Source organism: Bos taurus, chromosome X (genome assembly GCF_002263795.3).
Source record: "Bos taurus isolate L1 Dominette 01449 registration number 42190680 breed Hereford chromosome X, ARS-UCD2.0, whole genome shotgun sequence".
Taxonomy (NCBI): domain Eukaryota; kingdom Metazoa; phylum Chordata; class Mammalia; order Artiodactyla; family Bovidae; genus Bos; species Bos taurus.
Genome location: NC_037357.1, coordinates 102,913,413 through 103,057,591, shown reverse-complemented (window position 1 = coordinate 103,057,591; position 144,179 = coordinate 102,913,413). Strand labels below are relative to the sequence as shown.

Genomic DNA, 144,179 nt, shown 5'->3' with positions numbered 1-144,179 from the left:
GCAGCACAGAGTCCAGGCGGAAGAAGGAAGAGGCAACTTCAGAAACACAAGGCCAACTTCTGGGACCCCCTTCTTGTGTTTGCCAGGGCTTAAGAGACATGTGGCAGTACCTACTCCATCGAGGCCAGACCAAGTTAGCAGGTTGGTTGGCCCTCTGTGGAGGAAGTGACTTGCCCTCTTTGAGTTTCTATATAGTCGTCTCTCGGGCTTCTTAATACCCTAGCGGGCTGTGATCTGTGGTTCTATGAGGAAAGAGTGAGACAGTGCATCTTGGTGAACACTGGGGAATTCAGAAGAGTGTTCAGACTGAAAGCTTTCACGTGATTATGACTGTTATGGCAATGCAGAGTGCTCTGTGGAGACAACCTCCACCTTGGTTTATGCTCCTCCCATAGGAGTCCCTACTCCATGCTCTGTTGCCCTGCCTCCCAGACTCCTAGCAGGATCTCTGGGTCCTTGGTTACTCCATGAAACCTGTTAAGAAATTCTGCTTTTCTAGTGGTCTCTTCTTGACAGAAGGGAGTGCCCCAGACCTCTAGCTCACGCATATGCCCTAAGATGTCTTGGGCCATACCACGGGGGCCTCATTTACCAGTTCATGCCCATACCTCATTCTACCTAGACTCTCATGGGTGATTGTGTATTGAGATAGGCAGGCCTTTCTGTTCCAACTGCCCTCAGTTAGGGGCGCCTTTCAAAGGGCTCAGATTATGTCTAGGCTGCCATCTTAGGATGCTATTGGCTGCAAGTGACAGAAACTCCCAACACAAGAAGATCCCTAAGACGATACTTCTAGGTTCTCTCTTCTCTGATCCTCTCAGCTTTGCCTTTCTGGGCACATGTGTCAGTGTCAACCTCCAACTGGTCCCAAAAAGGCTGCTGCAGTTCCAGGCATCACATGCAGGTACACAACCTCTAGTAGGGAGGAGCTGTTCCTTCCAGCCAGAGATGATATTCCAAACATTCAGCAACCAGTACAGCAGGGTATGGACCAGTGGGAAGAAACTCTAGGTGTACTGGCACGGGCCTGCTGAAGGTCAGGACGGTTTCCAGGGTTGCATTCCTAAGAGGAAGGAAGCCCCTAACAGAATTAGCTTACACAGCAGTGGAACACATGACTCCATCCACAAAACCTGTTTCTAGAATGGTGAAGATTTTGCCATGAATTGTGAATGAAATCTCCCTTCTTGAAGGTGGACATGTGAGTTAGATTCGGGTTTGTTTAGCAGGTTGGAGGCTAGGGAACCCATCAGATTCACCTGTTTCGCGGACTTACACCTCCCCGCCATCATCCCTCTGAAATCACAGTCTTCTTGTGCCGACCTGGGATCCACTGTTAAATCTGACCTGAGCATCTCGTATGTATATTTTTCAAAATTTTAGTTTGAAAATTGAAATTGCAGGAATAAAGCCACAGACTTCCACATACACTTCACCCAGATTCACCCATTGTTGACATTCTGCTATTTTCTGTCTCTCTCTCTCTCTACACACACACTGATTATTTTGATGGAATAATTTCAGTCAGTTACAGACATTGGGTCCTTGACTCCTAAATCTTGAGTGTGATTCTCCAAAGAACAAAGACATTTGCTTACATCATCCCAGTACAATGATCACATTCAGGAAATTTAACATCAATGCAATACTATTATCTAATACAGAGCACATATTCAAATTTCAATAGTTGTCCTGAAATGTCCCTTTTAGTAGTTTTTCTGCTCCAGAGTTTAATCCAGGATCACATATGATCTCTGGTTGCCTGGTTACTTCATTCCCTTTCAGCCTGCACCAGCTCTCCTTAGCCTGACCTTTGATGTTACTGATGCTGACAGTTTTGAAAAGTACAGGACCATTTTGCAAAATGTCACTCAATTTGGGTTTGCTTGATGTTTTCTTAGGGTTAGATTCAGCTAAGCATCTTGGTTTTGCCTCCTTGCTGCTTTCTGTAACTGCAAGTGATTTAAGCTTTTATGAAAGTTATGTTTTTGATGTCTGCAAAGTAGAAGTACTGTTTGGTTCAGTTAGGCCCATTTCATGGATGGACAGACTGAGCAGTTCTTAGTCATTTGGGAGAGCCAGGATAAGGTTAATCCGAGAGGCCTTAGACAAACCAGCAATTTCTGCTCAACTGCCTGCCTTTCTCCCTCGCTCTTGCTCACATCCTGTCTCCTCCAGCTTCTCATAGCCTTCTCCTCGGGCTTAATTGATAGGCGAATTATTGAGTGTTTGGCCAGGCGGGGGGCCAGGAGGCTGTCTAGAGCCTGCAGAGCTTGCTTTTTAGGTTAAGGTGGGGATGAGTCTGCCAGCAGCCTCCCACTGACAAGGGCGTGATGGATTTCCTCCCATTCTTTGCTAGCAATGCTTTTGTTATTTTGCATTTTGTGCAGCACATTTCCTCTCGGCAACTCAAGGCCTTTTGCAGAGTCTTATGTGATGAAAAATAATTCTGCAAGGTAGGCAGACCGGGCAAGGCCTGAATACGGAAACTGCATTCCTATCCACATGTACAAAATCCCTGCTGGGGCCCGTCTGTGTTGGGGCAGTGACATTCGACGTCTGTGGCACTTGGAGACCATAAGAGAGCAAGGACATGGGCAGAGGGGGATGCAGTTGCCTTTGGTAAACTCCAAAAAAGCCCCTCTCCCTGTGCTTGGGCGACTGGCTCTTAAATAAGAAAAGGGAGGACTTTGAGAGAGAAATAAGGGAGGAAGGAATGGGCCAGTGATCGAAAGGAGGAAGTCAACACGTACAGGAAAAGGTGTTCAACAACCTTGGTCATCCAGGAAATGTAAATTCAAACCACTCTGAGATTGTAATATACCCATCAGAATGACTAATACATCAAAATGTATCTTCACCTCAGTCCTGAAGAACGTATGAGTTTACTTTGTAGAAATTCATTGAGCTGTACACTGATAACATGATACTTCACAAAAGATTTGCAGTAAGACAGGAGAAAGAGTAAGGGAAACACAGACTATTGGTGAGGTCCTTCTGTTGGTGAGCAGGTTGGATTCCCATAACTGTCCTTGGGTCCGTTTGTTCCTTAATCCAGAGGGACCACCACTCACTCCTCCTGTTCATGTCAGCAGAGTCAGTATGCTTTTTAATTTTCTGGTACTTAGTTTTCTATCAAAATTTGTGGGCCAAAATTTCATAAACGGCAAAACTTCTATTTAGAGCAAGGCTAAGGGCATTAGTGATTTTTGACTTCATTCATTCACTTATCCATTCATTCAGCCATGAAAGGAAAAATTATGATTCTGGAAGCCTTTGGCTAGGACTTTTCATGTCTCAGTTCAGTTCAGTCGCTCAGTTGTGTCCGACTGTTTGCAACCCCATGAATCACAGCACGCCAGGCCTCCCTGTCCATCACCAACTCCCAGAGTTCACTCAGACTCACGTCCATCAAGTCAGTGATGCCATCCAGCCATCTCATCCTCTAGATGTCAACAAGACATTTTAGCCCATCTGGGGAAAGCGTCAGAGGTGAGATGGGGGTGTGTGTAAAAACTGCCTTCTGTCACTTTTCCCCTAGATTTCTGAACTGGGGGGCTAATTCCTGCCAGAGTGAAAGGTGACAAGGTTGCGACAGCCTTGAAAGAGGATGTATTAGTTTCTGGGGGTTGCCGTAACAAAGTACCATAGAGTGAGCGTGGTATAAACGACAGAAACGTATTAATATTGTCCCATTGTTCCGGGGGCTAGAAGTCCAAGATCAAGGTGTGGGCAGGGTTGGTTCCTCCTGAGGGCGTCTGGGAGAATGTTTCAGGCCTCTCGCCTAGATTCTACAGGTTTGCTGCAGTCTTCGGTGTTCCTTGGTGTGTGTCTTTCTCCTAATTTCCCCTTTTTATAAAGACGCAAGTCATACTGGACTAGGGCCCACTCCAATGACTTCATTTTAATGTGATTACCTCTATAAAACCTTATACCTTAATAAGATCACATTCTGAAGTACTGAGGGATTAGGACTTCAACATACAACCATGCCTCATTTTACTGTGTTTGCTTTATTGTGCCTTGTGGAAGTTGTGTTTTTTTAAAACTTGAAGGTTTGTAGCAACCCTTGGTCGGGCAGTCTGTGGGTGCAATGTTTCTAACAGCATCTGCTCACTTCGTTTCTCTGAGTCACGTTTTGGTAATTCTTGCAATATTTATGACTTTTTCATTGTTACTACATTTGTTTTGGTGATCTGTGTTTGGTGTTTGGTGTTACTATTGTCATTGTTTGGGGGTGCCAAGAACCGTGACCATATAAGATCATGAACGTAACCAGTGTGTGTTCTGACTCCTCTTCCACCATCCAGCCATTCCCCCATCCCCTTTCTCCTCCTTGGGCTTCCCTATTCCCTGAGACAACAATATCAAAATTAGGCCAGTTAATAACCCTGCAGTGGCTTCTAAATGTTCAAGTGGAAGGAAGGGCTGCATGTTTCTCACTTTATTTTATTTTTTTAAATTTAAATTTATTTATTTTAATTGAGGCTAATTACTTTACAAACTGGAGCCTATTATACAGACTGAAGTAAGCCAGAAAGAAAAACACCAATACAGTATACTAACACATATATATGGAATTTAGAAAGATGGTAATGTTTCTCACTTTAAATCAAAAGCTAGAAATGATGAAGTTAGTGTGAAAGGCACATCAAAAGCCAAGATCAGATCAGATCAGTTGCTCAGTGGTGTCCGACTCTGCGACCCCATGAATCGCAGCACGCCAGGCCTCCCTGTCCATCACCAACTCCTGGAGTTCACTGAGACTCACGTCCATCGAGTCAGTGATGCCATCCAGCCATCTCATCCTCTGTCGTCCCCTTCTCCTCCTGCCCCCAATCCCTCCCAGCACCAGAGTTTTTTCCAATGAGTCAACTCTTCGCATGAGGTGGCCAAAGTACTGGAGTTTCAGCTTTAGCATCATTCCTTCCAAAGAAATCCCAGGGCTGATCTCCTTTGGAATGGACTGGTTGGCAAGATAGGTCAGGTCAGAAGCTAGGCCTCTTGGACCAAACAGTTAACCAAGTTATGAATACAAAGGAAAAGTTCTTGAATGAAATTAGAAATGCTACTCCAGGGAACACACAAATGATAAGAAAGTGAGAGTTCCCTGGCAGTCCAGGGGTTAAGACTCCACACTTCCACCGCAGGGGACACGGATTTGATCCCTGGTTGGGGAACTAAGATCCCACTTGCCGCATGGTATGGCAAAACAAACAAGAAAATGGGGGAAGAAAAAACAAATTATAAAGCAAAACAATCTTATTGTTGATATGGACAAAGTTCTAGTGGTCTGGATAGAAGATCAAAGCAGCCACAACATTCCCTTAAGCCAAAGCTTAAACCAGAGTGAGGCCCTAACTCTCTTCAGTTCTGTGAAGGCTGAGAGAGGTGAGGAAGCTGCAGAAGAAAAGTGTGAAACTAGCAGAGGTTGATTCATGAGGTTTAAGGAAGGAGGCTGTCTCCAGAACAACAAAAGTACACCATGAAACAGCAAGTGCTGATGGATAAACTGTAGCAAGTTGTCCAGAAATCTAAGATCATTAGTGAAAGTGGTTACACTAAGCAGCAGATATTCAGTATAGATAAAACAGCCTTCTCTTGGAAGATGATGCCTTCTAGGACTTTCATAGCCAGAGAGGAGAAGTCACTGCTCGGCTTCAAAGGACAGGATGACTTGTTAGGAGCTAATGCTGCAGCTGGCGCCAGTAAATTGAAGTCATTGCTCATTTACAATTTTGAAAATCTTAGGAGCCTTAAGAATTATGCTAAATCTACTCTGCCTCTGCTCTATAAATGGAGCAACAAACCTGGATTACAGCCCATGTGTTTACAACAGAGTTTACTGAGTATTGGGCTTCCCTTGTGGCTCGGCTGGTAAAGAATCCACCTGCAATGCAGGAGACCTGGGTTCAATCCCTGGGTTGGGAAGATCCCCTGGAGAAGGGAAAGGCTACCCACTTCAGTATTCTGGCCTAGAGAATTCCATGGACTATTCCATGGGATTGCAAAGAGTCAGACACGACTGAGCGACTTTTTCTTCTCTTTCTGTCTTACTGAATATTTGAAGGTCTCCACTGTTGAGACCTACTGCTCAGAAGAAAAGAGTCCTTTGAAAATATTATTGCTCAGTGACAATGTACCTGGTTACCCAGGAGTTCTGATGGAGATGTGCAATGAGATTAGTGTTGTTTTCATGCCTGCTAAGCACAGCATCCATTCTGTAGCCCATGGATCAAGGAGTCATTTCAAGTCTTATTATTTAGGAAATACATTTTATAAGGCTATAGCTGCCACAGATAGTGATTCTTCCTCTCATGGATCTGCTAAATCACTTCAGTCATGTCTGACTCTGTGCGACCCCATAGATGGCAGCCCACCAGGCTCCCCCGTCCCTGGGATTCTCCAGGCAAGAACACTGGAGTGGGTTGCCATTTCCTTCTCCAATGCATGAATGTGAAAAGTGAAAGTGAAGTCGCTCAGTCGTGTCTGACCCTCAGCGACCCCATGGACTGCAACCTACCAGGCTCCTCCGTCCATGGGATTTTCCAGGCAAGAGTACTGGAGTGAGGTGCCATTGCCTTCTCCGATCATGGATCTGGGCAAAGCCAATTGAAGACTTTCTGGAAAAGATTCACCATTCTAGATGCTATTAAGAATTTTCATGATTTGTGGGAAGAGGTCAAAATATCACCTTAACGGGAATTTGGGAGAAGTTGATTCCAACCCTCCTGGATGACTTTGAGGGGTTCAAGACTTCAGGGAAGGAAGGAACTGCAGATGTGGAAATAGCAAGAGAATTAGAATTACAAGTGGAGCCTGAGGATGCGACTGAATTGCTGCAGTCTCATGATAAAACTTGAACAGATGAGTTGCTCTTCATGGATGAGCAAAGAAAGTGGTTTCTTGAGATGGAGTGTACTCCTGGTGGAGATGCTGTGAAGATTGTTGAGATGACGACAAAGGATTTAGAATATAACATAAGCTTAGTTGATAAAGCAGTGGCAGGGTTTAAGAGAACTGACTCACATTTTGAAAGAAGCTCTACTGTGAGTAAAATGCTATCAAACAGCCCTGCATGCTACAGAGAAATCTTTCATGAAAGTAAGAGTCAATTGATTCAGAGAACTTCATTGTCGTCTTATTTTGAGACTCGCCAGAGACACTCCAACCTTTGGCAACGAACACCCTGATCGGTCAGCAGCCATCCACAATGAAGCAAGCTTGTCCACCAACAAAAAGGTTACCATAAACTGAAGGCTCAGATGATGGTTCCCTTTTTTTTTTTTTTAGCAATAACATATTTTCACATTGATATATACATTTTTGAAGATATAATGCTATTGCACACTTAATGGACAATGGTATAGTGTAAACATAACTATCATATGCGATGGAAAACCAAAAATGGGTGTGACTTGCTTTATTGTAATACTCGCTTTATCGCAGTGGTCTGTAACCAAACCCACAGTATCTCTGAGGTCTGCCTGTATATTTGGGGGTGGGATACACAATTTAGCCCATGCTAGAGGGGAATGACTCCACTAAAAGAACTGTTCCTCCCTGTCTCCACATTGTGTCTGGGTGATGAGGGACCAGTAGCTTCTCTTTTTCTTATTTTAACTTTTTAAATATTAGAGTATAGTTGATTTACAACAAAGTGATTCAGTTATGTATATGTAATATCCATTCTCTTTCAGATTCTTTCCCACATAGGTTACTACAGATTATTGAGTAGAGGTCCCTGTGCTATGCAGTAGGTCCTTCAGTTCAGTTCACTCAGTTGTGTCCGACTCTCTGCGACCCCAAAGGACTGCAGCACACCAGGCTTCCCTGTCCATCACCAACTCCCGGAGCCTACTCACACTCATGTCCATTGCATCGGTGATGCCATCCAACCATCTCATCCTCTGTCTTCCCTTTCTCTCCCACCTCCAGTCTTTACCAGCATCAGGATCTTTTCCAATGAGTCAGTTCTTCGCATCAGGTGGCCAAAATATTGGAGTTTCAGCTTCAGCATCAGTCCTTCCAATGAATATTCAGGATTGCTTTCCTTTAGAATGGACTGTTTGGATCTCCTTGCAGTCCAAGGGACTCTCAAGAGTCTTCTCCAACACCACAGTTCAAAAGCATCAATTCTTTGGCACTCAGCTTTCTTTATAGTCCAATTCTCACATCCATACATGACCACTGGAAAAATCATAGCTTTGATTAGATGGACCTTTGTTGGTAAAGTAATGTCTCTGCTGTTTAATAAGCTGTCTAGGTTGGTCATAGCTTTTCTTCCAAGGAGCAAGTAGGTCCTTGTTCATTATTTATTTATATAGCAGTGTTTATATGTTAATCTCAAACTCCTAAAGTCTGTTTTCTATGTCTGTGAGTTTGTTTCTGTTTTGTAAATAAGTTCATTTGTATCATTTTTTTACATTCATATATAAGTGATATCATACAGTATTTGTCTTTGTCTTTCTGACTTCACTCAGTATGATAATCTCCAGGTCAATCCATGTTGCTGCAAATGACATTGTCTCTTTTTTTTTAAATGACTATATATATGTATGTGTGTACCACATCTTCTTTATCCATTCCTCTGTCAGTGGACATTTAGGTTGCTTCCATGTCTTAGCTATTGTAAATAGTGCTGCAATGAAGATTGGGATGCATATGCTGCTGATAAGTCGCTTCAGTCGTGTCCGACTCTGTGCGACCCCATAGACAGCAGCCCACCAGGCCCCGCTGTCCCTGGGATTCTCCAGGCAAGAACACTGGAGTGGGTTGCCATTTCCTTCTCCACTGCATGAAAATGAAAAGTGAAAGTGAAGTCGCTCAGTCGTGTCCAGCTCTTAGCGACCCCATGGACTGCAGCCTACCAGGCTCCTCCGTCCATGGGATTTTCCAGGCAAGAGTACTGGAGTGGGGTGCCATTGCCTTCTCCTGGGATACATATATCTTTTCAAATTATGGTTTCCTCTGGATATATTCCCAGGAGTGAGATTTCTGGATCATGTGGTAGTTCTGTTTTTAGGTTTTTTTAAAGGAACTTCTGGGAGTTAAGGTGGGAAGGAGGTTCAAGAGGAAGGAGATATATGTATATTTATGGGTGATTTATGTTGTTGTACAGCAGAAACCAACACAACTTTGTAAAGCAATTATCCTCCAATTAAAAATAAATTAAAAAAAACTTTTATAAAAGGAAATTCCATACTGTTCTCTGTACTGGTTGTACCAATTTATATTCCCACCAACAGTGTAGGAAGGTTCCCTTTTCTCCACAGCCTCTCCAGCATTTAGTATTTGTAGACTTTTTGATGACGGCCATTCTGACCCATGTGAGGTGATACCTCATTGTTGTTTTTATTTGCATTTCTCTAATAATGAGCAATATTGAGCATCTTTTCATATGTTCATTAGCCATCTGCGATCTATTTAGATCTTCTGCCCATTTTTTGATTGGGCTGTTTGTTTTTTTCGATTTTGAGCTGCATGAGCTGTGTGTATATTTTGGAGAGTAATGTCTTGTTAGTTGCTTTGTTTACAAATATTTCCTCCCATTCAAAGGGTTGTCTTTTCATTTTGTTTATGGTTTCCTTTGCCATGCAAAAGGTTTTAAGTTTAATTAGGTCCCATTTGTTTATTTTTATTACACAAGGGGTGGATCCAAAAAGATATTGCTGCAGAGTATCTGCCTATTATGTCAGAGTATTCTGCCTATGTTTTCCTCTAAGAATTTTATAATATCCAATTGGACATTTAGGTCTTTAATCTATTTTGAGTTTATTTTTGTGTATGGTGTTAGAGAATGTTCTAATTTCATTATTTTACAGGTAGCTGTCCAGTTTTCCCAGCACTACTCATTGAAGAGATAGTCTTTCCTCCATTATGTAATCTTGCCTCCTCTGTCATAGATTAATTGACCATAGGTGCATGGATTTGGGCTTCCCTGAGCACTGAAGAATTGATGCTTTTGAACTGTAGTGCTGGAGAAGACTCTTGTGAGTCCCTTGGACTGCAAGGAGATCCAACCAGTCCATCCTAAAGGAGGCCAGTCCTGGGTGTTCATTGGAAGGATTGATGCTGAGGCTGAAACTCCAATACTTTGGCCACCTCATGCGAAGAGTTGACTCATTGGAAAAGACCCTGATGCTCAGAGGGATTGGGGGCAGGAGGAGAAGGGGACGACAGAGGATGAGATGACTGATGGCATCACTGACTCGACGCACATGAGTCTGGGTGAACTCCGGGAGTTGGTGATGGACAGGGAGGCCTGGCGTGCTGCGATTCATGGGGTCACGGAGAGTCGGATATGACTGAGCGACTGAACTGAACTGATAGCTTAGTTGGTAAAAAATCTGCATTTCTGGGCTTTCTGTTCTCTTCCATTGATCTGTATTTCCGTTTTTGTGACAATACCATGCTACTTTGATTACTGTAGCTTTATATTATAGTCTGAAGAGAGGGAGCCTGATTCCTGCAGCTCTGTTTTTCTTTCTCAGGATTGCTTTGGGTATTTGGGGTCTTTTTTCAGTAGCTTCTTAAGCATGTGGGGAAGGGGAAATGGTTGGTCCGAAGAAGAATTAAAGTGTCTCTGAGAGAGAAGGAGGAAAAGCTGTGGAAGCATCATCATGGCTGCCAGCATAGGCTCAGAAGCCAGGCAGTTTTGGTTCAAATTGTGGTTCCACACCTGGGCCCCTACTCTTACTGTATGACTTTGAACAAGTTAAAGTTAGGTTCTTTAAACCTCAGTGTCCCCATTACTAAAGTTGGGTCTTGACCTCCCACCTCCCAGGGTAGTCATACAGCTTGGCTTCTATACTGTGTGTAAGATGGGTTGAAAGTGAAAGTCACTCAGTCATGTCCAGTTCTTGGCGACCTCATGGACTATACAGTCTGTTGAATTCTCCAGGCCAGAATACTGAAGTGGGTAGCCTTTCCCTTATCCAGGGGACCTTCCCAACCCAGGGATCAAACCCAGGTCTCCCGCATTGCAAGGTGGATTCTTTACCAGCTGAGCCACAAGGGAAGCCCAAGAATACTGGAGTGGGTAGCCTATCCCTCCTCTAGCCCCAGGAATTGAACCGGGGTCTCCTGTGTTGCAGGTAAAATGGGTTTTGCTATGCTTAATCCACGTAAGACATGCAAGGAATTATTGTTTGGTTCTGGAAAAGACTCAAGGAGGGCAGAAACATTCAGTGGGGGCTTTAGTAGCTGTGGAGGGAGCAATTTTAAAATGATTAACCATTCTTTTCAATGATTTCAGGAATATGTGGAATTTTTTTTTTAATGCAAATCCTATAGAAGGGGTCAAGGTGAAAAAGGCCTCTCTGCAGCATATGCCCTAGGCCTTCAGGCCCACATCCCTAGAATTTCCCCAAATATATCTATGATATCTATATATTTAAATATTTTTTCTCTGGGGGCTGTGCTGGCTCTTCTTTGCTGTGTGGGGGCTTTCTCTAGCTGTGGTGAGCGGATCTGCTCTCTAGCTGTGGGGTGCCGGCCTCTCATCGCAGTGACTTCTCTCGTCGTGAAACATGGACTCTAGGATGTGTGGGCTTCAGTAGTTGTGTCACTTGGGCTCAGTAGTGGCGCAGGGACTTAGTTTCCCCGTAACGCGTGGGATCTTCCCGGACAAGGGATCAAACCTGTGTCCCCTGCATTGGCAGGCAGATTCTGAACCACTGGACTGCAAGGGAAGTCTTAAAAATTTTTTTGATATGCAAATAGGGTCACAGCAGATGCTGTCTGTCATACCCACTCACCACCCCTAGATCTCCCCCACCAACTCCCAGAGGTACCTGCAGACATTTCTGTCAAAGCCTACCTTTTCCTGTATCTCTCTGCATCAGGATGATCTCTGGCCAAGAAGATAACCCGCTGATACTCGGGATTGGCTAGATGTAAGAGTCCAGAAATAAATACCTCTCAATCAATGAGGGGCCAGAGTTCATGGATAAATACCCTGGCTTACCAGCACCTTGGTGGCATGATCCTGAGGCATGTTCCACATGGACCCTCAGCGGGTCTCCAGGGGACTAAGCCCCATTTGCCTCCAGCAGGGACCCACTCACTGACACAGTCTTTATTGGCATCCCCCTGCCCCCGTCTCACTTCCCTCTTCCCCACTGTGCTTCTTGGATCGCCTCCCAATTAATGACATGCACCCAGATTCTTGTCTCAAGGTCTGCCTTGGGGGACATCCAACTAAGACTGAGATGATATGATCACACATTGGTCTGCATGGAACTTTCTGCAGCCAGCAGTATTACTCCCAGAACTTTCCCTGCCAGCACATACTGAAGGACTGTTTATTATTCGACAGTCTGGGCACATCAGATTCAATTTAGCTAGTCCTGTTCCAACGGGCAATTAGGTTTCCAGTTTGGGGCTGTTATGGACACTGCAGCAGTGAGCAGCTTTGTGCCTGTATCGTTCTGCAAATGGGAAAAATCGATCTGAAGGATTACTTTCTAGTTCAATAGCTAGGTCAAAAGCTAAGGGAACACTTTAGATCAGGACCCAAGGGTGGCTGTGGTGCTCAAGACTGGAGGTGACAGGACTAGAGTGGCTCAAGCGAGCCTGGGGCACTGTCTGCAGCGAAGACCTAGTGTGCCTGAAGAGGGCCTGCCTGCCTGGCGATTCTCCCCGGGGGTCTCAGTGCATTTGTGGGGGGTTCCTGTGTGCTGGGTGCTGAGGCTACTGCAGCAGAAGGGCCTTCCCCTGGAGTCAGTATCTTCAGGAAGAACCCTACCATCCTGTTTCACATGCCCACATCCCGCTGCCACGTTCGTGCCATAGGCAGTTGTTTTTTCGAGCCAAATTCTCCTGATTTTCAGATGAAAAACAACTTGTTTTGAGAGCACGCACTCCTGAGATCTTCAGGCTCTTCCTTCCGGCTGATGAAATTAATTTTGAAGGTAGGAGGAATTGAGGAGGAGGCTGGGAATGGGTCCACAGCACACACAGGGAGTGTTTTCTATAATTTGGTCGCTCTGCCCACTCGTGAACACTTATAGTGTTTACCTGATCATCAGCCTGTGCAGAAAACAAATTTTAAAAGCATCAACATAGTTCTTTATTCTCCTCTAGAGCTATTTTCTGCTTGCTGGCTGCCTACTTGATCTTACCTTAAGATGCAGAGAAAGGTGCCCCAGATGTTCCCTGGGGGCTTGAACCATCAGAGAGTCTAGACGAGGCTGGAAGCAGCAGCGGTCGCAAGGATAGAGAGGAAGGAGAGAAGTCATTTCCTTTTCCCTCTTTCTCTGGTTTTTCCTGTTCATCTTATTTGTTTTCCTTTGTCATCGAAGGTGGGACGCAGGGACAGGGATGCCACCCCTCACACACACACTTACACACACATGCATGCGTGCACAAAAACACCAGTTTAGGATCTGAGCCCTGGTGAGAGCTTCTGACTGCCACTCCCTACCCAGTTCCCACCCCAAGGCCACCCATGGGCATCAAGCAAGGAAAAGCCCAGATAATTATCAGTCAGCTCAGCAACCACACTTATGAGGGGGCGACCTAGGGAGAGGTCTGCCCTCCAGGAGGGCCCAGGAGTCACCTGGCCTCTGGGGATGCTCTCTCTGCTGTATGGGGACCATTCCATTCCAGGAGCTGTGAGCCCTGGCATCTGGGGAGAGGTGTGGCAAAGGGAGCTGGCCTCCTGGGCACCCCAGCAGAAGTGGGAAGTTGAATTCTGACCTTGTTGCCAGAGGTGTGCAGTTCACAGGAGGGACATGGTCAGAAGCGGGTGGGAGGGCTGCTAATGCTGAGCAGTGATCTTCTGTACTGAGCACAGGCTGATGCCAGGCCCGTGTCATCAGACAGCCCTGAGTTCTCTTCCTTCATATCCAGGGGAGGCCCCTGTTCTTGAAGGATGTGTCTGAAGAGTCTCAGGTGTACATGCAAATCACCTCACTCCCCCAGCTCCTGCTGCCCATCCTTCATGCAAGCACAGCAGAGTAGCTGGGGGCAGGGACTCTAGGGCTGTGCCGCCTAGGGTAGAATCCCTGCATTACCCCTGAACAGCCTGGAGACCTTGGACGAGTTACTTCCCTGCCCTGTGCCTGTTTCGTCCTCTGGTTGATGTGAGGGTCAGCATTCGGGAAGTGATTCTAACCGTGCCTGACACACAGTCAACAGTGAATATAAGCATTTGTGAAATTAAAATGGGGGCACGTCCCCCAGCCTATGGAATGTAGAAGCCGTCTACTGAAGATTCGAGGCTGCTGATGGGCAGTCACAGGACAGTGAAGGATGAGGAGTTACCTCAGGATGGGGTCCAACATGGCGCCATAGGACGATCCTGAACATCCCTCCTCCCTTGGACACGCCAAATCTACAGCTCCATATGGAACCATTTCCACAGAAATGTAGCTGAGCAGCTCCTTTACATCAGCAAACCAGGCAAGAGCCACATCAAGGAGGGAAGGATGGGAATTGCCTGGTGGTCCAGTGGTTAGGACTTGGTACTTCCACTGCCGGGGCCCTGGGTTCAATCCTTGGTTGGGAGACTAAGATCCCATAAGCTGTGCAGTGAGGCAAAAACATAAAGGGGAAGGAAAGGCTGAGACACAGTGTCACCATAAACCCCACCCTGGCATGGCAACCCACCATCAGGAGGGAACGTACAAGCCTGGAGCTTCTCCTTAAGGAATGAGTCTCCCAAGTGCCTGGCTTTGAACACCTATAGGTCTCACATCTGTGAGACCCAGAATTCCATAGCAAACCAAGAAAGAGTTCTCTAAGGGCTCATGCTCAGAGTTCAGTTCAGTCACTCAGTTGTGTCCGACTCTTTGCAACCCTATGGACTGCTGCACGCCAGGCTTCCTTGTCCATCACCAAGGTAGCTCATGCTCAGAAGCAACTTCAAATTAAACATCCCACAATTTCCTGGCTGATTGCACTTGTTAGATATTCATCTCTGGCCTCTCTCACCGAGGGCTCGGAGGTCTGCCATTTTGAAGTTTCCTTCCTCTCCCTCTTGAGATCTTTCTCCTTCCAACTCTCTTGTCTCAGCCTGGAGGAGTCCCAGACTGCCTGTGGAAAAGCCCAGTTTCTCAATATTCCGGTTCCAGAGCAATTTATTCCCCCTGTATTCCAACTTCTCCATTCCAGATGCTGCTCTGCTCTGATTTTTCTTCATGAAAGTGTTGATGTGTTTTTCTGAACAAAAGCACCAGCCACCCTGAGTTTCCATCCTTAGTAACCTGTATGTGATCTTAATTAATCCTTATGATGCCTCACGAACCAAATACCACTATTATGCTTTTCATAGCTGAGTAGATCATGACCTAAAGAGATTGTCAAAAAGCCAGTTGTTCATGGAACTGAGATTCGAACCCAGCTCTGTTTGCCCTACTCCTAATCATGACCCCGTACTGCCTTCACATACCAAAACAAAAAACCATTTTGAAGGAGACCAGAATTTCTGTGCCTTACTCTCTGAGTGACCCTAGGTTCAGCTAAAAACACTATGGCTTCTGAAAGTGAAGTGAAAGTGTTAGTCACTACCACTCTAGAAAACAGTATGGCAGTTTCTCAAAAATTAAAAATAGAACCACCAGGTGATCCAGCAATTCCACTTCTGGGTATTTATGCAAAAGTTTTGAAAGCAGAGAAGGGAGATTTTTCACATCCATGTTCATAGCAGCATTATTCATAGTAGCCAAGAGGTGGATGCAACCCAAGTGTCCATCAAAGGATGAATGGATAGAACAAAGTGTGGCCTGTCCACACATTGGAATATCATTCAGCCTTAGAAAAGAAGGAAATTCTGACATGTGCTACCATGTGGATGAACCCCAAGGATGTTATGCTAAGTAAAACGTCAGTCACAAAAAGGAACTAGCTCAGGAAATCTATTTAACATTGTCCCCTTAAAAAATGCTTGGTCCATTTTATATGCCATGGTTTTTTCGACAGTTGAAAACTTTGAAAATTAAAAATAAAAAAATTTAAAACATTTTTGCTTCTCAAACGCTCAATGTTTAACCCACTCTCTGACCCTGCATCATTATTTCGAAATCTCCTTTGCAGAGCACAAGTCCTAGACTGGTAGATCTGACTCCACTGGGAAATTGCTAAAGCTTGCCCAGGTCATCTCTTTACACCCGCTCTGCCCAACTGTGCCAAGTTCAGAGACTCTTAACACTTGGGGCTCAAGACTCTCTTTAGAATCTGATAGAAGCTTCTACCCTCTCCCTACCTCCACACCCTGAATGCACACATGCATTGACACAGATAATTTTCCTTATGATTCCAATGATCCCTAGATATTCTGGGGCCTCCCTGTAGTCTTTCAAGGACCCCAGAATGAGATTCCCTAAGTCCCTCACATCACAGAGCTGCCCCTGATGGGCTTAAAGATTTCATTGTTAGTCATCTGCCTTCCTTCTTGGTGAAATCAAAGAAAGGGTGAGCTTCTTATAAAAAGGTCGTATGTGGCATCTCATCCCTTTAGAATGGTGCTATATTATCTGTGTGACAAGTCAGTGTAAAACATCTCTGTGTGTACAGAGTGATGTGTGTATGTGTAAGTATAGCTCTTCTGTTTTTGTTTTTTGTTTAGTCACTGTTGTGTCTGACTGCGACCCCATGGTCTGTAGCCCACCAGGCTCCTCTGTCCATGGGATTTCTCAGCAAGAATACTGGAGTGGGCTGCCATTTCCTTTACCAACACCTACCCTGCTGCTGCTGCTGCTGCTGCTAAGTCGCTTCAGTCATATCTGACTCTGTGCGACCCCATAGACGGCAGCCCTAGGCACAGTTAATTAGCATTTGGAACAAACTAATCAGGAACCTAGACTCCAGAAGTGGCTGCTGCTGCTAAGTCGCTTCAGTCGTATCCAACTCTGTGCGACCCCACAGACGGGGGCCCACCAGGCTCCCCCGTCCCTGGGATTCTCCAGGCAAGAACACCGGAGTGGGTTGCCATTTCCTTCTCCAATGCATGACAGTGAAAAGTGAAAGTGAAGTCGCTCAGTCGTGTCCAACTCTTTGCGACCCCATGGACTGCAGCCTACCAGGCTCCTCCGCCCATGGGATTTTCCAGGCAAGAGTACTGGAGTGGGGTGCCATTGCCTTCTCCCCAGAAGTGGCTACCAGATCAAATCTACACCAAAAAGATAAAAAATCTACATCAGAAGCTCTTTGAATTAGCAGAGGTATCTTAGAAATATTAAGATATATGATTTAAGAACAAGGTCCTATGTAACATGGGAAACTATATTCGGTTTCTTATAATAAACTATAATGGAAAAGAATCTGAGAAAGAATACATGTATATGTATAACCGAGTCACTTTACTGGACACCCGAAACTAACACAACATGGTGAATCAACTATAGTTCGATAATTAAAAAAAAAAAAGATTACGGACCCCTGGCACCCTCAGTACCATGCTCTAATCCGGAGTTCCATTTGGCCCCCTGCCACGTCCCCATCTTCAGAGGACTGTGGTGCCTGAGCCCCCCGAAATTTGGCTGACCCCGCCAAGAGAGGATCACTGTCAGAAGGAGCCCTGCATACAGAGTGCCTATCGGAGACCCTGCGGATGAGCAGGACGTTAACAGGCCTGCAGGAACAGGTCACAGTGCTGTCCTTGTACCTGCTTCCTAATGACCATCCATCCACCTGGCCAAATTCCACCTGAGGTTTGCTTTTATTCTCTCATGCCACCTGGCAGTGGGTGATGAGGAAGGACAGGAAGAGCCTCAACCGATTTCCCTGGCACATTTCCAGGGTAGCAGGATCAGCCTGGGGATACCCACCAGCAGTCCAAGTCAGACGAGACTTTGCTGTATTCAGAAATTAGACAGTGTCATCGAGACTCAGCTTCTCCCTGTCTGTCACCCTGGCTTCATCCTTAGGCTCTCTACTGATGGTAAGATGGCGGCAGCGTCTCCTCATGTTTACTCTGGTTCAAGTTTGGCCTGGAAAGTAAAGAGGATATTTTCCTGAGAGCTCTAGTGAACGTCCCCCGAGTGAGTCTGATTGCTATTCTGACCTGACTGGCATCAGGTGACCATTCCTGGTCCAGTCACTGTTGCTGACGAAAAGATGTTCCAATAGGTTGGCATGAGTCAAGAGCCACTCCAGGCAGGGGTGTCAGCTCCACTGGAACCCCATGGTTTGGGAGCAGTTAGGGGTGAGTGGCAGATGAAAGCTGCCTACAACTTCTTTTCCACTCCTCCCATTGAGAGGTAGAATCCATTTCCCTTCCCCTTGAATCTAGGCCAGCCTTAAACCTTGTTTTAACCGCAAAAAAATATGGTAAATTTCAAGGCTGGACCTTAAGAAATCTGTGGATACTGCTTTTGCATGCGTGGAATGTACCCTCACGGAATGCTCTAAGGAAGTTTAAGCAGCCGGGTGGAGAGGCCCACATTGGGGAGAATCTTGGAGCCCTGGCCAGTATCCTCAGCTGGACTCCCTGCCAGCACCCAGCATAACCTGCCAGCTGTGTGGTTGGAGCCATCTGAAACAGTAAGGATTGTAACAGGGAAGAGTCAGTTTTGACTCTTCCATGCTAGATCTGTTTCTGTGACTTTTATAATCATACATAATGGCCTGTGTCAGAGAATCCTGCCCCCCTCTGCCTGACCCTTAAATTAAAGTGCTCACCTGCAAATGACTGTAAGAAAAATGAAACTAACACATCCCCCCTGCCTGAGGATTGCCATTCTAGGAGATACTTGCAAGAATTAAATGGTCTTTTTTATTTTGTTTCCTCACCTCCCCCATCTCCGATCCATAAAAGAACCTGGCATCCAGACCCTGACAAGATGGTTATTTTGAGATGTTAGTCTGCTATCGTCTCAGTCAGCTGGCTTTCTGAATAAAGTCATATTCCTTGCCTCAACATCTCGTCTCTTGGACTCACTGGCCTCTCATGCACCAAGCAGAGCAAGCTTGGATTCGGTAACAAGACCAGCTGGGCCTCCAGACACCACAAGGATCAGAAGAATCACCCAGTTGAGCATACTCACAGAATTATGGGAAATAATGCTTATTGTTGCTTGAAGTCATGCAGTTTGGGAAGAGTTTTGTTACACAGCCATTGATAGCTGGTACACAGTGGCTCTGCAAGTGAAAATCAGAAGGGTTTTCCTGGAAATTAAAGAGAGTAAATACCAGATAGACAACAAACAGGAGTCCACCACAACGACCTATTCTGTGTAGGTAACTGAGTCACTACTGATGGGCTCAAGAAGACACAGAATTTTCCACAGCAGCATACCAGTTCCCACTCACCAGTTTTGTTAGTGTCCTGAGACAGTTGCTGTAGCAGCAGAGACAGTTTCTTAATTCCAAGCTCTGAGCTCCAGCAATAGATTTTTAAAGACAACTGTTCCTTTGGGGGCTCCTATGGCAAAGATGTTGGCCCTCCCCCACTGGCAGGTCACAATTGCAGGCTTCTGGGAGTCATTTTTGGAGTTCTGGAGACCCCGCCTAGAGTTATCACAACAGCCCTTCTGTAATGAGTTGGATGGTGGCTTCCCAAAAGCTATGCCTGGAATCTGTACGTGGGACCTGGTTTGGCAAAAGAGGCTTTATAGATGTAATTAAGTTAAAGAGATGAGATCATCCTGGATTACTGAGGTGGGCCCTAAATACAGTGATAGATGCCCTTATAACAGACAGAGGAGGAGAAAACACAGAGATGAGAGGGCCGCGTGAAGACGCAGGCAGAGATGAGAGTGATACAGCTACAAAGAATGCAGACAGCCACCAGAAGCTGGAAGAGGCAAAGGATTCTTCCCTAGAGCATCCGGAGGAAGCATGACTTGACCTCCAGGATTCTTGCCTGGAGGATCCCCATGGACAGGGGAGCCTGGCGGGCTATAGTTCACAGGGTCACAAAGAGTCGGACATGAATGAACACACACACACATATCCCAATGCCATTAAGAGGCTCCATCCATAGTCACTTCCTAAAGAGCAGGTTGTATTTGTCTGCTTTATTCCATGTGTGTATGTGGGTGTATCTGTGCTTCTGTGTGTGCGTTTGTGTATGCATTTCTGTGAGTTTGTGCTTGGTGTTTGGATGTGTGTATGTGTATTTATGTGTGTGTGTATAAATATGTGTGTGTACTATATGTGCATATTTGTGTGTGTTTATGTGTATATATTTATATGCTTGTGGAGAGGGGGCATCGGGACAAATGAAGTGCCTGTGGTAACTGTTAATACCATAAACTTGAGCTATTGTTTTCATAAATGGGAGGCTGGAGTTGGCCTCGTGCTGCTTCTTACCACTGCGCTGTTAAAATGACATTGCTCTGGAAGAATCCTTTCGTTCTGTGAGCGTAACCACGTAAACCAGGAGGAGCAAATTCCACTCCGTGGGAACTCGCAGGATCTGCTTCGCCCGTGGAGCCCCTAAGCCAGAGCGCGACAGCCCCTCGTGGCCTTTGTGTTGGGGACCAGAATAAAAACCGTGGGATTCTCCGCTGGTACAAGGGACATCACCGCAGTGCTTCTTCATACTTTCCCTGTGGCGCCTGTATTGCTGGTTATTAAGCATGCATTTTGCACCTGAGGCTCTTCTAGCCCCTGGCTTGACTGAGAGGAGTCCCTCCCCGCCCCGGTCCTCAGGAAGCTCCTGACCTGATGCTGGTGGCTGAAGCCAGCTCTGTCCCTCCTACCTTGAGCCCAGGTCTAGGTGAGTGCTGTGAACCTGGGGCTCAGCCAGGCGATACAGCAAAGCCAGCCTTTCCAAGTGGGTTTAGAGGAACAAGAGGCAAAGAACTAAAGCTGAGGGGTGGGGCGGGGGCTGAGGAAGGTGGGAGGGGGACAGCTGGGGGCACCCACAGCCCTCATTCCCCCCAGAAGTTCATTCCTGCTGGAGAGGATAGTTATTAGCGGCAGTATCAGTTTTTGAGTGCTCGCTGTGTATCCTAAGTGCTGGATGTGTATCTTCACACCAAGCCTCACAACAGCATAAATTATATTCCTGCCTGGTAAGGCCCCCATGGCTGATGCTCCACTAAGGATTTCTCAGACCTGAGGCTGCCCCACATCCCCTGCCTGAGTCTGCATGAGTCTGGACTTTGGGAATAGACACAGCTGATTCCAACCTCCTCCTCCCCTGGCTCTGTCTGTGCTCAGGGGTGCCTGGGCTCCGGTCCCTGCTTCCCTCCCTCCTTGAGGCTCAGAGCATGCTGGTCGCCAACAGGGCTGGGACTCCGGCAGCCTCTGTGCTGATTCCTGTGTCATTCATCACACAGGGCTCTCTTGGATGTCTGCGTTGAGAAACAAATGTTTTTCCCCTTTAGTAAATCAAGTGAAACATCACACACGGGGACAGCTGGTTAGAGCACAAGCTACTACTTTTCTCCAAGGTGAGGACATTGAAGGCACAAAATGTATGCAGGGCTGTGCATGGGCAATGCCCAGCCTGCCAGCTCAGCACATCCTGGCTCCCCTCCCCGCGCCCCTTTGCCTTGGGCTCCAAGCCAGCTGGGCACCGTGTCTCGCTCCCCAGCCCTTGAGGAAACAAGGTCGTCTTTCTGGCTGCTTACCCGGACACAAGGCAGGCTTGGCAGACACAGCCCTTCCAGGTGCCTCCCAGTATCTCAGCTTGTTTGGACTCTCCTCTCTGGTTCTTGAAACCAGAAATCTCCCCAACATGGCCCCTGCATTAGAGCGAGGAAATGGGGGATAGGAGTGTATAAAGCAGGTTTGGGCTGTAGACTAAGCGTGCTACTGGACTCTTGTAGCCTCTGCTCTTTCAGTTGCTCTTTCACCCCTCTGTCTTCAAGCTCTTAGACCCAGGCTCCCAACTGTCAAGACCTACTTTTTAAAAATATATTTTGTGGCAGTCATTTACACTTTAGTCTAAAGTTAACTGTGAAGTAATTCTCTGTCTGGAGGATTTGCACTTACATCTTTCTGGATGGAAATCATTCCTTAATGGGAGATGTGTCCCCATTAAAGGGATTTTTGACTCCTAATCTATAAGGCAGAGACGCATGGGTGAGGGGGCAGGGTTTGATGCTCCTTCAGACTGAGACTCCTACAACTTCATCCACTTGTCCTGCTTCCAGACTGCCTAGCTTACATCAACATCTTCCCTCTCTGCTCTCTTACTCTCTCCAAGCTTAAGTTGATCCTGGGGTTTGAGAGGTTTTGGTGACTCACCTTGGTGATTCATGTGAGAATTGTAAGATTTCAGGGCTGGTGGGAACGTGGAAGTCAAATAATACAAGTTTCTAGATGAAGAAACAGAAACTCAGGTTAAGGGAGAGGTGAGATGCCCAAGATCCCATGGCAAGTTATAGCAAAGAGGGGGGACCAGACCCCAGATTTCCTGGCTCCTAGCAATGTCCTTTTTACCAAGACCTGGAAATAACTCTCAAACACTGGCACCATTCGCAAAATGAAGTCCAGGCAGAAGCTGTCTGCTTTGCTGAATCACAGAGCATGTATCAGGGGTCTGGCCCTTCCAGGGTTAATGACACAGGCAGCCTCTGTGTGGCTTGGGAGGAATGTTCCTAGAAGAATTCTGTCTAGAAGAGGAGGCTCAGGGTGTGCTCCTTATGGTTACAGGGTCAAGCAGAGCTCGCTATTTTCACTGTCCAAACATCTCTCCTCCATTTGGCAACAGGGGTCTTTGATTTTGTTTTCCAAGCAGTCCAGAGCCCCTCATGCTCCCAAAGCAGAGTCGCCCTTGGCCGTACCTCCAGGCCAGCCTTCTGAGTTACTTCCTTCTCACCTCAGCACCAGGCCCCCTCATCTATTTGAAATCAGCCTTGACCTAAAGTTGCCTGGAATCATCCTAGGAGTACAGGCCAAAGGCAGAGGACCAGAATCAGTACGTGGTCTACTGGATCAACAGACAATACCCACAGACCACCTGGGTTCAACTCTCCCCTCTGCCGCCTCCCCGCTCTCTGTCTTCAGGCTGTTTGCTTAACCTCACCAGGTCTGAGAATCCTCCTTTGTCAGGTAGGGATCATTCTGGGGCTTGCCTCCCAGACTGTCATGACAGTTCAGTGGAGCCAATACATGGAAAACATTTAGCACTTACATACTAGAACAGTGTCCGCGTGTAGTAAAGTGTTAACTTAAAGTGACTCATAATATCTTTGCTGCCTTCTCTCAGAACCTCCCAGATGCCTCTCCCCCATGAAACTAAGCACTCCGAGCTTTGTTTTGAAAGGAGGGGTGGGGATGGGATATGTTAAAAGGAACCTGTGTGGAAATGTGTGAGAGTTATCTGAAAAAATTGAAATGTACCAGCCATACCCACTTCATCCTGACATCAGGCCAAACCAAGGCAAGAAAACTAATAAGATAAATAAGTCTTTATGTGATATGGAAAGAGAGAGAGAGACATGAAGGGAGTGAGGGAAAGGGAGAAGCAGCAGCAGAAGCAGGAGATGGAGTGTGGGGTCCTCTCTGCTCTGCTCCCCAAAATTAGCATTATTGTGCATGTGTGCTAAGTTGCTTCAGTCATGTCCAATTCTTTGCGACCCCATGGACTATATCCCACCAGGCTCCTCTGTCCATTGGATTCTCCAGGCAAGAATACTGGAGTGGGTTGCCATGCCTTCCTCCAGGGGATCTTCCTGACCCAGAGATCGAACCCGAGTCTCTTATGTCTCCTGCATTGGCAGGCAGGTTCTTTACCACTCGTGCCACCTGGCATCAGGTCATTATTCCTTTTCTTTTTGACATGGTCTTTGTTGCTAATGGCACCCCACTCCAGTACTTTTGCCTGGAAAATCCCATGGACAAAGGAGCCTGGTAGGCTGCAGTCCATGGGGTTGGTAAGAGTCGGACGAGACTGAGCGATTTCACTTTCACTTTTCACTTTCCTGCATTGGAGAAGGAAATGGCAACCCACTCCAGTGTTCTTGCCTGGAGAATCCCAGGGACGGGGGAGCCTGGTGGGCTGCCATCTATGGGGTCGCACAGAGTCGGACACGACTGAAGCGACTTAGCAGCAGTAGCAGTTGTTGCTAATGTACAGGTTAGTGCTGAGAAACAAAATAATGAGGAAAATGAAATGGGATGCTCTGAGGGAGCCAGTGGTACATAAATATTTTAACTGTCCAACAAACTTGAGTTCTATGCACATCAGCACCTTCATTCTCGCCCCTTACACCGTGCGGCACTGCACCTGGGTAGCTCTGAGCTGGCCACCAGCGTGGTCCAGAAACCTCACCTCTTCCCCTTCGACAAGCTGAGTATTGATTCTCAGGCCGGGGAACCGCCATGCGAAAGCTGCTGTCCAGGCTGCTGTGAGGGCCCCCTGTGGCCACAGTTTGGTGTTTATGGGCTGAGGGCAGATTGAGCGGCCAGCTGTCTGCAGCAGGAAAGTCCCTTGGTCGAAAAATGTATCCCCTACTGTCCTGTGGTAAATGCCTGAAATTCCACCATTAGCAATGCATTCCTTTGGGTATGCCACACCATTCTGAGGCCACAATTTTCACGTAAAAATGCCCCTCTGGGGAGTAACTCATGAAGACCCTGACACTTAAGATGAAAGAGTATTTCCTGAGAGAGAAGGTGAACATTGGCTATCTTGCTGGTGGGAGAGTGGCGGGGGTCAAGGGGAGAAGGCGTGTGGAAAAAGGGCTGTGGCTTGGAGTGCCGAAGCCAAACTTGGACAGCTGGGTTCTTATAACACTTTTAAAACATGGCCTTAAAGTCTTTGACACTCCTTCCAATGGGAGGTGGGGTTTATGGCCTCTCCCCTTGAACCTGGGTGGGCTGTGACTGCTGAAGCACCCTTTGTAACCTCTGAGGCGTTCAGTTATACAAGGTCATGAAGCTTCCTCCTGATTCTCTGGAACATTCATTTGGGAGTCCAGGGTCCTCAGGTAAGAAGCGTGACTACTCTGAGACCTCATGCTGGAAAGCTCACTCTGAGACCAACCTGGCAAGCAGCCCTGCTGAAGTTCTAGATACGCGAGGAAAGCCTCCAGAAGCAGAAGAGTTGTGCCATCAACCCCACCCAAATTCCTCACCTATGAAATTGTAAAATAGAAAGAATCAGTTGTTTCTAGCTGCTCAGGACTGTGGTAGTTTCTTCTGCAGAAGAAGCTAATAGAACAGCCAGTTGGCCTCACAGAATCAGGGCTGGTGGGGGTGGGGCTGGATTTGCCCACAGGACAGCCTGAATCCCTCAGAAACCAGCTACCTCAGTTCCCTGGAAATAATGCCGAGCCCACACTTGGGGCCTTCCAGCCCATGATGGGCCATTATCTCCTGGAGCAGAAGAATTTGGGGAATTCTCTACAGATAGGGACATTGACCTTCCAAGATGCAAGGCAACCAGCTGCTCCCCTGGTGTCCATGATTTGACCTGGTGTCTGGCCCTTCAGACTCCTAGAGGAGCAGTTGTGAGGTTTGGTGAGGAAAAGCATAGGTGTGGGCTCAGAAGCCAGAAAGGCCCGGGTTCGAGACCTGACTTAAGTCTAGAAGAGGGTGGAAGGAGCGAGGAGAAGCTGATCCGTAGATAAGGCTCTGTGTCTCCAGCCTGCTGGGTGGCCACCCTGTGTGGTGCCCACCTTGTGAGTGGCCCAGCCCAGGGCAGTCAGCAGCATGTGGCAGCCAGAGTCACTCCAGGCTGGTCACAGCTGGACTCCTGTCATCAGGAAATCTTTTCACTCACAGATGGACAAGTTCTGTTAGCACCTTGTTGCAGTTCTGGAAAAATAGAGACTGTTCATAAGGGGGAGAAGATGGAATTTAAAAAAGAGAGAGAGAGATTTTGATGAGCATGGACATAATGTCTTTTTTCTCCTAAGTGGCAACCACTTGATTTGTTTATGGCCCTGTGGTGTTTTCCAGACTCTTGCTTCCTCAAATCCCTTCTTTCCATTCTGACCTAGTTTGGGCTCCCTCAGAAGCAGACTCAGAGCAAGATTTGAGCTTAACTGGTTTGTTGGGGAGGAAACTCAGTGGTATAGGGGAGGCCAGCCAGGAAAAGGAAGGTTGCATTATCAAGGGAATAACTGCCACAGGCCACGGCGTTCAACACGCCTGTCTCCGAGTCCCCTACCTCGGGGCCAAAAGCTGACTAATTATCTTCTGACTCCTGTGGGCACCTGCTGAGAGCTTGGCCTGCGTAGGGCCAGGAGCAGACCCTCCTGTCCAACGGAGGTCACCCGAGCGCACAGAGGACCCTGCTGATGTGCAGACACTGGGAGTGCGGGGCCATCAGGGCCACACCTGTGCCTGCTGTAGGCTCTTTCCCTTCGGACCTGTCCCTGGCCTTCCCGGTGGGCCCTTTATTCACACACGATCAGCTGAGGATTCATTTACCACAATCTCGACAATCCATCTCTCACCTCAAGTGGAACGAAAGTCGCCATAATCCCCAGTTTCTCCCTCTGAGTTCCTCAGAAGAAAGGGATCAGCCTTCCTGCCTTGGAGACAACAGAGACAGCCTCAGAGAGTGGCAGGGCAGACAGAGCCACCCCTCCAGCATGGGGGCAGGACTCCCCTCCCCACACCATCCCGCTTTCTCTTCTGGCCCTGAGAGGGCGCAGACCCTGGCCACTAGCCGCTCTTGATTGTCTTTCCAGAAAGGCCTTGCCCCATCCTGCGCACCCCCTCAGACCCTGTGCCCCAGAGCCTGAGGACCTCCACCTTCCTGCTGGTGCGCCCTGGGCCTCACCTCGCTTTGCTAAGCCTCCACGCTCTGTCGAGTTGGGCCCAGCTGTCATTGCTGTGGCCAAGCCTTGACACGGAGCGCTGAGGTTTGTTTTTATTTTCCGTTTCCAAGGCGCCTTCTCTCCCAGGAGCAGGAGGTGCTGGGGAAGCTGTAATTTGCTAAACAGGCATTAATCTTCACATCAATCCCGAGAGGCAGGTAGAGCTTCTCGGTCAAAACACACAGGGTTGTGATCAGATGTGGCTGGCAGGGTAACGCGCAGATATTTGCACCTCTCCAGCCCAGCCCCTGCTCTCCCTCCTGGCAGCTGCCAACTTCGCCCCTGGGCGGTGGCCCACAGAGAACGTTGTCTTGGGAGAGCCAGGCATCAAGGCCATTCTGCTGCTCTCCCCTGGCCCCCTTAGTCTCTCTCCGGCCTTCCCCTCTCACACAGGGTAACTTAAAAGCAGCGTGGCCTTGGAGGAAGGCAGAAGACCTGGGTGTGAATCTTGCTATGTCACTTTTTTTCCATTCCACAAATATTAATGAGCCCCTGTTAGGTTCCTGGCACTTTTGGGTTCTGGGAATACAGTGATAAATGTTGGGGTTTCCGGAGGATCAATTAATAATACTCCTTTCTTCTCCTCCCGGCCAATTGAGAAATAGACATAGAAGTCCAAAAGGTGGAGTTCAAAATGTTCCTTATTACGGAGAAGGCTATATTGGCAGATGGGGCTTGAGATCTATCACAATTGTCTTGCTGACACTTGCCCCAGCATTGATCTGACCTGCTCAGCCCCAGGCAGGGCTGAGGCCCACAGGGAGCAGAGATGATGTGCTCTTTGGTGGGGTCGGGGGGTCGGGGGGGAGAGCTGCCTTCCAAAGGGAACCCAGAAGGTGCTGAGACTGCCCCCCCACCCCGGGGCCTGGATTCTTTGCTCCAACTCATTGCTTTGTTAGGGTCCCCTGAAGGTAGCCCCTGGGATGAGGATATGAGTACACAGAGGGTATTTGGAAGGGGCCGCTAGGGAAGATGGGGAGGGCATGTGGCCACAGGCCAAGAGTCACAGAGCCTGGCACATGCTAAGTTGTCAGTAAATGATGGTTCTGTTCATCTCTCATTCTGCAGGCAGGAACAGGTGACCCTCGGATATGGCAGTTTGACTCCCACATCATCTGGCTGCTTGGAGGGTGGGGTGTGGACAGGGGATATTAATGGCAATGGAGATGCTGGCACTTGGGCTCCAGCACCCCTGACCAATAGCGACAGGGCAGAGATGAGGGTGGAAAGGGCAAAGGCGGGGTCATTGTCAGGGAGCCACAACTCCTGCCTGTGATTGGAGGGGGAAATACCATTACCAAGTGACTCTCAAGGACTCCGGATTTCACCTCTAGTTCTTAGGCCTAGAGAGTTCTGTGACCCCTTGGTCCCAGAGATGTCGCAGCCTAGATGGGCACACAGATGCATACACAAGCATACACAAATACAGACATGTGCACACACAGACATGCATGTGTACACAATACGCACACACACAAATTACCCGCATTCTCAAATACTTATGTTCTCAAACATATATACAAAGGCACACGCTCACACGCACACACATTCATTCACCCACACATACTTTTTCTGCTACTTGCTGTGATCTCATTAGGCAGGAAAGGTGTTAAAGGGCAGCCGTAGGGACATGGCCTCTTCAACAGGACTGTCGGTGAGAAGGTCTGTACCCTCCCTCCTACCCGCAATTCCCACCCTCCCATTCCCCAAGAACTAGTCAGGAAGTAGGCCTGGTGCTGACCTCTGCCATTTCTCCCACAGACTCACAGCTCCAGAGGTGTCCAAAGTGAGGGCCTCTCCCCTGGAGCATGACCGGGAGGCCCAGCTGCTGCGGCAGGCCCCCATTCGAGGGAAAGGTAAAAACGAAGCTCAGGGACAGGCCTCTGCTGGGAGGTCCTGTGCTCTGGGCTCCAGGCTGGTGCTCGCCAGTCAGCCATGCACTTCCTCAGTGTACACTCAGAGGCCAATGTGTCTGCCCACTAGACCAGGCCAGCGTCACTACCTGTCTTTGATACTGGACAGGGGATGTGGCTTCAGCACAGGCAAACGGTGCCAGGAATGTGCCGCCCCCCCCCCCCTTATCCAATGGCAGGTCAGCCTGGCACAGAAAGGCCATGTGGCCCTCATGACCAATTTAGCTTTAGCCAAGAAAAGGGCATTTCTAGGGACTTGCGGTTCTGTGGACACTGCTGGTCAAAGGGAGAGAGATTGTGGTCATTGAGAGGACAGGAGAGAGCAAAGAAGTTACTGCTTTTAGAACCGTGGACACTGGTCTCATCTTAAAAAGTGAGCGGGAAAGCCATTTTTTCTAGACCTGACTGTTTTTGGTTTTGTCTCCTTGAATGGCTGCTGTGGGTGCCCCTGTGTTTTTCAGTCTGGCAGTAAGTGAAGTAGAGATGGAGTCTAGAACATGCCAGATTGGGCTTCCTCGGTGGGGGAGGTATGTCCATCAGCCTGGCCGGAGGCAAAGCCACCCAGCCTGGGCAGTGGCCCAGTAACCACCTACCTCCTAGAGAAAGGGGTGTGTTCTTTGTTTGCGTTAAACTCAACCCCCAGAGAAGCCCCCCTGCCCGCCCCCTTCTTCCACCCATTAAAATGAGCTTACAATCTGGGGACTAACCTCTAGTTAGAAACAAGATCAAAGCTTTCTCAGTTCTGCTCGTTACTCCCATCGTCAAAAAGCCCCCAAAGGGAATGGAAAGAGAACTTCGTTTTTCTGGAGGAGCATTAAGGTCAAGGTTGGAAATTGTTCTAGGCTGGAATCAGCCTAATAATAAAGCCCAAGTGGCCCCACTGGAAGCTCAGATGGGTACTCCTCGTTTGTTGTTGTTTACTTACTAAGTCGTGTCCAGCTCTTTGTGGCTGCGTGGATTATAGTGCACCAGGCTTCTCTGTACATGGGACTTTTCAGGCAAGAATGCTGGAGTGGGTTGCCATTTCCTTCTCCAGGGGATCTTCCCAACCCAGGGATGGAATCTGTGTCTCCTTCATTGACAGGCAGAGATTCCTTACCACTGAGCCACTAGGGAAGCCAGGGTCCTCATGGGGACCACCAAAAGCTGAGATGTCAAGTCCAAAAGCTGAGATATCAGAGCCCCCAGTGGTCCCTGATAGGATTGCACCCCCGCTGCTTCAGTGGGGACCTGCCCAGTGGTGTTTCCTTTATTGACTGTGGCCCATTCCTGGCCCACAGACTGTGGTCAGCGAGGAAGCTCTGCTTCTGGGGGTCTGGCTGTCAGCTGGAGCAAAGGGCTAACTGGACCACGGCTCTGGTCCTCTGCGCGACTGGCTTGGGCTCCATGACACGGTAGCCAAAGATTCCAAGAGCAGCAAGTGGACGAGCACAGCCATGCAAGTGCTTTTTTAAACCTTGGCTTACCATACTGTTTGCAACTTGCCAAACCAAGTCAATACCCAAGTTCAAGGTCGGTGTGGGAGGGTACTACCAAAGGATACATGTGAAGTCACTCAGTCGTGTCCAGCTCTTTGCGACTCCATGGACTGTCGCCTACCAGGCTCCTCAGGTGACAGTCCATGGAGTTTTTCAGGCACGAGTACTGGAGTGGGTTGCCATTTGGGGCCAATTTTGCAGTCTGTCCATCACAGGCAGAGAGCGCCACCTAGCCTAGTGAGGAGGGTTTACTGGCCTAGTCTTCCACGGGCCACACTATGCTGTGGGTTTATGCAGGATATAACTGGGTCAGACTTATTTCCCCAGCCCCAGCTTGGAACACAGGGCAGGAACATAGAAGAGGCTTGCTGAGGACGGAGTTGAATATTGAACGCACATCACTTCTGGAGGCCCAGGGACCAGTGAGAAGCCTTGAGCCTCATCCTGACTCTCCGAAGCCCTCTGTGGCCTGGGGGCCCCATCGGGTGTCCTTGTTCCAGACCAGGGACACCTAGGGCTTGTGCCGACAGATGATTATTTTCACTTCTCTCTTTTGAAAAATGGCCCATGTTTAAGGATTCATAAAACTTAGGGAATGCATCACTGAGCCTATAACGCCGTGAGAGCTCCATGTAGGGAACGACTTAAAAAGAAGATTCATCAAACTAATTACTTCTCCCCCCCGCCCCCACCCCCACCCCGCCCCTCTTTCCGCTTGGCCTGCTTCGGAAGATGTACGGCCTCATCCGTCATCGGCTGGGCTGCTGCAAAGCCAAACTCCCGGGCCTGCTTGTGTGGGAGGGGCAACACCCTGAGCCTCGATCTTTCTCTGGCTTTCTGGGCAGACAAGAGTTTTTCCTGCTGATTCATCTATTCCAGAGGCCGAACAAGGCCAGGACGCCTAAGGAGTTGGGTGAGGGAGGGAGCGGGGGGAATACTGAGAGCAGTGCAGGAAGGCTGTCTGTCATCCGTCTCTCCGAAGCAGATGCTACGCATCCCTGTAGGATGGTCCTGCCGTGTCCCCTGGGCCACCTTTGGGTGCACCCGCCACCGTGGTAGACAGTGCCTGAGCCTGCTGACCACTTCCCACGTCAAATACCTACCCCTCCCTCTCTGCCTCCCTGCCTTGGACTTTCTGTGGAATCACCGGAGCTTGCTTGGTAGAGGACAAGGCTCTGCGCCAGGGTTTCACACCACCAGAGGCAACCGCAGCTAAGGTGGAGGGAGAGCCTGTGCATAAATACTGCAGCTTCACAGCTGTAGTGGGCTGTAGGGTGGCCCCCCAAAAATAGGTCCATAGGGAACCTGTGAATGTGACCTCCTTTGGGAAAAGGGTCTCATAGACATAATGAAGTTAAGGATCCTGAGATGAGATTATCCTGGATTATTCAAGTGGACCTGAATCCAAAGATAAGTGCCCTTAGAGAATTGACAGGGAGAAGACACATAGAGGGGAAGGTGACATGAAGATGGAGGCAGAGATTACAGTGATGTGTCCACAAGCCAAGGACAACCAAGAAGTGTCAACAGTCCCCAGAAACTTGAAGGAGAGGCCTGGGATGGATTTTTCTAAGGCCTCCAGAAAGAAGAGATCCCACTGACACCTTGATTTCAGATTTGCACCCTCCGGAAATGTACGTGTGCACTAAGTTACTTCAGTCGTATTCAACTGTGTGACCCCATGGACTGTAGCCCACCAGGCTCCTCTGTCCATGGGATTCTCCAGGCAAGAATACTGGAGTGTGTTGCCATTTCCTCTCCAGGGGATCTTCCTGATCCAGAGACCTAACCTGCATCTCTTGTGTCTACTGCATTGGCAGGCAGGTTCTTTACCCCTAGTGCCATCTGGGAAGCCCCCAGAACTGTGAGGCCATCAATTTCTGTTGTAAACCACCCAGTCTGTGGTGCTTTGTCACCCAAGCCCTAGGGCACTAATATAGATGTCCTCAGTGGGATGATTCTGAGATGCGTTTAAAACGGTTCCAAAGAGGGTCCCTAACAGGATAGGGCCCCAGTTGCCCACAGGGACAACCAGCTCGTCTCTATACCCCTATCAGCTTTTTAATCCTGCCTCGTTGCCCTGCTGGGGTTTTCTGGGAGTGCTTCCAAGTAAACCACCTGCACCCAAGTCCTTGCCTGCTTTGGGAAGCACTCAAACTCGGGGCACTCAGTCCTGTACCACTTGTTTCTTCATTAATTCATCCCATCATCATTTGTAAGGGAGGCAGTACAGAGAGTGGCTGTAATAGACCAAATAATGGGTCCCCAAGGTGGCACTAGTGGTAAAGAACCTGCCTGCCAATGCAGTGCAATCCATGGGTCAGTAAGATCCCCTGGAGGAGGGCATGGCAACCCACTCCAGTATTCTTGCTTGGAGAATCCCATGGACAGAGAAGCCTGGCGGGCTACAGTCCATAGGGTCGCAAAGAGTCAGACAAGGCTGAAGTAACTTAGCACACACACAAATATATCCACATCTTAATTCTCAGAACTTGCAAGTGTTACCTTATATGGCAAAAGGGACTTTGCAGATTGTGATGAAGTTAAGAATCTTGAGATGGGAAGATCACCCAGGCTTACCCAAATGGACCGCATATAATCACAAGAGTCCTTCTAAGAAGGAGGCAGGAGGCCAGAATAGTGGGAGGAGAAAGTCATGTGACCATGAAAGCAGACTTTGGAGTGACTCAGCCACCAGCTAAGCAATATCAGCATCATCTAGAAGCCAGAAGGAGCAAAGACTAGATTCTTCAGAGCCATTAGAAGGGACCAGCTCTGTCAGCACTTTGATTATAGCCCCATAAGACTCATTTCTGAAGGTTGGCTTTAAGCCAACTTTTTCACTCTCCTCTTTCACTTTCATCAAGAGGCTCTTTAATTCCTCTTCATTTTCTGCCATAAGTGTGGTGTTATCTGCATATCTGAGGTTACTGATATTTCTCCTGGCAATCTTGATTCCAGCTCGTGCTTCTTCCAGCCCAGTGTTTCTCATAATGTACTCTGCATATAAGTTATAAGCAGGGTGACAATATACAGCCTTGACGTACTCCTTTTCCTATTTGGAACCAGTCTGTTGTTCCATATCCAGTTCGAATGTTGCTTCCTGACCTGCTTATAGGTTTCTCAAGACGCAGGTCAGGTGGTCTGGTATTCCCATCTCTTTCAGAATTTTCCACAGTTTACTGTGATCCACACAGTCAAAGGCTTTGGCATAGTCAATAAAGCAGAAATAGATGTTTTTCTGGATCTCTCTTGCTTTTTCGATGATCCAGTGGATGTTGGCAATTTGATCTCTGGTTCCTCTGCCTTTTCTAAAACCAGCTTGAACATCTGGAAGTTTATGGTTCACGTACTACTGAAGCCTGGCTTGGAGAATTTTGAGCATTACTTTACTAGTGTGTGAGATGAGTGCAATTGTGCGGTAGTTTAAGCATTTTTTGGCATTGCCTTTCTTTGGGATTGGGATGAAAACTGACCTTTTCCAGTCCTGTGGCCACTGCTGAGTTTTCCAAATTTGCTGGCATATTGAGTGCAGCGCTTTCACAGCATCATCATTTAGGATTTGAAATAGCTCAACTGGAATTCCATCACCTCCACTAGCTTTGTTTGTAGTGATATTCCTAAGGCCCACTTGACTTCACATTCCAGGATGTCTGGCTCTAGGTGAGTGATCACACCATCGTAATTATCTGGGTCATGAAGGTCTTTTTTGTACATTTCTTCTGTGTATTCTTGCCACCTCTTAATATCTTCTGCTTCTGTTAGGTCCATACCATTTCTGTCCTTTATCGAGCCCATCTTTGCATGAAATGTTCCCTTGGTATCTCTAATTTTCTTGAAGAGATCTCTAGTCTTTCCCATTCTATTGTTTTTCTCTATTTCTGTGCACTGTTCACTGAGGAAGGCTTTCTTCTCTCTCCTTGCTATTATTTGGAACTCTGCATTCAAATGAATATATCTTTCTTTTTCTCCTTTGCTTTTTGCTTCTCTTCTTTTCACAGCTGTTTGTAAGGCCTCTTCGGACAGCCATTTTGCTTTTTTGCATTTCTTTTTCTTGGGGATGATCTTGCTCCCTGTATCCTGTACAATGTCACAAACCTCTGTCCATAGTTCATCAGGCACTCTATCAGATCTAGTCCCTTAAATCTTATTTCTCACTTCCACTGTATAATCATAAGGGATTTGATTTAGGTCATACCTGAATGGTCTAGTTGTTTTCCCTACTTTCTTCAATTTAAGTCTGAATTTGGCAATAAGGAGTTCATGATCTGAGCCACAGTTAGCTCCCAGTCTTGTTTTTGCTGACTGTATAGAGCTTTTCCATCTTTGGCTGCAAAGAATATAATCAATCTGATTTCGGTGTTGACCATCTGGTGATGTCCATGTGTAGAGTCTTCTCTTGTGTTGTTGGAAGAGGGTGTTTGCTATGACCAGTGCGTTCTCTTGGCAAAACTCTGTTAGCCTTTGCCCTGCTTCATTCTGTACTCCAAGGCCAAATTTGTCTGTTACTCAGGTATTTCTTGATTTCCTACTTTTGCATTCCAGTCCCCTATAATGAAAAGGACATCTCTTTTGGGTGTTAGTTCTAGAAGGTCTTGTAGATCTTCATAGAACTGTTCAACTTCAGCTTCTTCAGCGTTACTGTTCGGGGCGTAAGCTTGAATTACCGTGATATTGAATGGTTTGCCTTGGAAACAAACAGAGATCATTCTGTCATTTTTGAGATTGCATTCAAGTACTGCATTTTGGACTCTTTTGTCGACCATGATGGCTACTCCATTTCTTCTAAGGGATTCTTGCCCACAGTAGTAATATAATGGTCATCTGAGTTAAATTCACCCATTCCAATCCATTTTAGTTCGCTGATTCCTGAAATGTCGATGTTCACTCTTGCCATCTCCTGTTTGACCGAAGCAAAAACAACACCCAGTTGTGGATGAGACTGGTGATGGAAGCAAGGTCTGATGCTGTAAAGAGCAATATTGCATAGGAAACTGGAATGTTAGGTCCATGAATCAAGGCAAAAACTTTCCTTCCAAGGAGTAAAGAGAAAGAGGACAGTGAAAACGTTGGCTTAAAACTCAACATTCAGAAAACTAAGATCATGGCAACTGGTCCCATCACTTCATGGGAAATGGATGGGGAAACAGTGGAAACAGTGGCAGACTTAATTTGGGGGGGGGGGTTCCAAAATCACTGCAAATGGTGACTGCAGTCATGAAATTAAAAGACGCTTACTCCTTGGAAGGAAAGTTATGACCAACCTAGACAGCATATTAAAAAGCAGAGACATTACTTTGCCAACAAAGGTCCATCTAGTCAAGGCTATGGTTTTTCCCGTGGTCATGTATGCATGTGAGAATTGGACTGTAAAGAAAGCTGAGCACTGAAGAATTGATGCTTTTGAACTGTGTTGTTGGAGAAGACTCTTGAGAGTCCCTTGGACTGCAAGGAGATCCAACCAGTCCATCCTAAAGGAAATCAGCCCTGAATATTCATTGGAAGGACTGATGGTGAAGCTGAAACTCCAGTACTTTGGCCACCTGATGCGAAGAACTAACTCATTTGAAAAGACCCTGATGCTGGGGAAGATTGAAGGTGGGAGGAGAAGGGCACGACAGAGGATGAGATGGTTGGATGGCATCACTGACTCAATGGACATGAGTTTGAGTAAGCTCTGGGAGTTGGTGATGGACAGGGAGGCCTGGTGTGCTGCAGTCCGTGGAGTCACAAAGAGATGGACACAACTGAGCAACTGAACTGAAGACTCATTTCAGACTTCTGACTTCCAGAGCTATAAGATGATAACTTTGTGTTTTTTTAAGCCACTAAATTTGTGGTCATTTGTTACAGCAGCAATAGGAAATTCATACAGCGGTTAAGATTACAGGCACTGGGATTGGGTAAAACCAGGTTGAAGTCTTGGCACTCACCGCTGTGGACATTGGGCAAGTTACTTACCCTCTCCAAGCCTCAGTTTGCTCAGATGTCAAATGAGGATAGTCCTTCCTGATGCTGCTGTTGTGTGGACCACAGAGGATGAGTGGTCCAGTCCCAGCAGTGCTCATAATTCACTGAGCACTTACTATTAGTCATTCACTGTGCTCCATGATCCTTGCCTTTGGTAGAGTGTTAGTTGCTCAGTCGTGTCTGATTCTTTGTGACCCCATGGACTATAGCCTGCCAGGCTCCTTTGTCCATGGGATTTTTCAGGCAAGAATACTGGAGTGGGTTGCCATTTGCCTTTGGTAAACAAAATGCAGTTCTGGTCTTTAAAGGGATCAACAGCCTAGAAGCATGGATGAGACAGTGAATGTCTGTGAAAGGGAGATTCCTAAGCCGTGGCCCCAAATGGGACAAAGTCATAGTTATAATAGCAGTGGTAATAGCAGTAATAATCACTGTTGTTACCAGAAGGGGGACCCCTTCCAGAGCCTGAGAGCGGGCTCTTGTCTAACACTCAGGAATGAATTGTCCAAGGAGACACATGTGCTGACAAAACAAGAGACTTTATTGGGCATGGGGGCCCAGGCAGAGAACAGCGGGGTAAGGGAACCCAGGAGGACTGCTGTGCCACGTGGCTCCCAGTCTTAGATTTTATGGTGATGGGATTAGCTTTGGGGTTGTCTTTGGCCAGGCATCTTGCTTATGTCCATATCTGGTCTAACTCAGGGTCCTTCCTAATGGCGCACATCTCTCAGCCAAGATGGATTCTAGAGTGAGGGTTTCTGGGAGGTTGGTGGGACATATCGTGGGCTGGTTTCTCCTCCCTCCTTTCGGCCCCTCCTGTATTCTCCTGTTAGTTTTCCACAGCAGCACCATGTTCTTTATTGGAACTTCCTGTTGTGAGACAACTCACAGTTAGTATCCTTCCTGGCCAAGGTGGGCAATTTTGGTCAACGGTTCCCTAACAGTATCACCACAGCTCTGACAGCACCAGTGCCCCAGAGTCACTCAGAATGGCAGCTCTTTTGGGTTCCTGGACCCGATTCTAATGTGTGTGTGTTGGGTGGGGGGAGGGGTCCCCAACAACGAGCAATTCTCTGTGACACCAGCTGGGTGTCCTACAGTTCAACTCAATTCTGACACCATCTACCCAGAAATAGTATCAGATCCCACAGGGTAAGGGCTCAGTCCTACAAGACTGCCCTCCACACACACACTGATTTTAGACACCGGTCAGAAGCTCAGGTTGTCACTTGTACTTCTGACCAACTGGCTACAGTATAGAGGTTCCCATGACCCCCTGGTTCTGTTGCAGGAAGGGGGACCCCTTCCAGGCCCCGAAACTGAGCTCTTAACTAACACTTGGAAATGAATTGTTTGAGGAGACACATGTGCTGACAAAGCAAGAGATTTTATTGGGAAAGGATGCCTGGGTGGAGAGCAGTAGGGAAAGGGAGCCCAGGAGAACTGCTCTTCCAGGTGGCTTGCAGTCTTGGGTTTTATGGTGATGGGATTAGTTTCCAGGTGTCTTTAGCCAGTCGTTCTGACTCAGAGTCCTTCCTGGTGGTGCACGCCTTGTTCAGCCAAGATGGATGCCAGAGAGAAGGATTCTGGGAGGTGGCCTGACATGTGGTGTCTCCTTTCAACCTTTCCCGAACTCTTTCTGTTGGTGGTGGCTTATTAGTTCCGTGTTCCTTACTAGGATCTCCTGTCGTAAAACAACTCATGCAAATGGTTACTATGGTGCCTGGCCAGGGTAGGCAGTTTCAATCAGTGTGCTTCCCCTAACAGTTCCTTGGGTTGGATTAATTTGCTAGAGCGGCTCATAGAACTCAGAGAAACATTTTACTTACTAGGTTATTATAAGTCAGGAACAGACAGATGGATGAGGTAAGTAGGGTAAGGTCTAGGGGAAAGAACATGGAGCTTCCATGCCCTGCCTGGGCTCACCACTGTCTCCACATCTCCATGTGTTCACCAACCTGGAAGCTCTCTGAACCCTTTCCTTTTGGGTGTTTATGGAGACTTCATTAGCTAGACATGATTGATTAAATCATGGGCCATTGGTGATTGATTCAAAGTCCAGTCCCCTCCTTTGCCCTGGGGTTGAGGGGGATGAAATGGAAAGTTCCTACCCTCTAATCACATGGTTAGTTCCTTTGACAACCAGCCCCTATCTTTGGGTTACCTAAGGCCTTTCCATGGACTTCCCTCATAGCTCAGTCAGTAAAGAATCTGCCTACAATGCAGGAGGCCCGGGTTTGATTCCTGGGTTGGGAAGATCCCCTGGAGAAGGGAATGGCAACCCACTCTAGTATTCTTGCCTGGAGAATCTCATGGACAAAAGAGCCTAGCAGGCTACAGTCCATGGGGTAGCAACAGTTGGACACAACTTAAAAAACCACCAAGGCCTTTCCAGATGTCACCTCATTAATATCACAAAAGACAGCTTTATCTCCCTAATCACAGGAAATTCCAAGGGTTTTAGGAACTCTGTCCTAGGAACCGTTCTAAGACCAAATATCTATTTCTTATTACAAATCACAATATCAGAGCAACCTTGCTCCTGCAAAGTCTGGGCTCCCTAGTGTCCTAGAAATTCTGCCTCAGCTGAGGCAAGCCTTGTGTGTAGTGTGGGGCAAACATGGAGGGTTCCAGATGGAATTTAGAACTGCTTTGTCTCTCTCTTTGTTCTTTCTCTGGTCAAACACCCACCTCTTCCCTGCCCACTGAATCTGTGATGTAGCCCCTTGGAGAGCTGGGGCCTAGAAACTCCACGGTACACAGTGTCACTTGCCTTATGTAAAAGAAATAATGATGTCACCTTAAGAGACAGCTCTGCCTAGAAATAGGAATAATGAAACTGAGCAGAACCCTGTGGGGCCATACTGGAGACAAAAGTCCCTCCCTGGCCCATGTTTCTTGTTTGTAGGGAAAAAAAAATAGTTTCCTCCTCTTCTAGGCCTTCCCTGAGCAGACTCAAACAGTTACTATTTAGGGAAATGAGATAACTCAGAAACAAAGGAAAAGTAATAACAGTAAGGAAGAAAGTAATGACAATAGTTCAGTGATAAAACAGAGTCCTAGTTCCTCCTCTAGGGATATACATAACAATGTGACACGTATCTTTTAGTTGTTCTGCAGAAACCAAGACCCCACCCAGGTGGAGGATGGTGCCTACATGCTGACCACAAGCACGTAGACCCCAGACTGGTTGGAACCAGAACATTGATGATTAAGATTCCTGAAACACCACCCTGTTACCTCACTACCAACCAATCAGAACAAAGTCCACAAGCTGCAACCCGCATCCCAAATGTTCCCTTTATTTTTTTAACTTTACAATATTGTATTGGTTTTGCCATATATCAACATGAATCCGCCACAGGTATACACGTGTTCCCCATCCTGAACCCTCCTCCCTCCTCCCTCCCCGTACCATCCATCCCTCTGGGTCGTCCCAGTGCACCAGCCCCAAGCATCCAGTATCGTGAAAACCCTTCCCTGGGGACTTCCCTGGTGGTCCAGTGGCTTAGACTCTGCAGTCCCAGTGCAGGGGGCCTGGATTTGATCCCTGGTTGGGGAACTAGATCCCACATACGGCAACTACAGATTCCACATGCCACAATGGAGACTCGATACAGCTAAATAAATATTAAAAAAAAAAAAAAAAAACCCCTTCCCTGAAAGCCATCAGGGAGTTGAGTCTTGAGCATGAGTTGTCCATTCTCCTTCCTTTTGTTGTTCAGTCACTCAGTCGTGTCCAACTCTTTGCGACCCCATGGACTCTAGCATGCAGGCTTCCCTGTCCCACTCTCTCCAAGAGCTTGCTTAAACTCATGTCCATCGAGTCAGTGATGCCATCCAAGCATTTCATCCTCTGTTGCCCCCTTTTTCTCCTGCCTTCAATCTTTCCCAGCATCAAGGTCTTTTCCAATGAGTCAGTTCTTTGCATCAGGTGGCCAAAGTATTGGAGCTTCAGCATCAGCCCTTCCAGTGAATATCCAGGGTTGATTTCCTTTAGCATTGACTGGTTTCATCTCCTTGCTGTCCAAGGGCCTCTCAAGAGTCCTCTACAGCACCAGTTGGAAAGCATCAATTCTTTGGTGCTCAGCCTTCTTTATGGTCCAGCTCGCACATCCATACATGACTACTGGAAAAACCATGGCTTTGACTATACAGACCTTTTTCGGCAAAGTGATGTCTCTGCTTTTAATATGCTGTCTAGGTTGGTCATGGCTTTTCTTCCAAGGAGCAAGTGTCTTTTAATTTCATGGCTGCAGTCACTGTCTGCAGTGATTTTGGAGCCCAAGAAAATAAAGTCTGTCACTGTTTCTATTTTTTTTTTCCCCATCTATTTGCCATGAAGTGATGAGACTGGATGCCATGATCTCAGTATTTTGAATGTTGAGTTTTAAAGCCAGCTTTTTTATTCTCCTCTTTCACCTTCATCAAGAGGCTCTTTAGTTCCTCTTCACTTTCTGCCATAAGGATGGTGTCATATGCATATCTGAGATTATTGATATTTCTCCCAGCAATCTTGATTCCAGCTTGTGCTTCATCCAGCCCAACATTTCGGATGATATACTCTGCATATAAGTTCAATAAGCAGGTGACAATATACAGCCTTGACATACTCCTTTCCCAACTTTGAACCAGTTGTTCCATGTCCAATTCTAATGATCACTTCTTGACCTGCATAAAGGTTTCTCAGGAGGCAGGTAAGGTCATCTGGTATTCCCATCTCTAAGAATTTCCCACGGTTTGTTGTGATCCACACAGTCAAAGGCTTTAGCATAGACAGTGAAGTAGATGTTTTTCTAAAATTCCCTAGCTTTTTCTATGATCCAACGGACTTTGGCAGAGTTTGATCTCTGATTCCTCTGCCTTTTCTAAATCCAGCTTGTACATTTGGAAGTTCTTGGTTCATAAACTGTTAAAGTCTAACTTGAAGAATTTGGGCGTTACCTTGCTAGCATGTGAAATGAGCACAATTGTGCAGTACTTTGAATATTCTTCTGCATTGCCTTTCTTTGAGATTGGAATGCAAACTGACCTTTTCCAGTCCTGCGGCTAATCCTGTGGCCACCGCTGAGTTTTCCAAATTAGCATCATCGTTAGGATTTGAAATAGCTCAGTTGGAATTCCATCACCTCCACTAGCCTTGTTCGTAGTGATGCTTCCTAAGGCCCACTTGACTTCACACTCCAGGATGTCTGGCTCTAGGTGAGTGGTTACACCATCATGGTTATCCCGGTCATAAAGATCTTTTTTGTACAGTTCTTCTGTGTGTTCTTTCCACCTCTTCTCAGTATCTTCCACTTCTGTTAGGTCCCTACCATTTCTGTCTTTTATTGTGCCCATTCTTGCATTAAATATTCCCTTGGTATCTCTGATTTTCTTGAAGAGATCTCAAGTCTTTCCCATTCTATTGTTTTCCTCTATTTCTTTGCATTGTTCACTTAAGAAGGCTTTCTTCTCTCCCCTCGCTATTCTTTGGAACTCTGCATTGAAATGAGTATATCTTTCCTTTTCTCCTTTGCCTTTCACTTCTTTTCTCAGCTATTGTAAGGCCTCCTCAGACAGCCATTTGGCCTTAGCTTGCTTAGTGCCCTGCCGTAAATGCCGCACTTTCGTGCACAACCCAGTGTCAATAGATTGATTTTGCTGTGAGGGAGGCAAGTGGACCCAAGTTTGGTTCAGTAACAACAAAACAATGGCACCAATATCTACGCAAAAGGGTCTCCAAGGCATGGGCCAGAGGGATCCTTCCTGTCTGGAATCAGGGGCAGCAAAGTGGAAGTGGCATTGGCACTAAGGACTCACAGGGATGGGAGCAGGGGTTTCTGGGAGCTACTGGCAGGAACAGAGGTGGAAGTGGGAGGGGATTTACAGAGCCCCAGGAAGAAGCTATCCCAGATGACTGCTGCTGTCTGGTCACAGGGCCCGCTGAGCCTCACATACCCAAAGCCCTGACAGTGCTCCATCACAGCAGGAGGGACCACTCAAAGGCCAGCGGCCTAGACAGGCAAGTGGTAGGTCGGGGGGCCAGGAGGAGGCGTGGGGCTGGTCTTTCTTTCTGGGGCAGGGGGATGCCATGGAGGGCTTCAGGAAGGGAATACAGTGACTACAGGACTGGAAATGTACTTGCCTCCTTCCCTTTCCCCTGGTGAGAGGGAAAGTCAGCCATGGGTCAAAAGCTTTTCAGCTGACCCAGCAACTGTCGCAAGTTGTCACTGTGGAATACTGACACAGGTGAGCTTGTTACAGTGTAGTTTATAATAGCAGAAAATTGCAAATGACCTAAATGAACCATAGGAGGTACATTTAATAAATGATAGTGTTTTCATCCAACAGAACACTGGGCAACCATCTAAGAACTCAATGTTGGTCTATTTTTATTTTGGAAAATATGATTTACTGTTAAGTGAATAAAGCAGTTTTTGAATGAATTCATATAGCACATACTAATATTGTTTACAGAGATCTGTTTGCTGCTGCTGCTAAGTCACTTCAGTCGTGTCCGACTCTGTGCGACCCCATAGACGGCAGCCCACCAGGCTCCCCCATCCCTGGGATTCTCCAGGCAAGAACACTGGAGTGGGTTGCCATTTCCTTCTCCAATGCATGAAAGTGAAAAGTGAAAGTGAAGTCACTCAATCTTGCCCGACTCTTAGCGACCCCATGGACTGCAGCCTACCAGGCTCCTCCGTCCATGGGATTTTCCAGGCAAGAGTACTGAAGTGGGGTGCCATTGCCTTCTCCGAGAGATCTGTTTATATGTATATATTTGCATGGTGAAATTTGATGAAATGTACACTACCCTGTGTTAACAATGGTGATCTTTGAGCGGGTAGAACTTTTTTCAGGATGTTGCTCATCTATGTTGTTGGTTTGTAGGTTTTGTTAAAAAATATAGTTAACACACGTGACTTATGTCATTTAATTTTTTAAATTTTTTATAGTTTTTATTGAAATAATTGATTTACAATGTGCTAGATTCAGATGTACAGCAAAGTGATTTACTTAAATCTATATATTGTTTTTCAGATTCTTTTCCATTATATGTTATTATAAGATATTGAATATAGTTCCCTGTGCTATATAGCAGGTCTTTGTTGGTTATTGGTTTTATGTGTACATATTTATGTGTGTGTTTTAATCCCATATTTATGTGTGTGTTTAAATCCCATATTTATGTGTGTGTTTAAAACCTCCTAACTTATCTCTCCCCGCCTTCCCCCTTTGATAACCATAAGTTTGTGCTCTATGTCTGTGAGTCTGCTTCTGTTCTATAAATAAGTTCATTTGTATAATTTTTTTAGATTCCACATACAAGTGATATGTGTCTTTCACATATTCATACAATGATATTTGTCTTTCTCTGTCTGACTTCCTTAACTCAACAGGATAATCTCTAGGTCCATCCATGTTGCTGCAAAGTTTTCATCATTTCATTCTTTTTTAGGGCTGAATAATATTCCACTGTGTATATGTACCACAGCTTCTTCATCCATTCATTTGTCAATGGACATTTAAGTTGCCTCCATGTCTTGGGTACTGTGAATAGTGCTGCTATGAACATTGGGGTGCATGTATCTTTATGACTTAGGTGATTTTATAAGGCAAGGGTTTCTTTAGTTATATTTCCACACTTGTCGTGGTGTTTGGATTCTCCTGTCTGGGCCTGCCTGAGCTCCCTAGGGAGAAATGCCGACAGTGGGGGACTCAGAATCCTGGGTTGACTGGGTGTGTGGTCAAAACGGTCCACAGTGCGATGAGACAGAATCCCAGCTCTGGAGAAGGAGAGTCATGGCAGTTCCTATTTTCTGAGAGGCAGGACCAGGCAATAAACTCAGAGGGAGGCCCGAGGGCAGAAAGCAGAGGCTGGAAGGAAGGGCAGGAACAGCAGGCAGGGGGTCCAGGGCTGTGGCCAGTCAGGAGGGCCAGAGAGCTCCACCGTGCCCAGGTCTCATAGCAGCCGTATAGGCCCAGCACAAAGACCTGCTTGGTACTCGATGAGTTTGGCACCCTTCCTCACTCCATGGTGAGAAAGGAAGAGTTAACATCTGGAATCTTCTGATAGAAACTGCGCTCAGAGCGAGCATGCAAAGCCACATTTGTGAAAAATGGGCTCAATTTGATATTTGGAGAGCAATAAAATTGAAATCATTTCAAATTTTAAATGCCCAACATATTGAGACCCACCCTCCGATAGATCTTCCAAATGAGTCTGCAAGCTCTGCCTGCCCAGTTTCAGGGGGGGATTCACTTCTTTGCCAAAAATGTTCCTCTTCTTGAGTTGGAAGACAAGAGGCTCGAGGCTGGCAGTTCTCCCGGGGCCCTCCATGTGCTGCCGAGCAAGAGCCTTCTACATGGGGCTGGAGGAGGAGTGGTGTTCCTTCTTCTCTCGGGTAATGAATTTGATCTAATGGGACTGTCTGAATGTCCAGATAGTGTGGTGATAGGTACCCCATAAACACAGAGATAAACAGGTAGAGAGATAGATGGAGGCAAGCATAATTTGCTTCTAAATGCCTTTTCACTGGTATAAATAAAGCAAGAAAATAAAGTTGGATGCACTTGCAATACTAATGCAAGGGGGAAATTAAGTGCTAATTACAGGCTTGAGGATAAATGAAAAGGACGTATATGGAGAAGGCAGGAGTGTCAGAGGTTGCCGCGCTCCTGCCATCGCCGTGAGTCCACTACGAGGTCATCTGCAGACAGCTTCCACATCACCTCCACTTCCCGTGACTCTGCCACAAGGCATTCTTAGCTCAGGGGGCATGAGGAAGTGGGGGTAGGCTGGGTAAATGGCCCAGGAGTACAGGTGACCCTCAGCCAGTGAGGAATGGAAATTGAAAGACAACGCAGCTCCCTGGTCTCTCTGTGGAAGGCTGATTTAAGGTGTCTTCTGTGTAATTCCCCCAAGCCCCCCACCCCAGCAGCATTGCACCCCAGTTTCCCATGGGACAATCCAGCCATTGACAGACCTTAGTTGGTTTTCCCCACTTCCCTTTCTCACACTCTCACCCAGTCACTGTGCTTCCTCTGATCACCTCCCAGCTGACAACCTGCACCCACGTCCTTGTCTCAGGACCCATCTGCTTTGAGGACATCTGAAATCAGAACAGGCAGGTGGGTACCAGCTGCCTAGTGAACAGGTCAGACGTGCAACCTGATGCCTGCATACAGTGTCAGCAATGGCACGGGACCCGCTCTCAGCAGGATTCCATGCTTGGTTGACACTGTCTTGAAATTCTTAATCATTTTATCTTTGAACCTGTGTTGCATAAGTAACATGTGATGGGATGGTGGAGCATGCACACAAGCGGCACAGGGAATGCTGGCTGGCACCTCTGACTCTGCAGGCAGTGCAGCCCAAGCGATTCCCTGGTAATCCGGGGCGCTCACGCACAGCTCCAGGCAGTCTGGGTCACCGCAGAGCCCCAAGGTCCAGATTGATGGTGCTGATGGTGGCGGCTGCAGCAGAAGCCACAGCTGTGGAAGAGAAGAGAGGAGGGGCTCCGTGTGGGGTTCACCCTGGGACCTGCGGTGGGAGGGCAACTTGCCCGTCAGCCTGGACCCCATCCTTGCAGCATCGATACAAACATTAACTCTCCAACTTGAGCCGCTGGACAGGAGCTGCCCAAGCTCAGACAATATGCGTTTATCAGTAAATTATTAAAAATAAAAGCATACACATGGATATTGCAATAAAACACATCAGGGAGCTATTAAAAGTTTTTCAAAGTGTTTAGAATCTCGAGTTTTGAAAACCATTGCAACATTGCATGGGAAATACCCACAGTCTCAGAAATAGAAATTAAATTTAAAGATCACCGAGTTCAGCTGAAAAGAATACAGTTTTCACAGGAAACTTTGGATGAACCAATTATTAATCAAAAGGACAATTTTTAAATTAAGTTTTCCTTACAGTTGAAGATATGGCAATAGAATACATAAACAGGCATTTTGAATGTATTATACATAAATCCTGAAGCCACTTCCAGTTTCTTCTGTGACTTGTACAAGTTACAGAAAATGTCAGACAAAACATTAAAGTGCCTTATATAAATTTATGTTTAAGATTAAATTCAGATTTACATGAAACTGATTTGTGTAGAAATTGTTTTAGAAAAAATGTTCTATCAGAATCATCAGGTCTAGATATGCTGAAATTTTTGAATTTCAAAATATATTTTGACATAATTGATTAGATATGTATCCCAATGTTGTCACAGCCTATAGAAACACCCATAACAATTCTTGTAACAGTTGCATCAGCAGAAAGATCCTTTTCAAAATTAGAAGTTTTCAAAGTTATCTGTAATTTCGCATTTGCCAGGAGTGACTGATGTTGCTTTCAATTTGTATAGATTGAAAATGAAGTTGCTAAAAGTATAAATTTTGATGACCTAATAAATGAAAAAGCAGAAAAGTGAGCCACAGAAATATGGTCAGTCAAGATATCACATTAATAAAATATCAGACTTCCCTGGTGGCTCAATGGTAAAGAATCTGCCTGCCAATGCAGGAGACATGGGTTCAATCCCTGGTCTTGGAAGGTCCATAATAAAATAAAATAAAAATTTTAAAAATGAAGTATCATTTACTGTACTACGTAATATTATGACACCAAAATGTTATTGTTTGCAGTTTGTACATTTATATTGTTATGTGTGTATCACTGTTACTGTGTTTAGAGGTCATAAAACATTTTTTAAAGGAAAAAGTCTATATTTTGGTAACTTGAACAGTACTTTTTTCCTGCTTTTGGAACAGGGGCCCTGCATTTTCATTTCACGTGAAGCCCCATGGGTTATGTAGGCAGCTCTGCCTGCTTAACTTGTTTACCAAGTTTTCCGGGACAGATAAGTTAGGCCTGTGGCCTTCAGGTCCGACACTGATTTTCTCTTTTTTTTCCTATTCTGAAATTAAAAAAAATTTTTTTTAATTGAAATGCAGTTGATGTACAATATTATATGTTACAGTTGTACAGTATGCTGCTGCTGCTAAGTCACTTCAGTCATGTACGACTCTGTGCGACCCCATAGATGGCAGCCCACCAGGCTCCCCCGTCCCTGGGATTCTCCAGGCAAGAACACTGGAGTGGGTTGCCATTTCCTTCTCCAATGCATGAAAGTGAAAAGTGAAAGTGAAGCCGCTCAGTCGTGTCTGACTCTTAGCAACCCCATGGACTGCAGCCTACCAGGCTCCTCCGTCAGTGATTGACAGTTTTAAAGGTTCTATTCCACATATAGTTATTGTAAAATATTGATTTTGTTCCCCATGTTGTACAATGTATCCTTGTAGCTTATTTTATACCTAATAGTTTGTATCTCTTTATCCCCACCCGCTGTGTTGCCCCTCCCTACTTCCCTGTCTCCACTGGTAACCACTAGTTTGCTCTCTATATCTGTGAGTCTGCTTCTTTTTTGTTATATTCACTAGTTTGTTGTATTTTTTAGACTGTCTGTATAAGTGATATCATAATTTGTCTTTGTCTGACTTATTTCACTTAGCATAATGCCCTCCAAGTCCATCCGTGTTGCTGCAAATGATAAGGTTTCATTCTTTTTTATGGCTGAATAGTATTCCATTGTATATATGTAACACATCTTCTTTGTGCATTCATCTGTCAGTGGGCACTGAAGTTGCTTCCATGCCTTGGCCATTGTGAACAGTGTTAGTATGAACATTGGGATGCGTGTATGTTTTCGAATTATGGTTTCCTCTGGGTACATGCCCAAGACTGGGATTGCTGGATCATATGGTAACTTTGTTTTTTGAGAAACCTCCATACTGTTTTCCTCAATGGCTGCACCAATGAACATTCCTACCAACAGTGTACAAGTGCTCCCTTTTCTCCACTTCCTTTCTCTCTTCTTAATCCAGCTGCATCACATGGTTGGCAATAGTAATAACAAGAGGTAAACTGTAAGGACTGCAGAGGAAGGAATTCTTGGACCCGAGACCTCACAGACTGGGTCTTTGTCTTTGGCTGCAGGCTTCCCTGGGGAAGAAGCATAACCTTGGGCAACGACAGTGTTCACTGTACCTGAGGACACAGCTGTGAGCCATCAGCGGCAGGGCGGGGCGCCGGGTAGGCTGGTTCTAAAAGAGCACGTGGGTAGAACAGGACAGTATTTCCCACAGTCTGCCCCTTGCGCCACTTCATTCACTTACTTCTTATGATGAATTGACTGCACTCGAGAAGAGCTTGTCCAGGATTCTGGGGTCATGTTTTCTGGGAAACTTAAAGGAGTAGGTAGGAGAACTCTAGCCCCTACTGCTGCTGAGAGTTGATTTTGAAGCCATAGTAGTTACTCCTCCTCCACCAGCTTTCATAGACTCCCCTCGGCTAGCACGCCTATTGTCTAGTTGCTGTTAGTGGTGAAGTGATAAAGACCCTCATGCATGGAAGGTCTGAACCCTGGGTTACCATGGTCTCTGACGCTGTGACAGCTGTACTTATCCATTTACCATTACCCCTGGGCGTTAAAGGCACCAACAGATTCCTCAGTGGATGATTTGGGAGCCGGATTCCTGACTCTCTGGGTTGCATACCTGCAGCTCTACATCCTTCTAATGATTGGGAGTTTGTTACCACTGCCAGGATGGTGGCACTTTTCTTTGCCTGCTAAGTCACTTGGCATAAGGAGCCCAGAGACTGGGAGACCACTGAATCTTAAAGTGTAATGAAAACCTTACTGTGTCCCCTGATGTAAGCATTCCTCTTCTGAGAATCAAGACCTGTAGATCCATATTGTGTGGACCAGAAGCACACGTTCCCCCAGTGAATCAATGGGGTTGATATGAACTGGGCCACTCCCACTTTCATCTCTTGGTTCCTAGATGCACATAGCCTACTTATGAGGCCACGACACCTTCTAATCGTTGTTTTGGAGGATGGACAATGTCCTGAAAGATGGAATCCCATCCTTACAGGACATTTTCTCCAAACCGGGGCATCAGCGGCACCATTCACAGGCCTTTCCTCTGCTTTATTGTGCCCACAGCTCCTGGGTGGTGCAGTATATGATAGAACCAGAGCATCCTGTGGTTATCTGCCCACACTCATGCCTGATTTGCTGTAAAGAGGGCTTCCCTGTCTGAGTTGATGCTGTGTAAGATCCCATCTCAGTGAGTCCAGTGCCTTCTGGTAGGGGTGCTTGCTGAGCCCCAGTAGTCAACAAAGGTAAACCCATACCACACACATCTGTTGATCCCAGTCAAGTTGAATTATTGCCCTGTCCAGGGTGGAAATCAACTTGCTACCAAGTGGTCAACAGGCCCCTTTGAGGAATGGCGGCATATTGGGAGTTTAGCATTGTTAATGACAGGTTGGACATTCAACTGTGCCAATAGCTAAATCAGCCTTAGTGACAGAGGGCCCTATGCGATTGGGCCCATAAATAACCTCCATTCCTATGCCGTAACTACTTCATTCACACATGTATTATGCCATTGTGCCAGCACCGGGGTGGCCACTGACAGAGGATGGTGGATGTCAACTGGCAGAATCATTCTTTCTACCTGGTTGGTTGGTGCCTCTTCCGTGGTCAGTGCTCTCTGGTGCATATTTATGTCTGACACAAATATCTTCGTATTTAGTGCATACCCCAATAGGTCCCTTCCTCCACACACCTCTTCCCCACATTTGCTGGTCCCTGATCTTTTTTAAAATTTTTATTTATTTATTTTTGGCCATGCTGGGTTTTCATTGCTGTGTGGGCTTTTCTCTAGTTGCGGTGAGTGGGGGTTACTCCCTAGCTGTGGTGAGTAGGCTTCTCATCTCTTGTTGCAAAGCATGGACTCTAAGGTGCGTGGGCATCAGTAATTGTGGCGTGTGGGCTTAGTTGCTCCGCAGATTGTGGAATCTTCCTTGTGAATCTTCATGGGATCAAAGCCATGTCCCCTGCTCTGGCAGGCAAATTCTTTTTTTTTTTTAATTTTTGTTTTGTACTGGGTTATAGCTGATTAACAAACAGTGTTGTAGCAGTTTCAGGTGAACAGTGAAGGAACTCAGCCATACATAGACATGTATCCATTCTCCCCCCAAACCCCACCTCCCATAACATTGAGCAGAGTTCCATGTGCTATGCAGTAGGTTCTTGTCGGTTATTGGCAGGTGGATTCTTAACCACTGGACCACCAGGGAAATCCATCCTCGATCTTCTAATCTTTCTCCTTTCTGGACCCTGACCAACCAACCTGGCCATTTGCCACTGCCTATGAGTCTATATATTTTCTTACTTCGGGCTGCTTCTCTTTCTGTACAAGGTAAATTATCAGGCGCATTGGCTAGATCTCTGCCCATTGAGATTTCTCCTCACTTCTGTATTTACGGCCACCCCTGACTGAGGCTATAGTGTGACAGTCACTCATTTTTGGCTTGCAACAATCTACCAAGTTGTTCCATCTGTAACTTGAGCTCAGCCCTGTCACTTACCCATCAGCTAGTCATAAGGGACCCCCACACATGGCCCTTTGAGGTCAGCTAAAGAGAAGAGGCTTATACAACAGTGGTGGATGTCATGGCATCTAGATCACCTCTTCGTGCATCTTACTTGTGCTCTCTGCTCCTCCTCGTCTCCAACACAGGAGTATCGTTCTCATCATGCAATGGCTTATGCCGGGTCTGCCCAAAGTTGTGATTTGGTAGATCTTACAGTCTGAGCTCATCATGGGTGGTTATGGTCATATGCAGAGTACATCATGAGAAACGCTGGACTGGAAGAAACACAAGCTGGAATCAAGATTGCTGGGAGAAATATCAATAACCTCAGATATGCAGATGACACCACCCTTATGGCAGAAAGTGAAGAACTCAAAAGCCTCTTGATGAAAGTGAAAGTGGAGAGTGAAAAAGTTGGCTTAAAGCTCAATATTCAGAAAACGAAGATCATGGCATCCGGTCCCACCACTTCATGGGAAATAGATGGGGAAACAGTGGAAACAGTGCCAGACTTTATTTTTCTGGGCTCCAAAATCACTACAGATGGTGACTGCAGCCATGAAATTAAAAGACACTTACTCCTTGGAAGGAAAGTTATGACCAACCTAGATAGCATATTCAAAAGCAGAGACATTACTTTGCCAACAAAGGTTCGTCTAGTCAAGGCTATGGTTTTTCCTGTGGTCATGTATGGATGTGAGAGTTGGACTGTGAAGAAGGCTGAGTGCCGAAGAATTGATGCTTTTGAACTGTGGTGTTGGAGAAGACTCTTGAGAGTCCCTTGGACTGCAAGGAGATCCAACCAGTCCATTCTGAAGGAGATCAGCCCTGGGATTTCTTTGGAAGGAATGATGCTAAAGCTGAAACTCCAGTACTTTGGCCACCTCATGCGAAGAGTTGACTCATTGGAAAAGACTCTGATGCTGGGAGGGATTGGGGGCAGGAGGAGAAGGGGACGACAGAGGATGAGATGGCTGGATGGCATCACTGACTCGATGGACGTGAGTCTGAGTGAACTCCGGGAGTTGGTGATGGACAGGGAGGCCTGGTGTGCTGCGATTCATGGGGTCGCAAGGAGTCGGACACAACTGAGCGACTGATCTCATCTGATCTGATGGTCACTTGATATCCCAAATTTACATGCTCTGACTCCATCAGGGCCAGTATCATGCAGGGAGCTGCTTTCTGAATGGCATGGCATGGCCTTGCTCTAGAAGCTAGGTCTAGGCATCTCCACTGTGATCGTCTGTCAGGACTGGCTATCACCTTTATCCAGCATCTTTCCCCGCTACACTGATCTCAAGTATCAGGCTATATAGTCTAAGACGGAGGGCTGCTGGCACCTCAGTCTGAACTTGCTGCAGAGTCCCTTCCTACTCTGGGCCCCACTCAAGACTGGCAGTTTTCTCTATCACTCAGCTGATGGATATTCCCTGAGGAGGATTAACAAACACGGCACTCCTTTCTTAGTGGTGGGACATGTGAAATTCAGTAAGTCGTCTTTTACTTTCTAGGGGATGTCCCAGCATGCTCCAGTTCACTGGGTCGCTCCAACCTTCACTGGTGGGTAAGGCCCTAATTTTCATAGAGTTCATCTTTCACTCTCTGGAGTTCATGTGTCTTTTCAAGGGCTCCAACGTACCACTTCTCGCCCATTTGGTTCGAGTAATATGATGCCAGCAATATGGTACATCCATACAGTGTTTTGCAGAATGTCCAGATGGTCCAGAGCTCTTTAGGTTATCAGAGAGATTGGGAAGTTAACTTAGTCCTGAAGCAAGACCATGTGTACTGTTGTCCATCCTACGCAAATGCAAGCTATTAGAGATGGAAAAGAATATATTTTCTGGATCCCCATACATGTGCCAGAAGTAAAGATTGAGCAGAGTAGCTGCAGTTGGGGCTACTACTTCATTAAGTGATCTACTCTTGTTCACCATAATCCATCCAGTTCTTTTAGGGACCAGTGAAGTGAAAGTAAAAAAGTGTTAGTCGCTCAGTCATGTCCAACTCTTTGCGACCCCATGGACTGTAGCCCACCAGGCTCCTCTGTCCATGGAATTCTCCAGGCAAGATTACTGGAGTGGGTTGCTATTCTCTTCTGCAGGGGATCTTCCCGACCCAGGAATCAAACTCACATCTCCTGCATTGCAGGCAGACTCTTTACCATCTGAGCCACCAGGGAAGATTTTAGGGACCAAGCTGGTGGATTAAATGGGGATATTTGGGGACCACCCATCCTGCATTCTTTAAATCATTGAGGGTGGCCCTAATCTCTGCTATCCCCCCAGGATGTACGTTGCTTATGATTTACTATCTTGGCTTGATGTGCAAGGGGGGAATTTCAGAGGCTTCCATCTTGTCTTACTGTGGTAGCCCTTACTCCACTGGCCAAGGAACCAATATGGATCGGGGCCTGATAGCCACTGAGTATATCCATTCCAAGTAGACATTCAGTGACCAAAAAAAAATGACCAGTGTGTAGGTTCATGGACCCAGTGGAATGACCATCAGGTAGACCTGGGCCAGAACTCCATTTATGACCTGGCCCCCTTGTTCTTTCTATTCTAACAGGGTGTGCCCATGGTGGTGTTTTTTGTCGCTGGTATTAACATTTGTACCCTAAATCCTTGAAAAGTCTGTGCAGTCTCATTTTTCTAAGGCTCTGTTACCCAAGTAAATGACCACAGGACTCTTCAGAAAAGGAATGAGCCTCAACCAGTGAGAGGTAGGAATTGATGGATAAATCCTCCAACTTCTTTGCTCATCAGGGACAACAGTTCTGTTCTATCCCATCTCCCAGAGTCCCGGGTGCAATTGCACCCAGCTGCCCACAGAGGTCACCCAATGTTTAGCTCACCCTTGATTGGCCTTCCTTCCTGCCCTGTCTCACTTCTCCAGGTCATCACTGTGCTTCTTGGGACCTCTTCCCAAGTAAACTACTTGTACCTACATCCTTGTCTCAGGGTATGCTTATCGGGAACTCACACTAAGACAACAGTACAGAAATAAAGCAACCTGAGAGGTCACCCGTCTCCTCCTGACCTTTAGCTACTTCCCGTCTGTTCGCCCAGCTCTGCAGAAAAGGTTCCATCAGCCTCCACGGTAACCCAGTCTGATCTTCAGTTCTCATTGTCAGACCTTTGCTTTTAACTCTCAACCCTCCATCCCTCCCACTGGAATATAAAACTACTTCATCATCTTATGATTTGTTTTTTCCTTTTTCTGAGAGAGAGAGAGTAGCTGACCACCAACTTTGGTGTAAGAGCCTCTTATATACTTGAGCGTGGGTTTTTGTCTTTACTTCTCCAGGCTGAATGATTCAAGTTCTTTGAAAGAGTGCCCATCAGTCCCGTTTGCCAGGCTTTTAATCATCTTCGGAGCTGTAAGCTGTCACCCCCAGCTGCTCACCGTAGACCAGCCTCCAGGCTTCTGGAGACCACCAGATGCGCGTTTTAACCTGGAGAAGTTCACCAGAGTCGGGGGGTGCCCCAGCTGCTATAAATCACCTTCTCCCGCGCCTCCTCCCCGAAGTCGGAGAACAAGCCCCAGCTTGCTGTCGAAGGCCATAAAACTTCTCTTCTTTAAAGGACCCCTTTGTTGGGCACGTTCATTGTAGCAGGCGTGCAAGTCCACCAAGGGCCCATAAAACTTCCCCAGGCTTTGTGCAGGTGACCCCACGTGCCTGCGTCTGAGCCATCCCACCCTTAAGCCCACAATAAAACTGCTGCTGGGTTCACCAGAGACACACTGGACTCAATTTGCCTTGTGATTTGTTTATTAGCTTTACAAATGGCTTTTGAGGCCAGACAACCTCTCCTAACCCTGAGGACTTGACAGGTGGAAGCTCAGGAACTTCCCAGGGAACTGGGGGACTCTCGAGTAGCCATGGAGATTTCAAAACAATTAACCTCAGAGAGAAACTGTGGCTGCCCTTAAAGGGTGAGGCAGCCTACGGATGCAGCTGGGCTCTCCTGTCTTCGGTGGGCAAAGGTATTTCGCCTCTTGCTATCACCAGAGTGGTCCAAGGGCCGCTTTCTGAGAAGCCCCAAGGCCATCACCTGCTCCCTGACGATGAATCCACTCCAGCAGTCCCACCAGCCTTCGTAAGTGAAGTCGAAGCAAAGCCAATCAGCAGTGGGATGACATTTACCTCATACATAGGTCAGCAGTTAAGAGCCCAGGGCTTCAAACAACTCAAATGTCCATGCGCAGTAGAAGGGCTATTCATACAGTGGAATGTAAAAAGAACAAAGCGTGTGAGTAGTTCTTAAAATGTTCTCATCACAAGAAAAAAAAATTTTAACTGTAGTGACAGATGTTAACTAGATTTTACTGGAGTGGTCGTTTTGCAATATATACAAATATTACATCATTATGCTGTACCCCTGAACATATAACATGTTATGTGTCAATTATACCTCAATTCTAAAATTATCATCATGCTGTACCCCTGAAATTAACATAATGTTGTATGTCAATTATGCATGCATGCGTGTTAAGTCGCTTTAGTCATGTCCAACTCTTTGTGACCCTATGGATTGTAGCCCACCAGGCTCCTCTGTGCATGGGATTCTTCAGGCAAGAATACTGGAGTGGGTTCCCATGCCCTTCTCCAGGGGATCTTCCCAGCCCAGGGATCGAACTCACATCTCTTATGTCCCCTGCATTGGCAGGCAGGTTCTTTACCACTAGTGCCACCTGGGAAGCCCATGTCAATTATACCTCAATTAAAAAAATCAAAATACATTTTTTTGAAAGAACAAAGCATGGATATACACAACTGCATGGATGAATCACAAACATTCTGCAGGGTGGAAAAAAGCCAGACATATGAGTAAATAGTACATGCTTCTGTTAATATTTACATGAAGCTTAAAAAGGCAAAATTTAATTTATGGTAGTAAAAGTCACAACAGCTGTTACCTCTGGGAGGCAAAGGGGGTAAAATTAAGTGGAAAGGGACACAGGAGGACTCTTTGGGGGGTGAAAAAGTGGGCCATATCTTGATCCGAATGCTGATCACATAGGCATATACATATGTAAAAGGTTTTCAAGCACTTAAGATCTGTGCTTTCCTGCATGTAAATCTACATTAGGATACTACTGAGAGGGAAAGCCCCAATTTCTAACCTACATAACTATGAGCTAATAAATGACCGTTGTTTTAAGGTGCTAAATGTGTGGTCATCTGTTACAGAGTCATGGAAAACGAACACACCTTGGTTCTATTATTGGTCCTGCCTCCAATTTACTGTGTGATCAAGGGTATGTCACTTACCCTCTCTGAGCGTCAGCTTCCACAATTCATGACAACAGTGACTCATCTCCTGCCTGCAGGACTCATGTGAAAATCACATGACTTAATGTACATGAAAGCACTTGCGAAAGAATAAAGCAGCTTATAAATGGCAAGTTTATTATTGTCACGTTCAAAATAAACCCCCAACTTTGACCACAGGAAATGATTCAGAATCAAGCAACCCAGGGCTGATCAACCCCTATTTTGTTACAGGCCCTCAGCCGTGTGTCAGCAGGATATGGGCCTGGTGGTCTGGTGAGCCTGGGAGATAAATGGTGTCAAATTCACTCCTGAACACCGCCACCTGTATGCCATTTGTTCCTGCTTGAATTTGACATAGGCAAATGCCTTCACGTGTATTAATATTTGCGATTTTACCTTCCCAAAGTACAATAGATGGGAATTTTATTTTTCACTTGCTAGAAACCTCTATGCCTTCTGGAACCCTGTAACTCTTCCTCTGACAGGAAAATAATGCCCTGTCAGACGACTCTGAAAGTGTGAAACTGTTAGTCGCTCAGTTGTGTTTGACTCTTTGCGACCCCATGGACTATAGCCCACCTGGCTCCTCTGCCCATGGGATTTTCCAGGTAAGAATACTGGAGTGGGTTTCCATTCCTTTCTCCAGAGGATCTTCCCGACCCAGGGATCGAACCCACGTCTCTTACGTCTCCTGCATCGGCAGGGGGTTTCTTTATTGTCTGAGCCACAGTGAGCTAGCGCCCAAATCCTGTGGTTGTGGCCCTCTTAAAATATTATTATCGCTACATCTTTGTTTCACAAGTTTAAATCTTTAACGGACTAAAATCTCTTTTACTCACAATGATCAAATTAGAGCATAATACTTAATCCATGAATCCGTTCTTTTTTCTTTAAATCTTTTACGTTTCTCCTCCTGCCCTTTCCACATGAGCGCCCTCCCCCCGACCCCCAACACGCTTCCAGTAAAGTTGTAGTGTACATCTCCCCCTCCCCGCAGTGAACCTTTGATTGAATAGCTATTCAGTGTTTATCTTATTGCATGTTTCAGTGTTTTGTAAATATTTTATACAGCTGATCCATGTAATGAATTATGGTTATTACTTTTTTTTTCCCTCTTGCACAATCCTTTCCCTGGAGTTAATAGTCATCTGGCTTTTGGGTTTCTTAATTTTTTACATATTTATCAGTAAGGCAGCTGTAAACTTTGCCAGATGTCTGAATCGCCTCTGAAGACATTCAGACACATCAAATATTTGATCGATTTCATTGGAAAATCTCTCTCCCAGAGCCATCTAATCTGCCCAAACCTGAACAGGCTGCCCTCCAGGCCTGATACATGCATGATTTTATTATTATATATTGAGCACTTATTCTGTGCCAGGCACTATGATATTTGAAGTGCACAACAATTTTATGAGGTTCATATTTGTATACCCAGGACAGTAAGTCTTAATGAGGTTAAATAACCCTATCAAAAGATGGGCTAGTAAGAGGAAGAACCAGGATTTTAGCCCATGATTGTTTAACACCAAAGCCCTGATTGGTTGATTCTGAATCATTTCTGGTGGCCAGAATTGGAGGTTTATTTTGAACATGACAATAATAAACTTTCCATTTATAAGCCACTTTATACCTTTGAAAATGCTTTTATGTACATTAAGTCATTTGATTTTCACATGAATCCTGCAGATGGGAGATGAGTTACTGTTGTCCTTAACTGTGGAAGCTGTAGAGGCTGAACCTCAGAGAGGGTGACATACCCTTGGTCACACAGTAAACTAAAGGCAGGACCAATGTTAGAACTGAGTTGATTAGTTTTCTATGGCTCTATAACAGATCACCACAAATTTAATAGCTTAAAACACAAGCCATTTATTAGTTCATAGCTCTATAGGTTAGAAACCAGGGCCCAGCGTGGCTGGATTCTGAGCTTAGATTCTCACAAGGCTAAAATCAAGGTGTTGGCTAGACCTGTAATCTTGCCTGAAGCTTAGGGCTGCCTTTTAGGCTCATTCAGGTTGGTAGCAGGGCGTAGTTCCATACAGTCGTAGGTGCCTATTCTCTTGCTGACTATTGGCCAGGCGTCACTCTCAGCTCCTGGAGACTTTTTTCAGGTCCTTGCCATGGAATGGAAAATTCTCCCTGATACCAAATATCTTTCAGGTGTTGGATCCTTCTCAGTACCAGGAGCCCAGTTCCTTTATAAAGACTCATCTGTTTAGGTCAGGCCCACCCAAGATAATCTCTCCCCCTTTTTTTCAAATTTAAGTATAATTTACTCATAATGTGCTAATTTGAGGGATACAGAATACCTGATTCAGGTTATTTTTTTTTCAGATTATATTTCATTTTAGGTTATTACAAGAAGCTGGGTATAGTTCTCTAGGCTATACCGTAAATCCTTGTTGCCTTATTTATTTTATGTGGGCGCCAGCTGCAATGGACTGTGCAGAAGCATGGCTGAGAAGAGCTACCCCTTGCCCAAGGTCAGGGGCGGTGACCGAGAGTGCCAGGCTGCATCGGCACAGGAGCGGCCGAGAGGAGCTACCACACGCCCGAGGTCAGGGGATGTGGCCGAGAGGAGCAACCCCACGTGCAAGGAGCGGCAGCTGCGCCGGTGCAGGAGGGCTGAGAGGAGCTACTCCACATTCAAGGTCAGGAGGGGCGGCTGTGAGGAGATACCCTTCGTCCAAGGTAAGGAGCAGTGGCTGCACTTTATGGAGCAGCCGTGAAGAGATATCCCACGTCCAAGGTAAGAGAAACCCAAGTAAGATGGTAGGTGTTGTGAGAGGGCATCAGAGGGCAGACGCACTGAAACCATAATCACAGAAAACTAGCCAATCTGATCACACGGACCAGAGCCTTGTCTAACTCAATGAAACTAAGCCATGCTGTGTGGGGCCACCCAAGACAGGAGGGTCATGGTGGAGAGGTCTGACAGAATGCAGTCCACTGGAGAAGGGAATGGCAAACCACTTCAGTATTCTTGCCTTGAGAACCCCATGAACAGTATGAAAAGGCAAAATCATAGGATACTGAAAAGGGAATTCCCCGGGTCGTTAGGTGCCCAATATGCTACTGGAGATCAGTGGAGAAATAACTCCAGAAAGAATGAAGGGATGGAGCCAAAGCAAAAACAATACCCAGTTGTGGATGTGACTGGTGATAGAAGCAAGGTCCGATGCTGTAAAGAGCAATATTGCATAGGAACCTGGAATGTCAGGTCCGTGAATTAAGGCAAATTGGAAGTGGTCAAACAGGAGATGGCAAGAGTGAACATCGACATTCTAGGAATCAGCGAACTAAAATGGACTGGAATGGGTGAATTTAACTCAGATGACCATTATATCTACTACTGCGGGCAGGAATCCCTTAGAAGAAATGGAGTAGCCATCATGGTCAACGAAAGAGTCCGAAATGCAGTACTTGGATGCAATCTCAAAAACGACAGAATGATCTCTGTTTGTTTCCAAGGCAAACCATTCAATATCATAGTAATCCAAGCCTATGCCCCAACCAGTAACACTGAAGAAGCTGAAGTTGAACGGTTCTATGAAGACCTACAAGACCTGGTAGAACTAACACCCAAAAAAGATGTCCTTTTCATTATAGGGGACTGGAATGCAAAAGTAGGAAGTCAAGAAACACCTGGAGTAACAGGCAAATTTGACCATGGAATACGGAATGAAGCAGGGCAAAGGCTAATAAGAGTTCTGCCAAGAGAACGCACTGGTCATAGCAAACACCCTCTTCCAACAACACAAGAGAAGACTCTACACATGGACATCACCAGATGGTCAACACTGAAATCAGATTGATTATATTCTTTGCAGCCAAAGATGGAGAAGCTCTATACAGTCAGCAAAAACAAGACCAGGAGCTGACTGTGGCTCAGATCATGAGCTCCTTATTGCCAAATTCAGACTTAAATTGAAAAAGTGGGGAAAACCACTAGACCATTCAGGTATGACCTAAATCAAATCCCTTATGATTATACAATGGAAGTGAGAAATAGATTTAAGGGACTAGATCTGATAGAGTCCCTGATGAACAATGGATGGAAGTTCGTGACATTGTACAGGAGACAGGGATCAAGACCATCCCCATGGAAAAGAAATGCAAAAGGGCAAAATGGCTGTCTGAGTAGGCCTTAAAAATAGCTGTGAAAAGAAGAGAAGCGAAAAGCAAAGGAGAAAAAGAAAAATATACCCATTTGAATGCAGAGCTCCAAAGAATAGCAGGGAGAGATAAGAAAGCCTTCCTCAGCAATCAATGCAAAGAAATAGAGGAAAACAACAGAATGGGAAAGACTAGAGATCTCTTCAAGAAAATTAGAGATACCAAGGGAACATTTCATGCAAAGATGGGCTCGATAAAGGACAGAAATGGTATGGACCTAACAGAAGCAGAAGATATTAAGAAGAGGTGGCAAGAATACACAGAAGAACTGTACAAAAAAGAGCTTCATGACCCAGATGATGATGGTGTGATCACTCACCTAGAGCCAGACATCCTGGAATGTGAAGTCAAGTGGGCCTTAGAAAACATTACTACAAACAAAGCTAGTAGAGGTGATGGAATTCCAGTTGAGCTATTCTAAATCCTGAAAGATGATGCTGTGAAAGTGCTGCACTCAATATGCCAGCAAATTTGGAAAAGTCAGCAGTGGCCACAGGACTGGAAAAGGTCAGTTTTCATTCCAATCCCAAAGAAAGGCAATGCCAAAGAATGCTCAAATTACCGCACAATTGCACTTATCTCACACGCTAGTAAAGTAATGCTCAAAATTCTCCAAGCCAGGCTTCAGCAGTACGTGAACCATGAACTTCCAGATGTTCAAGCTGGTTTCAGAAAAGGCAGAGGAACCAGAGATCAAATTGCCAACATCTGCTGGATCATCGAAAAAGCAAGAGAGTTCCAGAAAAACATCTATTTCTGCTTTATTGACTATGCCAAAGCCTTTGACTGTGTGGATCACAATAAACTGTGGAAAATTCTGAAAGAGATGGGAATACCAGACCACCTGACCTGCCTCTTGAGAAACCTATATGCAGGTCAGGAAGCAACAGTTAGAACTGGATATGGAACAACAGACTGGTTCCAAATAGGAAAAGGAGTACGTCAAGGCTGTATATTGTCACCCTGCTTATTTAACTTCTATGCAGAGTACCTCATGAGAAACGCTGGACTGGAAGAAGCACAAGCTGGAATCAAGATTGCTGGGAGAAATATCAATAACCTCAGATATGCAGATGATACCACCTTTATGGCAGAAAGTGAAGAGGAACTAAAAAGCCTCTTGATGAAAGTGAAAGAGGAGAGTGAAAAAGTTGGCTTCAAGCTCAACATTCAGAAAACAAAGATCATGGCATCTGGTCCCATCACTTCATGGGAAATAGATGGGGAAACAGTGGAAACAGTATCAGACTTTATTTTTTGGGGCTCCAAAATCACTGCAGATGGTGATTGTAGCCATGAAATTAAAAGACGTTTACTCCTTGGAAGGAAAGTTATGACCAACCTAGATAGTATATTGAAAAGCAGAGCTATTACTTTCCCAACAAAGGTCTGTCTAGTCAAGGCTATGGTTTTTCCAGTGGTCATGTATGGATGTGAGAGTTGGACTGTGAAGAAAGCTGAGCACCGAAGAATTGATGTTTTTGAACTGTGGTGTTGGAGAAGACTCTTGAGAGTCCCTTGGACTGCAAGGAGATCCAACAAGTCCATTCTAAAGGAGATCAGTCCTGGGTGTTCATTGTAAGGACTGATGCTGAAGCTGAAACTCCAGTACTTTGGCCACCTCATGTGAAGAGTTAACTCATTGGAAAAGACCCTGATGCTGGAGGGATTGCGGGGAGGAGGAGAAGGGGACGACAGAGGATGAGATGGCTGGATGGTATCACCGACTCGATGGACATGAGTTTAAGTGAACTCCGGGAGTTGGTGACGGACAGAGAGACCTGGCGTGCTGTGATTCATGGGGTTGCAAAGAGTCGGACACGACTGAGCGACTGAACTGAACTGATAGCAATTTACATCTGTTAATCCCATATTCCTAATTTGTCCCTCTGTGCCTCCCTCTTCCATATGGTAACCATAAATTTGTTTTCAATGTCTGTGAGTCTATTTTGTATATAGTTTTCATTTCTATTATATTTTAAATTCTACATATAGGTGATACCATATAATATTCATCTTTCTCTGACTTATTTCAATACGCATAATATTCTTAGGGCCATCCATGTTGCTGCAAATGGCAATATTTAATTTGTTTTATGGCTGAGTAATATTCCATTGTGGGCTTCCCTGGTGGTTCAATGGTAAAGAATCCACTTGCTAAATGTAGGAAACATGGGTTCGATTGCTGGGTTGGGAAGATCCCCTGGAGAAGGAAATGGCAACGTACTCCAGTATTCTTGCCTGGGAAATCCCAAGGACAGAGGAGCCTGGTGGGCTACAGTCCCTGGGGTCACAATAGAGTTGGACACAACTTAGCAACTGAACAATAATAGTAATATTCCACTGTATATTTATACCACATCTTCTTAAGCCAGTCATTTGTTGGTGGGCACTCGGGTTGTTTACATGTCTTGGCTGTTGTAAATAGTGCTGTTATGAATATTGGATTGCATGTATCTTTTTGCATTAGAGTTTTTTTGTCTTTTTGGGTATAGACCCCAAAATGGGATTTCTGGATCACATGGTAGCTCTCTTTTTAGGTTTTTTTTTGGCTGCGCTGGGTGTTGTGGCACTTGGGCTCTTCATTGTGGCACACAGGCTTTCTCTAGCTGAGTCCCACAGGGCTTCTTGTTGCGGTTCACAGGCTTATGTTGTGGAGTATGGGCTCTAGAGCATGCGGGCATCAGTAGTTCTGGCGCATGGGCTTAGTTACCCCAGCATGTTGTATCTTAGTTCCCTGACCAGGGATGGAACCCACATCCCTGGCTTTGAAAGGTGGATTCTTAACCTCTGGACCACCAGGGAAGTGTCCTGTTTTTAGTTTTCCAAGGAACCTCCATACTGTTTTGCATAGTGGCTGTACCAGTTTACATTCCTTCACAGTGCAGCAGGGTTCCCTTTTCTCCACACCTCTTCAGCATGTATTGTTTGTAGAGTTTTTGGTGATGGCCATCCTGACAGGTGATACCTCATTGTGGTTTTGATTTGCATTTCTGTCATAATTAGTGATGTTGCGCATCTTTTCATTGCCTGTTGGCCATCTGTATGTCATGTTTTGGAGAAATGTGTATTTGGATTTTGCTCCCATTTATTGATTGGATTGTTTGAGGTTTTTTTAATATTGAGTTATATGAGCTGTTTGTATATTTTGGATATTAACTCCTTGTTGGTTGCATCATTTGCAAATATTTTCTCCCATTCCATAAGTTGTCTTTTCATTTTGTTGATAGTTTCCTTTGTTGTGCAAACACTTTAAATTTGATTAGGTTCCATTTGTTTATTTTTGCTTTTATTTCTTTTGCCATGGGAGACTGATCTAAGGAAATACTGCTATGATTTATGTCAAAGAATGTTTTGCCTATGTTCTAGGCTAGGAGTTTTTAATGGAATCACATCATATTTAGGCCTTTAAACCATTTTAAGCTTATCTTCGTATATGGTGTGAGAGAGTATTCTCATTTCATTGATTTATATGTAGGGGTCTAGCTCTCCCAAGACCACTTGCTGAAGAGACTGTCTTTTCTCTATTGTATATTCTTGCCTCCTTTGTCATAGATCAATTGACTGTAAGTGTGTGGGTTTGTTTCTGGGCTCTCTATTCTGTTCTATTGGTCTATACGTCTGTTTTTGTGTCAACACCATGGGGTTTTGATTACTGTAGCTTTGTAGTGTTGTCTGAAGTCTGAAAGGGTAAGGCATGCAGCATTGTTTTTTTTTCTTAGGATTGTTTCAGCAGTTCTGGGTCTTTGTAGTTCCATACCAATTTTAGCATTGTTTGTTTTAGTTCTGTGAAAAATGTCCTGGGCATTTTGATAGGGATTGCGTTAAATCTGTAGATTGCTTTGGGTAGTATGGCTATTTTGACTATATTAATTCTTCCAATCCAAGAGCACAGGTTCTCGTTCTATTTCTTTGAATCATCTTCAATTTCCTTTATCAATGTTTTATAGTTTTTAGCATATTGGTCTTTTCACCTGCTTGGCTAAGTTTATTCCTATTTTTCCTATATTTTTTACTGTGATTTTAAACAAGATTTCTTTTACTTGCCTATTTCTGATATTTCATTATTAGTGTAAAGAATTATAATAGATTTGTATACATTGACTTTGTATACTGCTACCTTGCTGAATTCATTTATTAGTTCTAATAGTTTTGGTGTGGAGACTTTAGGGTTCTCTATATAGAATATTGTGCCATCTATGCAAATACTGATGGTTTTATCTCTTCCTTTCTAATTTGAATAACTTTTATTTCTTTTTCTTGTCTGACTGCCGTGGCTAAGGCTTCCAATGCTATGTTGAATAGGAGCCATGAGAGTAGGCATCATCGACTTTTTCCAGAATTTAGCGGGAAGGCTTTCAGGTTTTCATTGTTGAGTATTATGTTGGCTGTGGGTTTGTCATAAATGGCCTTTAATATGTTCCCTCTTTACCCACTTTGGTGAGAGTTTCTGTCATGAATGGATGTTGAATTTTGTCTAAGGCTTTTTCTGCATCTGTTGAGATGCAGCTATCAGGCTTCCCTGATAGCTCAGTTGGTAAAGAATCTGCCTGTGGTGCAGGAGACCCCAGTTTGATTCCTGGGTTGGGAAGATCTGCTGGAGTAAGGGATAGGCTACCCACTCCAGTATTCTTGGGCTTCCCTGATAGCTCAGTTGGTAAAGAATCCACCTGCAATGTGGGAGACCTGGGTTCGATCCCTGGGTTGGGACGATCCGCTGTAGAAGGGAAAGGCTACCCACTCCAGTATTCTGGCCTGGAGAATTCCATGGACTGTATAGTCCATGGGTCACAAAGAGTCAGACACGACTGAGTGACTTTCACTTTCATTGAGATGATCATATGGTTTTTGTCTTTCCTTTTGTTAGTGTGGTATATTGCATCAATTGATTCGCGTGTGTTGAACCATTCTTATGATTGTGGAATGAATCCAACTTAATCACACTGTATGTTTTTTTTATATATGTATTGTTGGGTTCAATTTGATAATATTATGTTGAGGATTTTTGCATCTATATTTATCAGAGATATTGGCCTATAAATTTCTTTTTCTTTTTTTGTAGTATCTTTGTCTGGTTTTGGTATCAGGGTGACTGTGGCCTCATAGAATGAATTTGGGAGTATTCCTTCCTCTTCAATTTTTGGAATAGTTTGAGAAGGATAGGTGTAAGTTCTAAGTTTCTTAAAAGAATCATTCACCAGAAATAAACCAGTCACAAAATGACAAATACTATATAATTCTACTTTTTTTTGGAGGTATCTACAGTAGTCAAATTCATAGAAGCAGAAAGTACAATAATGGTTGCTGGGGGCTGGAGGGAGGGGGAATGGGGACTTATTGTTCAATGAGTTTCAGTTTTACAAGATGAAAATGTTCTAGAGATCTGTTACATAACAATGTGAATATACTTGACACTACTCAATTGAACACTTAAAAATGGTTAAGATAGTAAAGTATGTTTTGTGGAGGGGTTTTTTTTGTTTTTTTTTTTTTACCATAGTTGCAAATAAAAATAAGTTTAAAAAAGAGAGAATCATTCACCAAAGATTTTTGTGATCTGAAGTATGAAAGAGCTCTTCAAAGCAGCCTCAGGATCAGGAAAAGTGACGAGAATGTCATAGTGGATATGGAGGATTTGTGCTCTCGACGTACATCCCACACCTTCTCTGTGCCTTTCTGTACTGCAGGTCATGGAAAGCTAGTATTCTGAGTGTGAATTGGATTCTACCAGTTTGATGCCATTATGAATAATTTGGAGGGTAGGAGTGTTCTATTGACAAGCATGGTCATAGGGTCCGTAAGTTCGTGCAGTAGTTTTCCAGTGCCCAACACTAGCTCCATGAATGTCAGCTGGAAGTTGTGGCAACAGCATACAAGCCTTCCTGACCTGGGATCACACTCTTGAAACCACCTGTCCCTGTAAAGCCTTCTGATTCCCCACCTTCCTGGCTGAAGTCAAGGTAGAGTAGCTCCCCTGAAGGCCAGTAGTTCTGTGATATCATTCTCAGTTAGTCCCAAAGGGCCAGCCCAAAGCCCGATCCTCCCATTCTTAAAACAATTTTGCAAATACCCAATCCCCTGAACTAAATCCCTTTCTGCTTACAATAACTGGGGTGATTTCTTTTCCTGCAACTGAACCCTAAGTGTTGGTGATACGTGATGATTAGGCCAGTGGATGTTTTGGAATTGGATCATGGCATCATGTGAGGTTTTGGTGGTACCCATGGAGGCCTTCTGTGTAAATGGACTTTGGCAGTAATTACCATCTGCCCCATTTTCACCCTGCTCCCTTATGCTGGGCCTCAAACCCAGCTGGGTCTCTACTGCTGCTGGCCAATGCTTTATTTCTCTCCTTTCCCTTTTATAGCTTCTAGAAAACTCTTTCCCTCTTCTCCAGCCCCCTTACCAGATTGTAGCAGACTCTAAGGCTGTCCACCCAAGGCATTCCCCCCACCTCTTCCCTGCTAAAAGAATCATATTTTGTTTGGATATTAGGCAAAGACCTCTTAATTTTAGGTGATATGTTTTATGCTGGGTTTGTGACCCAGTCTTAGTTAATAAGGGGAAGTCTCCTGGGAAGCTTCTGAAGAGACTGTTTCTTCCTGGAAAGAGGCAGTAGTGAGGGAGTTTTCTCATTGCCAGATTATTTAAGACTTCCTCTCCTAAAACAGATACTTGATGGCTGGAGCTACAGCAGCCATCTTGACACTACAAGATTGCAGGCGTAGGGGGAAGCAGTCAATAACTAAGGATGGCAGGGCAGAGTGGCTGACAGAACTGGTTCCTCCACACGATCAATGGACCATGGGCAAACCTTGAAACTGCCTGTCTCCAGACTTCTTGCTAGCTAAGCAGTAAAGGCCTTTGGGATTTAAGCCAATATTAGTTGGATTTTGGGGTGCATGTGTGCATGCTAAGTCTCTTTAGTCTGACTTTTTGTGACCCTATGGACTATAGTCTACCAGGCTCCTCTGTCAACGGAATTCTCTAGGCAAGAATACTGGAGTGGGTTGCCATGCCCTCCTCTAGGGGATCTTCCCTACCCAGGGATTGAGCCCACGTCTCTTATGTCTCCTGCATTGGCAGGTGGGTTCTTTACCACTAGCACCACCTGGGAAGCCCCATTTGGGGGTACTCAAAGCCAAAAGCCTACGTAACTGATACTTCTAGCCCATTCCCGACAACTCTCAACAAATGCCCTTGCTTTCCTTTGTAGAGAAAATGAAGTCCATTCCTGCCCACCACCCCAAAACACAAGATTTCTTCCTCTGCTCTTGTCTCATAGCCAAGGGCCTCTTACCTGATCTGAGGCTAATTTCTCCCTTGTGTCCTGAACACCAGCTCCTCTGCAGAGACCTGGGCAGTCATCTTTCTCTCCTGCATCATTCATCTCCAGCTTTCCATGGCCCTTTTCAAACTGTGGTCTTGAGTAAGCACCCAAGGCAATGTGTACTCAACTGAATGGACATGTTTCTTCCTAATCACCAGGTAACTGCTTCTCAGGTGCCCAGTCCCCTAGATGAGGCCCTGGAGGTGAAAGAAGCAGAAGATGAGGGCTTGGAACTGTTCTCTGATCCCACAGTGAGCGGCTGCCCGGGTTTGGGGATGGACCATGGGTACTCATGCCAATGCCTGCTTCCCACTGTAAGGCTTTTTTTTTCCCTTCTGCCTTTTCTCCTTATTTTTATTGAGGGCATATTTTCTTTATCTTTAAGGCTTTTATAGCTTTGTATCTCTGCCTCGTTTTAGTATATTCTGTTGTTATGATTTATGCTGCTTTTACTGGCTCTTTACCCTCAGCACATAAACATGTTTAAGTTTTCCACAGCTTAAAAAAAATAAAATAAAATGAAAAACCCTTCCTTGACCCTGCATTCTCATCGAGTTTCAGCATGCTCTCTTTCTCTCTCTCCCCACGCCCCCTTCTGTTCGTCGTGAGCTCTCTGGGAGTTATCTGCGCTCGCGGTGTGTCTTCTCATCCCACTCAATCCTTAACTCTCATCTCCAAGACCGGAAACTCAGCCCAGCCTTACTTAACACAATGGGGGTTTTATTGGCAGGATGTGAGGAATCTCACACGACTGTGGGAAGAAAAGAAGGAAAGGGATGCAGCTGGGCCACTAGATCCCCTGGGACTTTTTTCTTGTGGCCCCCACACTCTCTCTACTCCCAGCTTCTTCTGAAATGATATCATTCTTTCCTCCGCATTATGCCCAACTTGCTCCAGACCCTTCTACCCCACGACTCTCTTTAACTCCAGTTTGAAAATCCCAGGGGAGGATTCTGATTGGTCCAGCCTGAGTCAGGTATCTTCCCATGGATCAATCAGCCATGTCCCCAGGAAGCAGAGCCCCATAGCTGAGACAAAACCCCAGGGAGGGGGATTGTGAGCCAGCTTCTCAGCTGGCTTCTCCCTTTCTGCTGCTGTTTAGTCGCTCCATCCTGTCTGACTCTTTTGTAGCCCCATGGACCATAGCCTACCAGGCTCTTCTATCCATGGGATTCTCCAGGCAAGAACATTGGAGTGGGTTGCCGTTTCCTTCTCCAGGGGAACTTCCTGACACAGGGATCAAACCCTTGTCTCCTCACCTGCATTGGCAGGTGGATTCTTTACCACTGAACCACCAAGGTAGCCTGCCTTCTCCCTTACCAGCAGTATTTGCTTGAAACTCCTCTCACACACCTGTTGGTGCCCCAACCCATGTGGCATAAGTCTTACCTCTCATCCCACTGCTGTCACCAGTCTAAAGCCATGGGCTGTGCTCTGCCCATATATGCAACAGGTCAGCCATGCTGAGTGATCACAGCCCTTCCAGCTGATTCAACCATGACCCTCAGTGTAGATCCAGCCCAGCTTCCTCTAGAGGACAAATGTGGGGGCCACAGAGATGAAGCCCCAGGTCCCTTCAGGGACCTGTGACCCCTTTTTTCAGCAGAAGACCACTTCACTCCAAGGCAGTTCTTTCCTGGCATAGCCAGCATCCAATGATGGGTCCTTTCCTCCACCGTGGGACACCTCTAACAGGCTCTGCATGTTTCAGCATCTCCCAGAAGGTCTGTGCAGGTTTGCCAGGCCAGTTTTGCAGTTTAAGCCTTCCCTCGGCCCAATTCCACTTTTTCCCCCTCCTTCCACTGATGGTATCCCTAATAACTATCTCACATGCCAAACTCCATTTTGGTTTCTGCCTCTGGAGAACCTAACCTGTGATAGATACCCCTGTGCTGTGTGTCTCATGCCAGCTCCCAGTGGTCCCTGTGGGACTGAGCACTACTTGCCCACAGTGGGAACCAACTTGGTAATGCTGCATTTCTTTACTGGCTTCCTTCCTCCCCTCATCCTACTCCCCCACTGCCCATGGTTTCTGAATCTCCTAAAATCTACTTGCTCTCAAGTCCTTGTCTCAGGGACAACCTGCACTCAGATACCAGAGTTATTATGATTTTCTTTGTTGTTGTTAAATAATGGATTGGCTGCAAAGTTCATTTGGGTTTTTCCATTAAAAACCCAAACAAACTCTTGGGCCAACCCAATACAAGAGTTCCAGCCTTTCTCTGCAGCGTGTATCACTGTGACCATGAGCTCTTCTTGAAATTCTTTCCTGCCTCAACTTGTTTGGTTTCCTGCCCTCTTGCTGCCCGCTACTTTGCCTTCCTTTCTTCCTCTGCCCACCCTGGGATTACAGCTGGGCTTCCTCCTACACCCAACACATCCCAAGAGAATTAAGACAATCCTCTGGGCTTCCCTGGTGGCTCAGAGGTTAAGTGTCTGCCTGCAATGCAGGAGACCCAGGATCGGGAAGATCCCCTGGAGAAGGGCATGGCAACCCACTCCAGTACTCTTGCCTAGAGAATCCCATGGAGGGAGGAGCCTGGTAGGCTACAGTCCACAGGGTCACAAAGAGTCAGACAGGACTGAGCTACTTCGCTTTCACTTTCTGAAAGTCAACCATCATTATACAGGGATGACCCACCCTGTCTTTCTCCTGCCCAGATCTCTCTCTTGAGCTCTGGACTCAGATGACCAGCTATCTTCCAGCCATCTCTATGTGGATATCCCACAAATGCTTCAAATCAATATGGCAGAACTAAATCCACCACCTTTTTTTTTTGTTTTAAGTCAGCTTCCCCTCCTTACAGTCACCTTTTCAGCAGATAATATCACTGTTTGTTCTTCCCAAAGCCAGGAGTCACCCAACCTCCTGGGAGTCACTCAGCCTCCTACACGTCATGCCACTCCCTCATGAGCACTTGTCTTAGTGCAAACACACCACCTACCTTCCATCAGTCTCTCCATTCCCAGGCTTTGCCCTCTATTAGCATGTGACCTCGAATCTCTCTTAGCCTCAGTTTCTACATCTGTAAAATGGGCTGTTCATCCTAGTACCTATTCTTTTAGAGTTGTTGCGAGGTTTAAAAGATATTGCACATATAAAATGCTTAGAAAAGTATATAGCATATAATAAGTACTCAATGATTGTTGTTGGTCAGTCACTCAGTCATGTCTAACTATTTGCAACCCCATGGAATGCAGCACACCAGGCTTCCCTGTCCTTCACCATATCCTGGAGTTTGCTCAAACTCATGTCCATTGAGTTGGTGATGCCATCCAACCATCTCATCCTCTGTTGTTCCCTTCTCTTGCTTTCAGTCTTTCCCAGCTTCACAGTGTTTTCCAATGAGTCAGTTCTTCGCATCAGGTGGCCAAAGTATTGGAGCTTCAGCATCAGTCCTTCCAATGAATATTCAGGGTTGATTTCCTTTAGGATTGACTACTTGACTACTTGATCTCCTTGCAGTCCAAGGGACTCTCAAGAGTCTTCTCCAACACCACAGTTAAAAAGCATCAATTCTTCAGTACTTACTCTTCTTTATGGTCCAACTCTCACATCTATACATAGTGGAATAGTGGAAAAACCATAGCTTTGACAGTATGGACCTTTGTTGGTGAAGTAATGTCTCTGATTTTTAATATGCTGTCTAGGTTTGTCATAGCTTTCTTTCCAAGGAGCAAGTGTCTTAATTTCATGACTTGCATCAAATGTTCCCTTAATATCCTCATATGTCCAACAGAAATAAAGAAAATAATATACCCCCAAGGCCTGTTAGATGCTTTTGAACCATGGTGTTGGAGAAGACTCTTGAGAATCCCTTGGACTGCAAGGAGATCAAACCAGTCAATCCTAAAGGACCTCAACCCTGAATATCCATTGGAAGGGCTGATGCTGAAGCTAAAGCTCCAATACTTTGGCCACCTGATGCAAAGAACTGACTCATTGGAAAAGACCCTGATGCTGGGCAAGATTGAAGGCAGGAGGAGAAGGGGACAACAGAGGATGAGATGGTTGGATGGCATCACCAACTCGATGGACATGAGTTTGAGCAAGCTCTGGGAGTTGGTAATGGACAGGGAGGCCTGGCGTGCTGCAGCCCATGGGGTCACAAAGAGTCAGACAAAACTGAGCAACTGAACTGAACTGAGTGGCCTAGTCGTTTTCTCTACTTCCTTCAATTTAAGCCTGAATCTTGCAATTAGGAACTGATGATTTGAGCCACAGTCAGCTCCAGGTCTTGCTTTTGCTCACTGTATAGAGCTTCTCCATCTTCGGCTACAAAGAATATAATCAATCTGATTTCAGTATTGACTATCTGGTGATATCCATTTGTAGAGTCATCTCTTGTGTTGTTGGAAAAGGGTGTTTGCTATGACCAGTGTGTTCTCTTGAGAAAACTGTTGGCCTTTGCCCTGCTTCATTTTGTACTCCAAGGCCAAAATTGCCTGTTACTCCAGATATCTCTTGACTTCCTACTTTTGCATTCCAATTCCCTATGAAGTACATTTTTTGTTGGTGTTAGTTCTAGAAGGTCTTGCAGGTCTTCATAGAACCATTCAACTTCAGCATCTTCAGCATTACTGGTTGGGGCATAGACTTGGATTACTGTGATATTGAATGGTTTGCCTTGGAAACAAACCAAGATCATTCTGTCATTTTTGAGGTTGCACCCAAGTACTGCATTCTGGACTCTTGTTGACTGAGGGCTGCTCCACTTTTTCTAAGGCATTCTTGCCCACAGTAATAGATATAATGGTCATCTGAATTAAATTCTCCCATTCCCGTCCATTTTAGTTCACTGATTCCTAAAATATTGATGTTCACTCTTGCCATCTCCTGCTTGACCACTTCCAATTTACCTTGATTCATGGACCTGACATTCCAGGTTCCTGTGCAATATTATTCCTTACAGCATCGGACTTTACTTTCACCACCAGACACATCCACCACGGAGCATCATTTCCACTTTGGCCCAATCGCTTTATTCTTTCTGGAGCTATTAGTAATTGCCCTCTGCTCTCCCCAGTAGCATATTGGACACCTTCCGACCTGGGTGGGGTGGGGGGGGCTCATCTTTTGGTGTCTTATCTTTTTGCCTTTTTATACTGTTCATGGGGTTCTCGCTGCAAGAATACTGGAGTGGTTTGCCATTCCCTCCTCTAGTGGACCACGTTTTGTCAGAACGTTTCACTATGACTCATCCGTCTTGGGTGGCCCGGCACGGCATGGCTCATAGCTTCGTTGAGTTACACAAGCCCCTTCGTCACTACAAAGCTGTGATCCATGAAGGGGCATTCATCCCTACATAAAGGAAATTCTGTCCTGTTGGGAGTATATTCAGCAAAGCAATGGATACAATTATGAATGTACCATATATTCTTTTTTCCTTTCTCATCTAATGTGTGTGTAATAGTATTTATCAGAATTATTTATTTATTTATTTATTTTGCAAATGCACAGGCCTGGGGTCCTGCTTTTATTGGGGCCAAGGGTCAGGGCCTAGAGCTTTAGGAGCTCACTCTTTATTAGTTAATGTCAAACATTAGATCATGAATTTAAATCACAGCCAGAAGAATTTATCAGAATTCTTGCAGGGCACAAACCTATAGCAGTACAACAGGCAGTGTTGTCTATATGTGAAGTCGCGTGTTTTATCTACCTTAGTGATTTGAACCACGTCTTAGAGTATCTAATGCCTCTTGTTCTGATGAAGCATGGCAATTCCAGATGAAACATCAGGCAAAATGGCCACTGACACAGGAAAATACCCTAAAGAAACATATTTATCAATGAGTCAATGTTTATCCCATAAGAGTAATTTGATTACATAATTATGTAGCCCAATGCAATGTAGTGGCAATTTAAGAAGGCATGAGTTGTTCTTGTGTGCCCTAAACTTCAGATAAACTTTATGTATTTTTTCAGAATTATTGATCCAACCTCAAATCGATCAACAAGTATGTAACCCAAAATTGTCAGATAAAAAGTGTGTTAGGCAGTTAATAAAAAGATTATGTTACATTTCTGGAATTTGTGAGGTGTAGGTATTAGTCTGCTCTTAAAAGGGCTTCACAGGTGGCTCAATGGTAAAGAATCCGCCTGCCGATGCGGGAGACCTGGGTATAATTCCTGGCTCAGGAAGATCCCCTGGAGGAGGAAATGGCAACACACTCCAGTATTCTTGCTTGGAGAATCCCATGGACAGAGCAGCCTGGCAGGCTATAGTCCATGAGGTCTCAGAGAGTCAGACACAGCTGAGCACACATGCATGGTGCTCTTTAAAATCCAGAATTTCTTATAATTTCTTGTCATACCTAATTTTGTCCCTGTAATCTTATATTCTTTTACTTAAAGAGGGATCCTAAGACTGTATGAATTTCAGGCCCCACAAAGCCTGGGTCATCTTCTGGTTTCACCCCATGACCCCACACACGTGTACCATCACCCCTGTTCTGGTATCCACGCACCCCACAGACATTTCCACAGCCAGGGGTGCTGTGAGGTATCTTTAGACAGAGGGAAGAAAGAGCCAAGTAAAAAGGGCTTTGGTTCTATCATGTAATAGAGCTGGGACTTGAAAATCACAGAGGTGAAACGGTGGGGAGAATTCAATCAGCCGACTCCCACTTTGGGGATTGAAGCACAGGAATGTTTGGCAAATAGAAAAGGAGGAAGGGGAGGGAGTGACGGGGTTAAAGACCCAGAGGAGGCTGCAGTTCCGCGCTTGACCACAAGATGGAGGTAAAAGAGTGGTCCCTCCATTCGGTCAAAAACTCATTAAGAGCTAATCAAAGTAAAGCGGGTTTTTCATGTTCCCTACCTGTGCCTTCTCCCCCTTGCCAAGCCTCACTGCACTTACTATTGTTCCATTCTTTTTGGTTAAAGTCGTCACAAATCTGCGTTTTTGTTTGTTAACTCAGCTGTAGCCCATACTTCGTCTTCTAGACATCTTCCCTTGCTCCTTATGGATAAGGATTATGTTCTTATTAACTATTATTAGAAGAATTTTCTGACTCAGAAGTTTCAGGACTTCAAGCTATAGTCTTAGTTCAATAATTGCCTGATTATTTGCTGTTATGCTTGGAACTTTCATTACCTGGCTTCTCTTTTGCATGCATGTCTCCACGCCCCCGAGTCGAAGCTCTGAACAGAGCGCTATCTGCAACGCCAGCCCTCATTCCCGTCTGTCTGAGAGAGATACGGTTCCATCTAGTTTTACTGGGGTCCTGTGAAGGCTGAATGACTCCTATGTTAACCATAAAAAAGCAGAGCAACTTGCCTAAGAAAGACAATGATAGAAATAGACAGTCAGGCTTCCTGCAGCCAATTCTACATTTTCTAAACTGGTAATGGCCACTGTCGCCTCCCTACCCTGTAAGATTTTGGCGGTCCTCTAGCTGTTTAGGCCAACACTATTAGTTCAAAACATCACACAGAAAGCATGGGGCAGTGACCAGAACTCACCACCTCTTCGATCTCTTTTGAGAGCTTTGCTGTTGCCGAGGGCCCTGGGCCAGGACATGTACTTGGCATATTGGTGGGGGCTTTTGCTAGAAAACCATGCTAACAATGAGATGGTGGAAGGGTATGACCCAGATACATGAGCTTCTCCAGTAGTCAAGCTACAATGTTTGTCTTTGATGAGTTGTAAGCTTTGTAACCTTTGAGTTGTAACCTATGAGTTGTAACCTTTGATGAGGTTGGAGATCCCACCTGTGTGAGAGGACATAGCAAGGCTGCACCCTTAGTAAATTCCCTCATTCCTTGACTGCCCAAGGATTGACAAATCCCCTGAGACAAGAGGTGCTTTTTCAAAACAAATGGAGGGAGCAGATCCAGAAACATCTTGGCCTGTTTGCCTTGCAGAGTGCCTTTCCAGATCCAGATCTTGGTGCTCTGTTTTGCTTCATAGATGCGTCCTGCTATGGACAGCAGCTTGGGTTCTCTGATTGGGCAGAATAGGTGACCCAGCTCTGGACAAGGAATTAGGAGACCTAGATTCAGAGGCCAGCTATGTGATGGTGGCATCCCCTTTCAGGAATGAAGGACTTCTTCCTCCCAGCTTAGAGAGCCCCTCCAGCCAAGGCCACGTTTTTCCCGGGTAGCCCACCTCCAGTGACTGATCACCAAGGGGGTCTGAAAGCTCAGCCCTCTCTCCCTACCTTCAGAAGGCTCCAAGTCTCATTCTAGCTTTCCAGCTCCCTGTAGAGTCGGTTAAGGCTTCCTGGAGGATTACACTGCAGCTCAGTTTCTCTGTCTGGCCACTCTTGCCTTCTTCCCTCCCTTCCTCAGGGCTGGATCCCAAGGGCTCTCCCTAGTCAACCTCTGGCATGTTAAACTCCATCTCTGACTCCTCCTCATGGGGAACTGAGCACGAGGCAGCGACCTTGGGGAAGGCAAACATCTTTTCTGTACCATGTTAGGAGGGTGTCGGAAAGCTCCAGAGCTGTCTTCAGTGTCACTCCTGGGGCTCCCTGGGTGGTCTTTTTCGCATACAGCTCCTACCAGGCCCTGGCAACTAGACCTAGCAAAGAACGCAAAGCTTTGGAAGCCTGAGAACCCAATTGCATACAGAAGTGGCTACTCACTGAGGCAGGCTAGCGGGCAGCGCTGGGATCCTGTAGCTCTCAGTCCAATTCAAAATGTGCTGCTATATGGTTTTCAAGCTCACCTGCTGAAATTCAAAGGGACGATTTCCCAACTCAGTCTCTCCAGCCAGGAGACAGGCCTGGGAGGTTGTCCACTCCCACTGGAGGTTGTCCACGTTGGCCTTTGCTCTCTCTCTTCCTCCAGGGCACCCTGTCCAATAGAAATCAAATTCAAGCCACCTAGGGAATCTTCCATTTTCTAGGAGCCACACACACAAGAGGTAAAAAGTAACAGATGAAACTGATTGCAATATATTTTACTTAAGCCAATATATCCCAGGGATCATTTCACATGTATTCAGTACCAAAATAATTAAAGAGGTATTTTCTTTTATTTTTTAAAGCAAAATCTTTAGCTTCAAGAACAAAGTACATTCTTCTACATTCTTCTCATTTTCTGTTCTTGGCATAAGTTTTCTTTCCAGTGGAACCAAAACCTCCTGAATCCCTTTCAGTGTTATCTAAAACTTGAACATCCTCTATTTCAGGATAAAATATCTATTCACAAAGAGCTGTGCAGTTTGATCACCCTTTTTGACTTCAAACCTTTCTTTGCCAAAATTACATAGTACAACACCAATGCTTCCTCTGTAATCTTCATCTATGACACCAGCTCCCACAACCCTGAAGTGTTTCACAACCAAACCAGAATGCAGAACTACTGTCCCATAGCACCCAGAAGGAAGAGCTATCTGAATGTTGGTTTGCACAAGGGCTTTGTCCCTCAGTGGTACTGCGTCATCATAGCCCACGGTGTGCATGGACCCCTTGTTTGAGCCGCATGTCGCCCTCATCCACAGGCCAGGCCCACTTGCTAGGGGGAGGGGACTTATGCCTCTTGAGAGCAGGGTGTGGCAGAGTAAGCACACGAGGGAGCAGGGAGAACAAGCAATGAGGTCTTTGCAGTTCTTCTCCATTCTAAAATCTTTGAACTTTGGCACGTATGTGACAATACCTGTCAATTTGGACGAGTCACGTTGTAAGCATCTGGTTGGTAGCCACGGTGGTGACCATATTGGTTACAGATTATAAATGATGAGAATGGCAGAAGGCAGATGAGAATCTGAGATTTGGAAACTGAGCACTTCTGCTTCTAGGGTTGGTGAGTTTTAAGCCTGAGCGTGAAGGTTCTTGCTGGTCCTCACTTCTCATTTCTCCATAAATTAGGAGCCGGGGTGAGACTTTATTTAACAAGCTAACATCCCATGAGCACCTGGCATGCCAGTACTTTATCCAAAAACAATGACTTTCTTACGGCCCCCTCAACCCTCACCTGGAATTAGCAACACCGGCCTGGGTGGACGCTCGAGTTTGAAAGCAGTATTACCTGAGACATCTTTATTTTGAGTTGCATTTGTGCACCTTGTACAAAATCTTGACCAATTTTCTAATCCCAGTCAGGAAAGGAAGCGTTTGGAGAGAGGTATACTGCTACGTGTTCCTTTAGAATGTAAAACGTTTAATTAGATGCCAAGGATTGAAAATCTTGATTCAGAGCCCGAAATGGCTAATAAGGTTTTATTGTTGCTATTACTTAGAGGTTTTATAGAACTTTAGGCTTGCAGAGAGCTTTTCAATCACTTGAGAGAATCTGAGTTTGTTAACAGCGAGATGAAAAAAGGTTCTATTCATCAGGAGAGACAACATACATAATATTTTAAGTATTTAAGAATTACGACCCTGCTGTGAGAACTCCTAAAATTACTTCTACGTGGCTGCAAGAGATTCTCGTTAGAGGCACAGGACATTAATGCAGATACCAATGTTATTACCCTGCTGAGTCTGCAAGGGTGAACTTCTTCAAGTCAGGAAATAGAGAAGTTTCTAAAGCAAACATTAGCCAACTCTAGTTACACACACGGAGCTTTTTGCCCACACGTGATTTTTGAACCTTTTTAAAGGAGCTGTTAAGGTTTTATGAGTGATCATATTATAAAATCATATGTAGTTCCAATGTGGCATAATTTATGACTGCTCTGGGTCACCAAAATCTCCCAGGATTCCATTGTTGGGACTGCTGCAACTAGAGACAAATTTGCACCAACTCCTCTATAAATACTATCAGTGGGGCAGCCTTGACTTTAAAGTATGTGAAAAATGGGTTTCCCCTTCCCATGTATGCGTGCGTGTGTGCTAAGGCACTTCGGCTGTGTCGACTCCTTTTGCAGCACTATGGGCTGTAGTCCACCAGACTCCTTTGTCCATGGAATTCTCCAGGCACGAATACTGGGGTGGGTGGCCACACCCTCCTCCAGAGGCTCTTCCTGCCCCAGGGATTGAACCCATGTTTCCTGCGGCTCCTGTATTACAGGCAGATTCTTTGCCGATGAGCCACTGTGGAAGCCCCTTCCCATGTGTACCAAAGGCAAATTCAGGCCCTCCAGACTTTTGAACACATCCGTTTCTGCTGCGGCAACACCATCTAACAACCCAAAGCTCAGTACTCATGCAACCAGATGGCTGGCCAGGTAGCTCTACTGATCTCAGCCAGACTCACTCACGGCTGGCTGGTGGCTGATCGAGGCTGGCCTCAGCTCCTCTCCATGTGTCTCGTGGTCCAGTAGGCTGGCTTGAGCATATGGTCATGGAGATAGCACATACCCAAGAGAGAGCAAGCTCCAGTGCATGGGCCACTTTGAGCCTCTGTGATATGCCCGCTAACAGCCCATGGGCATAAGCCTGTCACATTGCTGAGCCCAGTGCCCAGAGCTGGGTCCACGGGCACAGATGAAAGGAGGGGTGAGGATTGTGGCCGTGTGAGCCACCACAGGTGAGAATTGATTCAGATCATTTTCTTGGAAAGGGAAGGCCAAAATAGTAAATGTCATCACTGTATGCATCCATTTTGAGAGACAAGATTTTCAACTGGCAACACCAAGTTACTGCCAATTCACTCCCCATCACCACCTCTTAGAACAGTCCTAGGCCAAAGGTCATGGAAAATTTTTGACTAAGTTCTTTTCATTGTGTGCATTTCTGGCCAGGGTTATATATTTTTTTAAAATTTCATTTTATTTATTGATTGGCCTCTCCACACAGCATGTGGGATCTTAGTTCCCCAGCCAGGGGTCAAACCCGCACCCTTTGCTTTGGAAGCACAGAGTTTTAACCACTGAACCACTGGGGAAGTCCATTGACCGAGTTCTAATGAGCAACTTTGACAGAGTGGAGGCAAGAATGGTTTTCAAGTGCACTTCTTCCTAGGTGACACATAGGTGAGTAGCCCTCAGAATCCCCCTGCTTCTTTTCCCTATGGTCACCTCTACTTCTGGCCCCAGACGCTGCAGAAATCCATGCCAGAATGCGGGGAAACAGGAGTTACAGGCTCTGTGGCCCCACCTGGACCAGGTTTGGGTGGTCGCCACACATGCTGAGGAGAGACCCTGCTCTCTGCCATTAGGCCGGGCGTCAGCTGGCCCCATGCCAGGCTAGCGTTTGTGCCCATCTGTCAGGGTGGCACCTGGCCCTCTTCTAGAAACAGATGGTTTCAATTGATCTTTCCTTGCCAGTCTTTCCTGTGTGAACACTCCGAACCTGCCCCGCTTCATCCTGGAACTTAATGGAATCCTCACATGTTCTCGTTTCCTGTACCGTTTCCCTGGCAGCCAAACTGTTGTTCTTATTTTTTCGTTCTTTTTTTTTTTTCTTTAGTTTTTACTTTTCTGCAATAGTAGGATTATAAATGGATTTGTATATACAGAGGGGAAAATCAATAACCTGTATTTTCTAGGACGAAATGTAACCTCGCAGCGAAGCACTGACAATTATAAAAAAATCATTTGTTTTTCCATTTCACTGATCTTGACATACAGCTCACCTCATATTCCTAGACTGAACTGACTTGGGCCTCCCTGGATATAGGAGGCTTGGCCTGACAAACCCTTTCAATATGAGACAGAAAATATGAAGGTGCATACCCGCCACACCCTCAGCCTCAAGCTAACAATTTAGTGGCCCAGAGGACAGTAGGGATTTAAAGTTTATTTTGTTTTTAGAGGAAAGACGTGAGTTAGGGCAAGATTGAACCGTAGTCCTGAGGCTCTAGTCTGGGAGGAGAGTTGCCCCTGGTGACTTGGCCCAAGGACAGCAGAGAATGGCCCCAGTGCTTGGGCCTACTGGTCTCACCTACAACGCAGCCCACGAATGTTTAGCTTGGGCCAGTGCTGCTGCGGAGAAGGCAATGGCACCCCACTCCAGTACTCTTGCCTGGAAAATCCCATGGACGGAGGAGCCTGGTGGGCTGCAGTCCATGGAGTCGCTAAGAGTCAGACACGACTGAGAGACTTCACTTTCACTTTTCACTTGCATGCACTGGAGAAGGAAATGGCGACCCACTCCAGTGTTCTTGCCTGGAGAATCCCAGGGACAGGGGAGCCTGGTTGGCTGCCGTCTATGGGGTCGCACAGAGTCAGACATGACTGAAGCGACTTAGCAGCAGCGGTGCTGCCGAGTCGCACCCAGCAATGTACAAACCATAGCCATGATTGGGTATTTCTCCTGCCATAAGCCCGAGATGCCACCATTTGAGTTAAAGAAAAGGGGAAGGAAGGCCTTATGAGCAAACACTTCAATGTGCATGGAACAGCTGCAGTCAATAGAGTTAGAGTGCAAGCCACAGTGGAACTCAAAACTCTCTAGTAGCCACATTGGGAAAAAAAAGGAGAAATAACTGAAATGAATTTTAATGATATTTACTTAGCTCAGTATAGCAAAATATCAGTTCAACATCTAATCCATTCGAACAGTTATTCATGAGACATTTTACATTCTATCTTGTGTTTGAAGTCTTCAAAATCCAGGGTGTATGTTACAGTAATAGTACATTTCAATTTGGAATAGCTATAGTTCATGCACTCAGTAGCCATATATGATTGCTAGCCACCATATGGGCCAGTGCAGGCCTAGGATGTTTCCAGAAGGAGACTCAAGAAACAGTTAACAGTTTCTTCTCAGGAAGAGAATTAAGGGAACGGGGGATAGATAGTTACCTTTTTTTTTTTTTTGAAAAGGAAGATTCTTTTATTTTCTTAATAACCAGGCTAGAAACAAATGTTTGTGTGTTCAAAAAAGAAAAATATCTGCTCTGCAGAGAATTAAAGACTTGCCAAAAATCATTTAAATCAATTCACTTGTTGTATTGGTTGACACTATAGTCCAAATATGGTTAAAGAAGAGAAATAAATTCATCAAGCTAATCAAGAACCTCCAAAAGACATTTACATTAAATTTCAGACAAGAAATAATCAAGCATGTCTCTAACCTAAATAAAGGCCAGGTTTAATAGAGTAAGGGCTTCCCAGGCGGCACAGTGATAGAACCTGCCTGCCAATGCAGGAGACGTAGGAGATGTGGGCTCAATCCCTGGGTCCGGAAGATTCCCCTGGGGAAGGAAATTGTAACCCATTTCAGTATTGTTGCCTGGAAAATTCTATGAATGGAGGAACCTGGAGGTCCATGGGGGTCACAAAGAGTTTCAGACACGATTGAGCCACAGGTATGTGTGCGCGTGCACGCGCACACACACACACATTAATACAGTAAAATACAAAAGTGAAAATAAAAAGTAAATGCTTACTCTAAAAGAAAAACACCTTGCTCTTAATTGCCTAAGAATTGAGGAAAAAAATCCTAACATATCAAATCTAATTCACTAGGTACCCCTTTTTAACCCCTGCCAATACAAGTTTTTATTATTCTACATGGCTCTTACAATTCTAACGCTTGTTACCTCAATGATTCACATATACTGGCTCCTCAATGATGCTTTAGGGCAGTGGTCCCAAACCTTTTTGGCACCAAGATAGTTACCTTTTAACTGTAAACCTTTTTGTACTGCTTGAATGATGTACAAAGTATGTGGACCAAATTTTTTTAATATTTATTTTTTATTAATTTGGCTGCGCCAGGTCTGAGTTGTGGCACACAGGATCTTCGATCTTCGTTGCGTCAAGCAGGAATTTTAGTTTTGGCATGCAAACTCTTATTTGTGGGATCTAATGACCTGACCAGGGATCGAACCTGAGCCCTCTGCACTGGGAGCATGAAGTCTTAGCAACGGGACCACAGGTAAGTTCCCAGTCTACATTTAAAAAAAAAAAGACTTCTTACACTGATATTCCTTTGAGTGATAACTCAGTGTTGGCAAGCAAGAGGAAAAAAAGACATTCTACACAGATAGTGGGACTGTAAGCCCCTACCACTGTTTTTAGAGGAGTTGTTAGGGTTAGTGTTAGGGTTTCCAAAGAAACAGAACCAATGTGGGGCGATTATACATGCCTACACACACACACACACATATATATATATTCATTTGATAGCCATTGAAATTACATTTAACTGTGTTTTTACTGGTGGCTCAGGTGGTAAAGAATCCGCCTGCAGTAAAGGAGACCTGGGTTCGATCCCTGGGTTGGGAAGATCCCCTGGAGGACGGCATGGCAACTGACTCAGTATTCTTGCCTGGAGAATCCCCATGGACAGAGGAGCCTGACGGGCTGCAGTCCATGGGGTCTCAAAGAGTCAGACACGACTGAGCAACTAAGCACACACACACACATTACTATATGAGCACTGAACTAATTGCTTTTAATCTTCACAAAAACCTCACAGTAGAAAGTGTCAGGGACTCCGTTTTACAATGTGGATGCTAAGTAAGGCTGTGAGAGGTTCAGAAACTGGCTGGCAAGTAAAAGGTGGGACTGGAGTTGGAGCTGATTCTCTCTGACTTCGAAGGTAGTGGATAAAGATAGGGAGAATGAACACACAGGGGCCAATGAACAAGATTTATTATAAGGAACTGGCTCACATGATTCTGGAGGCCAAGTCCCACGGTGTAAGCTCCGATCCAAGGGCAGAAAACCAGTTTCAGCTCACATCTGGCAGAGAGCAGTTTCTCCCTTTCTCTGTTTTTTTTTGTTGTTGTTGTTGTTCTACTCAGGCCCTCCGTGGATTAGATGAGGCCCACCCACATTGTGGGGAGAGGGGGACCTGCTTTATTCAGTCTGCCAATTCATATGCCAACGTTATTTGGAAATACCCTCACAGAAATGGGCTTCTCTGATAGCTTAGCTGGTAAAGAATCCACCTGCAATGCAGGAGACCCCGGTTTGATTCTTGGGTTGGGAAGATCTGCTGGAGAAGGGATAGGCTACCCACTCCAGTATTCTTAGGCTTCCCTGGTGGCTCAGCTGGTAAAGAATCCTCCTGCAATGAGGGAGACCTGGGTTCGATCCTTGGGTTGGGAAGATGCCCTGGAGAAGGGAAAGGCTACCCACTCCAGTATTCTGGCCTGGAAAATTCCAGGGACTGTATAGTCCATGGGGTTGCAAAGAGTCGGACACGACTGAGCATCTTTCACTTCACAGAAACACCCAGAAATATTGTTTAACCAGATACCCAGGCCCTACAAGGGCCCCGTCATATTGACACATGAAATAAGCCATCACATCTACTTCTAGAAATTTATTCTAAAGAAATGACTGGCCGAGAGGGCCCATGTATTATGGACCAGGATGTACTTCTCAGCATCTGAGTTCTTACTGGAATATTGGAAACATCCTGAATGTTGTAAACAGATGTACAGTGAAATTGCACCCTCTGGAGGGGGTAGCTTCTAAAGACAGGCAATGAGAGGAAAATCACCAAATAGTCATAATCGCCCTTGAAAATAACTTGGTTGGCAAAGTATTGGAAGCTCAGCACTAAATCCTCCACAGCAAGGTCCCTGTTTCTTGAGGTGAGTTCCTCCTGCAGTAGTTTGCTAGCATATCAGGACCACACCGCGTGAAAAACAGGTACCCTACACGCTGGCATCGCTTGACAAGATTGGAGAGACACATTGGAATTGAAAGCAACTGAGGAAATAGATTTGTTTCCATCTGAAGTTCAATCTTTGAGTGAACTGGTAAACAGTATCACCTCTGTTCTTTTTTTTTTTTTAATACTATATGATTCTGTTTATATGAACTTTAAAAATAGGTAACATTACTTCAATGGCATTAGAAAATTAGGAAACTGGTTACTCCTGGGAGCATTAGCGGAGGAGAGTTCTGGGGGTGCTGGTGGTTTTCTGCTCATCTTCATCTCTATTATGGAAACGTTTTCCTTGCTCTGGAAAGGTATAGGGTTCAACCGACATACCTTAAAGGGGTGTAGGTGTAAGAAAGTAAGTGTTGGTCAGTCAGTCGTGTCTGACTCTGCGGTCCCATGGACTGTAGCCCACCAGGCTCCTCTGTCCATGGGATTCTCCAGGCAAGAATACTGAGTCGGTTGCCATGCCCTTCTTCAGGGGATCTTCCTGACCCAGGGATCGAACCCAGGTCTCCTGCATTGTAGGCAGATTCTTTACTGTCTGAGCCACCAGGGTATAGGTGACTCTATAGCATATTGATATGAAAATATAAAGAGTGAAGTATGTAAGGGAATGCCCCCAAATGTCATGTTTTTTATCTCTAGGTGTCAGAATAGCCAATTACTTTTTTTTCCTTTTGTCCTTTTCTTTTTATGTGTGCACACGTGTGTGTGCATACTTAGTGTGTTTTTACCTTTTTCTTCAATGGCTAGTCTGAAGGTGAATTTTGTACAAGTTCCCTAAGAGAAAAATAACAATTTTGGAAGCCAGTGCTATCCCTCAGGCCAGAAGAATCGCAGGCCCCTCTGGAGTTCCCCGCCCACCAGGGCCTCCTAAGAGGAGGACGTGATGTCCTCTGCTGGAAGTGCAGGCTGACATTCTCACGGCTGCCACTTTCAGAGGGATTGGGGAGGTGTTGGAGACAGTGCTGGTGCTTACACATACCCTCCATCCTGCTGGGCACCCTGAGGAGCGGAGATCTCCTGCCCTAACTCCAGGCTACTACCCCCTGCGGCTCAAAAGAAATTAGAAATGTCTCTTGCAGAGATGGCACCCCACCCTGGGGACCCTGCTGCCCTGCCCCCTCCCTTCAACAGCCACCCTGTAGCTGGTCACGCCATCGTGGATTGTCACGCCACCACAGCAGGAGGGACTCAGGCAAACACGGGACATGTTTCCAGAGGCACAAGCGTAGCCTGACAGCCCTCATTTAGGTGCCGATTTAAAGCCCGAAACAATCCCTTGCAGAGCCTGGCTGTCATTTCCAGTCAGCGGGCTCCAGCCTCTAAACATTCTAATGAGAGTCACTCCCAGGTCCCTGCAGCTTCCCCACTCCTCCCCACAAACAGGACCAGGATGGGGGGCGGGGGACAGTCTCTCATCTAATCTGTGTAACCAACCACCAAGAAGGCGGTGGCACAACTACTTTGAAGATAAAGGAAGCCAGGTGGCGGGGGTGGGTGGGGATGGGGGGGTACATTAACTCACCTGTTAGGTTTTGGGTTCCCAGGAAGGAGCCTCTGGGACAGAGGTGAGCAGGTGGGGTGTTTAGTAAATCTCCCTGAAAAGGATTCCTGGGTGGCTCAGATGGTAAAGAGTCTGCCTCCAATGCAGGAAACCTGGGTTCGATCCCTGGGTCGGGAAGTTGCCCTGGAAAAGGAAATGGCAACCCACTCCAGTATTCCTGCCTGGATAATCCCATGGACAGAGGAGCCTGGTGGGCTACAGTCCATGGGGTCACAAAGAGTCGGACACGACTGAGCAACTTCACTTTCTTTCTTTCTTTCTTTCTTCTGAAAAGGAGGACAAGGAAGCAGGGGAGGTAGGCCAGAGGTGAAAGTCAGCTGTGATGCAGGCCCAGTGACAGCCTTGGCCACCCCAATAGGAGGCTCCAGAGCGAGACTGGCCCTTGGGAGTTGTCCCAAGATGGCGGACTTTTCTACCAGCAGCCATCAGTCAGTGGATGGCTGTGACCTTGGTGAGGTCTCTGGAGACAAGGACGCCTTGAAGGGCTGAGGGCTGTCTGCCAGTAGTCCTGCAGATAGAGCAAAGAAAGGGTGACACCTCCTTCTGTGAAGGGGTACTTGGACCCCTTCACATCACCGTGCCCACCACTCCAAGGTCACCCAGCTAATGGGTGACAGAGATGCCACTGAAAGCAAGTGATTCAATGTCTGCAGTTTCTGCCCAGTTACTGAGTTAAACAGCCTCCTCTGCGTGGACTGGGTCCTCTCTTAGACCTTCTAGGAAAGAGTGAGCCCCTTCCAGAATTTAGATAACAAGGCTGTTCCAGCAGCTCCCTGACTAGCTGGCTATTCCCATTACTAAGGCCACATGATATTTCAATTTTTTTTTTTTTTTTCTTGCCCATCTAAGCCAGACAGCGCAAGGTCCTCTGCAGCCCATGTGGGTCATTCTGCCCCCGCTGTCCACATCAACCACTTTCAGCCCCACTACATTCTTTAGCAGTATCCAGATGGGCTGTAATTATCCAGAGGAATTGTGTCAAAACTGAAGGAGAGTCTCAAGGGAAATGAAGAGCATTCCAAGTGTGTAGTGACACTAGAGAGTATGGTTTTCTCATCCTGTGACAGCTTACTAGGCATCAGGAAGCCAAATCAAAATCTTGGTTCAGAGTCCCCCCTTTTCCCATCTCAGATTTTCTCACTTTCCTTTCCTATCCTCCCACCCCCTCAATCCCTAGCTAAATTAAGGCAGGGGCTAGTAAGCCACTCCAGAGAAGGCGATGGCACCCCACTCCAGTATTCTTGCCTGGAAAATCCCATGGATGGAGGAGCCTGGTAGGCTGCAGTCCATGGGGTCGCTAGGAGTCGGACACAACTGAGTGACTTCACTTTCACTTTTCACTTTCATGCATTGGAGAAGGAAATGGCAACCCACTCCAGTGTTCTTGCCCGGAGAATCCCAGGGACGGGGGAGCCTGGTGGGCTGCTGTCTCTGGAGTCGCACAGAGTCAGACACGACTGAAGCGACTTAGCAGCAGCAGCAGCAGCAGCAACAGCAAGCCACTCAGTCCTGTAGCCCACCTGGAGGTGAGTGACACAGAGGAGAACCCATGTGGGTAAGGCCCAGACATAACCACGCACCTTTCCCCCCCTCCTTAGGGGAAGGACTACTCTTTGCTTTGGAGACAGGAGGATTCTGGGATCCAAACACACATGCAGCCATGTTGGGGGAACAGTGGTCTTGCTGGCTGGAGGTTTGACAGAGATGAGTGGCTGGGGAAGAACACTGATGTAAGAGCTGACGGGCAAAGGACATAGGCGAAGAGGCAGAAATGGATCAGTGTTGGAGAGGGACGATAACAGCCTTTGTCAGAATCCCACTCTGTCCAGCATGGTGTTTTCGTTCGCTAGGGCTGCCATAACAAAGGACCACACGCTGAGTGGCTTGAATGACAGAAATGTATTGTCTCACCATTCTGGAGGCCAGAGGTCCAAGATCAAGGTGTGGGCAGCATTGGTCCCAAGGGTGAGATGGAGAATCTGTCCTAGGTCTCTCCCCTAGCTTCTGGTGCTTTGCTGGCAGTCTTTGGCATCCCTTGGCGTGTAAAAGCAACACCTCCATCTCTGCCTTCATCTTCAGTTGCTGTTCTCCTTCCGTACATGTTTCTGTGTCCAAATTTCCCCTTTCTTTAAGGATAACAATCATATTCGATCAAGGCCCATCTTAGTGACCTCATTTTAACTTGATTACTTCTGTAAAGATTCTGTTTCCAAATAAGGCCACATTCTCAGGTTCTAGAAATTAGGATACCAACATATCTTTTGGGATGAGGGGAACACAATTCAACCCATGTGAGTGCTAAGTCACTTCAGTCGTGTCTGACTCTTTGTGACCCCATGGACTGTAGCCTGCCAGGTCCTCTGTCCATGGGATTCGCCAGGCAAGAATACTGGAGTGGGTTGCCATACCCTTCTCCAGGGGATCTTCCTGGCCCAGGGATCGAACCTGCCTCTCTTGTTTATCCTGCATTGCAGGTGGATTCTTTACCGCTGAACCACGGGAGAAGCCCAAATTCAACCCATGGTGGTTTAGTCGCCAGGTCGTGTCCAACTCTTGTGACTCCATGGACTATAGCCCGCCAGGCTCCTCTGTCCATGGGATTCTCCAGGCAAGAATACTGGAGTGGGTTGCCATTTCCTTCTCCAGGAGATCTTCCTGACCCAGGAATCGAAGCCAGGTCTCCTGCACTGCAGGCAGATTTATTGACTGAGCTATGACGGAAGCCCTAACACTAATTCCAAACTTAGAGTGTGCATCTTTGGGTTTTGTCTGCACAGCATGCCTGGCCATCTTCTTCTGGTAATAGCATTCCTCTTCCTTAGGAGTGATTTCTTTCTATCCATGCAGCTACCAATGACGTGACCCTGTCTTCCCATTACAGGGATGAACATGTGACCCAAGTTGACCAGCAGATTTCTCTCTCCGTCTCTATCTTTCTATATTTTGAAATTAAGTGAATTAGGATAGAGAGTGGGAAAGATATTCAAGTTGGGATTCCATGGTGGCTCAGATGGTAAAGAATCTGCCTGTAATGTAGGAGACCTGAGTTCAATCCCTAGGTCAGGAAGATCCCCTGGAGAAGGGAATGGCAGCCCTCTCCAGTGGGCTTGCCTGGAGAATCCCATGGACAGAAGAACCTGGTGGGCAACAGTCCGTGGGGTCATAAAGAGTTGGAAATGACTGAGTGACTAACATTTTCACTTTCCTAAAAATTAACCCAGGCCCAGTCTGTTCCCTGTATTTGGCTCTTTCAGGGAAATCTTCCTGATGAAATGCCTGGACTGTGACAAACCCAAGGCTGCTGTGGCTGATGAAACAGCCTGGCATTGAAGTTTGAACCCCAACTTCCTCATTAACTAGCTGGGAGATTGACAAGTTTTCTCATCTATGAAATACGATGACAATAGCGTTATCTAAGAGCAGTCTGGCAAGGATCATGTATGTGGGATTATTTTGCATGAAGCATAATTCTATACAAATGCCTGTTATTATTAGAAAGGTAGAAATCTAGGACTCAGAGAGCCAAAGAAGAAGAATTAGTCGGTGTTTGACCAGTCCTGACTTAGCGCTCTGGCATCACACTTGCCTGCCACCACTCATGCCTCTGTTTTCCAGCTGAGCAGGGCCATGTGACCACTTCACTGAGCTGTGAGCGGAAATTGACAGGTGTCACTTCCCAGCCCAGAGTCAGTGTGGGAGAGACTGCACAAGGGCGTGAGTACAGTTCATCAGGCCTCACCAAATGGCAATCTACCACAATGGTCAAAGTCGCTCATTTATTCGTGCATTCATCAAATCTTTTTTGAATACCTTGCATAAGCCCAGCAGTGTGCTAGTCTCTGGGGATGCAGAGACAGATAAGCAGGATCAGTTTCACGCTGGAGAGGCTTCCTGGAGGAAGTGATGTATGCACTAGCTCTTAAAAGGCAAGTAAGTGATCACCAAGTAGACCAGGGGAAGAGTCTTTCAGGCAGAGGAAGCCACGCCTCCAAGGACACCAGATGTTGTAGACGTTATGGGGAGAGGTTCCCAGAGGCTGGAGCCTAGGGTGCATGCAATGTGAGTGCCAGGCTGAGGCGTTTTGATCTGATGCCAAAGCCTGGAAGCCAGAGGAGGTTTTCTAGCAGTGGAGCACCATGGGAAAAGGGGGAACGATTGGAGGCAGGCCAGGGAGGAGGCCACTGCATGAGTTCTGGAAAGAGATGATGAGGCTCAAACCAAGGCATGGGTTTGGGGTTTGAGGCAAGAGACCGGATTCAGGCAGAATTCTGGGATATAAGAGATTAGATGTTGAGATGGGGGGTGGGGCTGAGGATGACTAATTTGAATAAATGGCCTGAGTTCTTTAGACAGAGGCCTGGCATGAAGAATACCAGAATAGCAGTCTATCAGCCCTCCGAGGCTTGTGTGAGAAGCTTGTGCAGAGATGAGTGGTGTGTGGCAAGCATACCCTGTGAGCCCTGTAAATTGTAAGGAGATGGCCTCTCTCCCTTCTCCAAGCTGCCCTGGGACACTTAGAATCAAGATCTGGTTCTACTTCTAGTGAAACCCAATCAGGCACAAAGCCTGTATCTGTCACTCTTGCTCTCCCCATCTCTTTCACCCTCCCTTCCTGTTTTCTTCCTCATTTGTAATACAACACTAGGTCTACTCTGATCACAAACTTATTCAGTCACCTTTCTAAAGTATTTTCTCTACAATCCAATGGTATTTAACACCAGTAGAGTGGACCTTATATGCTGTGATCACAAATCACACAAACCATGTGAGATTTCCAGCATTCAGTTGAGTATCTTTTTGGAAGTATCGAGTGTCCTGAGACCATGAAAGAATGCAGAATTCCTGTAAAGTTCAAAGGTCTTTATACCTAGGCAGGAAGATATATGTTGTTGTTATTCAGTCGTGTCCAACTCTTTGTGACCCCATGGACTGCAGCACTCCAGGCTTCCCTGTCCTCTTCTGTCTCCCAGAATTTGCGTAAGTTCATGTCCATTGAGTTGGTGATGCTGTCTAACCATCTCATCCTCAGTCACCCCCTTCTCCTGCCCTCCATCTTTCCCAGCATTAGGGTCTTTTCCAATGAGTCAGCTCTTTGCATCAGGTTACCAAAGTACTGGAGCTTCAGCTTCAGCATCAGTCCTTTCAGTGAATATTCAGGGTAGATTTCCTTTAGAATTGACTGGTTTGATCTTTTTGCAGTCCAGGAGACTTTCAAGAGTCTTCTTCAGGAAAATATATACATACCTTTTAAGAATTCAAGAAACAAAGACTCTAGTGGGATACTCAAGCTGGGGGGCCTTGTTGATTTAAGTGAGAAGGTTGAAGAATTAGGTAATGTCAGGGACCCAAGACCACCCCTTGGAGTTATATAATCATTGACATAGCAACTCTAAATGTTGACACAGATTCCTTTTGCAACCTCAAGCATGCTGAGAAGATGATATAATGGTTTCCTTAGTGGGTGTGAGAGGAATTGCCCCACTCTCTGCCTTTCCTGAGCTCATGTGTGGCCAAAATTTCAGGTCAAAAATAACTTCATTTCACTGGGATGATAACCATGTTCCTTACTGAGTAACATCTTTTGACCCAGGGAAGATTTCTAATTAAATTTAGAAATGTTTAAGAGTAGCCCATACTTTCTCGTAAGAATCTGGGCAAACTGGGCACTTTATGTATGTGTAATGTTTAAGCAGATATAGTCAATTCAAGTAACAGCCTCGTGACTGTGCTTAAAATGTGTTACTGGTGTAGACTTAGAATTTTAAGTTGAAATTGTACCAGAATGTATGGTACCAGAATGTCCAGGAAATTTTTAAGTTCACTGTCTTTGAAACTATAATTTGTTTGATTTATCATTTAATAGATCTATTAATATTTGAGAAAGTTTTGTTCATACAGACTGGTGAAGTACTTTAAAAGGAGAAAGAATATATTATGTTTTGATGCAAGTGGCTGCCTCAAGGGACAGGTTATGACTATCATTATCCGTCTCTTACCCCACAGCCATTCTCTTACAAAACCTAGATTGTGTTCATTTATGGAAGGCTTTGTGACTCAGGAAAAGCTGGGCCCCTCCCCAGCCCAGGAGTGGAGCTGGCAGTGAATCCTGACAATTAAAACTAATTACGCAGTTAGTAATTCCATTTCCCTTACCAGTGATTGGTTCAGGAAAAGAAGTGAAGTGAAGTCACTCAGTCGTGTCCGACTCTTTGCGAACCCATGGACTGTAGCCTACTATGCTCATCCGTCCATGGGATTTTCCAGGCAAGAGAACTGGAGTGGGTTGCCATTTCCTTCTCCAGAGGATTTTCCTCACCCAGGGATCGAACCCAGGTCTCCCGCACTGTAGGTAGACACTTTACCATCTGAGCCACCAGGGACTCAAAAAATAAAAATATTTCTTTGAGCTGCTTTTTTGGGAGAGAGTACGGCAAGGATACTGGAGTGGGTTGCCATTCCCTTCTCCAGGAGCTCTTCCCGACCCAGGGATTGAACCCAGGTCTCCCACATTGTAGGCAGATGGTTTACCGTCTGAGCCACCAGGGAAGTCAGGAAAAGAAGTGTGCAATTTTGACCAAAGATTAAGATAGAGAAGTCTGCTGGGAGGCTTCAAGGAAGGTTTTCCTTTCAAAGAGGAGCACAAGGAAAGAGATAAGACTCCTCCCTTCTGGCCTTGGAATGTTGTGTGAGAATGTGATACCTGGAGCTGATGCAGCCATTTTGTGAGCATGAGGAGAGGCACTGACAACTGAGGATGGCAGAGTAGAAATGTGGAAAGAACCTGGGTCACTAAGCCTCCAAATTAAGCAATCATCATAGATTCTCCTTACTGTTTTTTAAGTTTTCATTTGATTTGTGTTTTAGTAACTCATCTTCCTATTTAAAGATTCCCCTTTGGTTATCATTAAATTAATATTGCAACTTCCCCTTCCTAGATAAAACATTTGCTTATTCTTGTTGATTTATGTGAGGGAAAGGATATTTTTAGATCTCCAAAAGATAGGTTATTTGGGCTATTTGTTCTTTTTTTTTTTTTTTTCTAATTGAAGTATAGTTGATTTACAATGTTGAGTTAGGGGCTATTTGTTCTTGTTACTTTCTAATTTTATCATATTATGGTCAGATAATATGGCTTATATGATTCCTTTTGGGAAATACATTCAAGTTTTCTTTGAACACTAAGCCTTGGTAAATTTTTTATAAATTTTCCACAGTTGCTTCAATAGAACATATCTTCTATTGGGCACAATGCTTTATATGTGTCTATTAATGTTGAGGCTGTGCAGGGAAGGAATGGAGAGACAGATGTAGATAACACACTTGTGGACAGAGAGCAGGAAGGAGAAGAGTGGAATGAACTGAGAAAGTAGCATCGACATACATATGCTATCATGTGTAAAACGGATAGCCAGTGGGGAGTTGCTGTATGGCACCCGGAGTCTAGCCTGGTGCTCTGTGATGACCTAGAGGGGTGGGATGAGAGGGGGAGAGGGAGGCTCAATGGGGAGGAGAGATATATAATTGTGACTGATCTGCACTGTTGTACAGCAGAAACCAACACATTGTTGTAAAACAATAGCCTCCCATTAAAAAATAGAAAAAATGTTGAGGCTGGGGACATCTTAAAGGCTTCTTCGCTTTTATGTTCAATACCTGAGCTGGGAAGACTTAGCACACGTGGAAGCTGGTATAACTGGGCTTCTTGGGCATCCCTCTATATGGTCTCTCTGCATGGTGGCTTCAGGGTAACCAATTTCTATTTTTTTTTAAGAGAATCAATTTATATTATTTATTTGGGGCTGTGCTGGGTTTTCATTGCTACTCGGGCTTCTCTCTAGTTTCTGTACACAGGCTTCTCATTGCGGTGGCTTCTCTTATTGCGGAGTACAAGCTCCAGGGCACATGGGCTCAGTAGTTGCGGCTCCCGGGCTCTAGAGCACAGGCTCAATCGTTGTGGCACATGGGCTTACTTGCTCCACAGCATGTAGGGTCTTCCTGGATCAGGGGTCAAACCCATGTCTCCTGCATTGGCAGGTGGATTCTTTACCACTGAGCCACCAGGGAAGCCTGTAACAGACTTCTTATACGGGAGCTCAGGGCTGTAAAGATATGTATTCCCAAAGGGATAGAATTAGGCAGAAGTCATATAGGCTGTCATGATCTTGCCTCAAAAGTCATGCAACATTGCTTCTGCCAAATTCTATTCATTAGAATGGAATCTCTAAGGCCAACCCTCATTCAGAGAGAGGGGAATTAGATTCCATATCTTGCTGTGTCAAAGGGTTTGCAAACGTGTTCTAAAACCACACCACACCAGCCTAACCTGTCTGTGGAACATAAAAGACATGGGCATGTGTTTCTGGCCCCATCTCCAGCCCCTTGACTTTTCTCTACAATCTCTACTCGCCAGCATCTCCCAGGCTTCCATGTCACTTCTGTTGAGACAGTGCGAGTGCAGGATGGAAAAGAATTTCCGGACACAGAGTATTGCAGAAAGGAGTGAGTTTATTAAGAACAAAGAGCAGAGATTATGTGGGCACTGTGGGTGCAGCGGGCCGACAACTCCTGACAGACCAGGGAGAGTCAACAGATTTTGTGGACTGAAACTCCTGTGCTTAAGTTCTAGAACTACACTCTAGTGAAAAAACAAGAAGTAGACAAATACACAGAGAAGGCGATGGCACCCCACTCCAGTACTCTTGCCTGGAAAATCCCATGGACAGAGGAGCCTGGTAGGCTACAGTCCATGGGGTCACAAAGAGTCAGACACAACTGAGCGACTTCACTTTCCTTTTTCCTTTTTAGAGCCTCAAGACAAAGGAAATTTCTGCTAGAAGGCTGGCATTAGGTGGTTGGTTGGGGCACTATAGGGTATTTACTGGAGTGGGCATCTTCACCTAATTGGGAGTCAGGAAGCTTGTTAGTGATGATCAGTGGGCTTTTGGTGATGGTTACAAAGGGGCTCAGTCAGCTTTGGAGGTGACCTTGGTTCTGAGCTCTGCTCTTCTGGCCTTGGTGCAAGTCCTTGCACCTGTGGCCTTGGGGGCAGGACTTAGCAACTTCCATAGCCAACTCTGCTCTCATTCAAAACCGTTGCCCCTCTTCTGTCATGCTTGTACTGTCTAACCTCCCTACTCACCCCCTTTTTGCTGGGCCCTGTGAGCCCCTAGAACCATGAGGAATAATATTAAAATGATTGTTGTTATTTTAAGTCACTAAATTTTGAGATGATCTGATAGGCAGCAATAGGTGCTTTCTTGAGCTCAACACCTTTTTTGATGTTTACTGCTTCCTGAAAAACTTAAGCATGAACAGACTTCTGCCCAGAAGCTTTAAAGTTGAGTCTCTCTCTTTTTTTTAATTGTGGTAGGAACACTTAACATGAGATATACCCTCTTAAACTGTCTTTTAAATAATTGTTTCATTTATTTGTTTATGGCTGCACTGGGTCTTTGCTGCTGCGGGCGGGCTTCTCTATAGTTGCAGTGCGTGGGTTTCTCACTGTGGAGGCTTCTCTTGTTTTGGAGCACTGGCTCTAGGATGCGCAGGCTTCAGGAGTTGCAGTGCACGGGCTCAGTTGCCCTGTGGCATGTGAGATCTTCCCGGACCAGGGATTGAACCTGTGTCCCCTCCATGGGCAGGTGTGTTCTTAACCACTGGACCACTAGGGAAGTCCCTCTTGAATTTTTAAGTGCACGCTACTATATATATATATATATTTTTTTTTGGACTGCACCACATGGCATGTGGGATCTTAATTCCCTGACCACGGATGGAACTCATGTCCCCTGCAGTGGAAGTGTGGTGTCTTCACCACTGGACTGCCAGGGAAGGCCCTCACAATACAATATTGTTAGCTATAGCTACAGGGCTATACCGCAGAGTTCTAAAACTTCATCTTTTTATTTTTTTTCTACCGCACCATGCACAGCTTATAGGATCTTAGTTCTCCAACCAGAGATTGAACCCTGGCCCTTGGCAGTGAAAGTACTGAGCCCTAACCACTGGACCACCAGGGAATTCTGTAGAACTTCATCTTGCATGACTGAAACGTTACACCCATTGATGGACACCCCGTGATCTCCCCTTGTCCCCAGAATTGAGTCTTAATTGAATTAATTTTTCTAAATTAACAAAGCATAGGAAAAATATATCCCCATTTTATGTTTAACAAGTATCTATCCTTCTCAACAATCAATTAGCCAGATGTATAAACCTCACATTTCTCATTAAGAAATCCCTGAAGTTTGAAACTATAGAATACCAAAAAGTGTATGCTAAATAATACATTTTTCACCATGAATTCTTCTGGCTGTGCACTATTATTGCCAATAAGACCCCAAATTAATAAGTTAAACCACACATAAAAAAAAAACTGTATGGCAAATTTGAACTATTTCAAAGCTTTCTTTGACAACCAAGGCTATTGGAAGATATCGAATGTTTTTAAAAACTTTGTGAGTAGAGTTGATTTAAATGTTGTGTTGGTTTCAGGTGTACAGCAGAGTAAGTCAGTTATATATATACACATATTCTTTTTCAGATTCTTATCTCTTATAGGCTATTACAAGATCCTGAATATAGTTCCCTGTGCTATTTAAATATGTTTTCAAAATAAGGCAGATTACAAAATGATAGATTGTGTAATGATCCTGTCTCTCACACAGCTTTATTCATCCAAGCATTCATATTCAAGAAGTATTCTTTGAGTGCCTGATATTAATAATAATCAACAATTTTGAGCCTTATGTCAGGCATTATACTAAAACTCTGTATAGCATCTTCTCTAATCCTTCTAACAGACCTTCAGTTCAGTCGCTTAGTCATATCTGACTCTCTGCAACCCCATGGACTGACTGCAGCACACCAGGCTTCCCTGTCCATCACCAATTCCCAGAGCTTGCTCAAACTTATGTCCATCGAGTTGGTGATGCCATCCAACCATCTCATCCATCTCTGTCGTCCCCTTCTCCTCCTGCCTTCAGTCTTTCCCAGCCTCGGGGTCTTTTCCAATGAGTCAGTTCTTCATATCTGGTGGTCAAAGTATTGGAGCATCAGTTTCAGCATCAGTCCTTCCAATGAATATTCAGGACTGATTTCCTTTAGGACTAACTGGTTTGATCTCCTTGCAGTTCAAGGGCCTCTCAAGAGTCTTCTCCAACACCACGGTTCACAAGCATCTAACAGGCCTTGGGGGGATATTATTTTCTTTATTCCTGTTGCATGTATGAGGAAACTAAGGCAGAGTGAAGCTGAGTAACTTGCCCACTTCTAAGCGGCTGTGCCCAGATGGGGGCTCCGGGCTTGTGCCCAGGTTTGGTTCAGTCACTCAGTTGTGTCCGACTCTTTGTGACCCCATGGACTGCAGCACGCCAGGCTTCCCTGTCCATCACCAACTCCCAGAGGTTATTCAGACTCGTGTCCATTGAGTCGGTGATGCCATCCAACCATCTCATCCTCTGCCATCCCCTTCGCCTCCCACCTCCAATCTTTCCCAGCATCAGGGTCTTTTCAAATAAGTCAGCTCTTTGCATCAGGTGGCCAAAGTATTGGAGTTTCAGCTTCAACATCATTCCTTCCAATGAATATTCAGGACTGATCTCCTTTAGGATGGACTGGTTGGATCTCCTTGCAGTCCAAGGGACTCTCAAGAGTCTTCTCCAACACCACAGTTAAAAAGCATCAATTCCTCAGTGCTCAGCTTTCTTTATAGTCCAACTCTCACATCCATACATCCTTGACTAGACACACCTTTGTTGGTAAAGTAATGTCTCTGCTTTTTAATATACTGTCTAGGTTGGTCATAACGTTTCTTCCAAGGAGTAAGCATCTTTTAATTTCATGGCTGCAATCACCATCTGCAGTGATTTGGGAGCCCCCAAAAATAAAGTCTGCCACTATTTCCACTGTTTCCCCATCTATTTCCCATGAAGTGATGGGACCAGATGCCATGATCTTAGTTTTCTGAATGTTGAGCTTTAAGCCAACTTTTTCACTCTCCACTTTCACTTTCATCAAGAGGCTCTTTAGTTCTCTTCGCTTTCTGCCATAAGGGTGGTGTCGTCTGCATATCTGAGGTTATTGATATTTCTCCCAGCAATCTTGATTCTAGCTTGTGCTTCTTCCAGCCCAGCGTTTCTCATGATGTACTTTGCATATAAGTTATATAAGCAAGGTGACAATATACAGCTTTGACGTACTCCTTTTCCTATTTGGAACCCATCTGCTGTTCCATGTCCAGTTCTAACTGTTGCTTCCTGACCTGCATACAGATTTCTCAAGAGGCAGGTAAGGTGGTCTGGTATTCCCATCTCTTTCAGAATTTTCCACAGTTTATGGTGATCCACACAGTCAAAGGCTTTGGCATAGTCAATAAAGCAGAAATAGATGTTTTTCTGGAACTCTCCTGCTTTTTTGATAATCCAGCAGGTGTTGGCAATTTGATCTCTGGTTCCTCTGCCTTTTCTGAAACCACCTTGAATATCTGAAATTTCATGCTTCACACATTGTTGAAGCCTCGCTTGGAGAATTTTGAGCATTATTTTACTAGCGTGTGAGGTGAGTGCAATTGTGCGGTAGTTTGAGCATTCTTTGGCATTGGAATGAAAACTGACCTTTTCCAGTCCTGTGGCCACTGCTGCATTTTCCAAATTTGCTGGCATATTGAGTGCAGCACTTGTACAGCATCATCTTTTAGGATTTGAAATAGCTCAACTGGAATTCCATCAGGTTGCCATTTCCTCCTCTAGGGGATCTTCCTGGCCCTGGCATCAAGCCCGCATCAGCAGGTGGATTCTTTACCACTAGCACCCCCCCTGGGTACATATAATATGAATGTGCCCAGGACTCTCCCTTTAAAACCTCTTTCTTCTGCTGCCTCCATGTGCCCAGCAAGAAACTCAGGCGCTGGGCTGAAGTGTCAGTTTAAACAAGATCTTCACTTCGGGGAGACGAAGAGATCAAAAAGATCAACCTAGCCCAGGAACAAATAGTATAGACACAAACTTGGTAGGGCAGGTTTTACACTTGATTTGGGGTTAAATAAGTTCACGTGGTCTTTGTGGGCATTTTTTTTTTTTTTTGCATTTTTTTTAACATTTTCAAACTTACACAAAAAAGAGAAAATAACACAGTGAACCCCAGGTACCCATCAGCCAGCATAATTAGTATCCATTTATGTCCAATCTCACTTCATCTATACCCCACTCACTTTTTCCTTCCCCCATGTCCTCCCTACTGGATATTTCTTTGGCTTTATATATAAGCAATTTTATTTTGCTATTCATTTTTTTGGCTGCACCAGGTGACTTGTGGCATCTTAGTTCCCCGACCAGGGATTAAACGTGGGCCCTCAGCAGTGAAAGTGTGGAGTCCTAACCACTGGACCACCAGGGAATTCCATAATCAGTTTTATTTTTTAAAAATTGAAGTATAGTTGATTTATAATGCTTCAGGTGTACAGTCAAGTGATTCAGTTTTATATATATTTTTTTTTCTTCAAATTCTTTTCCCTTATATGATCCTACTGAATTTTGTAAAGCAAATCCCAGCCATCATATTCTTTTATCCACAAATACTTCAAATCCACAAATACCTATCTTTTAAAGAGAAAGAATCCTTGAAAACATAACTGCAATACGAATATCACTCCCAAAGTAACTAACAGGATACTTTCATATCATTCAGTCTGTAGGGGAGTGAAAATCATTTTCCCTCCACCCTCTGGGTTCTTGGCTGAGCTGTTGCTGACAAGTGCTCAGTTGTGTCCAACTCTCTGCCACCCCATGGACTCTAGCCCACCAGGCTCCTCTGTCCATGGGATTTCCCAGACAAGAATACTGGGGTGGGTTGCCATTTCCTTCTCCAGGGGTCTTGGCTGAGAACCTGCTGTAATAAAAGGCAGATGAACAGGAGAAAAACAAATAGAAGTTTAGTAACATGAATATCTCCTGTATTCATAAAAGAGCCCCAGGAATACTGAGTAACTCCCTGAAATGGCTCAAGATACCACCTTGTTTACTGTGCTCTTCCTGATAATCTCCCATAACTGACTGTCTCCCCCCTCAACATCTTCCTTTGTCTTTAGCTGGAGATGGGATTTAAGCCACATCCAGCCACAAAAGAAGGTCTTTTTATACCCCTCCGCTGGGCTGTCTGTCATAGCTAGGAGAGGTGGTTCAGGGATCCCGGTGAGCCAAGGTCAATACTTCTATTGTTTTGCTTTCCTTTTTGTTTGTTTTTAAATTTTCATCATTTCTTTTTTGAACAACTCATACATTTACATGCTTCAAAATTCAAAAGATATCAAAGGGTGTATAAGAGAAAGTCTGCCTTCTACACTGGTTTTCAGCCACCCAGATCCTCTCCCCTAGAGCAACTAATTTTATCAGTTTCTTGTGTTTCTTTCAGAAATGTCTGTATGTCCATACAAGTCAATTTGTTGTTATTTAGTCCCTAAGTCCTGTGCAACTCTTTTGCGGCCCCATGGACTATAGCCCACCAGGCTCCTCTGTCATAGAGTTCTCCAGGCAAGAATACTAGTATTCTACTGGGGTGCCATTTCCTTCTCCAGGGGATCTTCCTGACTCAGAGATTGAACCCACGTCTCCTGCATTTCAGGCAGATTCTTTACTGCTGAGCCACCAATATCTCTCTCTATACATATAGATGCATGTATCAGTTCACTTCAGTCGCTCAGTTGTGTCTGACTCTTTGCGACCCCATGAATCGCAGCACGCCAGGCCTGCCTGTCCATCACCAACTCACGGAGTTCACTCAGACTCACGTCCATCGGGTCAGTGATGCCATCCAGCCATCTCATCCTCTGTTGTCCCCTTCTCCTCCTGCCCCCAATCCCTCCCAGCATCAGAGTCTTTTCCAATGAGTCAACTCTTTACATGAGGTGGCCAAAGTACTGGAGTTTCAGCTTAAGCATCATTCCTTCCAAAGAAATCCCAGGGTTGATCTCCTTCAGAATGGACTGGTTGGATCTCCTTGCAGTCCAAGGGACTCTCAAGAGTCTTCTCCAACACCACAGTTCAAAAGCATCAATTCTTCAGTGCTCAGCTTTCTTCACAGTCCAACTCTCACATCCATACATGACTACTGGAAAAACCATAGCCTTGACTAGACGGACCTTTGTTGGCAAAGTAATGTCTCTGCTTTTCAATATGCTATCTAGGTTGGTCATAACTTTCCTTCCAAGAAGTAAGCATTTTTTAATTTCATGGCTGCAGTCACCATCTGCAGTGATTTGGGAGCCCCCAAAAATAAAGTCTGACACTGTTTCCACTGTTTCCCCATCTATTTCCCATGAAGTGATGGGACCAGATGCCATGATCTTCATTTCTGAATGTTGAGCTTTAAGCCAACTTTTTCACTCTCCTCTTTCACTTTCATCAAGAGGCTTTTTAGTTCCTCTTCACTTTCTGCCATAAGGGTGGTATCATCTGCATATCTGAGGTTATTGATATTTCTCCTGGCAATCTTGATTCCAGCTTGTGCTTCTTCCAGCCCAGCGTTTCTCATGATGTACTCTGCATAGAAGTTAAATAAGCAGGGTGACAATATACAGCCTTGATGTACTCCTTTTCCTATTTGGAACCCATCTGTTGTTCTATGTCTAATTCTTTCTGTTGCTTCCTGACCTGCATATAGGTTTCTCAAGAGGCAGGTCAGGTGGTCTGTATTCCCATCTCTTTCAGAATTTTCCACAGTGTATTGTGATCCACACAGTCAAAGGCTTTGGCATAGTCAATAAAGCAGAAATAGATGTTTTTCTGGAACTCTTGCTTTTTCGATGATCCAGCGGATGTTGGCAATTTGATCTCTGGTTCCTCTGCCTTTTCTGAAACCAGCTTGAACATCTGGAAGTTCACTGTTCACGTATTGCTGAAGCCTGGCTTGGAGAATTTTGGAATCAGGAGAAAGGGGTCTAGAATTCTCAAGGAGGAAGAAAGGACAAACTTTTTCATCCTCTACATCCCTTAGGATTATATAACAATAATGTATCCTGCCTGAGGACAGTCTCTGGATTAAACCTTCTGGCTAATCCTGTTATCTTAAAATGTAAATTATGGGAGTAGGTCTATATAACAATAATGTATCCTGCCTGAGTTAGACAAGGCTGTGGTCCGTGTAATCAGATTGGCTAGTTTTCTGTGATTAGTTTCAGTGTGTCTGCCCTCAGAGGCCCTCTTGCAACACCTACCATCTTACCCAAGACGGGCGGGTCATGGTGGAGAGGTCTGACAGAATGTGGTCCCACTGGAGAAGGGAATGGCAAACCACTTCACTATTCTTGCCTTGAGAACCACATGAACAGTATGAAAAGGCAAAATGATAGGATACTGAAAGAGGAACTCCACAGATCGGTAGGTGCCCAGTATGCTACTGGAGATCAGTGGAGATATAACTCCAGAAAGAATGAAGGGATGGAGCCAAAGATATGTGTATAGATATGCATATTTCCTTCCTTTCTACATAAATGGTAGCATACAATACACAATGTTTTGCTCTTTGATTTTTTTTTCACTTAACAGGAAATCCCCCCCCCCCCCCCCCCCCCCGCCTAACAGGATATCTTTACAATCAATTCATAGGGCTTTCTGTTCTTATTTCAACTGCAGAGTATTTCAAAGAATGAAGATACTGTCACTTAGTTACCTGCAAGTCTTCTAATTGGTAGACTTTCAGGCTATTTGCAGTTTTTTCAAACAAATAAAGCTGTACTGCATGAACTTAAAAACAAGACCCAAACAGCTTTTAACAAGCAACTTCGCTTACCTAGAAACAAATTAAAATTTCAATTAAGGAAGCACCTTGTTATATAAGATAACAAATGATAAACTACTCTGGTTGGTTGTTTATTGTTCAGTTGCTCAGTCATATCTGACTCTTTGTGACCCCATGGACTGCAGCCTGCCAGTCTTCCCTGTCCTTTACTATCTCCTGGAGTTTGTTCAAACTCATGTCTGTTGAGTCGGTGATGCCATCTAACCATCTCATCCTCTGTCACCCCCTTCTCCTCCTGCCTTCAGTCTTTCCCAGCATCAAGGTCTTTTCCAGTGAGTCAGTTCTTCACATCAGGTGGCCAAACACTGGAGCTTCAGCTTCAGCATCAGTCCTTCCAATGAATATTCAGGGTTGATTTCCTTTAGGATGGACTGCTTTGCTCTTCCTACTGTCCAAGACTCTCAAGAGTCTTCTCCAACAACTGACCATAGCTTTGACTAGACGGACCTTTGTCACCCTAGTGATGTCTCTGCTTTTTAATATGCTGTGTAGGTTTGTCATAGCTTTTCTTCAAGGAGCAAGCAGCTTTTAATTTCATGGCTGCAGTCACCGTCTGCAGTGATTTTGGAGCCCAAGAAAATAAAGTCTGTCACTGTTTCCATTTTTTTGCCCATCTATTTCCCATGAAGTGATGGGACCAGATGCCATGATCTCAGTATTTTGAATGTTGACTTTTAAGCCAGCTTTTTGACTCTCCTCTTTCAGTTTCATCAAGAGGCTCTTTAGTTCTTCTTTGCTTTCTGCCATTAGGGTGGTGTCATCTGCCTATCTGAGGTTGTTGATATTTCTCCTGGCAATCTTGATTCCAGCTTGAGCTTCATCCAGCCATGCATTTTGCATGATGTACTCTGCACAGAAGTTAAATAAACAGGGTGACAAAATACAGCCTTGACATACTCCTTTCCCAAATTTGAACCAGTCCGTGTTCCATGTCTAGTTCTAACTGTTGCTTCTTGACCTGCATACTGGTTTCTCAGGAGACAGGTAAGATGGTCTGGTATTCCCATCTCTCTAAGTATTTCCCATAGTTTGCTGTGATCTACACAGTTAAAGGCTTTATAAGATAACGAATGTAAATTATGAAGCAGTGTAAATTATAAGATAATGAATTTATAAGGTAATGAATTTATTTATAAGAGTGAATTTATTTATAAGATAACGAATGTAAATTATGAAGTCAGTGAAGCAGAAGTAGATGTTTTTCTGGAATTCCCTTGCTTTTTCTATGATCCATTGGATGTTGGCAACTTGGTCTCTGGTTCCTCTGCCTTTTCTAATCCAGCTTGTACGTCTGGAAATTCAGCTCTGGAGAATCAGAAAATATAGAATGCCTCTTTTGCTGCTTTGGGCCAGGTTAAAAGTTGTGTGTGAAGTGGGAGGATGAAACTGCAGCAGGGGAAATTACAGATGAATTCATTTTGAAAAAAAATGAGTCACATTGAAGTGTGTATAGAATGTATGGTATGGGGGGAGAGTTGTTATCATTTCAATTAAAAAAGCCTCCTCTAACTTAAAAACTCCAGTATTAACGTGGCATTATAGGACTGTAAATATTGGACATTCCAAGATAAATCACAGACATAATGCAAAATCTGACCCAGTTCTTAGGAACACAGACTATAAAACACTATAATGAAGGCAAAAATCCACATCGAATCTCCATTGTCTCAGAAGATACAATTTAAAGAAGTCCTTCCCTATTCTGTAGCGTTACCACCAGTAAATGTTAATAATTTTTTCCTGCCCTTTGTCATTAATATATGTTGCCACTTTTGGGCAAACGTCTCTGGTTTGCTTTTTTGGTGGGTGGTGAAAGGTGAGAGGAATGCAGTTAGGTAGCGGATTTTCCCACAAACAGGCAGCACAGACATAATATCTTTCCACACTGCACTTGATGCTCTGAATTATTAATTAGGATGTTAAATGTATTGCTCAGTGCATGAGATTATATTTAACTCCATATACTGACGATCTGAGCTTTGCACCTTCCTGGGTTTGAAAATTAGATTCTGTAACACCAGGATTTCTTATGTTTGTTCAGAGACTCATACGTGTAACCAGGGTGGGGAATCACTTGAAGCAGACCCGAGGAGGTGAAAAGTCAACTAAGGTCTAGGGTGGAATCCCCAAATAGGAACTGGGAAAAGAGCAACATCCACTATTAGCTCCTTGGCACTTTACTCCCAGGTTCCATCTTCCAGACAATTCTGTCTAGAAGTATTAGAAAAGACTTGGGCTTGCATCAATCAGACCTGGGTTCAGATACAGATTCCACCAAAGCCTAAGATACAAAAACAGGGGATGAGATGAATAAATTAGGGTGCATTGCTTCAGTGAAATAGCATGTAATTATTAAGCTAAAAATTTTATGCAAAAAAACATTTTATACAAACATTTTGTGAAATGGATGGTACCGCAGTGTTTAACGTAAAGGAAAAACATTGGAAGCATTCTAAATGCCTGTTAAAATGGGTTTGGAAAAATAAATTATGATCCATCCATAATGTTGTGAGCTGACCAAGGCCAATTTGGTCAGGCAGTCTTCAAGGCTCTCTTGTAGCTTCCCCATCTAGCCACCAGGTTGTAACAAGAGTGAGCCTCAGGCCCAAATCAGCCAGGTTGAAAGTAATAAGCAGGCCTAAGCAACAGTGGTACAACCTCCTGTGTATCTAAAGGGGTCCCAGCTTGGTCCTAACATGCAAAAAGCGTTTAAGGTGGAGGCCACAGTACTCTAGAAGCAAGATTCCGTTAGCCTTGAAGGCAGCATCAGGCAATCAGAATATCCAAATTCATGGTAGAACAAAGGGCCCTTAGGGATCCACCCAGAGGTGTCCCTGAGCACAGGCTACACACCTGCCTAGATCCAGCTGCCCTGTCTGTGCAAGTTTGGAGAGCGTCTCTAAAATTATTCAGCCAATCTATGTACCTTGAATACTTCTCAATGCAACAGTAAGAGCCCATTGGGAATACCCGTTGTGCAGATTCACTTGCTATGTCATTCTGCTAATTAGCAAAATCTAGTGTTGATGGGCAGAGAAGGCAATGGCACCCCACTCCAGTACTCTTGCCTGGAAACTCCCATGGACGGAGGAGCCTGTTAGGCTGCAGTCCATGGGGTCGCTAAGAGTCAGACACAACTTCACTTTCACTTTTCACTTTCATGCATTGGAGAAGGAAATGGCAACCAACTCGAGTGTTCTTGCCTGGAGAATCCCAAGGACAGCGGAACCTGGTGGGCTGCCGTCTGTGGGGTCGCACAGAGTCGGACATGCAGCAGTGTTGATGGGAGATAAGAGTAGAGGAAGCACTTGGAGGGTGAATTTTCTGATTAAAAGTCGGTTGGCTGCTCCTGGAGTGGGTGTTCCTGTGAAAAGCAGCTCACTAGCCCTAAAAGCCTAGCTTAAACTAAACAGCAGGTGCTTCATAACACACTGCCCGTCTTTAAAGCAAATTAGAGACATCCTAACGCAGACAACAGAATACTATGCACCAGTTAAAAAGAGTAGGACACATCACTTCCTGCCACAGCATTTTAAAGTGAAATAAGCAAGAATATATAACATGATTTTTATTTTTATTAAAAAAAAAATCTTGTGTATGACTAAATAGGTGTAAAGGAAAATCTAGACAGGTATGTAGAACTCATTGTTACCCTTAGAGAATAATTAGCGGGGAGAGAAGGAAGAAACCTCCCATTGTTTCTTTACGCATTTCTGCACTTTGAATTTTTTATGAGTATGTATTACTTTGATAACATGAATTTTTTAAATTAATGCTTTTTATAAAAGGACATTGTGGAAGAATAATTATGTGGAGAAATGTTTATCATATATCCTTGGGTAAAATCTAGTAGATAGTATACATTAGATATGACAACCATTGTCTCCTCATCTGTGTGCAACTCCCCCAATTGGAGATTGTATCAATATTTTCCAAAGGTGGTTATGCCAATAAATATCCCAGTGTGCAAGCTCTTCTGATGTGACTTTGACAGGCTTCCATTGACAGGTGGCGGTGGGGGTGGGGTCTGTGTTCGCTCCCCTTTAATCTATGCAGACCTTTCTTTTTAATTTAATTTTTATTTTATATTAGAGTATAGCTGATTTACAGTATTATATTAGTTTCAAATGCACAGCAAAGTGATTCAGTTATACATATACATATATCCATTCTTTTCTAGATTCTATTCCCATATAGGTTATTACAGAATATTGAACAGTTCCCTTTTTTGCACAGTAGGTCCCTGTTGATTATCTATTTTATATATACTCATAATACTCTTTCTCTCACTCAGTTGTGTCCAACTCTTTGCAGTCTCATGGACTGTAGCCCACCATGTTCCTCCGTCCACGGAATTGTCCAGGCAAGAATACTGGAGTGGGTAGCCATTCCCCTCTCCAGGGGATCTTCCCAACCCAGGGACTGAACCCGGGTCTTCCCGCATTTCAGGCAGATTCTGTACTGTTTGAGCCACCGAGGAAGCCCCATTTTATATTTTATGTATAGGAGTGTGTATATGTTAATTCCAAATTCCTAATTTATTGTTCCCCACCTTTCACCTTTCAGTTCAGTTCAGTCGCTCAGTCGTGTCCGACTCTTCGCGACCCCATGAATCGCAGCACGCCAGGCCTGCCTGTCCATCACCAACTCACGGAGTTCACTCAGACTCACGTCCATCCAGTCAGTGATGCCATCCAGCCATCTCATCCTCTGTCATCCCCTTCTCCTCCTGCCCCCAATCCCTCCCAGCATCAGAGTCTTTTCCAATGAGTCAACTCTTCACATGAGGTGGCCAAAGTACTGGAGTTTCAGCTTTAGCATCATTCCTTCCAAAGAAATCCCAGGGCTGATCTCCTTCACAATGGACTGGTTGGATCTCCTTGCAGTCCAAGGGACTCTCAAGAGTCTTCTCCAACACCACATTCAAAAGCATCAATTCTTCAGCACTCAGCTTTCTTCACAGTCCAACTCTCACATCCATACATGACCACTGGAAAAACCATAGCCTTGACTAGATGAACTTTTGTTGGCAAAGTAATGTCTCTGCTTTTGAATATGCTATCTAGGCTGGTCATAACTTTCCTTCCAAGGAGTAAGCGTCTTTTAATTTCATGGCTGCAGTCACCATCTGCAGTGATTTTGGAGCCCAGAAAAATAAAGTCTGACACTGTTTCCACTGTTTCCCCATCTATTTCTCATGAAGTGATGGGACCAGATGCCACGATCTTAGTTTTCTGAATGTTGAGCTTTAAGCCAACTTTTTCACTCTCCACTTTCACTTTCATCAAGAGGCTTTTTAGTTCCTTTTTGCTTTCTGCCATAAGCATGGTATCATCTACATATCTGAGGTTATTGATATTTCTCCCGGCAATCTTGATTCCAGCTTGTGCTTCTTCTAGCCCAGCGTTTCTCATGATGTACTCTGCATGTACGTTAAATAAGCAGGGTGACAATATACAGCTTTGACGTACTCTTTTTCCTATTTGGAACCAGACTGTTGTTCCATGTCCAGTTCTACCTGTGGCTTCCTGACCTGCATATAGGTTTCTCAAGAGGCAGGTAAGGTGGTCTGGTATTCCCATCTCTTTCAGAATTTTCCACAGTTTATTGTGATCCACACACTCAAAGGCTTTGGCATAGTCAATAAAGCAGAAATAGATGCTTTTCTGGAACTCTCTTACTTTTTCGATGATCCAGCGAAAAAGCAAGAGAGTTCCAGAAAAACATCTATTTCTGCTTTATTGCCTTTCACCTTTGGTAATCACAAATTTATTTTCAAAGTCTAAATCTGTTACTATTTTGTAAATACATTCTTTTGTGTAATTTTTTTAGATGCCACATAAAAAGGATATCATATGATATTTGTCTTTCTCTGACTTCGCTTAGTATGATAAGCTCTAGGTCCATCCCAGTTGCTGCAAATGGCATTGGTTCATTCTTTTTTATGGCTGAGTATTATTCCACTGTGGGCTTCCCAAGTGGCTCAGTGTTAAAGAATCCACCTGTCAGTGAAGTAGACACAGGAGATGCAGTTTTGATCCCAGGGTTGGGAAGATCCCCTGGAGGTGGAAATGGCAACCCCCTCCAGCATTCTTGCCTGAAAAATCCCATGGATGATGAACCCGGTGGGCTACAGTCCATAGGGTCACAAAGAGTCAGACATGACTGAGCACAATATTGCATTGCATATATGTACCGCATCTTCTTTATCCATTCATCTGTCCATAGACATTGAGTTGCTTCCGTGTCTTAGCTATTGTGAATAGTGCTGGTATGAACATTGGGGTACGTGTATCTTTTTGAATTATGGTTATCTCTGGATATATGTCCAGGAGTGGGATTGCAGGATCATATGGTAGTTCTATTTTTAGTTTTTAAAGGAACCCCCATACTGTTCTCCATAGTAGCTACACCAATTTACATTCCCACCAACAGCATAGGAGGGTTCCCTTTTCTTCGAAGATGGCCATTCTGACCCGTGTGAAGTAACACCTCATTGTGGTTTTGATTTGTACTTCTGTAATAGTTAGCAATGTTGAGCATCTTTTCATGTGCTTTTTGGCCATCTGGGCAGAACTTTCTGTGTTGACCAGACAAGTGATATGATGAGCAAGTGAGCAAGGAAGTGATTGATGCTCAAAACCACAATGAGGTATCACTTCAAGATGGCTGCCACCTGGCTTTCTCTCCCTCTTGGGACACACACTTGAGCCTTTGGGGTCCTGAGCCATCATGTAAGACATCTGGTGACCCTGAAGCCACCATGCTGGAATGCTCATGTAGACATCTTTCCATGTGGAAAGAGCATACAGAAATAGAGAGCAAGGAAGTTACCCAGTATGCCCAGCTGTGCCGACTCCCAGCTGTTTCAGTCTTCCTAGTCCAAGTGTCAGAAGCCTTCAAGATGACACCACCTCCAGCCACCATCTGACAGCAATGGTGTGAGAGATTCCCTAAGTCAGGACACTACTCAGCCGAGCTGCTTCCAAATTTCTGATGCAAGGAAAGCCTAAGAGATAATCAAAGGTAATGATTTGAAACCACTAAGTTTGATGGCAATTGTAGCGTAGACTCAATAATAGCTACAGCCCTTTTGAGAGAGCCTGCCACTTCCTCAGTCTGGGAGGGAAAGCCTTAGGAACCCATCGGTTCCACACGCACCCACACATAGCACCAGTGACAGGACCCCTGGAGGCTTTCTGACCCTGGCGAGGCTTCTGTTTCTCTCTTCCGGAAATTTATAACACGAATACCCCCATTGAGCCTCCTGGCTTGAGAACACCAGGAACTTCAGCTTCAGTCTGTACGTTGTGTCCCAACCTGTGGAAGACAGAAAAAGGAATCAAACAATCATGTAAAAGCAGGAAAGAGAGAGACCCCATAGCCTCAAACGAGGACCTTCCTTTCCTATTTTTGTCTTGTTCCTGATGCTCTTCCTTCGTTCTTTCTTGAGACACGCTTATAACCATCATTACCATCACCTTTATTATTATGACTAAGGGTGACTGTCCACTCACATGCCAAGCAGTGTTCTAGGTGCTCTGTGCGTGATAACTTTATTTTTTATTTATTTTTAAAGAGCTCAGCTTTTTATTTTAAACCTGTTACTAAAGCGGTTTAGTCAAAAAGACCAAAGCCCATGTCATCATCAGACTCTTCAGATTCTTCTTTTTTTGCTTCTACTTTCTTCTCTTTAGCTGGAGCAGCAGTGGTGGAGGGGACAGGACCTCCTGCAGGTTCAGCACCAGCTGCTGGGACAAGTCCGCCAGCCCCCATGTTGCAGACGAGGCTCCCATCATTGACATTGGCCAAAACCTCTGCAAACAAGCCTGGTCAGAAAGGTTCAACGTTTACACCAGCTGCTTTAATGAGGGCATTATTCTTACACTCTGTGACCGTCACCTCATCGTCGTGCAGAATGGGGGCCGAGTAGATGCAAGCAAGCTCTGAGAAGGAGGCCATGGTGTGGGGCAAGTGCTAGGTGGGGGCTGTTGGGCGTGGTGCTAGTCGCCCAGATGAAGTGAAAGTCTCACCCCAACCAGGCCTTAGCTTCCTCAGGACTGCGTACTTTAGCGGCCGCTGAGGAAAGGGCTATGCATATTAACTTTAATCCTCACATGATCCATGAGGTGAACATCATGATTATCCATATTTACAGATGGGGAAACTGGACCCTAAACAGAAAAGTCACTCATCTAATGTCACACAGGCAGTCGGATAACAGGAGCTCACTCTCTATCCAACACTGTTGTTATAGACCCTATTTTTGGGGTTTGTTTAGTCACTCACTCATGTCCAACTCTTTTGCGACCCAATGGACTGCATCCTGCCAGGCTCCTCTGTAAATGGGGATTCTCCAGGCAAGAATACTGGAGTGGGTTGCCCTGCCCTCCTCCCAACCAAGGGATTAAACCCGCCCTGTATTGGCAGGTGGATTCTTTACCACTAATCCACCAGTGAAAGTGAAAGTCGCTTAGTCTTGTCCAACTCTTTGTGACTCCACAGACTGTATAGTCCATGGAATTCTCTAGGCCAGAATACTGGAGTGGGTAGCCTTTTCCTTCTCCAGGGGATCTTCCCAACCCAGGAATCAAACCGGGGTCTCCTGCATTGCAGGCAGATTCTTTACCAACTGAGCCACAAGGGAAGGCCAATAATACTGGAGTGGGTAGCCTATCCCTTCTCCAGGGGATCTTCCCGACCTAGGAATTGAACTGGGGTCTCCTGCATAGCAGGCGGATTCTTTATCAACTGAGTTATCAGGGAAGCCACCAGGGATTACATATTAAACTCAGTCACTCACCCTTCAGTTTAGTTCAGTTCAGTCGCTCGGTTATGTCCAACTCTTTGCGACCCCATGAATCGCAGCACGCCAGGCCTCCCTGTCCATCACCAATTCCTGGAGTTCACTCAGACTCACATCCCTCGAGTCAGTGGTGCCATCCAGCCATCTCATACTCTGTCGTCCCCTTCTCCTGTCCCCAATCCCTCCCAGCATCAGAGTCTTTTCCAATGAGTCAACTCTTCACATGAGGTGGCCAAAGTACTGGAGTTTCAGCTTTAGCATCATTCCTTCCAAAGAAATCCCAGGGCTGATCTCCTTCAGAATGGACTGGTTGGATCTCCTTGCAGTCCAAGGGACTTTCAAGAGTCTTCTCCAACACCACAGTTCAAAAGCATCAATTCTTCGGCGCTCAGCCTTCTTCACAGTCCAACTCTCACATCCATACATGACCACTGGAAAAACCATAGCCTTGACTAGCTGGACCTTTTTTGGCAAAGTAATGTCTCTGCTTTTGAATATGCTATCTAGGTTGGTCATAACTTTCCTTCCAAGGAGTAAGCGTCTTTTAATTTCATGGCTGTAGTCACCATCTGCAGTGATTTTGGAGCCCCAAAAAATAAAGTCTGATACTGTTTCCACTGTTTCCCCATCTATTTCCCATGAAGTGATGGGACCGGATGCCGTGATCTTAGTTTTCTGAATGTTGAGCTTTAAGCCAACTTTTTCACTCTCCTCTTTCACTTTCATCAAGAGGCTTTTTAGTTCCTCTTCACTTTCTGCCATGAGGGTGGTGTCATCTGCATATCTGAGGTTATTGATATTTCTCCTGGCAATCTTGATTCCAGCTTGTGTTTCTTCCAGCCCAGCGTTTCTCATGATGTACTCTGCATAGAAGTTAAATAAGCAGGGTGACAATATACAGCCTTGATGTACTCCTTTTCCTATTTGGAACCAGTCTGTTCCATGTCCAGTTCTACCTGTGGCTTCCTGACCTGCACACAGATTTCTCAAGAGGCAGGTCAGGTGGTCTGGTATTCCCATCTCTTTCAGAATTTTCCACAGTGTATTGTGATCCACACAGTCAAAGGCTTTGGCATAGTCAATAAAGCAGAAATAGAAGTTTTGCTGGAACTCTCTTGCTTTTTCCATGATCTAGTGGATGTTGGCAATTTGATCTCTTTCCTAAAACCAGCTTGAACACCAGGAAGTTCACGGTTCACGTACTGCTGAAGCCTGGCTTGGAGAATTTGAGCATTACTAGCATGTGAAATGAGTGCAATTGTGTGGTAGTTTGAGCATTCTTAGGCATTGCCTTTCTTTGGGATTGGAATGAAAACTGACCTTTTCCAGTCCTGTGGCCACTGCTGAGTTTTCCAAATTTGCTGGCATATTGAATACAGCACTTTCACAGCATCATCCTTCAGGATTTGAAATAGCTCAACTGGAATTCCATCAGCTCCACTAGCTTTGTTCGTAGTGATGCTTTCTAAGGCCCACTTGACTTCACATTCCAGGATGTCTGGCTCTAGGTGAGTGATCACACCATCATCATCTGGGTCATGAAGCTCTTTTTTGTACAGTTCTTCTGTGTATTCTTGCCACTTCTTAATATCTTCTGCTTCTGTTAGGTCCATACCATTTCTGTCCTTTATCGAGTCCATCTTTGCATGCAATGTTCCCTTGGTATCTCTGATTTTCTTGAAGAGATCCCTAGTCTTTCCCATTCTGCTGTTTTCCTCTATTTCTTTGCATTGATCGCTGAGGAAGGCTTTCTTATCTCTTCTTGCTATTCTTTGGAACTCTGCATTCAGATGCTTGTATCTTTCCTGCCAATAGAGTCCCTCTGTTTTTGTTACAATCACTTGCAGCTAAATTGTTTCTTATCAAGCCCAATATGTATGGAAGCATTCCAGTTTGATAAAACTTGGTACAAATAAATTTAACATGAGTCCAGAGGGAAGGATGCAATTGTTGCAGGAGAGACACTGTGATAGCTCCAGATACAAGTGCAGGTCAGAACTACAGGTCACTGGGGCTTCCGGTTCCAGGCTCAGTGGCTGGTTGAGGGAGAGAGCACTGTGGCTGCGCAGGAGCAGGTCCTCAGGCAAATTCAGGAGGAGAAGTTGGAAGGAAATGATTCAAAACTGCAGTTGGATTGGACTTTGGTTCATCATAATGTGTTAATGTTGGTTCATTAGTTGTGACAAATATACACCAAAGTAACATAAGAGGTTAACAACAGGGGAAACTGGGTATAAGGTATGTGGGAAATCTCTGTATACACTGTCTTTGCTACTTCTCAGGACACCTCAAACTATTGTCAAATTTTTAAATAAATTAACTTTGGCTGTGCTGGGTCTTTGTGGCTGCGCTCAGGCTTTAGTCTCTAGTTGCGGCAAGTGGGGGCTACTTCTGTAGTTGCGGTGCACAGGCTCCTCATTTCGGGCTTCTCTTGTTGGGAAGCATGGTGTCTACAGAGCACAGGCTTTAGTAGTTGTAGCTCACAGGCTTAGCTGCCCCGCAGCACGTGGAATCTTGCTGGACCAGGGATTGAACTCGTGTCCCCTCCATTGGCAGGTGTATTCTTAACCACTGGACCAGCAGGGAAGTCCTGTTCTCAAATTTAAAATGTCCTCAAACAAGCAAACAAATCTTCTGTAACTGGAAGGCAGAATGGGGCCCCAAGAGACAGTCCAACAGTGAACAAAAGAGGGAGCAAAGGCCAGACCAGGAGTCTGAACCCCAGGTAAGTTAGAAACATGAGGGTGAGTCCCGTCTGCCCTCCTCTCCTCAGCCCTGGGAACCCCACCCAGCACACACTGCAACTCAGGACACCCAAGATGTAGGTAGGAGTGGGGTGGTGCATACCTGAGGGCAATGACAGTGCAAAGCCAGGCTCCCATCTCCCCTCTGGGCTATCACTAACGACCCAGAGCAGGTCAGTGCAAGGCACCCCCGCAGGCTGCTGTGTGCAGGGTTCCTGGTGTCACCCTCTGAGGTTGAGGGAAGCTATCTGGAGACTGGAGATTTTTCATTCATAACTCACCACATTCATAAGGAAGGGGAAGTAGCTGCCAGAGGTGATGCAAGAAGATGGAGCACAGTTGCTTTTCCTGATGCTGGTAATTGATCAGTAATGACCAATGTACACTCCTGAGTCTAGACTCTTTCCCCTTATGGGCAGCAGGATGGATGCCCAACAGCAGGCTGGAGCTAGGTAGGAGTGAAAGTGTTAGTTGCCCAGTCGCATCCAACTCTTTGTGACCCCATGGACTGCAGTCCACCAGTCTTCTCTGTCCATGGAATTCTCCATGCAAGAATACTGGAATGGGTTGCCATTCCCTTCTCCAGAGGATCTTCCCCACTGAGGGGATCTTCCCTACCCTGGGATCAAACCCAGGTCTTCCCATATGGCAGGCAGATTCTTCACCATCTGAGCCACCAGGGAAGCCCTAAAACTAGGAGTGTGGTCTCCCAAAGGGCGGGGGCTTGAAGACTTTGCTGGAAGCTTTCAATAGTTGTGGGGGCCGGGGAGGGAGAGACGAGGCAGTGACTAGGTCTGGAGAAAGGATGATCAGGCAGGTTTGGGGGCCCAGCTGAGTGCCAGTCCCCAGGGTAGGGAAAGTTCCACAGCTGCAATCAGCAACCTATTATAGGAAGAGAAGGCAGGCAGTCACATTATTCTGGGATCTGGGTTTTGCCCGGTAGTTCCAAGAGAAGGCCTGAGAGGCAAGGGAACCAGGGTATGGTGAAGATAAAGAGTGAGGAGTATACAGCTCAACTCCAGAAAAATAAATGACCCAATCAAAAAATGGGCCAAAGAACTAAATAGACATTTCTCCAAAGAAGACATACAGATGGCTAACAAACACATGAAAAGATGCTCAACATCACTCATTATCAGAGAAATGCAAATCAAAACCACTATGAGGTACCATTTCCCGCCAGTCAGAATGGCTGCAATCCATAAGTCTACAAGCAATAAATGCTGGAGAGGGTGTGGAGAAAAGGGAACTCTCTTACACTGTTGGTGGGAATGCAAACTAGTACAGCCACTATGGAGAACAGTGTGGAGATTCCTTAAAAAACTGGAAATAGAACTGCCTTATGATCCAGCAATCCCACTGCTGGGCATACACACTGAGGAAACCAGAAGGGAAAGAGACACGTGTACCCCAATGTTCATTGCAGCACTGTTTATAATAGCCAGGACATGGAAGCAACCTAGATACCCATCAGCAGATGAATGGATAAGAAAGCTGTGGTACACAATGGAGTATTACTCAGCCATTAAAAAGAATACATTTGAATCAGTTCTAATGAGATGGATGAAACTGGAACCTATTATACAGAGTGAAGCCAGAAAGAAAAACACCAATACAGTATACTAACACATATATATGGAATTTAGAAAGATGGTAACAATAACCCTGTGTACGAGACAGCAAAAGAGACACCGATGTATAGATCAGTCTTATGGACTCTGTGGGAGAGGGAGAGGGTGGGGAGATTTGGGAGAATGGCATTGAAATATGTATAATATCATGTATGAAACGAGTCGCCAGTCCAGGTTCGATGCACGGTACTGGATGCATGGGGCTGGTGCACTGGGATGACCCAGAGGGAAGGTATGGGGAGGGAGGAGGGAGGAGGGCTCAGGATGGGGAACGCGGGTATACCTGTGGCGGATTCATTTTGATATTTGGCAAAACTAATACAATATTGTAAAGTTTAAAAAAAAAAAAAAAGAGTGAGGAGTAATCTATGGGTCCAAAGCAGAATGAGGATGGCAGAAAAGATAGAAAGGGAATCAGTGGGGGATATGGAGGACCGGGCGCCTTGCCAGCATTCCAGCCAGCTCCTGTCAGCTTCAGAAACTGTCTTGAAAACAGCTGTGGCCAAAGTTTGGCCTTGCCTGTGTGGTTACCTGGAAATTGAACTTGCTGTGATCACTTCACTAGCAGAAGATTCTCTCCAACACTGTGTGTGTGCATAGAAGGCATCATTTGTTCACCCATTCATTCATTCATATATCCAATTTTTAACAGATTATTTATTTATTGGTTGTACTGGGTCTTCATTGCTACATGAGGGCCTTCTATAGTTGAGGTGAGAGAGGGCTGCTCTTCCTGCTGTGTGCAGGCTTCTCATTGCAGTGGCTTCCCTTGTTGCAGAGCACAGGCTCTAGGCACCCAGGCTCCAGCAGCTGCAGCACGCAGACTCCGTAGTTGTGGCACTCCGCAGCTTCGTTGGGCTTAGTTGCTCTGTAGCATGTGGAATCTTCCCGGACCAGGGATCGAACCCATCTCCCCTGTGTTGGATTCCTATCCACTGTACCACCAGGAAGTTCTCATATATCCAGGGTTGAGTGTTTCCAAAGTGCTGTGTCAACTAGATCCTGCTATGTTGGAGCTGAGCCATATAAAAAGAAGCTTTTTCCCCTTTCCCCCTTCAAATGGGATGTGAAGTCTCAGGTTATTTACACGGGGTTCAGCTCCAAGTTCATGGAGCACACTGCAAATATCCAACGCTGGATGTATGAATGAATGAGTGAATGAACAAATTACGCAACTTCGATTTATTTTAGTTTAAATATGCTCATCCACTAGGTGCAATCTGAGAAAACTCTTAAAATATTGTAGGTGTAACTTACATACCATAAAATGCACGAGTCTGAAGTGAACAGCTTGTGTATTCTCATCTATGCGTATCTCCCATGTAACCACTGTCCAGATCAACATACAGAACATTGCCATCGCCCCAGAAAGTTCCCCTGTGCCCCTTCTCAGTTTACCTCCCTCACCCTCAGATAAGGAACATTATGGTTTCTGTCATCATAGATTCAGAGGACATGGTGCTTTTTTTTGGCTCCACTGGGTCTTTGTTGCTTTGTGCAGACTTTCTGTAGTTATGGAGAGTGGGGGCTACTCTTTGTTGTGGGGCACAGTCTCTATAGGGGCACGGTCTCAGTAGTTGCGGCTCCCAGGCTCTAGAGCATGGGCTCAGTAGTTGCGGCACACAGGCTCGGTTTCTCCGTGGCATGTGAAATCTTCCCAGGCCAAGGATTGAACCTGTGTCCCCTGCATTGGCAGGCAGATTCTTATCCACTGCGCTACCAGGGAAGTCCCAACATGGTGCTTTTGATTAGGTTTTTCATGGTGGTGGAGGTGGAGGCAGGTGGAGAGAACTAACGCAAAGCCACGGAAGTCAGTAACCAGTGGCTCAATGAGATGAAACTTGGAAATAAGATTGCACTCTGTCTCAGAGTTTAATCAGGAAAACAAATACGGCGGAAACCATGGAAGGGAGTGGGAAGTTCTCACGAATGGTGTGGCTGTACAGTCATCCCCCAAAGGGGGCTTATTACAGTACCCTGTCAATCTGAGTACAAACATCCAGTTTCCCAGCAGGTGTGTTCTGTCTGTGGAGATGGGTACAGCAGAACCTCATGTGTTAAATATTTGCTGTGGTTGCATACTCACCAAGTTGATTTTGGGTAACTAGGATTCCTATGTCACTTGCATTTTTGGAGAGAATACGCTGACCAGGTTGTCATGAATGTGCAGACTACCATGTACTTGTATATATCAAAATGGTATTTGCACCATTAAGAACCTGTAACTTTATTGTTTGGGGTCAATGTCATGGAGTCAGATTCCCTCTGGGACACTGACAAAACTGGGGTTCTCAGACTGGGAGGCTGAAGCCTGGATTTTGCCCTGTAGTGAATTCCCATAGTAGATACCATCTCTAAGATCTCTTGTTAAGACAGCCGTAAACATGCCAACCACAACTCCGGCCTTTCTTTGGAAACTTCCACCCTCACTGAAGACGTGTTTTGTAAACACAAGAATCTCCAAACATAAGCTGAAATCGAATACAAATAATTCCTACCAAGTCAAAGGGAGATACAGCTCCTCAAGATTCCACGAAGCAAGCTAGATTTTTAAAACTTTTTTTATTGTCAAACATGACACAAACATACATCAGTGTTCAAAATATCGATAATAATGAAGCAAACACTAGTGTAACAATATCCACCTAGGTCATTAGGAAATGACCAACCTCCCCAAATCCTTCTGCATGTCCCTTTAAAAATATTTTTTTTTTAATTTCTTGGCCACACTGCACAGCATATGGGATCTTAGCTTCCCAATGAGGGATCAAACCCACACCCCCCGCATGGGAAGCGCAGTCTTAACCGCTGGATCGCCAGGAAAGTCCTGCATGTCCTTTCTAGACATATCCCCCTCTCTACCACCCCATAGGTAACTTGTATGACATTTTTATGGCAGTCATTTCCTTGCTTTTCTTTATACTTTGACCATCTATGCTGCATCCATAAACAGTATACTTTCTTTTTTCCTGATTTTGAACTTTATATAAATGAAGTCAAACTGTTCATTTCTTATTTTTATATAGTATAAATGTGATATATAATACGTAACCTGTTATTTATATTTATTCAGTTTCATTATGATATAGTATCCCATTGTATGAAATATATACCACAATTTATTTAATCAATATACTATAATTTATTATTAATATGTAAGTGCATGTTCCTGTAGTATTTCCTCTAAGGAATGGAGCTGCTGGGTCATAAGTTTGGTATTTCTTCAGCTTTAATAGACAAGGCAATGTTTTCAAAAACTGTTGTTCCAGTTTATGCTTCCACCCCCACGTTATGAGAGTTTCAGTTGATTCACATCCTTGCCTACACTTAGCATGGTCAGATTTCTAAACTTTTTGCCAGTCAAGTGGCGTGTTGGTATCTCATGGTTTCAAATTTGCATTTCCCTAACTATTAATGCAGCTGAGCATGTTAGTATAGTGGCGGGTCTTTTGTATTTATTCTTCTGTAAAGTATCTATTCAAGTCAGTTGCCCATTTTTCTATCAGTTTGTCTCTATCTTACTGATTTGTAGGAGCAATTTCCACTTTCTGGATATAATTGATCTTTTCCCATTTGGGGACTTGTATTTTCACTTTATGGGTTTTTTTAATTTGCTTTATTTTTCAGAACATTTTAGATTGAGAAGAATTGAGAAGATATTACATATACCTCACACTCAGTTTTCCTTATTATCAACAGCTTACATTAGTAGGGCACATTTGTCGCTATTAATGAACCAATAGTGATATTAATACGTTATTATTGACTAGAATCCATACTTTATTCAGATTTCCTTTTCCAAGGTGCTCTGTCAACTGGGTCCTGCTAGCTTGGAGCCGAACCGTATGAAAAGAAGCTTTTTTCCCCTTTCCCCCTTCAAATGGGATGTAAAATCTCAGGTTATTTACACAGGGTTCAGCTCACACTCACTTTTCCATTCTGCATATTGTGTCTTTTGAAAAAAAAAAAAAAAATCCTTAATTTTCATTGAGCAGGGCTCCACAGGGCTCCCTGATGGCTGATTTACAGGGACCAGACCATCTCACCATGATCTCTCTGGGATCACTCAGAACTCACTGCTGGAATTAATGGGGGCTGGGTAGGGGGTGGGATGCAGAGTTAGAGAAGCAAACTATATTATGTGTTTCTTCAAGTCTTCTATCTGGCCCTCTCCTTTTGGAACTCAAGAAGCAGGAATTTGACATTTTTGTTTTCTGGTTCTTTTCCAAGAGTCCTCCCCTCAGGGCAGTAGATGGCTGGAGTCTGGGCTATTTGGCCTGGGAGGAGAGGTGTGCCGAGAATGGGGGAGGAGGTTTCTTTTAGGCTAACACATGGGTCATTACTTCATATATTATCCTGGGCACACATATCCATCTTGAAATGCTTCAGTGGAAAAAGTTAACTGCACATCACTGGTTGTTTACTGAGCGCTAAAGATTGAATCAGAAGGGCTGTGTTCACAAAGCAGAACTGCTGAGGACTCAGAATGTGACCTTGAGTACATATGCCCTCCCCCAGGTTTCAATCTCTCAATCTATGATACAAGGAGCAGCGTTCCTACAGCATTTATCCTGCTGAATTTCAAGGCTATAAGCAGCAGCAATGTCCCTTTGAGACCTCAGATGAAAAGGGGTCTTAGATTTAAAGGATAAGCTATTCACTCTTGGCTCACAAAAAGGACATTATTTCTCAAGACAGAGTATGAAAGATTGTGAGATTTTGAGGTTTCCTGGGTGGGGAGGAATAGGCAGGATTTATATTATGTTCCAGTCTATTTTTAATATTTTTGGTCTACTTCAAATTAAAAGAAATAAGAATGTCCTAGAACTCTTTCAAGAACAGAAAAATTCACTCCTCTCCCAGTTTTTCAGGCTGGATGAAATTGCAAGAGTTGTGCTCTATTTTTAGCTGATTATGCCCCTAAATAAAGTTTAGACAAATTTTTTTAGGACTGTTGTCTAGAACCTGTTCTACAATATGTAGTAAGATGCACAAAGAATGAAATTTTAGTTGATATGAAGATAAATGATTCCATCATGCTTAAAAATGAATTTTTAAAAAATGATTAAATTCTTATTGATATTTATTTTTTCAAATCAGTGATTTTAGAGTTGATGTTTTGAACTTAAACTAAACAGTTAATGGTAACCTGATGGGCTTTCTTCCTGTCACAGTTTAGTTTTTGCTATCTGAAATAACTCCTATGCATGCATATTGAAACCACATCCGTGTTTCAAGGCCATCAGCTGTTTTCTGAACACAGTTGATACATTGTCACTTCTTGCTTCATATGGAGGTTAAAAAAAAACAACCCATGAGATGTGAGAAGGGAGGATACTGGCCAAATTAGTTATGTCTAGCCTTCACATGGAGAAGGCAATGGCACCCCACTCCAGTACTCTTGCCTGGAAACTCCCATGGACGGAGGAGCCTGGTAGGCTGCAGACCATGAAGTCTCGAAGGGTCGGACACGACTGAGCGACTTCACTTTCACTTTTCCCTTTCATGCATTGGGAAAGGAAATGGCAACCCACTCCAGTGTTCTTGCCTGGAGAATCCCAGGGACGGGGGAGCCTGGTGGGCCGCCGTCTATGGGGTCGCACAGAGTCGGACACGACTGAAGCGACTTAGCAGCAGCAGCAGCAGCCTTCACACACTAAAGGATGGATGAAGGAAATAATTAACTAACTCTTGGGTAGATCAATAAGTCTTAGGGTTGCCAGATTTAGCAAATCAGAACGTAGGACGCCCAGTTATATTTGAATTTCAGATAAACAACAAATAACTTTTTTTTTAGTTTAAGTATGTCCCATGAAATATTCACGACGTTTATCCTAAAAATTATTCGTTGTTTATCTGAAATTCAAACGTAACTGGGCGTCCTGTAGTTTATCTGGCACCCCTACTTGGAGTGCTGGGATTTCCCGAGGCGCCTGGCTTCCTCCAAGCAGGTGCTCAGCATCTATGTAATTGTTAGAGCGAAGCCCAAACCAGCCTTGCAGCTTTCACAGCTGCACCCCTAGTGGGGCGGGACCACGCGACCGCGACACACACCCTGGTAGGAGACCGGCACTCGAGACTGGCGAAAGGGTCCACACCCGGGAGGCAGCCCCACCATGTGGTCTCTCTGGGGCTCTCTGCAACCCTTGATAGGTTCCGTCCTTCCCCCTCAGCCCCCGATCCCCAGCCCTACCCTCCATCTCATGACCCTTCGTCACGGGCCGGGGGAGGGACTGCCCTACTCGGCGATCGTTGCCTGACATTGGCAGGGCCTTCCATCCATCACGTTAGGCTCCTTCCATCACGCTGACGTTTCCCAAGCTACGTTTCTCCCGCAAAGCGCGGCGTAGCTAGGGATTGGTGGAGAAGGCGGAGACCGTCCCAGCGGGAGGCGACGGCAGGGCGGGCTCTGGGAGTCGGGGCGAGCCCGAGCTCGTCACCCCCTCGTGCTGCGCCGGTCGTAGCGTCCTGCTGGCCAGTTCCGCGTCGCCCTGCGCTGCTGCAGCCGCCGCGGAACTATGGCTGTGCTCGTCGTGTTCCTGTCCTTCTTGGTGGCGGGTGAGGACCCGGGAGCGGGCAGGGCGCGCTCCGCGAGGGAGCTCCGAGGGCCGCTGGGCTCGGGGGTCGCGGGCAGCCAAGGGTGGGCGGCAGTGGGGCGGGTGCCGCAGTGCGGGCAGCCGGCGGTGGCCTCGCCCCAGCCGTCTCTCTCTCGGTCTTGTCTCTGGGCCAGCCTGTGGCGGCGGGGCCTGGCGGGCTTGCAGGGACTGGGCCGGGCGGGGCGGGGCTGGGTTGCGTGGGGGCACCTGAGCCGGCCTCCACCTTCCGCCTCTTCGAGAAAGGCGCGTCCAGCTGTCTCACTCCGGCCTCTTCCGCCTCGGGAGGCGCTTCGGAGGACCGGAAGGTCGTTCTGATCTGTCTAGTTGGGTACTTCAATCAGCTGATGAACTGCAGCCCTTTGCGAAGAGGCCGATGTCCCAGCTGCCCTTAGCTGCTGCTTTTCTTGGCATTTTTTGGTGTCTTCATTTGTAGCAGTTGTCATCAGTAATTGGTGAAATCCCCCCTCCCCCCTCCCCACGATTTTAGGATACGAAAGTTGGAAGTGGAGTATTAGTAATTGTTTTTGTGTGATTATTTTCTCAAGGAGGATTCCAGGTACCTCTCTGTAAAGTTTGCAGTAGTTCCCAATTTTAAGGATTTGGAAACTAAGACATGAGTCACGTTCTTGGGGTCACATGTCAAATGGTAGCTTTCTCGGTGAATCTAGGTTCCCCAATATTGAGCAAGGAGAATGCCAGTCAGCTCCTATTTGGCCTCTTCCCATGTATCATGTAATTAATTTTGCATCAGTCCTTAGGAGAGTGGTCAAGCCTAGATAAATTACCCCACAGCACGCAAGTGGTAAGCAGCAAACCTGGAATTGAACCCAGATCAGTGGGCTCCAAAGCATGGGCCTTTCCTATTGTACCTGCTGTGACACAGGTGTGAGAATGATGGGTGCTGGAACTAGGGGCCGGAGGGTGGTGAACATGAGACCACATGGAGAACAGTTGGGAGGAATGGGTCCCTGTTCCCCAGTGTGCCAATTTAAAACTGAGAGGTTAAAAATCTGTAGACGGCCTGTGCCGCTGCTCTGTGAAGTGCTGAGACACTTCACTTTGGAAATGGTGGTTTAATTTTACGTGGAGATACAGACCTTTGATGTTTTTGAAGTCTGCAGTTCTTCTCCATCCCTGGAGGGGCCCAGTGTTGTGTTGATGGTAGTTGGCTTATTTTCATGACTGTAGAATTTTAGAGTTGTATTGTTCCTTTCGTCTCTGGCTCTGGCAAGGTCGTTCTGATCTTTCTAGTTGGGTACTTCAGGAGAATTTAATTTTTTAAACTTGGTTTTGGAAATGTAAAGATCTTCCCTTTGATACTGTGATTTAACTGAACATCTTGCTGAAATTCATGTTTTAATGTTATACTTGATCTTCCTGTGATCATTGAGGTTTGGGGGGTTTTGTTAAGTTTTGGTCTGAGGCAAATAATTGCTTCTGTACATGGTTTGAACCTGCTTTCCTAACTAGAAAAGTCTAGTTCATACAGACCAAGAATCTGATCCTGTCAGGTTCTTCACTGCTGTGGTCTTGTCAGATGAGGTTAAATTACTGTTTTCCACAGTGACTAAATGTGACTAAATGAAAAACATCTTTTAAGAGATCTGACTTCTCTATTTGAGGAAAAAATATGTCATTTAAAATGGCGATACCAAACTGGGGAGAGAGTAGAAGTAAACTAGAAGTGAATACCAGGTCATGAGTATTTGGAAAAAAATTCAGATGGTTAGTTTGGAGGGGAAAGGCCAAGGGTGAACACGTGAATGTGAAGGGGTGCCATGTTGAAGAAGGATTCGATTTGGTCAGTGATTCTTCAGAGATCAAAAGTAGGACCTGTTTAGTTTTTTAGATGATGATTTCATCTTCATTCAGAGATGACAGCACAGTATGGTGGTCGTTCCCAAAGGGAAGGATTCTTAACCTCTAGCCCACATTAGGGAGGCTGGGGGGAATTTCCCTAGGCCAGGTGCCTCACATGTAAATATGTGAACAGTTGGGGTGGGAAGAAAAGGCTTTTCTGACAGAACAGTATGTGTAAAAGCACAGAGATATGAGAGCAAAAGAGCAAAGAGTTTGGTGGAGCTGAAACGTGTAGGAGTTAAAGTTGCAGAGATTCCACAGAAAGGGTGGTGAAGTGCCTTGGGTGTTACGTTTTGGATTTTGTCTCAGAGGCTCTGGGCACTGAGAAGGTGGTTGAGCTGAAGGGTGAACATTCAGATCTGTAGTTTGAAAAGGTGCTAGGAAGACTGAATCAGAGTGGCATGACCGGTCACAAGGAGGCCTGCTTTGTCTAGCCTCAGGAGGGCCTGAGGAGGGCCCTGGACATGGAGGGGGAAGGGCTCGGGAGATGAGAAGCAAAGATGGACAGAACTCAGAGGTTGATGAGCTGTGGTGCTGAGGAAGGGTTTAAAGATGATTAATTCAAACAGCTGGGTGGAAGGTGGCGTCATCCTTTGCTACAGAGAATACAGGAGGCGTGTGTGGGAAAACGGCAAGTTCAGTTCTGAACCTGTTGCGTTTGAAGCACCCATGGAACTTGGAAGGAAATGCTCAGCAGACTGCTGGATATCTAGGCAGCAGGCTTAAGGAGAAATCTAGGCTGCAAATAAAAATCTGGGAACCATGAGTGTGCTTCTGGTGTTTGGAGCCTTAGGGAGTAGATGGGTTCAGGCAGGGGGGAAGCCAACGTAGAACAGGAAGCAGTGGGGGTCAAGAATGGAGCCACAGATCTCCAAAGTGGAGTGTGCTTGATTTTGTGTGCTTCATAATATATTATGAATCCATTGTTACATTATAATTTGCGACTGTATAGTTTTTAAGTATATTGTGTATATTAAGTATATTACGTATATTGGGAATACTTTCAAGCTTCCTACTGGAAGGGTTGAAATCTAAATAGTTTGCATGTCACTGCTTTAAAGCAGGGGAAGGGGAAGAAACTGAGGAGAAAGACTGGGAGGAAAACCAGGGGCCCAGGCTTAGGGAGACCAGGGCAGGAGTTTCAAGGACAGAGTTGACAGAATCAGCCGCTTTGGGACGTTACATAAATTGAGGGTTGCAAACTGTCTCTGGGATTTGGTGAGTCATTTCGGTGGCGTGGTGGGGTCAGAAGCTGTGGGTTAGGTAGCATATAGGAGATAAAGAAGCAGAGGAGCCAGGTGGTGGCTGACTACTCTTCCAAGGTGGTTCTTCATCTGAAGGGAAGCAGAGGCAGGAGGGAGCTGGTAGGACCAAAGGAGAGTTTCTGTGGTTTGGATTTTAGAATGGGAGCACCCTACAAGTATTTGTGTGTGCTCAAATAAAAGAGCCAGTTGAGAGGGGAAAGGGGCTAGTGCAAGGTGTAGCTTCATTCATTCACTCCCTCAACAAGTACTTATGGAGCAGCAGTGTGCCAGGCGCTGTTCTCAACCCTGGGGCTACTGTGTGAAGAAGACAAACCCAAACCCCTGCCCTCATGGGACTCGTGCTGTACAGGGCCAGCTTTTTATGCCCCCAACCATACAGCCACCTAACTTCTGGTACAGGGTCTGTTCCAAGTTGGGAAGCCAACTTCTTACACTTTGTGAAGAATTTGAGTGTTGGGACAATGGAGATGATTCCTGGCAAATGTAGGGTTTGTAAGTTGAGGTGGCGTCTCCGTTCACTAGTCGTGTTCACATAGAGGATGGGTGACCTTTCAGGTATCGTGGCGATGCCTGCATGAAGCAGCGGTTTCTTGGTATAGGAGTCTACCTTTTCTCGGCCTCCTGTATGTCCGTTGGAAATACTATGTCTTGGACTTTGTGTCTACAGTCTGAAGTATTACACCTTCTAACTGGTAATGTGTACCCCCCCCCCCCATTTTGCAGTTCTCATTTCACTAGTTTTGCCTGTGGGACATAAGGAAAGCTGGGATCTAGCCTAAGATAGACTAACCGGTTGAAATTTCAGAGTGATATACTAGAAATTTTTTGAATTTGCATTTTGAAGAGAGAACTGGTGGTAGAAATAACTTAGAGATTTCAAGTTTATTTTCTTCCTTTCTAGTTGGGGTCAGGGTTTTGGTTTTTGTTCTTGAAAATCTGGAGAAATGCTACTGATTTCTAATTCTTGCCAAATTGTCACATGCCCCTGTTTAGGAAGGCATCTACATCATTATGAGAATCGTTTCATTGCTGTAACTTTGTTATAGCAGAAGGTATGGACTTAAATTCTTGCAGTATACTTTGTAAAAGAATTTATTGATGTTTAGGATTCAGCATTTTGTCCGTTCAACATTTAGTATGCTAAGTCAATGGAGAATGGGAAAGTATGTATTTAAAATTTTTCAGTGCGGTTGCAGAAATTTTGTGATGCTGACTATTAATCTGTTTTCTTTTCAGATGTCTTTGGGAACGAATTCAGTATATTAAGATCACCAGGGTCTGTTGTTTTCCGGAATGGAAATTGGCCTATTCCAGGAGAGCGAATCCCAGACGTGGCTGCATTGTCCATGGGCTTCTCTGTGAAAGAGGTATGAGTATTTTTAAAAAATATCTGGAGCTGCTTCTGAAAGCATTTTTGTTGATTTATTTTAATAGCCCAAGAGAGTAGCAGGCAAACATAGGTACAGATTATAAAAGTAAAAAATTAATTTGTAGTCAGGGAGATTTTAGGTAAGTGTTCCAAGCTTGGTTATGAAAGCAAATCATTATAAAACATTAACCATGTAATCGTTTATTCATAGTAGTGACGTCCTTTGCTATATTAGCGAATGCATCTGTCCTGCTGTTAATAGGATGTATAAATTTATTGGTTTTCTGCAGTACATGTGATAGATTTGTGTCTTAGTTTAGGCTGCCATTACAAAGTACCACAGACTGGGTGTTTTATAAACAACAACACTTATTTCTTCCGGTTCTAGGGGCTGGAAGTCCAAGATCAGGGTGCCAGCATGGTGAAGGTCCTCTCCAGGTTGCAGAGTGCCAACTTCTTGTTGTATGTGGTAGAGAGAGCCCTGTGGAGTCCCCTTTATAAGGGGTCTAATCTCATTTATAAGGATTCCATCCTCATGACCTAGTTCCCGCCCTCAGGCCCCTCCTCCTAATACCATCACATTGGGGGGGGGTTAGGATTTCAACATGAGTTTTGAGGGGACACAAGCATTCAGCCCATTGCAATTTATTATGAATGATGCAGTGTATATACATCTTACCTGAGTTTAGGAAAATAATGTGGTCAGTAGTCATAACCTGTTGTAGTAACCGACTGCTTACGTGCGATTGTTGCGGAGAGGGCCTAGACCCAGTCAACATGAGAGAGCTTCAAGCTCAGGGCTGAAAGAAAGGAGATGGAGTTTGTTCTATCTCCCTGTCTCCTCCCACTTTAAGGTTTGATGCTTTTGAGGTGGTCTGTAGACATCATCAGTCACTCAGAGGAATGTTCTTCCTAGGTCCTGAGTGCCCTTGAAACCAGAAGCTGTGCACAGGAACTGCCTCTAGGTTAGGCCTCTGGGTGGAGCTCCTTGCATGAATGTGACTTGCTGTTTAAGTATGAAAATTGTACCTTATTCTTTATGAACTTCATTTTGACTACAAATGGCTGTCAAAATAACCTTTAGAGGTAATTATTAATAAACTATTTTGACTACAAATGGCTGTCAAAATAACCTTTAGAAGTAATTATTAATAAACTACAGTCACTTTCAGCAGGAATTTTATTTATAAAGTGCTTAGTCTAAAGAGAATGTTGTAGTCTTGCTGTGTCACTGTGAAAGAGAAACGTGATATTGTAGTAGATAAGGGCAAAGGACGATGTGAGGGAAGAAAATATCCACAGTTACATGGAGGAGAAAGTATTTCATAATCTGGAATTTGGAAAGTACCTACATTTTGTTCACTTGCCTGCTTTTTTCCACAGAAGGTTTGAGATGACTTATTATTAGACTTTACTGTTTCAAGTCTGTAGCCGTTAAAATGAAGAAGGTAGAACTCAGCATCCTCAATTAGGAGATTGCAGCTACTGCCTTAAATAAGATGTTTGCTGTCCCTATGAGTTTTCATTGCTGGTATCATCCCAGAACCCCTTAATTGTGCTTGTCAGATGTTACTGGGGAAATGGTTTCCTGAATTGATAATTCAGCACAGTTTCATGCTTTTCAACGTGCAGGATCTTTCTTGGCCGGGCCTTGCAGTAGGTAACCTATTCCACCGTCCTCGGGCTACTGTTATGGTGATGGTGAAAGGAGTGGACAAGCTTGCTCTACCCCCAGGCAGTGTCATTTCGTACCCTTTGGAGAATGTGAGTATTTACTATAAAGAATTAAAGGGATGCATTTAAAATTTTGTCTTGTCAGCTGTCATTATGGATTGTGTTCTAAACACTCGTCTTTCTTTTAATGCCCTAATAAGTAAAAGGCAGTTTCGTTTTTTTTTAATATGATGGTTGCAAATTGATTGAAACTTGGCTGCTTGCTATGCATGAGAGTACTTTCTAAGGTAAGAGGTGAAGAAATTGCCCCTCTCTGAGAATAGTCAGAGGATTGAAAAAGAAACCAATTGAGGGTGTAACCTGTTGACATATTCTCGGGCATTATTTCATCACCTTCCCTTCAGAATTTTATCATTTCTTTTGGTAAGGAAAAGATTGGGGGCAGTTTTGCTGGCTCACTTATTCCTTTACTGGCTTTTCAGGCAATATGGCTGACTGAACTGTTGGGAAAGGCCCTCCTTCTACTGTAAGTGTATGGAGTCAGCAAACATCTTTACATGTATAAAATTGAAAGCAAGAAAGGGATACACAGAGGTGCCAGATATGAATAGAAAATATGGAAGCCACAGTGATGAGCAGGAGCTGAAGGTGAAATTGTGTTCCTTACAGAAAGCCAGGGGCTATAAAAATGCTGTCTTGTTCTTGAAAGGAACCCCCAGCTGCCCCAGGGCTACCACAGAGGAGCTGGCTTGCCAGCCTTAGCTGTGGAACGCAAAGAGCCCCCTATGAGAAATCTGAACTATGGGCTTATACTGGGCAGTTAGCTACTTCAAATTCACACAATGCACCCCACACAGATATATGTCTACAATCCAGGGCTGTTTTGGTAAAAGAAAGAATTGAAGAGTTGAATTTACCGAACACTTGAAGGGGAAAAAATGCCATGAGAAAGTCAGCAGGTCCAACAAACAAAATTCACCCCCTAGAACTACAGATAATAAACCAGTCCCAAAAAGAGACTTGAAAATACATACATATATTAAAATGGTGAGAAAGTTAAAGGAACGGCTAGAAACTAGAGGTAGTTATTTTTGAGATGTGGTACTTTCATTTCCACTTAAAAATATTTTGTAATTTATATTGATTTCTTTAACCCATGAGTTATTTAGAAGTGTTGTAACATGTGGGTTCTTTCAGGATAATTTTTAATTATTCAGTTTCTAATTTCATTGCATTATAACACTGGTATATACGATGCTGATTTGGGAGGGGGGATTCTTTTCAGACTTTTCCTGTGGTCTAGTATACAGTATCTCCAAGCACATGACATGTTTACCAAAAAAATGACCATGTACTAGGCCACAAGGCAAAGCTCAATGGGTACTATCAGTATCATATAAACCACCTTCTCGGATCACAGTGCAGTTAAATCTGAAAAAAAAAAATGATACTTTTAAAAAATGACTTCAAATGATAGAAACAAACACAAGCTATGAGTCCTCGGGTTTAGAGCACACTGAGGTAGGCTAAAGTCAAATCAACGCCTAAATATGAGTGAAACTGAAGACCCATCAAGGACACTGAGTCTTACCAGAGAGAAGAGATACAGTCGTGACAGAGGAATGAGAGCAAAACGGTAGCAGACTCCTCATCGTTGCCATTGGGGATTTGAAGTGCAAGAAGGGAAAAGCAGCGACTGGACAGTATGAAGCCAGGCTGAGGATACTGTTTAAGTAGACATAATAAAATGATTTATGATGTAACTGTTGGAAAGGTGCAGAGAGAGAAACTGCATGTAAGGAGACAGGGCTCTGGCTGGTGATGTGGGAGAGCTAAATCCTCATCTTCTATAATGGGCAGTGAATAGGCAATGCCTAAAATTGTAAAGTCAAGATGTAGCAATATAAACACATTATTTAGGATGGTGGTAAGAAGAAAAGGAGACAAAGGATTTGAAAGCGAATGCTACAAGTAGGTACAAAGGATGTAATGTTGTCAGCATGACGAGTGTAGTTAACACTGCTGTATGATACATATCAAAGTTGTCAAGAGGAAATTCTTTTTTGTTTTCTCTTTTTTGTATCTGTATGATGATGGTAATTATTACTGTGGTAATAATTTCACAGTGATAACTTATACAGTGATATATGTCAATTATCTCAATAAGACTGAAAAAAATTAACTTGAAGTGAGGAAGAAAGATGGAGGAAAGAAAGTGAGTACCTCAGAGGAATAGGAAACGGGCAAACTTATTTTCATAAAAAATCTTATAGAACTACTGGTCTCTTAAGTGGCATGTGTATAAAAATTTTTTAAAAGTCAATAAGAAAAGATATTGGAACAGACACAGTCCTAAATCATCGGTTGAGAAAACTACAGCAGAGATTTTGAAATTATTTGGAACTGAAATGTACCATATATTTTTAAAATTGTGGGGTGCAGCTAAAGTGGTAAGAATGAAATTTATAACCTTAAATGCACGTTAGATAATTTCAAAGATTGGAAATTTGTGAGCTAAAGAAACAGAAGAATTTCAGAGTAAATGGAAGGGAACAATAAAAACGAAAGGTGTATTAAAACATTTTTCTTAGTCTTCACAAACATTATTAAGTAGCTTGCTGTGTGTGATTTTCTGTGAAAATCACTGTAGAAGATCTCTTTAAAAAAATACATTAAAAATCCAAAATGCCCTTCAGATTTTCATTAGCCTACAATCTGAAATTAAACATTTTAAAAAGAGTAGCCTCATTTTACATGAGTAGAAACTGGAAAGAGCTCATGTTACTGCTTGACCCTGACTGACTGCCTCTAAGGGAAAAGATCCACCCCAAAACAAACAAAAACTTTAGAATTCCACTTAATGAAGCTTCTCTTTGATTAGCTAGCTGTTATCATTAGTTTCAAGTCCTATAGATAGAGGATTTCTGTTTTCTCTAGGACAAACATGTGCGTATCCTTATAGTTTTAAGCATGAGCTTTTTTTCCTTTTCCAGTTTAGCAGGTCTGTATCCGTTCTTCCTCCCCAGTTTGGCGTTCACCTGACTCAGTAGCTTCTCCAGTTTGACTGCTAGGGACATGCCACCTTTAATCTTCAGCTTTCCTGCCATGAATGCCACTGGGGTGAAATGCGGCTGGAGAGTTGTGTTACGTGTTCTCATATTCCTTCCAAAGCCCAAGAAGTTGACTGTGGGATTGCAAAAGGAGCGCTTTGTGGCTGACTCCGGATGCTTATAAAAAGGATGCTTTTGCAAGTTGGAACTCTCTTCCCCTTCTTCAGTTAAACATTAACTTATTTGAAGAGAATCTGGGGAAGAGTTGATATGCATTGAGTAAGAGAAAAAAATTAATTTCAGTTACTAAACATTTATTTCTGCTTGGCCCACATTAACATTGCTACTTATAAACATGAACCTTTTAATAGTAAAAGAAACTACTGGAAAAAGTCACTCTGAGAAATCTCCATTAAAACAAAAACATTGCTACTATATTGCTTGTTTTAATAATGATAAGAATAAAATACTTTTTGAGGGAAAAAATTACCATTATCTCTTTTAAAAAATAACGTGGGAGCAGAAACAGGTCTATGGGAGTAGAAGTCAGAATTTTGATTACTCTTGGGGGTGGAGGGAGTTGGTAGAGAGGCTTGTAGGGTGCTGATGTTTTATTTGGATCTGGTGGGGCTATATGAATATCCATTTATAAATATTCCCTGAATTGTTAAGCCAAGATTTATGTACCATATTATATGTATGTTGTGCGCATGCGTGATCAGTTGCGTCCAACTCTTTGTAACCCCATGGGACTGTAGCCCACAAATCTCCTCTGTCCATGGGAATTTTCTAGGCAAGAATACTGGAGTGGGCTACCATTTTTTCCTCCAGGGGAATCTTCCCGACCCAGGGATCAGACCCTGTGTCTCCTACATTGGTAGGCAGATTCTTTAGCACTGAGCCACCTGGGAAGCCCCATATGTATGTTACACTGTAACAAGAAGTTCAGGGGAAAAAGTACATTTTATCACAATTACCAATTTCAGTTTATTAATACCATGTGGTCCCAAGATAAATTTCACATTCAAATTTCTTGTGACATACTTTGTGCCTTGCCTAGGAATCTTCAGTCCCTCTGAAGACTAAACCCTACACCTTATTAAACATTTTTTCCTTTTTTAAAAATTATTTTTAAATTTTTATTTATTTTTAATTGGAGAATAATTGCTTTACAATGTTGTGTTGGTTTCTACATCAACATGAATTAACCATAGATGTATGTCCCCTCCCTCTTGAACCTCCCTCCCATCCCTTAAACATTTTTAAAGTTTTGAAATGAAAAATGAGGTCTGTTTCTTTCAATCAAATTCAAGTCTTCAAATTCCCTTCACCTCTTAAATGAGTTAATAAATTATTGTAGAGTATACATTCATTGTGGCACATTTTATCAATATTGAAACCAAATGTGTTCCTGCTAAAAAATACCTGAATGACCAACTGAACCTGCCTGCCAGTGCAGGAGATGCCAGAGACATGGGTTTGATCCCTGGGTCAGAAGGATCCCCTGGAGGAAGAAATGGCAACCCACTCCAGTATTCTTGCCTGGAGAATCCCATGGACAGAGGAGCCTGGTGGGCTACAGTCCATGGGGTCACAAAGAGTTGGACTCAACTGAGGGGCTGAGCACACGCATGACCAGCTGAAAGTGATGCTTTGCACAAGATAGTGTTTTGTCCTTAATTTTGCAAGTTGTTTTTTATTTAGGCAATTTGGAGACACAAACTCATTGGCCCACTAGGGGGCTGTTTAATCTTCAGTATCCTCAAACAGGTTCTTTGTATTTGGATATGATTTGGGTCTTTTAAATTTCCATAGAAAATGCTGGTACTTTTTTTTTAAGGCTCCCTTTTTAATACTATTTAAATAATTTTTCTTCCTACTTGGGTTCAGATAATAATTAAGGTCTCACTCTTAAATTTCAGGCAGTTCCTTTTAGTCTTGACAGCGTGGCAAATTCCATTCACTCCTTATTTTCTGAAGAAACTCCTGTGGTTTTGCAGTTGGCTCCCAGTGAGGAAGTAAGTTGTGATAGTTTTTATTTTAAATGCTTTGAAAAATAAGCTCTCATTATTTAATGAAAATTTAAAACGAATTTTATGAAAAATGCTGATAGACTTTGGTATATTGGAATTAATCTGCAGAATGTAATACAATTTTGGATTCTTCTTCCAGAGAGTGTACATGGTGGGGAAGGCAAACTCAGTTTTTGAAGATCTCTCAGTAACGCTCAGACAGCTCCGCAATCGACTGTTTCAAGAAAACTCTGTTCTCACTTCACTTCCCCTCAATTCTCTGAGTAGGAACAATGAAGTAAGTAGTGTAGTCATTGAATGAATAAATGAATATTACTAATTTCTCATGCCTCTGACTTTGGAGCAAACTTGAAATTTTAGAAAATGAAAAGTTTTACAAGCTTCCTGCTTGAGTAGATTCTTTTTTTCCATTAGTGTAATTTTTAAAAAATGATTCTCATGAACTGACTCTTTTTGTGAGCTGGGCTATAGTAAATAGTATGACATACTAGTGCAAGGGTTGCCACCAGTTAATCCTGACAGGCCAGAAATCACAGTAACCACTTTGGTAGTGGGTGGAACTGGGTAAATCTGGTAATGTGGGAGCTATTACTCACTGCCTCTTCTGGTGTGTTGCCTCATTTTCCTATTCATTCTCAGCTGTCCAGTGTAGGGCGCTACCCTTCCTTTGACTCCTGTATGTCAGCTTTACCACCTATTCACCTGTTCATGCACCCTCTTAACCACACGGCATGCCACCTTTGTGGTAGCCTCCTTTCACCTACTCTGATGACCAGGACTACCACCTTTTATTCTTCAAGGGATGTGAGCAAATGAGGCTATTGGCAAGACCTCGTTGCAGTGCGCCAGAATATTCTGATGCCCTGAGGGAAAACCACTGTAGAGTTTGGATGCTTTATCATGGCTTTATCAAAAATAAAGTTATTGAGAGGTAGTCGCTGTGCTGGAGAATAACTTATCACCATTTTGTTAGGAAGTACTATTCTGTAAGCATTTTCAATTGAAGTGAACCTAGCAAATGGAGGATACTTGCATAAATTCACTCATGTGTTTAATGTCTGTAACACCCTGTGCCTCGCTTGATAGATGGCAAATACAGATCTTGGATGCATATTTAAGATAATGCTCATTTCTTTCTGCTCTCTGCAGGTTGATCTCCTTTTTCTTTCTGAACTGCAAGTGCTACGTGATATTTCAAGTTTGGTAAGTAGGCTACTCTCATTTGTCAGTTCCATTTATTCTGGCTTCAGAAGACATTTCTAGAGATTCCTTGAATGGTAATGAAACCCATCAAAAAGTTTACATATGCCTTAGATTTGATTCCATGCAAGTTGAGAAATTAGTGGTGGTGTTGGGGATTTTGAACTCATCTCATGTTAACACATTACTCCGCATTTTTACTTTTAGGAGAGAGATTCCAAGTACACAGGCCTAGGAGTAAGGCCTCCCCTGGCTATAGTCCTGACCTGTTGATTTCTCCTCAGATGTTAAGACTTAATTACTGTATCTTTATCTTTGGGTCTAAAATAGACCTCAATAGAAAATACAGTTTTGACTAACAGTGCTGTCAAGTCAGGAAGGGGATAAAAATGCCTGTAGTATGTTCTTTTTTGGGGGGGGGGGGCGGTGAATGGTTTTTTTTTTCTTTTCAATCCTATGATCAAATAGAAAAACTTAACCTGTGTGCTATCTGCTACAGTTGTTGCCCAAACTTTCAGTGGCGTTGGTTGGGGGAGTGTGGAAGTGTAGTGCTAGTGGTGTGGAGGTGAGCACTGATGGGCTTGTCTCTCTCTAGGATCAGACTGGTCCAACTACCTGTTCTCTCATACCCTGGCCCATATCTGAGGTTTTTAAGAAATTTTAAAACAAGTTTTTATTATAATTGCTTCTAAAAACTAAGATCTGTGTTGGATTTCAGAAACTCCCATTTTAACCAGTTCCATTTGCCACACTCCCAGACTTTGTATATTGTGGTATGTGCATGCATGCTCAGTCACTCAGTCGTGTCTGACTCTTTGTGACCCCATGGACTGTAGCCCACCAGGCTCCTCTGTCCATGGGATTCTCCAGGCAGAATACTGGAGTGGGTTGCCATTTCCTCCTCCGGGGGATCTTCCCCACCCAAGGGTCGAACCCACATCTCTTGCATTGGCAGGTGGATCTTTACCACCGAGCAACCTGGGAAGCCCAGACCGTGGTACACTGGGGAGCCCCTGTTGTACCGTTTAGCTATAAAACTCCAACTGGCTGTGTTTGACATTACTTTATCCACTTCCTTTTGTTTGTTCTCCTAAGTTGTCTCGACATAAGCATCTAGCCAAGGATCATTCTCCTGATTTATACTCACTGGAGCTAGCAGGCCTGGATGAAATTGGGAAACACTATGGGGAAGACTCTGAACAATTTAGAGATGCCTCTAAGATCCTTATTGATGCTCTGCAAAAGGTAAATCATCGATGGAGTGTGAGCAGTTAAGAGTATGACCATTTGACTTTTTGCTTCCTAATGGGAAAATCTGCTTAGTGAAAGACTACTGATTGAAGTCTTTTACTCACCTTCTTTGAGGGCTGAGGATGGAGTAGGTAGGTCACAGGTATATAGTGGGATGTCAGTGTGTCTTTCCGTCTTTGAGCTGTGCAGCACAGCTTGCAGGATCTTAGTTCCCCACCAGAGATTGAACCTGGGCCCTGGCAGTGAGCTGAATCTTAACCACTGGACCACCAGAGAACTACCAGAGATCATCTCTTTCCAAAGCTGGCAGAGGCAGCATAGGAAATGATTGGTAACTCTAGTACAGTACTTTTTTCTTTTCATCATGGCAAAATATAGCTAACGTAAAATTTACCATTTAACTATTTGTAAGTGTACAGTTCTGTGGCACTAAAAACATTCACATTGTTGTGCAACTGTACCACCATCCATTGCCAGGACTTTCATCTTCCCTGAAACGCTGTCGCCATTAAACCCTATGAAATAATCAAAGAACAACACTTGGCACAGCACCAGACATGTAGTAGATACTAGTAAATGCTCCTTTTCCTCTGCCCTTGAAGTTATCCACCTGCAGCCCTTCAGTGAGGCTTCAGTTAAAACCTTTGTAGGTATGATTAACCAGAGACCACTTAGAAAGATTTCCTTTTCCACTTCCCTGCTCCCAATTTATACACCAACAAATTCAGTGACTACTTTCTTATTCTGAGTATTTGAGCTGAATCTTAACAGTTTTCTGAATATTTTAACATAATCAAAACCTTTAAGACTTGCCTATTTTAAGACTGCATTTCATGAGCCAATAGGTAATTGTGTTTGTTCTTGTAGGTGCACTGAAGCTTTACAAAAATTTTAATAAGTATGTGTTTTGAGATTCTTACTAATGCCATTAACGCTTCAGTTTGCAGATGACATGTACAATCTCTATGGTGGGAATGCAGTGGTAGAGTTAGTGACTGTCAGATCATTCGACACATCCCTTGTGAGGAAGACGAGGAATATCCTTGAGACAAAACAAGTGGTGAGTACATTTTTGGATCATGCTTTAAAATTGTAAAATGAACTCTTAAAAAACCCACCAAATCTTGTATCACCTGTGGGCAGTATGCATGAGCAATCAGTAAATCTGAAAAATGATTAAAAACATAGGTTTCTCTTATCCACGGAGGTATTGTGTTTTGTAAGTGATGCTCAGTTCTTTGGGGTTGTAATCAGATAATGTACTTTGTTAGGGATAAAAGCAACTCTGTCGGAGCTGGTGAGATAATTCAAATACAGGTATTACACGGAGATGTCAGACATTAGCATGCAGGAGGAGTGTGGTGCTCTCAACTTGTGGAATCTGCTTTTCTCAGAGGCACCATCATCTTTGTGGTATAGTCTCTCATTTTCCTGCTATGTACTCTCTCTATAATTCTACAAATTTTTGGCCTGGATCTTACTTTGATTTTTAAGCATTTAGAGGATCATAGGCAAGGGTGCCAGCCCTAGTAAAACAAGTGTATATGCGCACAGCCGAAGCATCATGTGGCCAAGAACATTATTTACAGCTGGCTTTATCTCTCAGAGCAGTCAGATCCCCCGTCTTTTATGGACACGCTCCTTTGGGCCCCACGGGACTGAAGAGTGAGATGCTCAAAGGTAATGTGTGTTCAAGACAGTCTGGACATGGCTGGTTTGAGATTGTTTCTTCCTAAATAGGAGTGGGAGAACCTCTGTTTAAAACAGTACACCAGGCTAGACAGACCGAAAAATTTTCACACGACAGAGCATCTAAATAATGGCCTTAAAAAAAAAAAAAAATCACCCTTTTGAGTGCATAGTTTAACTCTCAAGAAAGTAAAGGGAACTGGAGAACTGTGTAGTAACCAGGCTATCCTGAGGACATTGCCAGTTGGGTTACCAAGGGACTGGCTCTCTGTCGGGAGTTGGAACTGAGACTTCCTTGTGTAGCTGGGATGCCAAAAGGGCCCACAATGAGAGGGTAGATTAGAAAACAGCCTACCTACCAGCAAAGGGGGACTTCCGGGTGGTGGTAGTGGTAAAGAACCTGCCTGCCAATGCAGGAGACGTAAAAGACACTGGTTCAAACCATGGGTCAGGAAGATCCCCTGGAGGAGGGCATGGCAATCCACTCCTGTATTCTTACCTGGAGAATCCTATGGACAGAGGAGCCTGGCAGGCTACAGTCCATAGGGTCGCAAGGAGTCAGACATGACTGGAGTGACATTAGCACGCACACACCAGCAAAGGGAGACAGAAAGGCCACTTGGGTGCTGTGCAGGCAGGGTATGTGTTGGGGCTGGTGGAATGTCTCCTAGGGAAGCCTCGGGCCAAGAAATCAACACAAACCCTGGTCCTAAGCTGGTAAGAGGGGTGGCCCCCACCCAGCAGAAATGAATGAAAACCTCCCTGGCAGGATACACCCTCCACACACAGGATACAAAAGTATGTAACATGTAATACTAGTTAAAGAATTTTTAACATGTAATACTCTAAAGCTGAAGGATTAATACCTGTTCCTTTGAAGCTCCCTCTTGTCTTACTTCTATCTTCCCCACCTAGAGGAACCTGCTCTCTCGAATATTATGTTAACCATTCCTTGGCTTTTCTTTACAGTTTTAATACAGATGTATTTATCCTCAAGGACTTCCCTGATAGCTCAGATGGTAAAGAATCGGCCTGCAATGCAGGAGACCCGGGTTGGGAAGATACCCTGGAGAAGGAAATGGCAACCCACTCCGTATTCTTGCCTGGGAAATCTCATGGACAGAGGAGCCTGGTGGGCTACAGTCCATGGGGTCGCAGAGTCAGATACAACTGAGTGACTAACACTTTCACTTCATTTCGGCTTAAACAGTGTTGTTTGGAATCATACTATGTTTTTTCTCTGAGCAAAGGCTCAGTATTTAAGAGTCATGCATGCTGATCGAGTAGTTGAGGTCATTTTACTGCTACATGTTCATTGCACGGATGTGCCAGTTATCCATTCTGTTGATAGACATCCTTGTACATGTCTCTCTACACATATACAAGTGTTCCCTAGGGTATGAACTGGCTGGATCACCGTATATGCATACCATCAACTTTATTGGTATTGCCAAATTTTCTCAAGCAGTTGAGCCACTTTCTGCTTCCACCAACAGTGTTTATCTTCTTCATGAAGGCTCCTCCTTCTTAGTTCCTAGTATATGTAGCTCTTATGCCACTTAGTATGTTTGTTACATAAATGAATCACAGCTATCAAATTGTGGTAATTTCCTAACTTAATATTCTTCCATCTTGATTTTCTTTTATTGTAGAAGGACCCCTCAACTACCTATAACCTTGCATATAAATATAATTTTGAATATCCCGTGGTTTTCAACCTGGTACTTTGGATAATGATCGGCTTGGCCTTGACTCTGATTGTCACCTGTTACAATATTTGGAACATGGATCCTGGATATGATAGCATCATTTATAGGATGACAAACCAGAAGATTCGAATGGATTGAACTTTCCTTATGACAAACTTGGAAAGAAAGAGGGTTTGAAAATTGGCTCTTTCATTAAAATAAATCTTTTAGTGTAGTTTAAACTAGATAGTACACTTTAAATTTATAAAAAAAACAAACAAACAGATTTTGTTCTCTTTTGTGTGTGCCTGTGATGTTCTTTTAGAGTGAGTTATATAGTATTGATGTGAGTTGACTTGTGTGATATAGATTCCATAATATGCTTAAATACGATGATATAACCATTTAATATAATTTCATTCCATCTACTATTTGGAAATATGCACTGTAATAAATGTAAAACATTTAGAATAGTTTGTGTTATTTATGTCGGGAAAATGCACTGAATTTGAAATGTTTAACTTCCTTACACAGGACAGGTTAAAAGTGACATTTGGGCTGTTATATACTATGAACCATTTGTAAATGTCTTAATGTAAATATCTCTGAAACAAGAAAAGGTTTTTAACTTCAAGCAGCTATTAAGTATGAATGTGCTTCCACAGTCATTCACATTTTCAATTGCATCTGATTGACAGATGATAGCTGTTTTTTTTAATCTCTTCTGAAATTTTGGTGATCTGAATGGTCAAGTGTGGATATTAAACATACTACATTAATGTAAGAAGGAACTAGCTTTGTGGCGTTAAGACACTTGTAATCATATACACAAAAACATTTGGGGGACATCTTGGGGCATGATTTCAGTCATTTTTCCCCTTGTGTAAGTTACTCTGGTTTACGGTACAAAATTGTTCTATATAGAATGTTAAGTTGTTAAGTGGAAGTAGATACTCCCTACTTTTTATGTGAAAGTGGACCAATGTCTATAAAGAGTGACAAATAAAGTTAATAATGATTCAAAATTTGTGTTATTTCAATACTACATCTATTTTCTATTGTAAAAACCTAAACAGGGTTTTGATCATAATTGGCTGTTTTGTTATACAGACTTTTTTAACATTTTTTTATTCCCACTGCACCTCCTGAGATTGATTCATTACCAATATGAGGAAGACATTTTACTTTCTATGCTTATTACTGAATTTACAGGGAATATGATAAATTCACACTAGACTTCAGGTGGGGAAGGCTTAAATTTCCCTATAGTGTTTAGAAAAGTGACTATGCAACTATTAAATACTGATTAGAATATGAAGGACCATCTAATAAGGTAAAAGGCTTAAGGGTTTAGTGTTAAAGTCTTATAGCGTATGACTTACCCAATTAAAATTTTAAGCTTCATGCTTATGTAGTTAAGTTAGAGTTATGCTGCCTTGCCCCTGGGAACCCTACTTGGGTTTAGAATTAGCTGTGTCTCTCTTCTCGCAAAAATCATCGTATCATTTCTAATTAACATGTTTGAGAAGATGAAGTCTATTTAGCTGTGTTTTCTACCACCACTGCAAGATACCTTTGACAGTTACAGTGGTAAACTTCCATAGAGTGTTTTTTTTCTTTTCACCTCTCATTGAACTATAGTGAAGCTGATAACTGCACAGGAAAGAAAAATTAGTTGTCCTAAAATCACTCAAGTATTCACCACCACAACTCCTGCCAAGCTCATGAAGGTGAGGGTGTTTCCAGCCATCTAACCTGGAACACTCTGACCCCCATGGAACCCAACATGCCTATGTCTAGGGGACAGGGATCTATAATGCTGCAGAGTGGTTAAAATCTACTTTTCTTCCACAAGTTTATTACATAAATATTGCCATAGAAGTTAGATTGTTATGATTAAATGTGAAGTAAACCAATGCCTTTGTAATTTAAAACTGAGGAGACTAAGTTTTAGAAGAAGAAGAAAAATCACCTACATGACAGCACTGATCCATATAGGGTAAATGGCACCAGCACCCGTCTGTTTGGCAGAGAGCAATTAATTAAAATAAATGTTCTGCCAAGATTATTATACCTGTTGCTGATGATTTGCTCTTAAATTAAGTCTAATTTGTTCAGGAACATAAATCACGATGTGGAGATTTGTGTGAGAGGCAGGCAAGTCAGGCTTGTGGCAGACTATTCCACTGACAGTGAAAGAGAAAACCCAATCACTTCATATCTAATTGGTGGAGTATTTCAAGTGTATAAAACATCTGAGATTCTACATGTGCCAGATTCTGCTTACGGCCCAATTCTATCAGGAATAATAGAGAATTGATTTTCTTTGGCTATGTCTCTTTTGAAGGAATTACATACTGAATATCCATTTTTACCGGTACCAAATAATATGGAACATCATAAACTTACTTTTCAACAGATGATCAAACCAACAATTTCCAAAACATGCAGTGGCATCCGGCTTCAGGTAGGTTTCTTTCTGGCCTTTCATGACCAAGTGACTATGCAGTAGTTCCCTGGAAAAATAAGAGTTGTCAGAAAAAGGCATTAATTAAGAAGCACTGTGACTGAAATACAGATGAATTCAGTTAACTGATTCACCACTTACTAGCTGAACAATCTTGGGCAAATCCCTTAATCCTCTGTGAATCAGAGTTTTTAATCTATGTAATGGGCATGGTAATGCTTCAGGTCTGTGAAAATCAACATTCACTGGGATAACATGCTCTAATGTTTGTACATGTTTTGAAGGAACTCTGCTTGGACCCATCACTGTACCACTGATAGGTATTGGCTAGTTTCTTGGTTGCAAATAATAGGAACAAACTTTGGTTACTAAGTTAGGTCACTTGTCCTGCTAGTGACCTTTTACTGGACACAGATCCAGTTCAGGAGCACAGTTGCTATTTGGTTGTCCTTGCTCCTTCAATCTGGGATGGTTCGTTGCCATGCCTCACGGCTTACAGGATCTTAGTTTCCTGACCTGGAATTGAACCTGGGGCCTTGTGGTGAAAGCACTTGAGTCCTAACCACTGTTCACTTTTGAATTTCCCTCAGTGGGGTTGGTTTGATATTTGCTCATGGTGTCAAGAGGCACATGATCTCAGTATATCTAGTCTTTGGTGACATTAACTTCTTTAAAATAATCCAAGAAAATTTTCCACAAATAAAGAGAAAACTCTACATATTGAAATGGTCTCTACCATTGAAATGGTACCGCGGAAAGCTGACATTAATCTACCAATTCTGAGACATATCTTAGTAACATTTTAGACTTCTAAGACAAAAGATCTTCAGGGCTTCCAGGCAAAAGGTCAAATTCAGGTCAGGTCAGTTCAGTTCAGTCGCTCATTGTGTCCGACTCTTTGCAACCCCATGAATAGCAGCACGCCAGGCCTCCCTGTCCATCACCAACTCCGGGAGTTCACTGAGACTCACGTCCATCGAGTCAGCGATGCCATCCAGCCATCTCATCCTCTGTCGTCCCCTTCTCCTCCTGCCCCCAATCCCTCCCAGCAGCAGAGTCTTTTCCAATGAGTCAACTCTTTACATGAGGTGGCCAAAGTACTGGAGTTTCAGCTTTAGCATCATCCCTTCCAAAGAAATCCCAGGGCTGATCTCCTTCAGAATGGACTGGTTGGATCTCCTTGCAGTCCAAGGGACTCTCAAGAGTCTTCTCCAACACCACAGTTCAAAAGCATCAATTCTTCGGCGCTCAGCCTTCTCCACAGTCCAACTCTCACATCCCTACATGACCACAGAAAAAACCATAGCCTTGACTAGACGGACCTTTGTTGGCAAAGTAACGTCTCTGCTTTTGAATATGCTGTCTAGGTTGGTCATAACTTTCCTTCCAAGGAGTAAGCGTCTTTTAATTTCATGGCTGCAGTCACCATCTGCAGTGATTTTGGAGCCCAAAAAAATGAAGTCTGACACTGTTTCCACTGTTTCCCCATCTATTCCCATGAAGTGATGGGACCAGATGCCATGATCTTCGTTTTCTGAATGTTGAGCTTTAAGCCAACTTTTTCACTCTCCACTTTCACGTTCATCAAGAGGCTTTTTAGTTCCTCTTCACTTTCTGCCATAAGGGTAGTGTCATCTTACTTATATGAATAAGAAAATCTGCCTGGTATTAGACCTCTCATGTGTAATATACAAAGTATTGTAAGGATGGAATAGCATTTTCAAAAACCCAAGGAAAGACCATGCAAGCCCGGAATGTTGTATCTAGAATCATGGACATAGAGAACAAGTTTCAATTTTGAACTACTCTTAAACGACACAAAAATAGACTTGACAAATGAAGACATCTTCTTGAATAGAAAAACAACATGTATATCAGTCAGTGGGCTCCTGAGAATATATGGGAAAAAATACACACATATATATATACACAGATTTGTTTGAAGGAATTGGTTCATGTGGCAGTATAGACCTAACAGAAGCAGAAGATACTAAGAGGTGGCAAGAACACAAGAACTGTACAAAAAAGGCCTTAATGACCCATATAACCATGATGTTGTGTAATCACTCACCTAGAGCCAGAGATCTTGGAATGTGAAGTCAAGTGGGCCTTACAAAGCATTACTATGAACAAAGCTAGTGGAGGTGATCGAATTCCAGCTGAGCAATTTCAATCCTAAAAGATGATGCTGTTAAAGTGCTGCGCTTAATATGCCAGCAAATTTGGAAAACTCAGCAGTCGGCACCGGACTGGAAAAGGTCAGTTTTCATTCCAATCCCAAAGAAAGGCAATGCCAAAGAATGTTTAAACTACTGCACGGTTGCATTCATTTCACATGCTAGCAGGTAATGCTCAAAATCCTCCAAGCTAGGCTTCAATAGTGTGTAAACCGAGAACATCCAGATGTACAAGCTGGATTCAGAAAAGGCAGAAGAACCAGAGATCAAACTGCCAGCATCCATTGGCTCATAGAAAAAAGCAAGGGAATTTCAGAAAAACATCTATTTTTGCTTCATTGACTACGCTAAAGCCTTTGACTGGATCACAACAGAGGAAAATTCTTAAAAGAGATGGGAATACCAGACCACCTTACCTGCCTCCTAAGAAACCTGTATGCAGGACAAGAAGCAACAGTTGAACTGGACATGGAACAATTGACTGGTTCAAAATTGGAGTACAACAAGGCTGTATATTGTCACCCTGCTTATTAAACTTACATGCGGAGCACATCATGCAAAATGCTGGGCTGGATGAAGCACAAACTGGAATCAAGA

At 44.7% G+C, this 144,179-nt stretch overlaps 1 protein-coding gene, 2 long non-coding RNA genes and 1 pseudogene across 3 annotated transcripts; 2 read left to right on the top strand and 2 right to left on the bottom strand.

The window, feature by feature from the left end:
- Positions 1-8,811: 8,811 nt before the first annotated feature.
- On the bottom strand, positions 8,812-23,576 carry LOC132344333 (uncharacterized). The gene is made up of 4 exons (XR_009493592.1): positions 18,990-23,576; positions 17,772-17,933; positions 13,125-14,528; positions 8,812-13,032 (listed from the first exon to the last, which is right to left on the bottom strand). It is a non-coding gene; the product is annotated as an uncharacterized lncRNA (long non-coding RNA).
- A 53,188-nt stretch (positions 23,577-76,764) lies between these two features.
- On the top strand, positions 76,765-108,115 carry LOC132344332 (uncharacterized). The gene is made up of 3 exons (XR_009493591.1): positions 76,765-79,127; positions 81,819-81,978; positions 106,649-108,115. It is a non-coding gene; the product is annotated as an uncharacterized lncRNA (long non-coding RNA).
- A 1,584-nt stretch (positions 108,116-109,699) lies between these two features.
- Positions 109,700-110,067, bottom strand: LOC132344331 (large ribosomal subunit protein P1-like; annotated as a pseudogene).
- An 11,560-nt stretch (positions 110,068-121,627) lies between these two features.
- On the top strand, positions 121,628-139,957 carry ATP6AP2 (ATPase H+ transporting accessory protein 2). The gene is given in 9 exon segments (NM_001098022.1): positions 121,628-121,821; positions 126,221-126,351; positions 127,986-128,117; positions 133,000-133,095; positions 133,250-133,387; positions 134,260-134,313; positions 135,406-135,555; positions 136,502-136,621; positions 138,903-139,957. Coding segments are annotated over 9 exon segments (1,056 nt in total). The 5' UTR covers positions 121,628-121,781; the 3' UTR covers positions 139,098-139,957.
- Positions 139,958-144,179: the final 4,222 nt, after the last annotated feature.